The sequence below is a fragment of the Pristiophorus japonicus genome, chromosome 8, assembly GCF_044704955.1.
Source record: "Pristiophorus japonicus isolate sPriJap1 chromosome 8, sPriJap1.hap1, whole genome shotgun sequence".
Classification (NCBI taxonomy): domain Eukaryota; kingdom Metazoa; phylum Chordata; class Chondrichthyes; family Pristiophoridae; genus Pristiophorus; species Pristiophorus japonicus.
The window spans coordinates 186,501,376-186,625,939 of NC_091984.1; the positions used below are offsets into that span (position 1 = coordinate 186,501,376).

The window sequence follows — 124,564 nt, forward strand, 5'->3', positions numbered from 1 at the left end:
CCAGGTCCCGCTGTACCTCCCCTAGAGGGTGGGGGGAAGCCTTCCAGGTGTAGTTAAGTGCGGGGATGGGGAGTGAGGAGATTACTTGGCCTGGGCTAGGGGCGAAGGAATGGACCGGGAAGTCACTCGACTCGGGCTAGGGGCGGGGGAACGGACCGGGAGGCCACTCCACCTGGGCTAGGAGCGGGAGAACGCACTGGCAAGCCCTTTATCCACGGCTAGGGGCAGGGGGAGCAGACCAGGAGTCTCGGGGTGGGGGTGCGGGGCGGGAATGGAAGGGAGCAAACTGGTCGGCATCGGGGGCCACAGAGTAACGGGAAGGCACCAGAGAGGCTCAGGAGGGGTGAGCGAACTGGCTGGCCGTATGAAGAAGACTACTGGCGTCCCATCGTGCCAGATGCCCCAAGGCAGCAGAGGGCAAAGTTGTCAAGGGGCAGGTCCAGATTTTGCAGAGGAATTAACTCTCGTGTTCTTTGCCTGCTACTTACATGTCTCAGTGATGAATGGAACTAATCTTGTTTTATGACAGAAAATCTAATTGTACCACTTTCCTCTCCTGCGGTGTTGGGCCACTGGCGGCTGGAGATATCAGGTCTCATGACCCCCTCCTCATCAGAGCAAATAATTTATTGCCCTGAGTGATTTGCTCGGCCACTGGCTCTCAGTTCTCATGGGAAAAATGGGAAATGAATTCATGTATTGTGATCCTTAAATGCTGGTTAGAAAAAGGAAGACCTCGCAGGTTACTCACTATACGAAGCTGAAGGAAGTCTCCCAGACTCTGAGCTCTACTGCGCATGCGCGGTCATTTCAGTGACGTCAAGAACGTCATTTTTATCCCCCGCGCATGCGCAGAAGGTCCAGCTCCTTTTTCCAGCGCAGACCGCAGACTCCACTCCCCGAGGCAACTGGCCACGCTGCACGGCTGCAGATCAGAGGCCAAACATCGGGGAAACTATGAAGATATTTTCCTGGTGCATCTATTCACGTAATTAAGTGGCACAACTCGGGCAAGTACGCCAGAAAACGGGCTCGGGAAAAATTGAGCCCATTGGCCCGGAATTTGTGGTCAGCAGCAAAGCAAAGGCATTTGCCACTGACCCCAAAGAAAGCTGGCCGTTCGATGTGTGAGTGATTTCAGGGCAATATAAAGGGGATTCCCATGCATGACATCAACAAGTTGTCTAAGCAGCCAATCACATTGTAGAATTCTCACAGACAAGGAAGCAGGAAATGAGAACCTGCTTTTATCCTGACTTTTAAAAAATAAAAGCAAAACAAAGATTGGGATGCTCACATGGGGATAAGGTAGAAGCTGAAATATCATGAATAAACTTTTAAAAAAAAAATATTTTTTTTAAGTTTATCGTACTGGATAAATTTGACACTTTACAAAATTAAAATTAGTTTTTCAGGGCCATAATATTTGCTTAGCAGTAAATATGATGTTAAAACCACAGTTACACCTACTCTAACAAAGTCTAACACTTAATTAAGTATTTAACAGCGATATTACCGTGGAAAAATCCAAGTTTTCATAAGTTTCACTGATTTCTTTTTACTCGTTCCGGGATGTGGGGGTTGCTGGCAAGGCCAGCATTTATTGCCCATCCCTAATTGCCCTCGAGAAGATGGTGGTGATCCGTCGGTCAGTCCATGTGATGAAGCTACTCCCACTAGTGCTGGTAGGGAGCGAGTTCCAGGATTTTGACCCAGCGACGATGAAGGAACGGCGATATATTTCCAAGTAGGGATGGTGTGTGACTTGGAGTGAAACTTGGAGGTGGTGTTGCTCCCATGCACCTGCTGCCCTTGTCCTTCTAGGTGGTAGAGGTCGCGGGTTTGGGAGGTGCTGCCGAAGAAGCCTTGGCGAGTTGCTGCAGTGCATCTTATAGATGGTACACACCGCAGCCATGGTACGCTGATGGTGGAGGGAGTGTACGATGATTAAGGTGGTGGATGGCGTGCCAATCAAGCAGGCTGCTTTGTCCTGGATGATGTCGAGCTGCCTGAATGTTGTTGAAGCTGCACTCATCCAGACATGAGGAGCGAATTCCATCATACTCCTGACTCGTGCCTTGTAGATGGTGAGACAGGAGGTGCAGAATACACAGCCTCTGACCTGCTCTTGTTGCCATGGTATTTATGTTGCTGGTCCAGTTAAGTTTCTGGTCAACAGTGACCCCCCCCCCCGGCTCCAGGATGTTGATGGTGGGGGATTCGGCGATGGTAATGCTGTTGGAGTGGTGGTTAGACACTCGCTTGTTTGAGATAGTCATTACCTGGCACTTATGTGGCATGAATGTTACTTGCCACTTACCAGCCCAAGTCTGAACATCCTCCAGGTCTTGCTGCTGTGGGCGCAGAATGCTTCATTATCTGAGCAGTTGCGAATGAAACTGAACACGAGTCGTCAAACATCCCAACTTCTGACCCTATGATGGAGGGAAGGTCATTGAAGCTGCTGAAGATGGTTGGGCCTAAGACACTACCCTGAGGTACTCCTGTGGCTTAGATTGGCCTCCAACAACCATAACCATCTTCCTTTGTGTTAGGTATGATTCCAGCCAGTGGAGAGTTTTACCCTGATTCCCATTGACTTCAATTTTCATTGATCACACTGATTACCGGATATGGGGGCGGGGGGGGATGCTGGGGCGTGGGGGTTGCGGCCACAATGCAGCCAGTGCTGGAGCAGTGAATGACTGACTGCAACTTCAGGATTTCCATGCTTAGATGCACATGTGCTACATCCTGTAGCTGCAGTCAGTTTCAAAGGGTTAGTAATGGCGAACGCTATTAACTTGTTATTAAACAAGAAAGAAAGAAAGACTTGGATTTATATAATGCCTTTCATGACCACTGGATGTCTCAAAGCAATTTACAGGCAATGAAGAGTTGGTCACTGTTGTAATGTGGGCAACGCGGCAGCTAATTTGCCGTACAAACAGCAATGTCATAATGAGAAGTTAATCTGTTTTAGTGATGTTGATTGAGAGATAAATATTGGCTCGGACACCGGGGATAACTCCCCTGCTCTTCTTCGAAATAGTGTGATGAGATCTTTTATGTCCACCTGAAAGAGCAGATGGGACCCCGGCTTAACATCTCATCTGAAAGACGGCACCTCCGACATTGCAGCACTCCACTGGAGTGTCAATCTAGATTTATATGCTGGAGTGGGACTTAAACGCACAACCTTCTGATTCAGAGGCGTGTGTGCTACCCACTAAGCCACAGCTGACACTGACACAATTTACCCACTGCAAATTCCGGCCCATTATACTTGAAACACCTTAGAAACTAAGCTAGTCAGATTCACATTGTGTAACATTAGAACATGATTGCAATTTGTTAAAGGGGACATCAACGTGTAACAGAAAAACTCTTCCTCTGAAATTGCCTTTTTAATGTGATTAACCATCGCACTTGAAGTTGACCTACATTTTGCATCAGCTTGGGTATATACAGCAATATTTTAAGCAGAAAATCAAACTTTTGCATCTGTGTAAGCAGGTGCACTCTGTCCGCTGGGAGGGGCAATTTTGAAAATACTTACTTTGCGGAGGGTTGTTAGATGTCTGGTTTTGGTTCAAATGTTTGTGTGAGGTATCTGGAAATGTAATGTGGACACCAACAGCCATGAGATAGAAATAAATTTTTTTTAATATTTACTTTTCTATCTTATGATTTAGGGCTACTAGTTATTGAAGTTATTAAGTTTTCAGTGAATTTTCATCACAAGCATAAGAACTTAACCTATGATCCTACCCTGTGCTCACTCCTTTCCTGACCTGTGTTTAGTTTTCCTCAGGGAAAGATGGCAACTCCAGCTTACCATGTCATTTTGATAGTATTACCATTACTAAGGTATGGTGACAGTATTCTAGTTTCTAGCTTTAACAAGACAGTATTTTGTCTCTCCACCGGACTCACAAAAAAAAAAATCAAAAATAGCAGACTAGCTCATTCATGTCATCATTAAATATAAAATTCTCCCTTCCCATAATGTTTATTCTGAGCACTTTCATTCCAAGGGCTAGACTTTCCCCAAAGCCCCTCAATGCCCGATTGCTGCCCAGAAACACCACTAACGTTCTGCAATTAACGCTGGCGAAAAATTCCATAATAAAGGCAAAAAATAGCGCCCGGCAGGAAAATGGATCTTGCAGCAATATTCTCGCCGGTTTCTCGGTGGTTAAAGGCAAAACTAGGTGATGGACGGAAAGTACTTAAAATTTAGTCCGAGGCTGCGGTTGGGCCTGGGGAGGGGGGAATACTCAAAAAAATGTTTTTCGCTTAAACAAAAAAAAAGTTATAAAACATTCTCAAGGCACTTTTTAATGTAATAGCCATTTTAGAATTTTTAAAATAATTTAAAAAAACCTTTAACTTACCTTTCTTTGCGGTTTTCTCGGCGGTGCACGCAGATGCACGTGGGTGGTTTGCTACTCGGTGGTCTTTTCAAAATGTGTGCGGAGCTCTTTAAAAAAATAAAGAGGAAACTTTCGCCGGGTGGTTTTTCATCAAAAAACAGCTGTACCGCCGAGAAAACTGTCGAAAATGAAGGCGAAAGTCTAGCCTCAGGTGTTAGCTAGTCAGTGTTCAACCAATCAGATAAGGTATTTTGGTAAGTTCCTTGTGGTTCCTATTAAATGCATTCATTGATGTTTGTAGATCTTCGATATGCTTAAAAGGTGAACACATCCTTGCCATGTCAGGACATTATGTGTTGCACATACATGCTTAGTACACAGTGTTACTCATGTTTTGCTGAAGGCCACAATCCCAAGCAGTGTCTTGTTTGAGAGCCAGTGCTCCAACACATTGCACCACGAAGTGATGAGATGCAGGTCTGAGCCTGTGATTCATGAACTGTGAGCTCAGTACAATCATAGAATCTTACACCACAGAAGGAGGCCATTCAGCCCATCAGGCCTGTGTCGGCTCTTTGGCAGGGTTATCCAATTAGTCCCACTCCCCTGCTCGTTCCCCATTTTTTTTTTCCTTTTCAACTATTTATTCAATTCCTCTTTAAAAGCTACCATTGAATCTGCTTCCACTACCCTTTCAGGCAGTGCATTCCAGATCACAATAACTCGCTGCGTTAAAAAAGCTCTCTCCATCTCACCTCTGGTTCTTTCAATCAGGTCACCCTGAACTATTGCTGAGTAGAGACACCCACAGGAAGAGAAAGGGAAGAAAAATCAAATCCCAGGTATGAAATTTTTAGTTATGGGCCTTTTTTCCAGAAGCATTGGTTCAGATCAAAAAACATAAACTTGATTAAAAGCTTCAAGGAGCCCCAATCACGTGGGCAACAGGGGATGGCCAGGTGGTATTAAAGTCATCTTGCCTTTCTTTTCCCTTCCTTTTTAAAAATTTGTTTTCTCTTTTTCTGTATTCATCTGTCCTTAATCTAAGTTAAATTCCTTTTTATTACATTGGATTTCAAAATTTTAATTAGTGTTTTGGGATCACATTCCACTACAGTGCAAATTTTGCAGTGTTGGATTTAAAACTTTTTGCACCATCTCTAGAAACATAGAAACATGGAAAACAGATGCAGGAGCAGGCTATTTGGCCCTTTGAGCCTGCACCACCATTCAATATGATCCTGGCTGATCATGCAACCTCAGTACCTCATCCCTGCCTTCTCTCCATACCCCCTGATCCCTTTAGCCATAAGGGCCACATCTAACTCCCTTTTGAATATGTTCAACGAACTGGACTCAACAACTTTCTGTGGCAGAGAATTGCATAAGTTCACAACTCTCTGGGTGAAAAAGTTTCTCCTCATCTCGGTCCTATATGGCTTACACCTTATCTTTAGACTGTGACCCCTGGTTCTGGACTTCCCCAACATTGGCAATCCATCCCCTCCCGTTGCATTCTGCTCCCCACGCTCCATTTGCCATATGTTCTGCCCCACCCTCCTCTTGCCATGTATTCTGCCCCCACCCCTCACATTCTGCACTGCCCCCCTCCCCACTCTTCCCCTTCCCTTACCATTCATTCCCCTCCCTCCCCTTAGCATCTATTTCCACTAGCTCGTTTCTACCGGCATCTGGTGGTTAAAACCTTGCTGCTCCTGGTGTGCTCCCAATATTAATGGTTTGGATTACAGTCTCCATATACTGGAGGTAGGAACTCTCATTCTCATACGGGTTCCCACTTCCAATATACGCAGGTGGCAATTGAGGCCACGAGTAATGCATTATGGCCAGTAGTGCAAACAAGGACTTCAGATACTGATGTCTGTATAAATAGCAGACTTTTTGGCATATGTGAGAGGAAGCAACACTTGTTCCACAGGCGCAAAGACGAAATGTCCCTGCAGGCGGTCTGTCTGTTGTGGGGCAATCGCGTGGTCTTGCCCAAGAAAGGCAGAGATACGTTCATTTGTGAACTGCACAGCACCCACCCAGGCATTGTGATGATGAAAGCCATAGCCAGATCCCATGTGTGGTGGCTCGGCATCGACTCAAATTTAGAGTCATGCATGCGCCAGTGCAACACTTACTCTCAGCTGAGCAATGCACCCAGAGAGGCACCGCTAAGTTTGTGGTCATGGTCCTCTAAACCATGGTCGAAGATCTATATGGACTATGTGGGCCCATTTCTAGGCAAAATGTTCTTGGTTGTCGTGGATGCTTACTCAAAATGGATTGAATGTGCAATAATGTCTGTAAGCAAATCCACGGCCACCATTGAAAGCCATGTTTGCCACGCACGGCCTGCCTGATGTCCTAGTCAGCGACAATGGGCCGTGTTTCACCAGTGCTGAATTCAAGGAATTAATGACACGCAATGGGATCAAGCACGTCACATCTGCCCTGTTCAAGCCCGCATCCAATGGCCAGGCAGAACGGGCAGTTCAGACCATCAAGCAAAGCTTGAAACGCGTGTCGGAAGGCTCCCTGCAGACCCGACTATCCCGAGTGCTGCTCAGATACCGCACCAGACCCCACTCACTCACCGGAGTTCCCCCAGCCAAGCTGCTCATGAAAAGGGTGCTCAAAACAAGGCTGTCTCTTGTCCACCCTGATCTCCATGATCACGTGGAGGGCAGGCAGCAACAAAGTGTGTACCATGACCTCGCAAATTTGTCATGCGATATTGAGGTCAAGAACCCCGTGTTTGTATTCAATTATGGACATGGTCCAAAATGGCTCGCTGGCATGGCCATAGCCAAAGAGGGGAATAGGGTGTTTCAGGTCAAATTGGCCAATGGGCTAATGTGCAGAAAATATTTGGACCAAATCAAATTACGCTTCACCAACAGCTACGAACAACCCGAAGAAGACACCACCAACTTTGACCCTCCAACACACACACAAGTGGCAACTTACATCATGATTGAACACAAAGCCGAACTCACTATCCCCAGCAGCCCGGCAAGGCCGGCTGCCCAGCCGCCCAGTGAAGAACTTACCAACTTACCCACATCCGCATTTGTACAGAGACGATCGACAAGGGAGCGAAAAGTTCCAGATCGTCTCACCTTGTAAATAAGTGTTTAATTAACATTACAGGGAGTAATGTTATGTATTTAACTCCTTGCAACTTGTATTACACTACCACCAGAGGGCCTACCTGTTGGAGTCCCAAAGGATCCCAGCATCCCTTGGGAGCACGGTATATAAGCAGCCCACCCACGAGGTACCTGCACTCTGGAGTCTTATTAAAGGAGCTAAAGTCACACTTGCTCATTGTACACAGTACTCAGTTTCATCCTTTATTATGAACGCAACAGGAGGGAAAGATCGAAAAGGCTGGGGAGCGGGGGTGGCACGGGGGATGGGAGGAGATCGGAGGCCAGGGGTGGAGAGATCAGAAGGATCAGGGGTTAGGGAGAGATCGGACAGGTCAAGGGAGGAAGATCGTGGCTCGGGAGGACATCGTGGCTCATGGGGGGGAGCGAGATTGTGGGGGGGGGGGAAGGGGATCGTAACAGCTGATCATGGGGTGGGTCAGGGGGAAGCAATCCTGCTCCTCCTGGTCCATAAGCAGTGCTGGAAAGGCACTTACCTGCTGGATCCAGCAGTTCTCGCCTCCGAGAAACCTGGCTGGCTGGAGTAAAATTTAAAATGGAGGTAAAATGTGAGGCATGCTGCCTCATTAACATATTTAAATAACTAACCTGCCTCCTGGGAGCAGATTATTTATCCGGTCCCCCATCCCGCTGTCTTTGAAACCGGAAGTGGGTGAGGTCAAGGCGGGTTGCGTTCGGGTTTGTGATTTTTAACATTTTAACAGCCCATCCAACCCAAATCCACCTGTTTTTGGGGGTTAAAATTCCCCACATTGTTTCCGCCATGGGAAAAAATAACTTTATATGCTCCGTCCCCAAAATACCCCACAGATTATGCCTGGGATTCCTGTTAAGTTGAACGACTGTTGAATCAAGTGTAATGCCCCTTATTTAGATTGATTGTCCTGCACACAATGACGCAAGCTGCTCAAGGACTTTATGCTTGAATAAGGAAACATTCCATGTTTAAATGTACTCACATTATCTCTCTTTATTTCTTTGTACTTTGTTACAATTTCTAAATATGCCCTTCACATAAAGTGGTGAATTGACATTAACAGTTTTAAGGGCTAATGATTAACAGGTAGAAGGGGTATCAGTGGGAGAGCATTTTGGTAAGTAGTGATCATAATTCAGTTAGATTTAGCGTAGTTATGGAAAAGGACAAAGTTAAACCAGGAGTAAAAGTTCTCGATTGGGGAAAGGTCAATTTCCCGAAACTGAGATGTGATTTAGCAAAAGTGGACTGGAAACAGCTACATGAAGGTAAATCAGTATCAGAGCAGTGGGAGGCATGCAAGGAGGAGATAGTGAGGGCTCAGAGCAAGTATGATCCCACTAAGAAAAAGGGTGGGATTTCTAAATCTAGAGCCCCTGGATGTCAAGGAGCTTACAGGGTAGGATAAGGCAAAAAAGGGAACCTTATGTCAGATACCGAGAGCTAAACACTGCAGAAAACGTAGGGGACTATCGAAAGTGCAGGGGTGAAATTAAAAAGAAAATTAGGAAAGCAAAGGGAGGGCATGAAAAAATATTGGCAAGTAAAATCAAGGAAAACCCAATGATGTTTTATAAATGCATAAAGAGCAAGAGGATAACTAAGGAAAGATTAGGGCCCATGACAGACCAAAAGGGTAACCTGTGTGTGGAGGTGTGTAAGAGCAAAAAACCTTAATTAGGGGTAAAGTAATTCGGTGTAATTAAAATAAAGTAAGAAAGATTGAGAGTAAGGTTTAAAATGCGTTCATGGTAGAATAGCTGAATGTACCAATTAGGCAGAACATAGAAGGTCAGAGAAATCCTCTTAGGAGATAAGAACACCCATAGGATTTATGTAGACAGCTCACAGAAATAATGAGATGAGACCGCAATATTCCATGTAACAGACACAAGGCCTCTTTGAAATGGGTACAGACATGGTCTGCCAAGGACACAGCCTGAAAGCTAGTTTGGGAACGCGTTCACAGAAAAGTAACCCATAACCTATAGATGGGGGGCTTTTCCCAAGCAACAGTCGCCAGAACTGAATGTACCAATGGAATCATTAGAAATTACTGTAACCAATAAAATTAATGTAACTGTAGCACCCAATGAAATTGCTGTAACCTGTGTTAACCAATGGAACACTTCCCCGCGTAGTTCCACCATTTTGACTGTATCTCAACTGTATAAAAATGTAATTACACAGCCTTTCCTGTGAGATCGGCGTGGAGAGCATTCAGTAACGGTACTGATGCGACCGGATCTCCCTTGATTAATCAGGTTTTAATAAACAACTCTTTTCTCTATAAAAGACCTTTCGGTGTCGAGTGTTATATTCTTAATACTCCACAACAAGGTGGAAGACGTGGTATGGTTCTGAATGAATACTTTGCGCTTGTCTTCACAGAAGAGAGAGATGATGCAGACATTGTAGTTAAGGAAGAGGAGTGTGAAATATTAGGTGAGATAAACATAGTGAAAGAGGATGTATTAAGGAGTTTAGCACCTTTAAAAGTGGATGAAATGTACTCCGGGGTATTAAGAGGAAATAGCAGAGGCTCTGACCAGCATTTTTCAATCTCTGGCTACAGGTGTGGTGCTGGAAGACTAGAGGACTGCTAACATTGTAACTTTGTTTAAAAAGGGATAAAGGGATAGACTGAGTAATTAAAGTCCAGTCAGCCTAACCTCAGTGGTGGAAAAATTATTAGAAAAATTTCTGAGGGAGACAGTATAAATCACCATTTAGAAAGGTATGGATTAATCAGGGACAGTCAGCATGAATTTGTTAAGGGAAGGTCCTGTCTGACTAATTTGATCAAATTTTTTGGGGAGGTAACAAGGAGGGTCGATGAGGATACATGTTTGATATAATCTTTTGACAAGATCCCACATGTCAGACTGGTCACAAAAGTAAAAGCCGATGGGATCCAAGGGAAAGATACAAGTTGGATCCAAAATTGGCTCAGTGGCAAGAAGCAAAGGTTAATTGGATGGCGGGCTCAGTGCTAGTTCCCTTGTTTTTTATGGTATATATCAATGATTTAGACTTTAATGTAGGGGGTATGATTAAAAAGTTTGCAGGTGATACAAAAATTGGTCGTGTGGTTGATAGTGAGGAAGAAAGCTATAGATTGCAGGTAGATATCAATGGACTGGTCAGGTGGGCAGAAAAGCGGCAAATGGAATTCAATCCGGAGAAGTAATGCATTTGGGGAGCGCTAACAAGGCAGGGGAATACACAATTAATGGTAGGATATTGAGAAGTGTAGAGGAACAGAGGGACCTTGGAGTACATGTCCACAGATCCCTAAAGGTAGCAGGCCAGCTAGATAAGGTGGTTAAGAAGGCATACGGAATACTTGCCTTTATTAGCCGAGGCATAGAATACAAGAGCAGGGAGGATATGATTGAACTGTATAAAACACTGGTTCATCATCATAGGCGGTCTCTCGAAGAGGGTGACTTGCTTCCACACCAAAAGGGAGGAGTTTGCAGATGTTTTGATGAAGGACCCGATATTCCAGTCCTGAACTCCAGGGGTGGAAGATGCCTGTGCAGGGATTTTTTTAACATGTGGTGACCGTAATGTGTTGAGCGGAACTGTACGCAATATTTTAGCTGTGGCCTGACTAGTGTTTTTACCCTCCTGACCTTCGGTGGTGACCTCTCGCAGGTCAGGGTGGTCCACGATGTAAAAGCTGGAGCGCGGGCCCCTGCAACAACGTGGGCCACCCTGACCTGCGAGAGGTCACCACCGAAGGTCAGGAGGGTAAAAGAGCTGGAGCATGCCACATTACAGGAAAGGTGTGATTACTGTAAATGTAATTTTTGGACTGTAACCACCAATTTAAAAATGGATTTAAAGATTGCATCCATTAACGTGCGTAGCATTAAGTCAACTACGCGATGTGTTTCCACCTTGGGGTACCTTGCCAAAATCAAGGCAGACCTGCTATTCTTGTCGCAATGGTGGTCCCACGGTGGTCCCACGGACCATCCGTTTGGTCAGGAGGCAACGATTGCCGTTCCTCCGGCCTGGGCATTCTGCTGCGGAGAGGCCACTTCACCATCACCGAAGTTAAGGAGGTGGTGGGCGGCCGCCTCCTCGTAGCAGATGTATTGTATAAAAATGTTCCTCTAAGGCTAATTAACGTGTATGCCTCGCCCCTCAGAAGCGAGCGGCTGGCCCTACTCCAGCAGCTCCCACTGCTGCTAGCGACATCCAGATCGGTCGTTCTGGGCGGTGATTTCAGCTGCATCATCGATGCAGCTGGACGATCCAGCAGAGCCGACAGCAAACTGGACACCACATCCAAACTCCTGATGGACGTGGTAAAAGATGCCAAGTTGTGCGACGTCTTCAGCAACCCTGCAGATGGAGCACCGCGCAGATACACCTGGTCGAGACCAGACGGGTCGGTCCGTTCCAGAATAGACTTCGTGTTTGTGCTCCACATGCTCAAGGTCAGATCCACCGACATCATGCCGGTGTTCTTCTCTGACCACTGCCTCCTACTGGCCGACTGCCTCCCACAGGAAGACCAGAAAGTTGGCAGGGGAATATGGAAGCTCAATGTGAAACTGTTGACCCCGGAAAACATTGAGGAACTCAAGAGGGATTCCCCGATGCACTGGTGGGAAACAATCAAGACAAACATCAAGAGGTTCTTCATCCTCAAAGGTGTTCAGGAGGCAAGAGGGAGACATAGGGAATTATCCCAACTCCAGAAGAGTATGCAAAACCTGCTCCTGTTGCATTCGATGGGGGTCGATGTCGCGGAGGAATTCCAAGAGCGGAAGGGCCAGCAAGCCTCGCTCTTTGCCTCAGAGTCCTCCAAAATAATTTTCCGCTCCAGAGTTCGCTCCGTCGAGCAGGATGAGACGTGTTCGTGTTTCTTCTTCCAAAAGGTACACAGGGGGAGCTCTGTGATCAGCAGGCTAAAGGAAGAAGATGGTTCTGTGACGTCTTCACAGCCCGACATGCTGAGGATCAGCAAATCCTTCTATGCTGGGCTGTACGACGTGAAGCCCATAGGCCGCGCGGCCTCCCACTCTTTCCTGTCGTCTATCTCAGAGGTCTTAGACGACAGCGAGTGGGAGAGTCTGGACCACCCGCTAACTCTGGACGAGACGACAAAGGCCGTCCGGTCCCTTGCAACGAGTAAAACTCCCAAAACTTTCACACAAGCACCAAGACGTAGCTTGGTTGGCGGTGAGGAGGGCCCTATCCGTCAGATCCTTCATGCACAGCTGGGGTTTCAGAGACACGGCACTCTGCCCCCGAGTTGGCTGTGGTGCGGATGAGACAGTCATCCATCTCCTTTGGGATTACCCCTTTGCAAGGCAGGTCTGGATGGAGATGCAGTGGTTTCTGCCATGCAGCTCCGTAACACAGGACTCTGTGCTCTACGGGCTGTACCCAGGGACACACACCGAGACAGACAACATCTGCTGCTGGAGGGCCATCAACTCAGTGAAAGACGCACTTTGGTCTTGTTGAAACTTGCTGGTCTTCCAGAGCAAGGAGAAGTCCACGTCTGCGTGTTGCAGACTGGCGCAATCCAAGATCCAGGAGTACGTGCTGAGGGACGCACTAAAAATTGGTGCAGTCGCCGCAAAGGCACAGTGGGGAAGAGCCACAGTTTAAAGCCCTTCTGCCACGATAAACCCAGGGGCTGGAATCAGTATAAAACTTCCCTCGGGCTGTACTTGTAAACTTTCTGTATACATAGAGCACCGTGATCTGAAAAAACCTATATAGTGCCATGTATAATGCAAGTTCTGTTTCGTAATGTATATTGCAAAGAAATGTAACTGTACCCTCACCCATTCCGTGTACCATATAGTGCCACTAGTAAATTAATTTGATGACTGTATTACAATGTATCCTGGATTGTACTGAAATGTACCTTGAAATGTACAGCAAGCAAATGAATTGAACGGAACTGTCGTCAGCATCCAAATGTATTGCATGGAATTGCTGACCGCATCCAAATGTACTGAACTGCCTTCCCATGTATTGTGCAAATTTTTTATATGAATAAAGTATATTTTGAAATTTAAAAAAAAGTACAGAGGAAATTTACAAGGATGGTTCCAGGACTGCAGATTTTGAGCTATGAGGAAAGATTGGACAGGCTGGGGTTGTTTTCTTTGGAACAGAGGAGGCTGAGGGGAGACTTGATTGAGGCATATAAAATTATGATGGGCCAAGACAAAGTGGATAGGAAGTACCTATTTCCCCTAGCAGAGAGGTCAATAATCAAGGGGCATAGATTCAAAGTAATTGGTAGAAGGATTAGAGGGGAGTTGAGGAGAACTTTTTTCACCCTATAAAACAAAAAGCAGAGAGTAAGGGTTAAAGGTGTCATGTATCTCACACTACTGTACATAACTGTATCTTACCATGCTATACATGACTGTAACTAGATATGACCTGTAACCACAAACATACCTTACCACCAGGGGTGCACTTGCAGGAGACACTGCATACCTATTCCACACAGGTATATAAAGGTAGGTCTCAGGCAACTGTGGCATTCGAGAGCTGTGTAATAAAGGTGCAGGTCCTGAGTGACCTTGACTTCAGCATGTGCCTCATGTGAGTCTGTACTGCAGGGATAGGACTTTACAAAAGGTAGTTATTCAGACTGGCGGACAAATGTGAAGTGGTGTTGCACAAGGATCGGTACTGGAACCAATGCCGTTCAACATTAGATAAACGATTTTGAATAGGAAATAAGGAGTATAATTTCATTTGTAGATGACACCAAATTTGGGGGTATAATTAATACTGAGGAAGACTGCGACAAAATACAAGAGGTTAATAAACTGGTAAATGGTCATAAAAATGTAGACGATTGTGAGGTGGTTCATTTTCATAGGACAAACAAGGAGGCCACATACTCCTTGGAAAATAAGAGTTTAAATGAGGTAACGGAGCAAAGGAATCTGGGGTGCACATTCACAAATCATTAAAAGTAGCAACACAAGTTACCAAGGCCATAAAAATGCAAACAAAGCATTGGAGTTCATTTCTAGAGAAATAGAATTGAAAAGCAGAGAAATTATGTTAAACCTATATAGAGCCTTGGTTAGGCCACACTTGGAGCACTGTGTACAGTTCTGGTCTCCATTTTATAAAAAGGATATAGAGGCAGTGGAGAAGGTGCAACAACTATTTACAAGAATGGTATCAGTACTGAGAGGTTATAACTATCAGGAAAGACTAAATAGGCCGGAGCGTTTTTCTCTCGAAACCAGAAGGCTGAGGGATGACCTAATAGAGGTCATTAAAATTATGAAGTGTTTTGATTCAGTAGATATAGAGAAGATGGTTCCACTTGTGGGGGACTCCAAAACTAGGGTCATAAACAACATTGCCTTTCATTTTGGGGGGGGGGGGTGCGTGGCCCACTTTAAGGGTGTTTTCTATTTAAAAGCCGATGAGCCGGCTGCACAGGAGCTGCAGAGCGCTGTGCAGTCACACAACTTAAAGGGAACATTAGTCATAAATATATAGTCACTAATGAATCCAATAAAGAATACAGGAGAAACTTCTTTACCCAGAGAGTGGTGAGAATGTGGAACTCGCCAGCACATGGAGTAATTGAGGCAAATAGAATAGAGGCATTAAAGGGTCAGCTAGATAAGCACATGAAGGAGAAAGGAATAGCAGGATATGCAGATAGAATGAGATGAAGTAGGGTGGAATGAAACTCATGTGGGGCATAAACATCAGCAGTGAGCAGCTGGGCCGAATGGCTTGTTTCTGTGCTGTAATGTCCATGTAATTCTATGATTGTTACAAGAAAACACATTACCTGACTGATTGTCAGCAGCACAATGTGAGATCCACTGATATATTAGGGTGACCATATTTTTTTATACGAATCCAGGAGCACCCAGGGTGGGAGCACGGGAAAGTAGCCAGGACGGAACGTGTAGGTTGTGCAGCGTAGTGAGGCAACATGTTTTAGCAGTCTCTATTTTAACAGTTCACATATACACTACAAATGCAAAACAAATGTGCATATAATTACCATGAATGTTACATCACACTATGGAAGCCCACTATTGACTGTTTATAAATAATACAATAACACTCTTCAGGAACGTTAATTTTTCGTACCCACTGTCTATACGGCCTATTCAGAAAATCCTTTTCTTCACATCGCTGCCCAAGTCATTTATTTCCCTCCCTCTCCTTTACAGCTCTCCTTGAAATTCCTCTTTGACCAAACTTTTCATCACTCCTCCCAATATCACCTTCTTTGGCTTAGTGTCCATTTTTTTGATTATGCTTCTGTGAACAACCTTGAGATCTGGGAAGTGGGAAGCTCTGTGTTTGCTCAGTGAAGGGTAAATGCTGGCAAGGACTGGTTGGGCTGAATGGCCTATTTCCATGTTGTAACTTCTCTGTATTTCAATGTAAAGAACGGATTCCCCACTCCCCACACAGGAACTCCCTGGGATCATTATTGAGTTCTGGGAAAGGCCCCACTACAAATGCGGTACCATGCTGTTCTTTCCCGGAAACTGGCTGACCCGCTGTCTATTTCCAGTGCTGACCGACTGACCCACCTTTCCAAAATTGACTGGCTGACCTGCCATCTATTCCCCGCGCTGATTGGCTGACTCAGTATTTGTTTCTTCCTGAACCCCCTGATCCGCTCCCTAGAATGACCTCTGAAGATGCTCCTGATGGCATCATGTTAACTGATGTCAAGTCTCAGACGGCTTCTGGCGAAGAGCTGGTCAGTCCCTCTCAGCCCTTAAGGCTCACTCAGCCCAACTGACTCTTCACCAGAAGCTGCCTGAGACTCGACATCATGACCCGGTCCAGGAAGGAGCCAAATTACAGCCTCCTGGTAGTCACCATCCTCAGACTCTCGATCTGTGGACTCGTCCACTCGGTTCCAGCCACAGGGTTCCCAGAATCTAGGCCAAGACTTTTATTCGATGGCCGGTGTTTGTGCTTCAGTCCTTTGAGGGGTAGCGGGTTTGCAGCATCGCTTCGCCAATTTCCCCATTATTTTTGTCGTGCTTTATATTTAACCTCCGCTGCCCCTTGCGAGAAATGGGAAAGCCTGCCCAGTGAGGTGTGGCCCTAGGGCGAACCTGCGTTGACCAATCAGATTTGCATTTTCACATCACCAGCCAATGAGATGTATTATCTGTCCCTGGGCTCCGGTTCACAGAGACAACACCGCCATCACACTTCTCGTGCAAACACAGCCGTCCCATTGACCAGCACTCAACCCCCACTCTGGTTCAAAGTGAAGCCAGTGCAGTCAAAGCAATTCAGCAGACAACAAATGGTGATCCACCTTTTCACTGGCAAAAGGCAGAGAATCTGTCAATCAATACTGGGCACTGTTGATTGGTCCATCTCTGAATCTCTGAGTGTGGGTGCGGATTTACGCGAGCTGAAATTAGGACGAATGGAGCTTATTCAAATAAAATGGCAGCTAGGGTAATCAGGGGCGAAGTTTGTAAGCCAGGGACTCTTCTGAGGACATTGTTTGCCCACGGACACAGTACCTCACCTGGGGACTGTTCCCGTAAAACGAGAATGTACGGTCACTCGATTGTATATTATAAAGAAATGTATCTGTGAAGTGATTCTACACAGTAAACTCATCTCAGAGTTATAATATGCTTGAGCTTCCACATTGTAGATTGTGATTTTATCTGGCTATCTTGTGATTACTGGAGAGTAATTTTTCCCAGGTATGTGTTATTTTCTATATGATACTATTTCTTGACAATCAATTGTTGATTTGTTTAGAAAAAATCTTGTTAACATTTCACGATCCTTAATCCTTCAGTGTGGCTATTAATAACAAGGAGTGCACTGCCTGTCAGCTTCTGCACTGAGCCATTTTTGGCAAACAATAGACTGGCAAGAACTGAATAAAATCACTCACTACAGCTTACAATCTATATACATGCTTTATTTTGTGTACATTAGGTGGCATAATAGGTGTAGCCAAAGGGAACTGTAACACTGCCCCTTTAACAGCTGGAGCCTTTATATAGTGTAGAAAGGAGTTAAAAGGCTTGAACTAAAGTTGTGAAGGATGTACAGTATAAATCATTTTCCAAAAGACAGCCGAGTCTAATTTTTCCCTGGGTTAATTTGAATTGGCAAAAGAATCTCACATCTGTGCAGACAGCAGAAAGCAGTCCAACCAGTAATCACATGATCTAGGGAAACAGGAAGTTCAAACCCAGAAATCCTTTATTTCAGGGCAAAGTGCACTGAACTTAACTTCCCTTTAGCTCAGATCTACGAAAGATGCTTTGAATGCGTGAGTGCTGTGGGAACACTTTATGTACTTTGTTGCACAGAGTTGATTATGTCAATTCTGTTTTGAGACTCTCTTCTGAGGAGGAATCCAAATTACTGGACTGCTGGTTGTGACTTGTTTTAATTAACCTACAGTTTGCTGCTGACTCCTCATTTACAAAATGGATGTAATGTATTTACTCCAAGGTAGTGATTGATAGAAGGCGGCAGATCTCCACTTGACAGGCATGGTAAGAATAATATATATCATTTGCAGTCGTATGTGGTAGCGAAAAAGGGAGTGTAATGCACTGAATACATTTTAATGTAATGGATATATTGTGTATTTTTTTTAAAGATACATTGATTTAGTATCCTTGGAGCATTGTTCATATCGATATGGTGTGCACACACAAGTGTATCAGGTCACAGTCGGGATCAGTCTCGCTTGTTCTTGTGATAACAATACCCCACCATATTCTAGGCTGTAATAGGGGACGAAGTATTGATTTACAGCGCAAAGTGGAGTAACCAAGGCTCGGTGTTAGCCATGGCTCTGTGGTAGCACTCTCGTCTTTGAATCAGAAAGTCGCGGGTTCAAGTCTCACTCCAGAGATCTGAGCACGTAAGTGCAGTACTGAGGGAGCTGCTGCACTGTCGGAGGTGCACTGTTTCAGATGAGATGTTAACCCAAAGCCCCATCTGCCCTCTCAGGTAGACGTAAAAGATCCCATGGCATAAAAGCAGATTACTTGGTCATTTCATAGAATCATACAGCACAGAAGGAGGCAATTCAGCCTATCGTGCTTGTGCCGGCACCAGTTAGTCCCACTCCTCTGCTTTTTCCCCACAGCCCTGCAAATTTTTCCTTTTTAAGTTGATCCAGGATACAGCAAAAGCTATGGGCCCCAACAACATCCCGGCTGCAGTGCTGAAGATTTGTGCTCCAGAATTAGCTGTGCCCCTAGCCAAGCTGATCCAATACAGCTACAACACTGGCATCTTCCTGACAAAAGTAGACAATTGGCCAGGTATACCCTGTCCACAAAAAGCAGGACAAATCAAGCCAATTACCGCCCCATCAGCAAATCTCAATCATCAGCAATGTGATGGAAGGTGATAGTGCTATCAAGTGGAACTTACTCACCAACAACGGATGCTCAGTTTCGGTTCCATCAGGATCACTCGGCTCCAGACTTCATTACAGCCTTGGTCCAAACATGGACAAAAGAGTTGAATTCCAGAGGTGAAGTAAGAGTGACTATCCTTGACATCAACGCAGCATTTGACCGAGTGAGGCATCAAGGAACTCCAGTAAAATTGAAGTCAATGGGAATCAAGGGGAAATCTCTCAACTGGCTGGTGTCATACCTAGCACAAAGAAAGATGGTTGTGGTTGTTGGAGGCCAATCATCTCAGCTTCAGGACATCGCTGCAGGTGTTTCACAGGGTAGTTTCCTTTTGAAAGTTACTACTGAATCTGCTTCTGCCACCCTTTCTGGCAGTGCATTCCAGATCATAACCACTTCCTGCGTAAAAAAAAATCTACTCATCTCCCCCCCCCTGGCTATTTGCCAATTATTTTAAATCTTATTGCTGTCTGTGGGACCTTGCTGTGCGTAAATTGGCTGCCATGTTTTACAACAGTGGCTACATTTCAAAGGTACTTCATTGGCTATAAAGCGATTTAGGTGGTCTTGAGGTCGCAAAAGTCTCTATTTAAATGGAAGTACTTCCTTTCCTCTTAACAGTTGATCAGCCTGAGGGCTCCTATTGCAACATTGAACCTGTTGAAGCCAAGCTATTATTGGTGACTATTTTGAATGCTTTGCACTACACTTTAAAAGATGCATTTCAAACATATTGAATGTTGAAAAGAATATACTTGATTTAGATTTTGTAGGGAAATATGAATTCTCTTTCATTATACATCAAAATGAGGGAGATTAGTTGGTGATTGTTGTAAAATAATACCACACTTGTTTCTGACAGGAATGAAATGGATCTTCGTGATGTTGCAACAGGGGAGAATCTACACAAACAATGTATCTGCTCCCATGTTGATTCTGACAAGTTTAAAAGCATGAGACACAGTAAGGCATGAGGCAACATGCCTGTTGCTACTTGTTGATAGCAATTAGGCTATTAATGTTTGGATTATGGAAAGCCAATGCAATTATGAGAGCCTTTGCAAGCAGAACACACATAACACTCCTTTCATTTTTATAAACTAATGGGCAGAATGTTCTATAAACTACTGCCAACTTCAATGTGCTATATCATGTTCTCATCTTTCCAGGCTGCTGATTCCCACATTTTTGGAGCAATGGAACAGTAGTAGGCCATTTAGGCCCTCGGGCCTGTTCTGCCATTCAATTAGATCATGACTGATCTATATCTTAACTCCATCTACCCACCTTGGTTTCATAACCCTTAATACCCTTGTCTCACAAAACCCCATCAATCTCAGTTTTGAAATCTTCAATTGACCTAGCCTCAACAACTTTTTGGGAGAGTTCCAGATTTCCACTTCCCTTTGGGTAAAAAGTGCTTCCTGACGTTACCCCTGAGTGGCCGAACTCTAATTTTATGGCTCCTTGTTCTGGCCTTCCACTCCCCAGAGGAATTTGAGCAATGCCCACATTCCAGGAAATATATATTTTTTAAATCCATGGTGTAACCCTTGAAGACCCTGCTTGGGTCTGTGGCCTTCAATACAAAGCTAGTGATGGGCAACTATATAATCTCTCAAAAACAGGATGGTAAAAGGGATCTTCCCCGATCGAGAACCTGCAACTTCGGTGAAAGATCAGGGGTAAACCTTGGAGAAACAGCATGAACAGCTGTGTATGCTGTTTGTTCGGGGTTTCCGCTGATCAAAGGTGCAGTGGGAGATCGGGAGAACCCTCACAGAAATTACTGGCAAGGAACTGTTGCTTATAGCACCTCACCTTAGAACCATTTCACAGCTGGCATCACTCCTGAAAGACCTGACTCTAATTTTATGGTTGTTGTGTATCTGTAAAGCATGCACTCCCATGTTCCGCCACCAGGGAGTGCATCCCCTGAAGTCCCAAGGGATCCCAGCATCCCTTGGGAGCACTGTATGTAAGCCGGCCCCTAAGGCCTGTTACTCACTCTGGACTGTCTTATTAAAGACTGAGGTCACTGTTACTTTAACCTCCCTGTGTGCAGCCTCATCTGTGTTAGGAACACAATATGCCCTCTTGTTCTGGATTCCACCAGAGGAAATAAGTGTCTCTCTATCTGTCCTATTAATTCCTTTAATCATCTTAACCACTTCAATTAAATCACCCCTTCATCTTCTATGCTCAAGGGAATGCAAGCCGAGTTTATGAAACCTGGTCTCATAATTTAACACTTTTAGCCCCGGTATTTTTTTGGTGAATCTGTGTTGCACCCCCTCCAAGGCCAATAAATTCTACCTAAACTGAACACTCTAAATGGGGTCGAACCTGAGCTTTGTAATAACTGTAACATAACTTCCACCACCCTTCAGAGGCAACATTCCATTAGTCTTTTAAATTATTTTTGTACCTGTCTACTAGCTTTTAGTGATGTCTGTACTTGGACTCCTACATCTCTTTGCTCTTCCAGGGGTTCCTCGCTTCTCACCATTTAGAAAATACTCTGATCAACCTTTCTTGGGTCCAAAGTGGATGACCTCGCATGTCGCCACATTGAACGCCACTTGCCACAGTTTTGTCCACTCACTTAATCTATCAATGTCCCTTTGCAACTTTCTGCTCCCATCTACACTATTTACTGTGCTGCCTAACTTCATGTTTTCATTTATAAATATAGTGACAAGCTGCGGCCCCAGTACAGATCCCTGGGGGACACCAGTAGTCACAACCTGCCAATTTGAGTACATACCCATTATCCCTAATCTCTGATTCCTATCTGCTAACCATTTCCCTACCCATGTCAATAGGTTGCCTCCAATTCCACGTGCTCTCATGTTTGACAACCTCTTATATGGAACCTTGTTGAATGCGTGCTGGAAATCCATATAAATTACATCCATAGACACTCTCTTATCTACCTCCTCAAAAAAATTCAACTAGATTTGTTACACATAACTTACCAGTAACAAATCCCTGATGCCTCTCTCTGCTACTACTTTCATATAATGAAAGCTTATAATGGGATGTTTAGTTTGGCTATCCATGCGATGGCCTCGTGAGATGCCGAGTGGAGAGATTAGGTGCCTCCCACACCAGTTCGTAATGGGCAAGTGATGTGATGTGCTCCGTGGTCTGAAACTCTCACTCTAATCAGTTAAAATTTCTCGAAGTGCTCAGTGACTCTGTCCCTATTAACAGATTCTAGTAACTTCCCCCACAACAGACGTTAGACTAATAGGCCTCTAATTCCCTAGTTTATCTCCTTTTCTCTTCTTAGGCTGTCCCTCGGAGTCGAGGATGAGTTGCTTTGAAACTAATATGAGTTCTCAGCTGAGAGATGAGTCCAATGCGGGACTTACAGTCTCTGTCACAGGTGGGGGAGATGGTGGTTAGAGGGATGGGTGGGTGGGGTGCCTGGGTTGTCGTGCGCTCCTTCCGCTGTTTGCGCTTGGCTTCTGCGTGCTCCCAGCGAAGAGACTCAAGGTGTTCCTTGAGCAGTATGTACGGAACCAACCAGGGGGCAGGCTATCCTAGATCTGGTCCTGTGTAATGAGACAGGATTAATAAACAATCTCCGAGTAAAGGATCCCCTTGGAATGAGTGATCATAGCGTGATTGAGTTTCAAATTCAGATGGAGGATGAGAAAGTTGGATCTCTAACCAGCGTACTAAGCTTAAATAAAGGAGACTATGAAGGTATGAGAGCAGAGTTGGCTAAAGTGGACTGGGAAAACAGATTAAAGTGTGGGACGGTTGACGAACAGTGGTATACATTTAAAGAGATATTTCTGAACTCTTAAGAAAAATATATTCCAGTAAGGAGGAAAGGGTGCAAGAGAAAAGAAAGCCATCCGTGGCTAATTAAAGAAATAAAGGACATTAACCGATTTAAAAACAAGGGCATACAAAATGGCCAAAACTAGTGAGAGGACAGAAGATTGGGAAGCTTTTAAAAGCCAGCAAAGAATGACGTAATAAATGATTAAGAAAGGGAAGATAGACTGAAAGTAAACTAGCACAAAAATTAAAAACAGATAGTAAGAGTTTCTATAGATATATAACAAGAAAAAGAGTGGCTAAAGTAAATGTGGGTCCCTTAGAGGACGAGACCGGGGAATTAGTAATGGGGAACATGGAGATGTCAGAAACTCTAAACAAGTATTTTGTATCAGTCTTTACGGTAGAGGACACTAACAATATTCCAACAATGGATAGTCAAGGGGCTATGGGGGGGGGGAGGAACTTAACACAATCACAATCACTAAGAAGGTGGTACTCAGTAAGATAATGAGACTAAAGGGAGATAAATCTCCTGGACCTGATGGCTTGCATCCTAGGATCTTAAGAGAAGTAGCGGCAGGGATTGTGGATGCATTGGTTGTAATTTACCAAAATTCGCTGGATTCTGGAGAGGCCCCAGCAGATTGGAAAACTGCAAATGTAACGCCCCTATTCAAATATGGAGGCAGACAGAAAGCAGGAAACTATAGACCAGTTAGTCTAACTTCTGTGGTTGGGAAACTGTTGGAGTCCATTATTAAAGAAACAGTAACAGGACATTTGGAAAAGCAAAATTTGGTCAGGCAAAGTCAGCATGGATTTATGAAGGCGAAGTCATGTTTGACAAATTTTCTGGAATTCTTTGAGGGTGTAACACACAGGGTGGATAAAGGGGAACCAGTGGATGTGGTGTATTTGGACTTCCAGAAGGCATTTGACAAGATGCCACACAAAAGATTACTGCATAAGATAAAAGTTCATAAGGTTGGGGGTAATATATTAGCATGGATAGAAGATTGGCTGACAAACAGAAAACAGAGAATCGGGGTAAATGGTTCATTCTCTGGTTGGCAATCAGTAATGAGTGGGGATGCCGCAGGGATCAGTGCTGGGACCCCAACTATTTACAATCTATATTAACGACTTGGAAGAGGGGACTGAGTGTAACATAGCCAAGTTGCTGACGATACAAAGATGGGAGGAAGGGCAATGTGTAAGGAGGACATAAAGAAACTGCAGGAGGACATAGGCAGGCATAGTGAGTGGGCAAGAATTTGGCAGATGGAGTATAATGTTCCAAATGTAAGGTCATGCACTTTGGCAGAAAAAAATCAAAGCGCAAGTTATTATTTAAATGGAGAAAGATTGCAAAGTGCTGCAGTACAGCAGGACCTGGGGGTATTTGTGCATGAAACACAAAAGGATAGTATGGAGGTACAGCAAGTGATCAGGAAGGCCAATGGAATCTTGGCCTTTATTGCAAAGGGGATGGAGTATAAAAGCAGGGAAGTCTTGTTACATGTGTACAGGGTATTGGTGAGGCTACACCTGGAATACTGCGTGCAGTTTTGGTTTCCATATTTATGAAAGGATATACTTACTGTGGAGGCAGTCCGAGAAGGTTCACTAGGTTGATCCCGAGGATGAGGGGGTTGACTTATGTGGAAAGGTTGAGTAGGTTGGGCCTCTACTCATTGGAATTCAGAAGAATGAGAGGTGATCTTATCGAAACGTATAAGATTATGAGGGGGCTTGACAAGGTGGATGCAGAGAGAATGTTTCCACTGATGGGGGAGACTAGAACTAGAGGGCATGATCTTAGAATAATGGGCCGCCCATTTAGAACTGAGATGAGGAGAAATTTCTTCTCTCAGAGGATTGTGAATCTGTGGAATTCGCTGCCTCAGAGAGCTGTGGAAGTTGGGACATTGAATAAATTTAAGACAGAAATAGACAGTTTCTTAAACGATAAGGGGATAAGGGGTTATGGGGAGCTGGCAGGGAAGTAGAGCTGAGTCCATGATCAGATCAGCCATGATCTTATTGAGTGGCGGAGCAGGCTCGAGGGGCCTTATGGCCTACTCATGTTCCTAGTTCTTATGTTCTTATGTTCGGCGCCTTCCTAGATGCTTCTCCTCCACTTTGAGCGGTCTTGGGCGAGGGATTCCCAGGAGTTGGTGGGGATGTTGCACTTTATCAAGGAGGCTTTGAGGGTGTCCTTGAAGCATTTCCCCTGCCCACCTGGGACTCGCTTGCCGTGTCGGAGTTCTAAGTAGGTCACTACCCTTCTTATCTTTCCCTACTTTATGTTCAATGTAACTGGCTTCTTTCTGCATGTTCCATTCTATGAAAAACAAGCCATTCGCATAGGTTTAAACGAGTTTATAATCCATGTCGTTCCCATAATCTCTAACATTTCAGTAATGTTGCTGTCAGATTGTTTTGGGATCATTAGGTACTATCCATTACATTGGTAATCTACAGGTTTTGCTTAAGTATATAACCAGGAAGGACATAATCAAACCAGTAATGGTACAGGGAATGTTTAAATGTATGGAGCAAAAAATTCAACTTCCATAACTTGCAGCCTCTGTATACTGTAGTTTGTTTATCAACTTGTTTCTATAAAAGATACATTACAGTTTGCAATAAGGCACAAATGTGTACAAAAGATTCTGGAGGAAAAAGTGGTTAACAGCAAGATTTCCAGCGATTAGAGAACAATCACCCCCACTCCCCTGCCCGCCCCACCCCGGCTCCCTACACACACACACAGAAATAAATCAGTGCCAATTACCACCCCCCACACAGGAATAAATCTGTATTAAATGTTATACATCATAGGATTACATGGGATATACGGCTTAGCCAGTCCGTGCTGGCGTTTATGCTCCACTCGAGCCTCCTCCCATCTTTCCTCATCTAAATCTATCAGCATCATCCAAAGCATTGAAGCACTGACCACACTTGATCAGCTCCGCTGGGCAGGCCACATAATTCGCATGCCAGACACGAGACTCCCAAAGCAAGTGCTCTACTCTGAACTCCTTCACGGCAACCTAGCCAAAGGTGGGAAGCGGAAACATTACAAGGACACCTTCAAAGCCTCCTTGATAAAGTGTGACATCCCCACTGACACCTGGGAGTCCCTGGCTAAAGACCGCCCTAAGTGGAGGAAGTGCATCCGGGAGGGCACTGAGCAGCTCGAGTCTCATCGTCGACAGCATGCAGAAATCAAGCGCAGGCAGCGGAAAGAGCGTGCGGCAAACCAGTTCCACCTACCCCTTCCCTGAACGACTATCTGTCCCACCTGTGACAGGGTCTGGCTCTCGTATTGGACTGTTCAGCCACCAAAGAACTCACTTTAAGAGTGGAAGCAAATCTTCCTCGATAAGGAGGGACGGCCTATGCTGATGGACTATTCCCTTCTCCCTCATATGCTTGTCTAGCCTACCCTTAAATGCATCTATACTATTCACTTCAACCACTTCCTGTGGTAGCGAGTTCCACATTCTCACCACTCTTTGGGAAAAGAAGTTTCTTCTGAATTCCCTATTGGATTTCTTGGTGACTATCTTATATTGATGGCCTCTAGTTATGCTCTTCCCCACAAGTGGAAATATTCTCTCTCTATCCAATCTTTCATAATTTTAAAGACCTCCATTAGGTCACCCCTCAGTCTTTTTTTAAGAGAAAAGAGACCCAGCCCGTTCATCCTTACCAGAAATGCGAGGATATACATATCAGGAATCATCCTTGTAAATCTCCTTTGCACCCTCTCCAGTGGCCCTAGAAATAGTGGATGCATTGGTGATCATTTTCCAACAGTCTATCGACTCTGGATCAGTTTCCATGGACTGGAGGGTAGCTAATGTAACACTTTTTTAAAAAGGAGGGAGAGAGAAAACGGGTAAGTATAGACCAGTTAGCCTGACATCAGTAGTGGGGAAAATGTTGGAATCAATTATTAAGGATGAAATAGCAGCGCATTTGGAAAGCAGTGACAGGATCGGTCCAAGTCAGCATGGATTTATGAAAGGGAAATCATGCTTGACGAATCTTCTGGAATTTTTTGAGGATGTAACTAGCAGAGTGTACAAGAGAGAACCAGTGGATGTGGTGTATTTGAACTTTCAAAAGGCTTTTGACAAGGTCCCGCACAAGAGATTGGTGTGCAAAATCAAAGCACATGGTATTGAGGGTAATGTACTGACGTGGATAGAGAACTGGTTGGCAGACAGGAAGCAGAGAGTCGGGATAAACGGGTCCTTTTCAAAATGGCAGGCAGTGACTAGTGGAATGCCGCAGGGCTCAGTGCTGGGACCCCAGGTCTTTACAATATACATTAATGATTTAGATGAAGGAATTGAGTGTAATATCTCCAAGTTTGCAGATGACACTAAACTGGGTGGTGGTGTGAGCCATGAGGAGGACGCTAAGAGGCTGCAGGGTGACTTGGACAGATTAGGTGAGTGGGCAAAAGCATGGCAGATGCAGTATAATGTGGATAAATGTGAAGTTATCCACTTTTGGGGCAAAAACACAAAGGCAGAATATTATCTGAATGGTGGCAGATTAGGAAAAGGGGAGGTGCAACGAGACCTGGGTGTCATAGTTCATCAGTCATTGAAAGTTGGCATGCAGGTACAGCAGGCGGTGAAGAAGGCAAATGGTATGTTGGCCTTCATAGCTAGGGGATTTGAGTATAGGAGCAGGGAGGTCTTACTGAAGTTGTACAGGGCCTTGGTGAGACCTCATCTGGAATATTGTGTTCAGTTTTGGTCTCCTAATCTGAGGACGGACATTCTTGCTATTGAGGGAGTGCAGCAAAGGTTCACCGTACTGATTCCAGAGATGGCTGGACTGACATATGAGGAGAGACTGGGCCTTTATACATTGGAGTTTAGAAGGATGAGAGGGGATCTCATAGACACATATAAGATTCTGACGGGACTGCACAGGTTAGATGCGGGAAGAATGTTCCCAATATTGGGAAAGTCCAGAACTAGGGGACACAGTCTTAGGATAAGGGGTAGGCCATTTAGGACTGAGATGAGGAGAAACTTCTTCACTCAGAGAGTTGTTAACCTGTGGAATTCCCTGCCGCAGAGAGTTGCTGATGCCAGTTCATTGGATATATTCAAGAGGTAGTTAGATATGGCCCTTAAAGCTAAAGGGATCAAGGGGTATGGAGAGAAAGCAGGAAAGGGGTACTGAGGGAATGATCAGCCATGATCTTATTGAATGGTGGTGCAGGCTCGAAGGGCCAAATGGTCTACTCCTGCACCTATTTTCTATGTTTCTATATCCTTTTTATAATATGGCGACCAGAACTGTACGCACTACTCCAAGTGTGGTCTAATCAAGGTGCGATACAAGTTCAGCATAACTTCCCTACTTTCAATTCTAAAGCTCTAGAAATAAACCCTAGTGCTTGGTTTGTTTTTTTATAGACTTGCTAATCTGTGTCGCAACATTTAGTGATTCGTGTATTTGTACTCCGAGATCCCTTTGTTCTTCTACCCCACCTAGACTCGTACCCTCCAAGTAATAAGTGACTTCCATATTCTTCCGACCAAAATGTAATACCTCACATTTATGTGTTGAACTTCATTTGACAATTATATGCCCATTCTGCAAGTTTATTAATGTTCTCCTGTAATTTGTTATAGTCCTGCTCAGTATTGACTAATGCCCCCCCCCCCCGCCCACACACAAATCTGGCGTCATCTGCAAATTTAGAAATTATGTTTTTGATTCCAAAGTTTAAATTGTTAATATAAAATTGAGAACATCAGTGGTCCCAGCATTGATCCTTGTGGAACACCACTACCCACCTTCTGCCACTGTGAACAGCTACCCTTTACCCCTACTCTCTGCTTTCTGTCTTGAAGCCAGCTAGCTATCTATTCTGCTACTTGTCCCCTGACTCCGCATTCTCTGATCTTGTTCATCAGTCTATTATGGGGTACCTTATCGAAGGCCTTTTGAAAATCTAGATAAATTACACCTACTGTATTACCATTTACTAATTTCTCTGTTGCCCCATCAAAAAATTCATTGAGGTTGGTCAAGCAAGACTTTTCTTTTGAAATCCATGCCGACTATTGTTATATTTTTGGTTTCTAGATGTCCTTCTATTTTCTCCTTTAGTAGAGATTCTCTTCTTTTTCCTACCACTGATGTTAAGCTGACTGATGTATAATTGCCTGGACATGTTCTATCCCCTTCTTAATATCGGAGTAGCTATTTCTACTAAGTCTCCCTTCTGCGCATGCGTCTCCTGATGCACGTGCAGAAACAAGAATTAGGACAAATATCACCGACTCGGCCCCCCCACCCCTGGACCCTGATCCGAAACTGGCTGGAACCGGCTCCACACGTTGCCTCCACTGCCTCCGATCCATCGGCTAGGATCAAGCGGCAGTTTAAATGAAGAGTGTGAGCGGCGGGGGGGAGCGAGAGCGGGGGGCGAGCGCGCGCGGGTAGGTGACGGGGGGGGGGGGGGGGAGCGAGAGCGGGTGGCGGAGGGGGAGCGCAAGTGGGCGGCGGGGTAGCGAGAGTGGAGAGCGAGAGCGGGCGGTGGGGCAGCGACAGCGAGAGCGGGCAGTGGGGGGAGCGAGAGCGGAGAGCGGGTGGCAGGGGGAGCAAGGGTGGACAGCGGGGGGAGCAAGAGCGGGCAGCGGAAAGAGAGAGCGTGGGCGGCGGGGAGAGCGAGAAGCAGAGAGAGAGAGAGAGCGGGCGGCGGGGAGAGCGAAAAGCGGAGATAGAGAGCTTGGCAGGGAGAACTTGGGTGGGGAGGAGAGGGAGAGCTTGGGGGTGGATGAGAGAGTGAGCTTGGGGGTGGGGGGGCAGAGAGAGCGAGAGCTTGGTGGGGTAGAGAGAGAGAGCCTGGGTGGTGGGGGGGCGGGGAGGAGGGAAGAGTGAGACACAGATGGGGTGGGGATCGGAGGGGAGAGCAGGAACTCAGAGAAGATGTATCACGTTCTTCCTACCCCCTAGTGCGTGCAAGCTCGGTGCGTGTGTTACAAGGGACATCATTGGGGTGGATGAAATCCAGAAGTCACGACATTGTCACTATTCACTTCCTACCCAATAAACATGTTAACAATCCGCACACAATGCCCCATCTATGAGGGGGCGGGGTGGGGGCGGGGGGTAAGATCTTGCGCTTGGGTAAGAGTCTTCAGCTGGCGGAGAGTTGTACTTACACTGGGTAATGGACTTCAGCTAGGGGAGGGATGCACTTATGCTGGGGTAATGGACTTCGGCTGGAACTTGGTGGCTTTTGGGGAGATTTGGCCTCTGTGGCTTCTTATATCTAAATGGATCGCATTGCTAGTTGGAAAGTCGCTCAGAACTTAGGCTGGGCTGTTCCAGTTACACATTCCAGAGGAACTATGGGGTGTGGCATATCCTCCAAGGGGTCCAATCAGCGATAGGTCTGGAGAGCCAATCAGAGAAATGGCTGCATTTCAGTTAGTACAAATATAGGTATTATGTTAGCTATCTACCAGTCCTCTGGTACTACACCTTTTTTCTAATGATTAAATATGTGTAGTAATAACTCTATTTCTTCCCCAGATTCTTTTAAAATGTGCAGAAGCACCAGGGGTTTTATCCTCTTTGAGTTTGATTAGTTTATTTAATATATCCCCTCTTTTTATTTTACATGTACTTATCTCATTACTAATCTCATCATCCAATGTTACGTCCACCTGTTCTATCTCTGGTAAATACTGAAGCAAAATACTTATTTAATATATCTGCCATCTCTCTATCGTTACCTGTGGTATTATCTTGTCTATCGTGCACACAGCAGAGAATTACCTATTATTTCAGATTGTTTTGTCCAAAAGGAGGGCATGATCTGGAAACCCAGCCTGAGTCGATTCTTAAAGTACAACTTCTGGAGAAAAAGTAGTTCTCAGCTAGAATGTGTTTAATCATTTATGGACTCCTGTCGCAATTCTACCCTACATTGAGTGCTACAGCACAATTTTCATTTTTACTCCCCAGTCATCATTAATTTAAAAATGTTTTCATTTTCATTCTGACAGTCAGTATTCGTATGCAGTACATCATGGAAGCCAAGGTCGACAGTTTGCAGAGATGCCTCAACACTATTTATAAGGTAAAATACATAATCTTTAATAGTCCCGTTCTACCATTTCATATAAACTTGATAATATGTCTAGTAATCGGTTGTCAGTCTAGTGAATGTTCAATTCCATGCTTATAGCTGTGTATGGACCAATTATTAAATATTCCAACTTTGAGAGGTGAAATGAAGATGGCAGTGTGAGATTAGAAGTGAGTCAACACTTTGTAGCACACTCAGCAAGTTACTACCTTAGCTCAGTAAGATTGTAGTGCTCCAGGACATGTTGTTGATAACTGACCAGCCAGGATAATTAATGGGACTTGGCAAGGTAGACCTGTCACTTGGGACACATGCCCCTACTGGTAAGGTGATCCTAGCTAACCAAGTTTCAGGCAGTTTAGTAATGCTCTGTTATGGTTAGATAACCGCTTTTAGCCAGTTAATCTCCAGTGGTACTCACACCAAACTCGGGGTGGCTCTTTGCAATAATGCCTAATGTCTCTGGACTTGGATAAGTGGAATGTGAATGTGTAATCCGTGCTTCCCAAGTATGGTGATGAATTTCCATGCATCAAATAACCGGCTAACCAAAAAAGGGATTAATGTGAAGTGTAATGATCCTTATTGTCTTGTTCCTGAAGTAGAGGCTTTGAAGGTATTGGCAAATAGCAGTTGATACAAAGGAGTATTTCTTTTAAAAGTTACATATTTAAAAATCATAACATTGAGATCAATGGGAATTTTTTCCTATTTTTTGGACTCCATATCAAGTATTTCAGGTATAACTTGGATGTCTTCTTTACAGCCAATTTTTTAAAGATTGTATGTGGTCAGTGTTATGTATTTAATCCCTTTCAACCTGCATCACACCTGTCCACCAGAGGACCTACCTGTTGGAGTCCCAAGGGATCCCAGCATCCCTTGGGAGCACAGTATATAAGCAGGGCACCCACGAGGTACCTGCACTCTGAAACTACAATAAAGGAGCTAAGGTCACACTTGCTCATTACACACAGTACTTGGTCTGACCATTTATTATGAGCATAACAATTGGCGATGAGGTAATGAACAACCGCGCAAAAATGCAAAGAACAAGTCGGCATCCTGGAGAAGTTCTCAGAGGGGGACGATTGGGAGGCCTTCGTGGAGAGACTCGACCAATACTTCGTAGCCAACGAGCTGGAAGGGGACGAGAAAGCGACCAAAAGAAGGGTGATCCTCCTAACTGTCTGTGGGGCAACAACCTATGGCCTCATGAAGAATCTCCCGGCCCCGGCTAAACCAACTGTGTACGCTGGTCCGGGAGCACCTAAATCCTAAGGAAAGTGTTTTGATGGTGAGATGTCGGTTCTACACGTGTCAACGATCGGAGGGCCAGGAAGTGGCGAGCTACATCGCCGAACTAAGGCGCCTTGCTGGACATTGTGAGTTTGAGGGATTCCTAGAACAAATGCTCAGACTTTTTTGTACTGGGCATCGGACATGAGACAATCCAATGTTAATACGGATTCTTTTTCCCTCAATCTGTTTCAGTGAATCCACTGACGTGAACATCTTGCCTTTTCTGTAAATGACCTTTATTGAAGATTCTCCGGCCGGGACTTGTCAAGACAAAGGGACACTCTCAATCAGAGTCTGTTTACCTTCCTCTGGACAAGCCCCTTTTCAGCGTGAAACAACAACAGTTATACATTTTCAAAACAGAACACATTTGATTAGCACTTGGTCGATCCAATCCCTTTCTGCCTCCCCCCCCCCCCCACCCCCCGAGTACGTCCAATGGCAGGCAAGAAAGTCTCCCAATTAGGGCTGGTGTCAGGGTCAGGTTAGTTATAGCTTCGCTACACTGTCTTCCCTTATCAGTAAAGAACCCAATTAGTTTCCCTTCCTCCTTATCAGTAAAAGCTATTACTTTTCTCCTCCTAGCTAGGATTGCTTTCTTTCTTTGTGCCGCCTTGCGTCTTTCTCATGACCCGTGTCTAACCTCAACTTCAACTCTTGGTAACCCCTTTTTTTTCTGTCGATTCTGCAGTTGTCTGCATCTTGACATTTCTTTAGCTATTTTCCCATGATTCCCTATTTCCATCCCTCTGCCACATTTACAATCCTTCTGTATCCATTCTCATTCCCCCCTTTTATCATTCCATGATAACCCTGGTGACTATTCCAGGAGTATCGCATTCAGCCGTTCGCACTCTCTTTCTTGATCCTCCTTGTTGTCTGTGAGTCCGCCTCGAGCCTCTTCGCAAGGTCTTATCAATGTCCGTTTAGGTTCTCACATCGTATCCTGTCGGAATATTAATGAATTGATAACTTCTGGAGCCTTGGTACAAGGCCGAAGAGAGGCCTTTTACCTCTTTATGGGCCAGTGCAGGAACCAGCACTTTAACCCTTGTCCCACTGGTGCCCTTAATGCCAAATTCTTCTCTTACATTTCCCCCCTTTTGGCCCTTGGCTATACGCCAAGCTGGCCATATTTCCCAATAACTATCTCCCTGTAGGCAAGTTCCAGATAGGTTCGTTCACCCGGGTGGCCATCTCCCAAGCTTCGGGACCTCCTGAAACCTTCCCACAGAGTTATATAAGGTAAGTCCTTCCTGTAGGACTGCTTAAATTTTCATCCCTTATGGCCTTAATCATAGTGCGTGCCCTGACTTATCGTTTGGCCTGTTTAATTCGTGCACATGTTAATCCCATCATGACCATCAGAACCAGACCCTGTATTATTACAAGTACATGTGATATTATTCTTATCCATGGGTGAATTTGAATATAATGCCCACAGCTTTGAGTACCAGGGCTGATCAGCCAGCATTGCGTTAGTGTCTCTCTGTAAGTTGTCTATTTCTTCCATCAGCCGGACATACTGTCGTCTTTGATTCTGGATTCCTTGCACCAAACGTAATTGTTCCTGTTTCCTTGCGGTTCCCATACCGCCTCTTCATACCCTTCTCGGAGGGTATCCGTGATTGTTCCGTAGATGATTTCCGTTGTTTCGGGATATATGTGGTATCCATTTACATCTATTTTTCTCATGGGCCTGAAACACAAGTTAGGGTTGGTGATGACACAGGGGGTGACTCCTCCCCTGGTCTTAATCGTCGGGTTGGCTGCTCCTGTGCTCCATTCCCTTGTGGAGCAGCGATTGTTTCGGAATCGTGTTTGAGAGGAGTGATACTCAGCATGCATCCGTTTGTTTGGTGGAATCTGCAATCATCATTCGTCATTCGTGGCGTACCTCAACATAAAAGCACTAGGTTAATTTTATAGCAGTCAGTTATATCAATGCCTTTGGTACTATTGTTAATTTTAATCACCCGTCTGGCAGGCTGATGGTAACGTAACCGAGTTTGGTTTCTCACTTCACCAATATTATCGATCTGATATAAGGGGTCTCCCTTTGTTACATCATACTGTGGTATGGACAACACAAATCCGATCATATTCACCTGCCCAGTAATACATCTGAATTTCGGCACCTATGCGTGACTATTCCTTCGTACCTCGCATGTTATTCATTTTTTTATCTAGAGTCCAATTGTTAAGTATGCTGTTTGGAATCCAATCTGGTATGTCTCCATTCTGGAGTTGCTCCAAATTATGTTGTACCTCACTTAATATCCAGGCCCCATACCCGGAGCAAACTATCTCAGCCTGTAATCGTTTACTTATATCTTTCCCCATTGCGTGGATCAATTTTATTGTCTTGGCATTTCGGCAATGTATGGGCCACTTGTAACAGTTCCCCTTCCGCGCCATCTCCCAACCACGCTTGTAGGGCTTGGTTATCCAAGTCCCTCCCCACTAAACCACTCAAGACTACGCCATTAAGTTGTTAACCCGGTCGTATATTGCCTACAGGCCTATGGAATTCATCGTCATAACCCCTGCCGCATAACCCGTGCCGAGTGTTTCCAGTATTCCCCTTTTTTTTCGACCTTGCCCTGTTCCATTTCTGACATTAAATCTCAGGCTAGTGAGTTCCGGGCCTTCGAGGATCCGTTGTGCCAGGTTCTGGTATAGACTTATAGTTTCATTCCCACAGAAGCTAGGAAAAATGATATCCATTAGGTTTAGGATAAGTAGTCGCTGACGCACCCAAATTATATCCTTTCTTTAGATTCTTTTATTCGTCCGCCCAGGCATGAGCTTCTAGAACTGAAATTCCATCCAGTTGGATTTCTGCGCCCTTCCCCTTTTGGTCCTATGAACTTGCTCCTGTCCTCGGAATATACTGGCGCCCATGGCATCGGCAGCCTGCTGCATTACAACCTTACTTAATACACTATACATAGCCATGTGTTAAAATAAGTTCTGTCATTGCTCCAGTCCTTGGCTGCTGGGTTGCATATTTCGGCAGTCAAATTAAACAAAGCTAGTTCATGTAGTTGTGTCTTTCCTGCGTGTGCTATATCTCTCGTAGTCCATCTGTATTATCCAGTGCCTGCGTGGGTCTCAAGGTCCCCAGTATCCTGAGTCTCCAGAGTCGAAGTAGCCGCTGTGGTCCCATCTCGGTGAGTGTTTTATCTGCAAATTTTAAACAGGTAGCCTGGTCGTCACCAGGCGTTAGGTTCTGGTCTACTCATCTTTTATCCATGCATGTTGCGGTCACTCTGTGAAATCGGAGGTAAGGTTCGGTTGGGTTTGTAGACTACACTTACCCACCGTGGGATACATTGGCTCTATTGCCATAGGTGATGGTGCTATGGCTGCGCACTGCACTATCCGTCTGGCCCCGTTTTAAAAAAAAATCTCTTCCAGCTTATTTATCTTAGCTTTTAACTCTTGAATTTTTTTTGTTTGAGTATCTTTCTTTTATTTGTATCAGGCGAGTATTATTACATAGGCTATTATTACATAGTAGTAGTGATGTTGGGGAGGGCATCAAACATGAAATTAGGGGTGCGTGCAATAAAGGTGCAGCAGTTATAATGGGTGACTTTAATATGCACATAGATTGGGCTAACCAAACTGGAAGCAATACGGTGGAGGAGGATTTCCTGGAGTGCATAAGGGATGGTTTTTTAGACCAATATGTCGAGGAACCAACTAGGGGGGAGGCCATCTTAGACTGGGTGTTATGTAATGAGAGAGGATTAATTAGCAATCTCGTTGTGCGAGGCCCCTTGGGGAAGAGTGACCATAATATGGTGGAATTCTGCATTGGGATGGAGAATGAAGCAGTTAATTCAGAGACCATGGTCCAGAACTTAAAGAAGGCTAACTTTGAAGGTATGAGGCGTGAATTGGCTGGGATGGATTGGCGAATGATACTGAAGGGGTTGACTGTGGATGGGCAATGGCAGACATTTAGAGACCGCATGGATGAACTACAACAATTGTACATTTCTGTCTGGCATAAAAATAAAAAAGGGAAGGTGGCTCAACCGTGGCTATCAAGGGAAATCAGGGATAGTATTAAAGCCAAGGAAGTGGCATACAAATTGGCCAGAAATAGCAGCGAACCTGGGGACTGGGAGAAATTTAGAACTCAGCAGAGGAGGACAAAGGGTTTGATTAGGGCAGGGAAAATGGAGTATGAGAAGAAGCTTGCAGGGAACATTAAGACGGATTGCAAAACCTTCTATAGATATGTAAAGAGAAAAAGGTTAGTAAAGACAAACGTAGGTCCCCTGCAGTCAGAATCAGGGGAAGTCATAACGGGGAACAAAGAAATGGCGGACCAATTGAACAAGTACTTTGGTTCGGTATTCACGAAGGAGGACACGAACAACAAAAAGGGTCGGGGGGTCTAGTAAGGAGGAGGAACTGAGGGAAATCCTTATTAGTCGGGAAATTGTGTTGGGGAAATTGATGGGATTGAAGGCCGATAAATCCCCAGGGTCTGATGGACTGCATCCCAGAGTACTTAAGGAGGTGGCCTTGGAAATAGTGGATGCGTTGACAGTCATTTTCCAACATTCCATTGACTCTGGATCAGTTCCTATAGAGTGGAGGGTAGCCAATGTAACCCCACTTTTTAAAAAAGGAGGGAGAGAGAAAACAGGGAATTATAGACCGGTCAGCCTGACATCGGTAGTGGGTAAAATGATGGAATCAATTATTAAGGATGTCATAGCAGTGCATTTGGAAAGAGGTGACATGATAGGTCCAAGTCAGCATGGATTTGTGAAAGGGAAATCATGCTTGACAAATCTTCTGGAATTTTTTGAGGATGTTTCCAGTAGAGTGGACAAGGGAGAACCAGTTGATGTGGTATATTTGGACTTTCAGAAGGCGTTCGACAAGGTCCCACACAAGAGATTGATGTGCAAAGTTAGAGCACATGAGATTGGGGGTAGTGTACTGACATGGGTTGAGAACTGGTTGTCAGACAGGAAGCAAAGAGTAGGAGTAAATGGGTACTTTTCAGAATGGCAGGCAGTGACTAGTGGGGTACCGCAAGGTTCTGTGCTGGGGCCCCAGCTGTTTACACTGTACATTAATGATTTAGATGAGGGGATTAAATGTAGTATCTCCAAATTTGCGGATGACACTAAGTTGGGTGGCAGTGTGAGCTGCGAGGAGGATGCTGTGAGGCTGCAGAGCGACTTGGATAGGTTAGGTGAGTGGGCAAATGCATGGCAGATGAAGTATAATGTGGATAAATGTGAGGTTATCCACTTTGGTGGTAAAAACAGAGAGACAGACTATTATCTGAATGGTGACAGATTAGGAAAAGGGGAGGTGCAAAGAGACCTGGGTGTCATGGTACATCAGTCATTGAAGGTTGGCATGCAGGTGCAGCAAGCGGTTAAGAAAACAAATGGCATGTTGGCCTTCATAGTGAGGGGATTTGAGTACAGGGGCAGGGAGGTGTTGCTACAGTTGTACAGGGCCTTGGTGAGGCCACACCTGGAGTATTGTGTACAGTTTTGGTCTCCTAACCTGAGGAAGGACATTCTTGCTATTGAGGGAGTGCAGCGAAGGTTCACCAGACTGATTCCCGGGATGGCGGGACTGACCTATCAAGAAAGACTGGATCAACTGGGCTTGTATTCACTGGAGTTCAGAAGAATGAGAGGGGACCTCATAGAAACATTTAAAATTCTGACGGGGTTAGACAGGTTAGATGCAGGAAGAATGTTCCCAATGTTGGGGAAGTCCAGAACCAGAGGTCACAGTCTAAGGATAAGGGGTAAGCCATTTAGGACCGAGATGCGGAGGAACTTCTTCACCCAGAGAGTGGTGAACCTGTGGAATTCTCTACCACAGAAAGTTGTTGAGGCCAATTCACTAAATATATTCAAAAAGGAGTTAGATGAGGTCCTTACTACTAGGGGGATCAAGGGGTATGGCGAGAAAGCAGGAATGGGGTACTGAAGTTGAATGTTCAGCCATGAACTCATTGAATGGCGGTGCAGGCTAGAAGGGCCGAATGGCCAATCCTGCACCTATTTTCTATGTTTCTATGTTTCTATGTTTCTGTTTTTATTTTTATTCTGACTATCGCACCATTTCCTCTGTTAGGTGAGTCTTTTTTATTCTATTAAGAAATCCAAATTAATAATGTCCAGTATAAAACAGCTATCAATGGAAAGGGTTAACTCCTTTACAGGTTTGTAAGAAAGCCTGATGTCATTACGTGACTTCACGTAATCATCCGAAAAATTCTTTTTTTTTAAGTCTTTGTGCCTGCAAAACTTGCTTAGAAATTAGGAATCCGTTAAAACAGCAGAAATCATTAGTAAAGCCGTCATAATAAAAGTCTTCTCATCAGGGAAGACGGCATTTTAGACTAAACTCCAATGTTTGCTTAACTTCTAATTGCCAAAGATTTTTTTGATTGATTTAAAACGAGACCACACATTTTTAATAGCTATTTTGTTTACTGAAATCCAATTTTCACACACGCTGTGTACATTCTAACATTTCGTTTTATTTTACGGTCCCGTTCACTGGGCAAATCTTGTGGGTTTTTTTTCTCCCAGCACAAAATCTAAACATCCGTGCCAGTTCCATTTTCTGTAAGAATTTTAAAATTTAGTAAGATTCTCTAATTCACAGTTCTTTCTGTGCTGAGTTCGCATAGCTTAGATCTTTTCTCCTCGTTATTTTCAAAACCCTCCTGCTTGTTTAGACTGTTCGGGACTTTTCTTGATAAACAACGTCCATTTTGGAAATCTTTCAAACTGCAGTGAAACTTTCTCATAATTTAAAATCATTATCATTGTAGAGTGTCTTTTACCTCTTCCAATTTTTTTTTCCTTTTCCTAATTAAACCAATATCTTTTTCACAGCAAACATCAACTAGTATTTAGTAAGTTATGTCTTTTTCCATCACAAACACATTTTTTTAGCACTTATTTAGTACGTTACATCTTTTTTCAAACCTTTTAGTTTTATATCTCCTTTTTTCTTTAAGAAATCAGATTTAATTTAATAATTTTTTTTTGAATCCATCTCAGTATTTTGCTGTGCCTTCTCTTAATATCACAAAATCCCAATTCAAATTTTGTAATTTCAATCTTTGTTTAAAACTTTTTTTTTGAGCTAGAAGCTTTTTTTAAAAGGCATTCTTTATCTCATTCCGAGACTAAATTTATGTCTTTCAACCCAATGTAATCAATCCTTTGTGCATTTCCTAGCTCCGTAACTTATCATCCGAATAAATCCACACCTGCGTTCCTAACTTAAAATGTCTTAAAACTTCCCACATACAGGACAACACTACAAAGGGTTGAAAAAACTTTCACTCTGTTTGAAGAAGTGGGTGGAGCTAAAATAAAGAAACAGCTGCTCCACTCTTCCAAACAGGCTTTTAAAACATGAAAACATAAAAATTCATTCCGCAGTCAAAAAATCACACAAGTACTCTCATTCAAAAACAGACATTCACAAAAGTCTCTCTTCATTCAACAAAGCTTATCAATTAATTTTTTTTTCTTTGGCCGGCTCTATTTTTGGATCCATGATTGCCCATTCCCGCATCGCCCCGCGGTAAAGAAATATTTTATCCTTACACAATTCCTCGTGTCGCCCCGCGATTTAGTTTTACACAATTTCCCTTTTGTTCCGCATCGCCCCACGGTGTTCCTATTCGCGTCGCCCCGCGATAGTCTATTTCTCGCGTCGCCCCACGATTTCCTTTTCCCTCCGCGTCACCCCGCGGTGTTCCTATTCGTGTCGCCGCGCGATAGTCTATTTAAGTCCAATCAGCGCCTAGACGGACTAAGTGATATACAAAGTCGACGTCGTACCTGACTTGGACACTTATTTCCTAAGTTAAAAGGTATTCGCCAGATTGACCTGGATCTCGTTCAGACGCTACCTGAGAACCAGCGAGTGGCAAAACTTTCTTCAGACTTTTGGGACTGGAGCAAACCGAAGTGGTATTTAAAAAGTACTCACTCCAGTGGTCACTTTCCTCCTGTCTCGTCTGAGGCTAGTTCGGCTCTTAATTCAAAAGCTTTCGGCAGCCGTCCGTTGAGATCCCACTTCTGACACCAAATGTTAATACGGATTCTTTTTCCCTCAATCTGTTTCAGCGAATACACTGACGCGAACACCTTGCCTTTTCTGTAAAGGACCTTTATTGAAGATTCTCCGGCCGGGACTTGTCAAGGCAAAGGGACACTCTCAATCAGAGCCTGTTTACCTTCCTCTGGACAAGCCCCTTTTCAGCGCGAAACACCAACAGTTATACATTTTCAAAACAGAACACATTTGATTAGCACTTGGTCGATACAATCCCTTTCTGCCTCCCGCCCCCCCCCCCCCCCCCCCGAGTACGTCCAATGGCAGGCAAGAAAGTCTCCCAATTAGGGCTGGTGTCAGGGTCAGGTTAGTTATAGCTTCGCTACACTGTCTTCCCTTATCAGTAAAGAACCCAATTAGTTTCCCTTCCTCCTTATCAGTAAAAGCTATTACTTTTCCCCTCCTATCTAGGATTGCTTTCTTTCTTTGTGCCGCCTTGCGTCTTTCTCATGACCCGTGTTTAACCTCAACCTCAACTCTTGGTAACCCCTTTTTTTTCTGTCGATTCTGCAGTTGTCTGCATCTTGACATTTCTTTAGCTATTTTCCCATGATTCCCTATTTCCATCCCTCTGCCACATTTACAATCCTTCTGTATCCATTCTCACCTTCGCAAACTGTTGACTGTAGAAATTCCGAATCTGAGTAAAGCCATAACAATAGCCCAGGCATTTATATCCACCAGCCACAACACCAAGCAGATTTTGAAGAACAAAGACGTTTCGGCTAGTACTGTGCATAAAGTAACGTCGATTTTGAGCAGAAATGTACAGGTCAGAACGTACATGTCGCTGTGGCCCGACCTCAATTGACCTAGAGCCTGCCATCACCTGTTAATGCAAGGCAGTTCACACCCTGTTGGCGCTGAGGGGGTGATCATCGGCCCCATCAATGCCGCTTTAAGCACTATGCGTGCAATGGCTGCAGAACAATGGGACACCTCCAATGAATGTGCAGGTGAGCTGCAAACCCTGCAAACCACCAAGTTGCAGAGGAGGATTGGTTCACAGTGGATCAGACGGAATTGGAGACTCGTACGGAGGAGGCAGAGGTGTACGGGGTACACACGTTCACGACGAAATGCCCACCAATAATGTTGTAAGTTGAACTGAATGGTATTCCAGTGTCTATGGAGCTGGACTTGGGGGGGGCGGGGGCAAGCCAGTCCATAATGAGTAAAACGGACTTCGACAGGCTGTGGGGGAAGAAAGCACACAGACCCAAGCTCAGCCCCATTCACACCAAACTAAGACTTACACCAAGGAACTAATCCCTGTAATTGGCAGTGCTGAAGTCAAAGTCTCCTATGGTGGAGCAGTACACAAACTCCTGCTGTGGATTGTGCCAGGGGGTGGCCCCACGTTGTTTGGCAGAAGCTGGCTGGGGAAAATCTGCTGGAACTGGGACGACATCCGAGCACTTTCATTCGTCGACGACACCACATGGACCCAGGTTCTAAGCAAATTTCCTTCGTTATTTGAGCCAGGTATTGGAAGCTTCTCGGGGGCAAAAGTGCAGATCCATTTGGTTTCCAGTACACGACCCATCCACCACAAGGCTCGGGCGATACCGTACATGATGCGAAAAAGTGGAAATTGAGCTGGACAGGCTGCAACGTGAAGGCATCATCGCGCCAGTGGAATTCAATGACTGGACCAGTCCAATTGTTCTGCTACTCAAGGAGGACCGTACGGTTAGAATTTGAGGGGATTATAAAGTAATGATTAACTGTTTTTCGCTGCAGGAGCAGTACCCGCTACCCAAGGCAGATGACCTATTTGCGACCCTCGCTGGAGGGAAGACATTCACCAAGCTGGACCTGACCTCGGCCTACATGACGCAGGAGCAGGAGGAGTCTTCGAAAGGCCTCACCTGCATCAACACGCACAAAAGTCTGTATATTTACAATGGTGCCTGTTCAGGATTCGGTCGGCTGCAGCGATCTACCAGCGGGACATGGAAAGCCTACTAAAGTCAACTCCTTGCACAGTGGTCTTCCAGGACGACATATTGGTTACAGGTCAGGACACCATGGAGCACTTGAAGAATCTGGAGGAGGTTCTTAGTTGGTTGGATCGCATAGGGCTCAAGTTGAAATGCTCGAAGTGTGTTTTCCTGGCACAGTACGTCGAATTCTTAGGAAGGAGAATTGCAGCAGACGGCATCAGATCCATCGACGCCAAGATGGAGGCCATCAAGAACGCACCGTGACCATAGAACGTGACGGAGCTGTGGTCATTCCTGGAACTCCTTAACTACTTCAGTAATTTCCTACCTGGGTTAAGCACTCTCCTAGAATTCCTGCATGTGCTGCTGCGCAAGGGTGACGACTGGGTATGGGGGAATTCACAAGAGGCTGCCTTTAAGAAAGCCAGAAACTTACTGTATTCTAACAACTGCTTATTCTGTATAACCCATGTAAACGACTAGTGTTAGCTTGCGATGCGTTGTCATACGGAGTCGGGTGTGTGTTACAACAGGCTAATGAATCGGGAATGTTGCAACCAGTTGCGTATGCATCCAGGAGTTTGTTCAAGGCCGAAAGGGTCTACAGCATGGTTGAAAAAGAGGCTCTGGCATGCGTTTAAGGGTAAAAGAAATGCACCAGTACCTGTTCGGCCTCAAATTCAAGCTTGAAACTGACCACAAGCCGCTCATATCGCTATTCTCGGAGAGCAAAGGGACTAATACCAATGCCTCTGCCCTCATCCAAAGATGGACGCTCACGCTGTCGGCATACAACTATGTAATCCGCCACAGACCGGGCACAGAGAACTGCGCAGATGCTCTCAGTTGGCTACCATTGCCCACCTCCAGGGTGGAAATGGCACTTCCAGCAGACTTGCTCATGGTCATAGAGGTATTTGTGAACGAGAAATTACGGCCCGCCAGATCAGGACCTGGACCAGCCAGGGACCTTTACTGTCCCTGGTTAAAAAAAACTGTGTCCTCCATGGGAGCTGTCCAGTGTCCCAGTGGAGATGCAGGAAGTGATTAAGCCATTCCACAGATGCAAAGATGAGCTGTCCCTGCAGGCGGACTGTCTTTTGTGGGGCAATCGCGTAGTCTTGCCCAAGAAGGGCAGAGACACATTCATTTGTGAACTGCACAGCACCCACCCAGGCATCGTGATGATGAAAGCCATAGATAGATCCCACGTGTGGTGGCCGGGCATTGACTCAGATTTAGAGTCATGTGTGCGCCAGTGCAACACTTGCTCTCAGTTGAGCAATCCACCCAGAGAGGCACCACTAAGTTTGTGGTCCTGGCCCTCCAAACCGTGGTCGAGGATCCATGTAGACTATGCGGGCCCATTCCTAGGAAAAATTTATTTGGTTGTCGTGGATGCTTACTCAAAGTGGATTGAATGTGCAATAATGTCTGTAAGCACATCCACGGCCACCATTGAAAGTCTACGAGCTATGTTTGCCACGCACGGCCTGCCTGATGTCCTAGTCAGCGACAATGGGCCGTGCTTGACCAGTGCTGAATTCAAAGTGTTCATGACACGCAACAGGATGAAACGTGCCACATCTGCGCCATTCAAGCCCGCAACCAATGGCCAGGCAGTTCAGACCATCAAGCAAAGCTTGAAATGCGTGTCGGAAGGCTCCCTGCAGACCCGGTTGTCCCGAGTACTGCTCAGCTACCGCACCAGACCCCACTCACTCACCAGGATTCCCGCAGCCAAGCTGCTCATGAAAAGGGCACTTAAAACAAGGCTCTCCCTGGTCCACCCTGATCTACATGATCACGTGGAGGACAAGCGGCATCAACAAAGTGTGTACCATGACCGCGCAAACTTGTCACGCAAGATTGAGATCAATGATCCTGTGTTTGTGCTCTATTATGGACATGGTCCCAAATGGCTCGCTGGCACAGTCACAGCCAAAGAGGGGAGTAGGGTATTTCAGGTCAAACTGACCAATGGAAAACACTTGGACCAAATTAAATTGCGGTTCACCAACAGCTACGTACAACCTGAAGAGGACACCACCAACTTTGACCTTCCAACACACACATAAGTGGCAACTGACATCACAGTTTACCATGAAACTGAACTCGTCATCCCCAGTAGCCCGGCAAGGCCGGCTGTCCAACAGCCCAGTGAAGAACTGAACAACCCAACCACACCAGCATATTTACCGAGACGATCGACAAGGGAGCGCAAAGCCCCAGATCGTCTCACCTTGTAAATAAGTGTGTTGTTGACTTCACGGGGGAGTGATGTTATGTATTTAACCTCTTGTAACCTTCATCACACCTGCCCAACAGAGGGCCCACCTGTTGGAGTCCCAAGGGATCCTAGCATCCCTTGGGAGCACAGTATTTAAGCAGGCCACCCATGAGGTACCTGCACTCAGGAACTACAATAAAAGAGCTAAGGTCACACTTGCTCATTACACACAGTATTCGGTCTGACCATTTATTATGAGCATAACAGTCAACAACAGGCATCCTGTACCCATGCTGCCACTGGCACTCCGTTATAACAGCAACAAACTCTCTGCCTTACACAGTGCCCATCGCCAATTGTTTATGGATCCCAACAGAAACTATTACAGGCATGGAAAATGCAGGATGTCCATTTTGGCTCCCCAAACAGGAACAGTCAGCATGCTGCTGCAATAACAAGGAAAGAGCAGTGCTCGGAAGTCAGAGAGGTCTCCTCTTGCACTGTGTTTTTGTCCTCCTAGCATGAATATAAAAGTAACATTGCACTGCCTTAACAAGCTGCACTTGTGGTAATTCTATTTTCCATTCCAGCTGTTTATGTGCCCTCTCTGAGGCCATTTGCCAGTCAGAATTAGTCAAAGATTGCAGCGGGTGGCCAATTGGTTCTGAAAATGTGTAGGGCCTGGAAAGCAAAGAAGTCTGCTGGGTCTGTCCTGCACGCGTTACTACTAGGAGCCGAGTAAATAATGCCATTTGCTCTTCCTGTCCTCTCTCCAAGTTTCAACGATCACTCTGTTGGCTGAACTGTTCAGGTATATTGAGAGAAAATAGCCTATTCTATGCAAGCTTCATTGCAAGTATGAGCAGGGATGCTTGGAAATTAAATGGTAGAGTGAGAGATGAAATGGGAACAACTGAATTAAATAAATTACTGCACTTCATAGCATCAGGACTGAACACTAATGACCACAGGTTCACACTGGTTTTTAATCCGCTTAATTATCAATTACTTTGTAATGATTGGGTATGTATAGATCTATTGTCTGACAGTTATGTGTTCATTGTTGACACATCGGACTCAATGCTTTCGATCTGAATATCAATTGGAGGGCCTGTGGCAAGAAGGTTACCCTCTGCACATATTCTGGTCATGTTCTGCATTCAGCCATTCAGGATAGCAATCTGGGACATCACAAGGACCATGGCTGACCTTGAAATTCTGGAGAACCCAAGGCAATGCCTCTGGGCCTTCCCACTCGACAGCGAGGATAACCTCCTCTCCCCACAGCAAGCAAGCAAGCACATCTCTGACTACTAGCTACAACGAGCCCTCCCACCCCCAATGGTGGCCTGCAGTGCTCTCTACAAGGAATGTGGTTGAATTACAAGTGGGACATATCTCCATCAGAACGAATGTAATTTGGCCTCTGTCTGGCACCAGAGAAATACCAATCGATTTGGGTCCAGTTCTGGCAGACTCACTTGATGAACCTGACCTGTCGTCCCAATGTCCTCAGAGAACATTGCCTTCCTCCAACTCTAGCCTCTTGTGCATCTCCCACTTTCTTCATCCCAATGGCAGTTATGAATTCAGCCTTGTAAGGCTTAAGCTTTGGAATTCACTCCCCAAACCTCTTCGCCTCTCTACCTCACTCTCCTTTTAAGACGCTGCTTTGTTCACCTGTCCTAATGTCTCCTTCCTTGGCTCGGTGTCAATTTTTGTCTGACTACGCTCCTGTGAAGCGCCTTGGGATGTTTTACATACGTTAAAGAGCCTATATAAATGCTAGTTGTTGTTGTTCTTGTTGACATAGCAACCCAGATACCTATGGGGAAAGATAATCAATATGAGTACCTAACCCTAACCCTTGCTCCCAAGCCTAACTGATCCCCAGAGTCCAAACACAAACAAGTTGTGCCAGCTCCTATATCTGTCAGACTCCCAGCATAGGCACGTCCATACCAAGAACCTCAATCTACTCCTATGTAATCAAAATGTACAAAGACTTCATAAAAGGGAGATGTGAATATAAGCTCTTGAGAATTCAATTAAAACAATACATTAATAGGACTTAATTTATCGCAGCTGTGGTCTTTTCTAGGTTATTAGAAATGCAAATGATACCTTGTGTGGCATCAGCCAGCCATCGGTGTGCAGTGAAGTGCTGCTGTCTCCACGGGGAATCGCTTACATCTCAGGTGAGTGACACTTCACCACAGGGATGATACTGGCAGCTCAGGTAATTAGCAGATTTGGAGAATATTTGTATTACAGAGAAACTCCAGGCTCCAATGAATTTCTACTAACAGAGTGGATTCTATTTCCAATATCTACTTTCTACCATTCGCACCAGAAACAGCAGTAACATCTCCTGGCTCCACCCCTGCCTCAGCTCATCTGCTGCTGAAATCATGTCTGTCTCCACCATTGCCTCAGCTCATCTTACCTCCAGACTTGACTATTTCAATGCTCTCCTGGCCGGCCTACCATCTTCGGTCCTCCATAAACTTGAACGCATCCAAAACTCTCCTTCCCGTATCCTGACTCGCACCCAAGTCCCATTAACCCATAACCCATGTGCTCATTGACCTACATTGCCTTGATTTTAAAATTCTCATCCTTGTTTTCAAATCCCTCCATGGCCTTGCCCCTTCCTCTATAACCTACTCCAGCCCTACAATCCTCCAAGACATCTGCGCTCCTCCTATTCTGGCCTCTTGTGCATTCCTAATTTTAATCACTCTAACATTGGCGGCCGTGCCTTCAGCTGCCTGGGTGCTAGGCTCTGGAATTCTGCCCCGCTCCCACCACACCGCAGAGCCTCTCCACCTCTCTCTCCTCCTTTTTAAGGCACCTTAAAACCTCCACCTGTCCTAAAGTTTCATGCGGCTTTTAAAAAAATAATGCTTCTGTGAAGTGCCTTGGGACATTTTACAATGTTAAAGGTGCGATATAAATTCAAGTTGTTGATGTTCCACAATTACCGACAGAGTCTAAGTGCATTGCAGAGACTGTTTGCAGCTTTTTATACCTCGTTTACCGTACAGCACTGCTGCCACCACCAGCAAGAGCAGTCCCTACTTTGGGGACAGTACTGTAAGGTAAACCAGCTGCTTCTGGAGATGCCGAGTTCGCCATTTAAAAAAAAAAATGTCCCTGCCGCTCTCCCTTTGCTATATAAATTCTGCTGTCAGAGGAAGAGACTGCTATCTTTTTCTGCTGTTGGAATGGCTCAGCGACCCCTATAGGGCAACAATAGAGTTTCCATATGGGCCGCCTTAGCCACTAAGGAAGGTATGGCAGCTGGGACATTTTTTTTTTCAAAAATATACTTTATGGACATAAAATTTTCACAATACATTGGAAAATAGCTCAATACCTTACAGTCAGCAATTCCATACAATTCGTTTGGATGCTGACAGCAGTTCCATACAATGCACTAGCGTGCATTTCATTTCAAGGTACAGTTTAGTACAATCCCTAAATCACGTTACATGTAGTACTGTGCAAATGAGGGTATTATATGGAGCAGATGAGAACAGGTTTACATTACATTCCAGGATACATTTCAATACCGATCACGAATCACGTTACACGTAGCACTATGCAGATGAATGCAGTACACGGACCGGATGGGGATACATTTACATTTCTTTACAAGTTACTAAACAGTGCAGAGACTTTCATTATACATGGCACAACACAGGTGCTTTTCAGTACATGGTGCTCTATGTATACAGGCAGATTAACAAGTACAGCCCGAGGGAGGTCTGATTCCATCTCCTGGGTTTATCATGACTCTTCCCCATCGTACCTTTGCGGCGACTGCACCAATCTTTAGTGCGTCCCTCAGCACGTACTCCTGAACCTTGGATTGCGCCAGTCTGTAACACTCGGCCGTGGATATCTCCTTGCTCTGGAAGACCAGCAAGTTTTGGGAAGACCAAAGTGTGTCTTTCACCGAGTTGATGGCTCTCCAGCAGCAGATGATGTCTGTCTCGGTGTGCATCCCTGGGAACAGTCTGCAGAGCACAGAGTCCTGTGTTACGGAGATGCTTGGGGTGAACCTCGACAGCAGCCACTGTATCTCCTTCCAGACCTGCCTTGCAAAGGGGCAATCCCGAAGGAGATGGATGACAGTCTCGTCTGCACCACAGCCAACTCGGGGGCAGAGTGCCGTGTCTCTGAAACACCGACTGTGCATGAAGGATCTGACAGGTAGGGCCCTTCTCACCGCCAACCAAGCTACGTCTTGGTGCTTGTGTGAAAACTCTGGCGATGAGACATTCTGCCAAACGAGTTCGACAGTCTGCTTGGGGAACCGTCCGACAGGATCCATCATCTCCTCCTTTTGTAGGGCGTCCAGGACCTTGTGTGCCGACCACTGCTTTATGGCCTTGTGATCAAAGGTGTTTTTCTTGAAAAACTTTTTCACGAAGGACAGGTGGTGAGGCATGGTCCAGCTGGTTGGAGCGTTCCGCGGCAGCCTGGCCAGACCCATCCTTCGCAACACAGGGAACAGATAGAATCTCAGCACGTACTGACACTTGGTGTTTGCGTACGAAGGGTCTATGCACAGCTTGATGCAGCTGCACACAAAGGTGGCCACGTTTGGAACGTCCTTTCCTCCCCTTGTCTAGAGATTTGTACATCGTGTCTCTGCGGACATATTCCATTTTTGATTTCCAGACAAAATGGAAGACGGCTCGGGTGACTACCACGGCACAGGAGCGGGGTATGGGCCAGACATGCGCCATGTACAACAACACCGATGACCAGGTTCTTTCCTGCAATAGAGAGTGAGTGCAGCTTCCACCATCCCAGTTTATGTTTGGCTTTAGCGATCCCTCCTTCCAGTTTTTGATGCACTCCCCGTCCGCTCCGAACCATGTTCCCAAAACCTTCAGGTAATCTGACTTCACGGTGAAGGGAATAAAGGATCGGTCGGTCCAACTTCCAAAGAACATGGCCTCGCTTTTGCTGTGATTTACCTTCGCTCCCGAGGTCAGTTCAAACTGGTCACAGATTGTGAGCAATCCACGGACCGACTGTGGATCTGAGCAAAAGACGGTGACGTCATCCATGTACAGGGAGGTCTTGACCTGAGCACCTCTGCTGCCTGAGATTGTCACCCCCTCTAATGCCCGCACCCTTCCTGATGGACTCGGCAAAGGGCTCGATACAGCACACAAACAAGACAGAGGAGAGGGGACAGTCTTGCCTGACTCCAGACCTGATCAGAAAGCTTTCAGTTTCCCACCCGTTGATTAGAACTGTGCTACTGATGTCTGTGTAGAGCAGTTGGATCCAATTGCGGATACCCTCCCCAAACCCCATCTTGGAGAGCACATCCATCAGGTACATGTGCGATATCCTGTCAAAGGCCGTCTCCTGGTCCAAGCTGATTAAACAGGTGTCCACCCTCCTGTCCCGCACGTAGGCATCGTAGTCCGAGGGCCTCCTCGTAGGACTGCTCCTGGGCACGGCCAAGGGTGCCATCAGCCGGTCCAGGCAGCGGGCAGTCAAGGGGGTCGTTCAGCCTGACTGCCTGCCTCTCTTCCGTGCCTACATCCGGGCCAGGGTGTCCTTAGAGATGGAGCACGCAGTGTCCACCGGTATGCTCGCGGCTTGCCACGAGAGGTGGGCGCCGGAGGGACTGGAGTGCATCATCACACCCGGCAACCAAATTTTAATTTGATTTTATGTTTTAAAGTTTAATTTGTTTTAATTGCCGGGTTTTTTTGTTAGTGTCCCCCTCCCCTTTTATAGGGGGCACTTGTAAATTATGGTTTTAGAGCCCAAAAAAAAAAATCTACAAAAATATTTTTAAAAAACAACAAAAAAAAAATGGGCCTTGCGAAATGTTTGGAGTGTCCCCCAGATCGGGGGTCACTTGACCTAATGTTTATTTGTCTCCTCTAAAAGAGTCGTAGGCATCGTATCCCTGAGTAGCGCGAGGCTATCCGAGATCTTCCTGCTGGGGACAGCGCAGGTCTGGTCCGGGTGGATCACCAGCTCCAGAGCAGACTTGACCCTGTGTGATGACCTTCGACAGGATCTTGTAGTCCACATTGAGCGGCGAAATGGGCCGGCAGTTTTTGATTTCCTCCCTCTCCCCCTTCTGCTTGTAGATGAGGGTGATGATGCCTTTCCTCATTGATTCTGACATGCTGCCGGCCAGAAGCATACCCCCGTACACTTCCAGCAGGCCTGGGCCCATCCAGTCCCACAGAGCCGAACACAACTTGACTGGTAAGCCGTCGCTTCCGGGAGTTTTACTCATTGCGAGGGACTGGACGGCCTTTGTCAGCTCGTCCAGAGTTAGTGGGTGGTCCAAACTCTCCCGCTCGCTGTCGTCTAAGACCTTTGAGATATACGACAGGAAAGACTGGGAGGCCGCGCGGTCTGTGGGCTTGACGTCGTACAGCCCGGCATAGAAGGATTTGCTGCGCAGACGTCACAGAACCACCTTCTTCCTTTAGGCTAGTGATCACAGAGCTCCCCCTGTGTACCTTTTGGAAGAAGAAACGTGAACACGTCTCATCCTGCTCGACAGAGCGGACTCTGGAGCGGAAGATGATCAGCTGGGACATTATGGTTAGTAGGAACTGGTCTATCTGGCTCATCTATAAGCGGCAGTGCTAGCAGGCATTCTACTCAGTGGGATTTTTAAAGCACTTTTAATTGTGGATGGGAGGATCACAGTATTAGTAATTATGCTGCCAGCAATACGAATTAAGGCATACATTTCACATATAGATAAGCTAGGGTACTGCAGTCTCAAAAAGTGGCACCTGAGAGAGGATTTTAGGAAGATATTTAGGATACTTAATGGGATGGAGAAAGTAATCTGGAAAAATCTTTGATAAGCCAGGGAAGCAGAACAAGAGGACACAGGCTAAGGCTTATAAAGTGAAAGTTTAGGACAGATATCAGGAGCTATTTCTGTGATCAACAGGATCAATTTGGATAAAGTTAAGAAATGGTTGGATGCTGTAAAGGGATAAGCTGTCACTCTGGAAGGATGTAGCAAATGGGCTGTAGGGCCCTCTTCATCTGAACCTATCCTACATGGCAAACTGTGAATGGGCTAAAGAATGATTTGGAGAAACGGAACATCTGCATTAACGTGAAACTTTTATTTAAGACGTTAAGTTTGTACACACTGAAGGGGGTTACCAACTGGGACAGATGTACCTTCCAGACAACACTTTCTCTGTGACTTGTACTGAACTGCGGCTGGGGGTTACTGGCTTGCGTTTCTGTTTACTTTCTTCAGATCCATGACTAACTCGCCCATCCTGTTTCTCATTGAGCAATTCTTTGAAATAAAAAAAAGTTCCATTGCCTCCTTTTACATAAACAAATCCAGCTTGTCATAGAGACTGCATCAACATATGTAAATCACCAGTACTCAGTGCAACATAGAAATGCTAGAAATAGCTACATCCAGTGGGCAGTGAATCAAAAGGGTCTCATTAGTATGAATGAAAGGTTGGTGGTCAGCAGTAGAGAAGACTCAATGTTGCAGGACCCCTCTTTGTGCTGTTATGGTTCTAATTTCAAAACATTTCATTTTTCAAATACATTTTATAAACCTCTTTTTCAAACAACTTTTGTATTTAGGTTAACATTGCACGCTTGACCTCCTCCTCTGCCAAATAGCATTGTCACCCTCAGGCTATTTTTGAGCACCTCCTAGTGACAGGCTGAGTGCTGTTGACACAGGCCTGGGAGCATGTCATCTACACACCTTTTCTTGTCTGGAAATGGTGCGTGGCTTGTGAGTAGGCTAGAGACCCTAAAAAAAAAAGTAGCTTCATACTTGAACAATAATCAGAAATTTTAGAAGTTGCAGAGAATGGTATTTTATAGACAAGTAGAGCCCAGTAGATACCTTTAACAAATGACTCCACGAGGCAGGGTATGATACTGAAACTGTGTAGACCTGTAGTCCTTTATTTGCAGCTCCTCCTTTAAGGACACCGAGCTCCTTTTATATACTGGCAACATCCTCTGGTGTACAGGTAAGGCGTGTACAGTGTAAGGGTACATTCAGTGTTGCATAACAGTGTTACAGACATCACACAGTAAACAGGCATGCATTTACAACAAGTACAATGTATAATTTCAGCATCCATGCTCTTGAACTATTAATTTAAATTGATTGTTAGATGGTTGGGAACGCTGATAATCAGAGGTACAACATGAAGGCAGATTGATTGCCCCTGTGATTTCCAACGTGGCGAGTCCGATTTAAACCTGGTGCTCTGGACACATGCAGAGTTGACACAATCACACTTCTAGTCGGAGAAAAAACTGTGAGGCAAGTCAACAAGTGGTGTCTTCAGCCTTATGTAATGTTTACATGTTCTTGTGTTGCTTAACTGACCTGTTCATGTTGGACGACAGAAGGATTATAGAGATATTTGTCCGAGGTTAGACCTGCCTTTTTCTCCAATCATTATGATGTAAACGTTGAACTCCTTGGCCACTCAGCTGGTTAAGACAGTGAGTGGTTGAGTGATAGGAATCAGAAAAATCTCAGATTTAATTCCCAGTCTATACTGAGTTAGATCATCCCACTATTGGGGAAAGGGGACAATTTGCCCCAGTGCTCCAGGAGTAGGGAGGGTAAAATTGGCCATGTGTTACACTACGGTTTGCTAACCAGAACCATATGTCTGGAAGTTGGCAGATAACATAATTAGGCTTGGCTTTGAAGCCTCCACGGTCCAATAGCTTGGCAACATACACTGTCTCGGTTTATAAATGAAGAATGACAACTAGAGTGAAGTACTGGAGGGCACCCCTGAAGATTCAGCATAGCAAAGGAAAGTGAGAAAATTAGCCGGAAAAGGTAGAGAGAGAAAACATATATTGCTGTTAACTCCACATCTAATCCCTCAAGTACTACTGATGAAATAACTTCAGCTGCGCTCAAATATATATTTTAATCCAAGGAAATGGGTGAAGACTGTTATATTTTTGGGGTTTTACTGCCGATATTTTTCTTGAGTGCAACTTCTCGCATAACTTCCAGAGGTATGAACTAAAGTGAGCTTCTTCCTGCCCAATAATGATTTGCATCAAGAAAGACATACATGCATGCAATATATAGCGCCTTTTACGACCTCAGGACATCCCAAAGAGCTTTAAAGCTAATTTTGAAGTGTAGTCACTGTTGTAATGTAGGAAACGGGGCAGCCTATTTGCGGATAGCAAGCTCCCACAAGCAGCAATGTGATAATGGCCAGATAATCTGTTTCTTATAATGTTGAGTGAGGGATAAATATTGGCCAGGACATGCAAATATAACTCATATTAATTATATCATTTGCCCTCAAGATATCTTCCTTGACTTCGGAGGGTGGTAGAATAAACACTTCAGTAGACTGTGGCTTAAACTGCAAACTGCCACCGAATTTATTAAACAGTAATTGGATAAGTGACCACGAGCAATGATATATGGCAGATTTAGAAACATAGAAACATGGAAAATAGGTGCAGGAGTAGGCCATTCGGCCCTTCGAGCCTGCACCGCCATTCAATGAGTTCATGGCTGAACATGCAACTTCAGTACCCCTTCCTGCTTTCACGCCATACCCCTTGATCCCCCTAGTAGTAAGGACTACATCTAACTCCTTTTTGAATATATTTAGTGAATTGGCCTCAACAACTTTCTATGGTAGAGAATTCCACAGGTTCACCACTCTCTGGGTGAAGAAGTTTCTCCTCATCTCGGTCCTAAATGGCTTACCCCTTATCCTTAGACTGTAACCCCTGGTTCTGGACTTCCCCACCATTGGGAACATTCTTCCTAAATCTAACCGACTAAACCTGTCAGAATTTTAAACGTTTCTATGAGATCCCCTCTCATTCTTCTGAACTCCAGTGAATACAAGCTCAGTTGATCCAGTCTTTCTTGATATGTCAGTCCCGCCATCCCGGGAATCAGTCTGGTGAACCTTCGCTGCACTCCCTCAATAGCAAGAATGTCCTTCCTCAAGTTAGGAGACCAAAACTGTACACAATACTTCAGGTGTGGCCTCATCAAGGCCCTGTACAACTGTAGTAACACCTCCCTGCCCCTGTACTCAAATCCCCTCACTATGAAGGCCAACATGCCATTTGCTTTCTTAACCGCTTGCTGTACCTGCATGCCAACCTTCAATGACTGATGTACCATGACACCCAGGTCTCGTTGCACCTCCCCTTTTCCTCATCTGTCACCATTCAAATAATAGTCTGTCTCTCTGTTTTTACGACCAAAGTGGATAACCTCACATTTATCCACATTATACTTCATCTGCCATGCATTTGCCCACTCACCTAACCTATCCAAGTCACTCTGCAGCCTCATAGCATCCTCCTCGCAGCTCACACTGCCACCCAACTTAGTGTCGTCCGCAAATTTGGAGATACTACATTTAATCCTCTCGTCTAAATCATTAATGTACAATGTAAACAGCTGGGGCCCCAGCACAGAACCTTGCGGTACCCCACTAGTCACTGCCTGCCATTCTGAAAAGTACCCATTTACTCCTACTCTTTGCTTCCTGTCTGCCAACCAGTTCTCAATCCACGTCAGCACACTACCCCCAATCCCATGTGCTTTAACTTTGCACATTAATCTCTTGTGTGGGACCTTGTCGAAAGCCTTCTGAAAGTCCAAATACACCACATCAACTGGTTCTCCCTTGTCCACTCTACTGGAAACATCCTCAAAAAATTCCAGATTTGTCAAGCATGATTTCCCTTTCACAAATCCATGCTGACTTGGACCTATCATGTCACCTCTTTCCAAATGTGCTGCTATGACATCCTTAATAATTGATTCCATCATTTTACCCACTACTGATGTCAGGATGACCGGTCTATAATTCCCTGTTTTCTCTCTCCCTCCTTTTTTAAAAAGTGGGGTTACATTGGCTACCCTCCACTCCATAGGAATTGATCCAGAGTCTATGGAATGTTGGAAAATGACTGTCAATGCATCCGCTATTTCCAAGGCCACCTCCCACCTCCTTAAGTACTCTGGGATGCAGACCATCAGGCCCTGGGGATTTATCGGCCTTCAATCCCATCAATTTCCCCAACACAATTTCCTGACTAATAAGGATTTCCCTCAGTTTCTCCTTCTTACTAGACCCTCTGACTCCTTTTATATCCAGAAGGTTGTTTGTGTCCTCCTTAGTGAATTCCGAACCAAAGTACTTGTTCAATTGGTCTGCCATTTCTTTGTTCCCCGTTATGACTTCCCCTGATTCTGACTGCAGGGGACCTATGTTTGTCTTTACTAACCTTTTTCTCTTTACATATCTATAGAGGCTTTTGCAGTCCGTTTTAATGTTCCCTGCAAGCTTCCTCCCGTACTCTATTTTCCCTGCCCTAATCAAACCCTTTGTCCTCCTCTGCTGAGTTCTAAATTTCTGCCAGTCCCTGGGTTCGTTGCTATTTCTGGCCAATTTGTATGCCACTTCCTTGGCTTTAATACTATCCCTGATTTCCCTTGATAGCCACGGTTGAGCCACCTTCCCTTTTTTATTTTTTACGCCAGACAGGGATGTACAATTGTTGTAGTTCATCCATGCGGTCTCTAAATGTCTGCCATTGCCCATCCACTGTCAACCCCTTAAGTATCATTCGCCAATCTATCCTAGCCAATTCATGCCTCATACCTTCAAAGTTACCCTTCTTTAAATTCTGGACCATGGTCTCTGAATTAACTGTTTCATTCTCCATCCTAATGTAGAATTCCACCATATTATGGTCACTTTTCCCCAAGGTGCCTCGCACAACGAGATTGCTAATTAATCCTCTCTCATTACACAACACCCAGTCTAAGATGGCCTCCCCCTTAGTTCCTCGACATATTGGTCTAGAAAACCATCCCTTATGCACTCCAGGAAATCCTCCTCCACTGTATTGCTTCCAGTTTGATTAGCCCAATCTATATGCATATTAAAGTCACCCATGATAACTGCTGCACCTTTATTGCATGCATCCCTAATTTCCTGTTTGATGCCCTCCCCAACATCACTACTACTGTTTGGAGGTCTGTACACAACTCCCACTAACGCTTTTTGCCCTTTGGTGTTCTGCAGCTCTACCCATATAGATTCCACATCATCCAAGCTAATGTCCTTCCTAACTATTGCATTAATCTCCTCTTTAACCAGCAATGCTACCCCACCTCCTTTTCCTTTTATTCTATCCTTCCTGAATGTTGAATACCCTTAGATGTTGAGTTCCCAGCCCTGATCATCCTGGAGCCACATCTCTGTAATCCCAATCACATCGTATCTGTTATTTACAGCTGTTTTATACTTAACTATCCCTTCTTGGAAGATACAAGAGGCAGCTCTGCTATGCCAGGCACAAAGCCACTGAATATTAGATAAAGTTCACTGCTGACCATCCATGGAATCTCTTTGGCGCATTTTTATCTTTCCAATGGCTTCACACAGACTACTCAGTTAAAACAACTAAGCTGAGATATACTTTCAAAATTTGACAGGGGCAAACAAAATTTAAATGCGTGTCTCTTAGACTCAGCTGTCAATCAGACATGTATCCAAACAAACCCACAGGCTGCTTGTATTACTCTCTAGCACTATCTATTTAAATCTATCTTCCTTTCTTCATTCTTCACCCTTTAAAAACTTTCTCAAAGCCTGTCTTTCCACCAAGCTTTCAGTTACCCCTCCGAGGGCTGGATTTTCCCTCTGCTGCCGCCTCCGTTCGGGCCCTGGAGGGGTGGTAATGGCGACGAGGATGGTTTCCAGGCGGACGGCCAGCTCCCAGCACCCTGCCGGGAAATGAGTTGCCGGTTTTGCGGGGGCGTTGAGCAGTACCGCCTGATAGCACATCGATTTTTGATTGTCGCCGACCCTCTTGCGCCCCGTAGCGTGCAGTAGTGGGACCGCCTGGAAAACCAGGTGGTCAGAACTGTCCAGGTGGCAATGAGTGAAGTCAGTAATGAATGAGGTAAATGTGATCAGTTCCTATGGATTGGAGGGTAGCTAATGTAACTCCGCTTTTTAAAAAAAGGAGGGAGAGAGAAAACAGGGAATTATAGACTGGTTAGTCAGACATCGGTAGTGGGGAAAATGTTGGAATCAATTATTAAAGATGAAATAGCAGCGCATTTGGAAAGCAGTGACAGGATCGGTCCAAGTCAGCATGGATTTATGAAAGGGAAATCATGCTTGACACACCTTCTAGAATTTTTTGAGGATGTAACTAGTAGAGTGGACAAGGGAGAACCAGTGGATGTGGACTTTTAAAAGTCTTTTGACAAGGTCCCACACAAGAGATTAGTGTGAAAAATTAAAGCACATGGTATTGGGGGTAATGTATTGACGTGGATAGAGAACTGGTTGGCAGACATGAAGGAAAGAGTAGGAATAAATGGGTCCCTTTTCAGAATGGCAGACAGTGACTAGTGGGGTACCGCAGGGTTCAGTGCTAGGACCCCAGCTATTTACAATATACATTAATGATTTAGACGAAGGAATTGAATGTAATATCTCCAAGTTTGCAGATGACACTCAGCTGGGTGCCAGTGTGAGCTGTGATGAGGATGCTACGAGACTGCAGGGTGACTTCGACAGGTTAGGTGAGTGGGCAAATGCATCGCAGATGCAGTATAATGTAGATAAATGTGAGGTTATCTACTTTGGTGGCAAAAACAGGAAGGCAAAATATTATCTGAATGGTGACAGATTAAGAAAAGGGGAGGTGCAACGAGACCTGGGTGTCATGGTACATCAGTCATTGAAAGTTGGTATGCAGGTACAGCATGCGGTGAAGAAGGCAAATGTCATGTTGGCCTTCATAGCGAGAGGATTTGAGTATAGGAGCAGGGAAGTCTTACTGCAGTTGTACAGGGCCTTGGTGAGGCCACACCTTGAATATTGTGTACAGTTTTGCTATTGAGGGAGTGCAGCAAAGGTTCACCAGACTGATTCCCAGGATGGCAGTACTGACATATGAAGAAAGACTGGATCGACTAGGCTTATATTCACTGGAATTTAGAAGAATGAGAGGGGATCTCATAGAAACATATAAAATTCTGACGGGATTTTTACAAGTTAGATGCAGGAAGAATGTTCCCGATGTTGGGGAAGTCCAGAACTAGGGGTCACAGTCTAAGGGTAAGGGTAAGCTATTTAGGACCGAGATGAGGAGAAACTTCTTCACTCAGAGAATTGTGAACCTGTGGAATTCTCTACCACAGAAAGTTGTTGAGGCCAGTTCGTTAGATATATTCAAAAGGGAGTTAGATGTGGCCCTTATGGCTAAAGGGATTAAGGGGTATGGAGAGAAAGCAGGAATGGGGTACTAAAGTTGCAAAAATCATCAGACATGATCATATTGAATGGTGGTGCAGGCTTGAAGGGCCAAAAGACCTACTCCTGCACCTATTTTCTATGTTTCTATGATCGTTTTGTTTATTTTTATCTTTGCGGTTTATCCTAATATGGGGTGGGCAAGGTATTGGTAATGTTTTTGTGTTTTGTAGGGTGTTATTTTCCCCCATGGAAACCTCTCTTTGGGTGCTCCGAGGCCGGCTCTTTAGCAATGGATTTTCAGTTGCTCAGTCGGCCTTGCGCCCTAAAAGATGTGTGCAACACCTCCCTTACCGCTCCGCTCCATAACTGAGGGCCCAGGTGGCTGCAGGTGCAAACCATTTCCTGGCGCAAACTTTACCGCCCCGAAATGACCAGAACCAAAAATCCAGTCCATAATTTATCTTTCCATAGTCTTTAGCTGCTCTTTTTTTCTTTCTGTAAAGCACCTTGGGGCATATTCTATATTAAAGACACCATATCAGTGTAAGTTAGTTGAACAGCTTGGCCTCCCTCAGATACCTGGTGCAGATAGTCTGTTCGGAGCTAGTGTGTAATAAAACAAACTGGGTAACACTTTTGAGTGGTTTTAAAACTCTTGTGTCCTGTGACAAACAAAGAAGACAATAACTTAATAGATCATGGAAAAGAATAGTTAGTTTCTGTACTGGACATACCCATGGAATATTAAATGAATGCTTGCCCACCCAGCACATTATCATACTCCAATTTCTTTTTGCAATTTCTAGGTGTTACTGAGGTGTATAGAGTGGCAAAGAGGGTGGAAGGTGGAATGAAGAGTCTAAGTATTTGCAATGCTACACTCCAGCACAGTCTGAGGGACATTGAGATAATCTGGAACAATCTGCAAGCTTTCCTCTCATTCAGCCCCTCTGTGTTACGGATGCTGGTAAGAGCTTTTAAGGCTAGAAATTACTGCATGCGTATTAGTACAAGATGCTTCAGATGACACTACTTTGCTATTTTAACGAAAGTATCAACGTGTTTATTTTTGCCTCATTAAGTATTAATGCATTAATATCACATGTAATAATTTCTGGACACATGGCTGGAAATTCATGAAAAACCACTACCACCGGCTTGCTGCCAAAAGAAACGCTATGACTCCGCTATGATTTTGAGGTGGAAAATTCTTGAAAAAATGGGGAAAAATCCACCCGGTAAAAATCGGGGTTGCACGAGGATTCGCAGTGGAAACTGTGATCCTTGCCAACTTTAGTCCGAGGCCGATTACTGCTGCGAGTTGGGCCTAGGGAGGGGGGAAAACGCACAAAGTATTTTTCCAAAAAATAAAAAAATTGAAAAACATTCACAAGACACTTTTCTAGTGAATCGCTGCAAAAGAATTAAAAAATAAAAACGTTAACTTTTTTGCAGGATTTCATACCTACCGCTGCTCCAAGGGCTGCTCCGACAGGTTTTTCCTCAGTGTTTTTTTCCCTTCCCTTCTACGGTTCACCGCTGTGACCAAACTCGGGTGGTAGTGCTCTTTACAGTCTTGCACGCCAGCGGTCTGCTCCCCAGTGATATTTCAAAACCACCGGCGGAAGACTTCAATGAATTTCCAGTCGCACCGTTTTCTGCCCAAAACGACAATATGCCGCCGAAAAATACGATGGAAGGTTGATGAATTTCCAGCCCTTTACGTTTTATGTTTTGATCACTGCATTTTAACACCGAGATCAATAGATTTTTGGATTCTGAGGGAATCAAGGATTATGGGGATCAGCTGGGAAAGTGGAGTTGATGGCAGCACAGGCTCAAGGGGCCAAATCGCCTACTCCTGCTCCTATTTCTTATGTTCTTAACCTGTTAAAGGCATTGATGAGAAGATGGTCTCCAATCTTTCAAAAGTATTTTTTAAATCATTGGTAGTTTGTAGTTTGTGGGTGATCTGATATTTAGCGGTGTATCCTCCACATTTAGAATATGCAATCTTCTAAAATGAAAATGTTCAATTACAAAATAGGAGTGAATTAAGTTGTAACTATGAAATACACATTTTAAAACAACATTTCTAAAATTCAAGGATGGAAAATTACAAATTTATGGAAGGCTTTTTGTTGGTCATGCATCTTTCTACAGATGAATACTATGTTGCAAAAGGAAGCTGATTATTTAGATATTTTTCACAAAGTGCCAAGTTTAATTTAAGTCATTATTTACTTCCTGTATCACAAGTTGCAGCTTGTACAAGCTCCTGATTCAGACCCATGATAAAGTAGCAGTGATCGAATTACTGATTGCTTGCTATTGAAATTGGATCTGCTCAGAAAAATGTAGCATTTGAGAGTGTCACCCACAGCACAAGTGATTTGCAGGAGGCGGGATAGATGTCCTCTTTATAGTACCTGTACAATGGTTGTCAGTAACAGCCCCGATCGCAGTGACAGTGTTGTAATATAAATGAGAAAATGGCAAGGTCGCTGGAGGAGCAATGGAACCCCCTCAGAGATACTCCAGCCGCTGCAGAGCCATTATCAATGTGGAAACGTTGAGCTCCTTGATGGCTCAGCTGGTTAAGACAGTGAGTAGCTGAACCATATGGATCAGAAGATGCCAGGTTTGATCCCCAGTGTATGCTGAATTAGTACAGCCTCAGTATGGGGAAAGGAAATACTTGGCCTCAGCGCTCCTCCGTAAGGGCCTATTTGTCAGGTTGAAATGGCAAGGCAACATTCCAAAAAAAAGGAAAATATATTCTTGAGGGTCATATCCTTCAGGATGAGTGGAAAGATTGGTATCTTTTTGTGGAACACAGTGCCAAGGGCCTTTATCTCTTGAGTCGCAAACTGTGTGCAGTGTTAAAAGGGTTAAAACTGTGCACTGCAAGACCAAACAAAGTCAAATTTGTTAAGGGAGATTTGTGTAATCAAGTCAGTAAAGTGAAAATTCAACTCTCATTGCAGCGCTGCTTATTCGGTTTGTGGCCTGGCACCCAGCATATGCTGTCAGTATTTGGCAGCACGTTTGGGCGAACAAATATTTTACAAGCAAATCTGCAGAAGTCCCACTTCCGATCAATGCAATGGCTATCCACAACCAACGAAAGGTTGACCGAGAAGCAAGTCCAACTCTTGCACTGAGGAACTGACTGGCGGTGTTGTGAACTAAATCAACGTGAACATGTTCTGCTGTAAATACGAAGCCAAGATATTGTGTGCAAAACTGGTATCATGTAAGCGTGTGCAAATGTGTGCCCAATCAATGTGTAAGTGTATATTGAGAAAGGAAAGCAATTTTGTTAATGGGGTTATTCAATATTCTGCCTGATTCCAAAGCATTTTAAGCATACAAGGGCTGTGGCATCTATTCTAAACGGTTAGACCTGCAGAATATAAAGGTGAAAATGAACGTTTCAGATGTAACTCTTTATCAGAACTAGTCAGATTAACCTGCTGTGCATTTCCAGCACTTTCTGCATTTGTCACATTTCCAGCGGTTTGTATAGACCGCCACCTGGTGGCATCTAGTAGAATACTGTGTTTTTTTTTAAGTGGGCATTTTTACAGAAAGTGGAGTCATTTTCTGTGTTTGATGACTGATGCGTTGGTTAAGTTTATTTCCATATTTTAGTATGCTGAATTACAATCTATAATACTCCACTATAGTACAGTAAACCAGCCAAACATATCCCTTTTTGGTTGAAATATGTGCAGGCAATCAATCATTCTCGAGCTAACGGGAGATTTTTATTTTCACATTCTGCAGCCTTCTGAATTGACCCTTGACTGTTCAGCTGCAACTGGTTCAGAAAATGCTCAGAACGAAACTTGTGGAGTATGTCTGCTCAGAACACTGAATGAAAATGCAAGTATAAATGGATCTGATGGGGGATTTTTTGACATACATTTTCTTGTTGCAGCTTTGAATCTTGGGTCAGGGATTGACACATTTTAGTAGAAACCGGTCATAGTTCAGGCTTGTGTAACACAACATTTTCCATAGGTGCTAAGGACTGTCAGCACCAAATGGGCTTGGCGATAGGCTTTGTTCTTTCTGTAAGGTGTTCCTTTCTCCCATTAACTTTAGGTTAATCTATATGCTAACTCTCCTGGACGGGCCCTAGATGCATTTTAATGCTTTGAAATAGATGTCACCTATTGATAATGCACTATATCTTATTTTGCATGTATTATGTACTAAGAAAAATATTTTAGGACGGTTTAAAGGTATTAACTGTTGACAAATGACACTTCAGAAACTTCTGTTGTCTGAAAAACGTAATTTTGCACAAATAAAGGAAATGCTGTGGGTCTCTCGTAATGTATGATTAAAGTTTTCAAATCGCTGGGGATTATTCTGGGTCTTTTGCAAGTATTTAACTGCCTCTCTAAGTAGGTTTAACAGAAACATTTCACACTCTCATTCCTTCCTTTTTCAGGATTTGAACGACACACAAAATTCTGTGCTTTATAACGGTTGTCGTTATCATGCGAGCTGTGCAAACTTTTGGCTAAACTGCGTGGACTCAAATTTACCAGGCCTCATTGCACCCGAAAAATGTTCTGAGGCCTCGAACGGAGCAGGCCTCACGGTTCCTGTACCCAACTGCATGGACAACAGTCGTAAAGACTTTACTGTTCCCACAGCTCAATGACTGCAAACTGTATTTATTCAGAGCCAAAGAATTCTTTACAAACTCACCTCGTATTGTGTACTAAGAAAAATATTTTATGATTTAAAGGCATTATATCTGTTTACAATGTTTCAGAGACTTTTCTTGTCTGAAAAACCTAATTTTGCTGAGACAAAACAGAAACCAATCTATTGATACACTAGGGCCGGCCTTAGGGAAAATGACATTCTGGACAAACTTGTATATTGGTGCCTTTTCTTTGCGTTTGAGTATGTAGTAGTAGTAAATAAATAATAACAAATAAAGAATATTATTCACAAAGATATTTTGAGCCACATCAATCTCGATAGACAGGATGGCCAGTGAAGATAGCCTGTCTTCACTCATGTTCGATCGCAAATATTTTTTTATGAGCCCCAACTTCGAGTAGGTCCATTCACTGCTCACCATGGTTAACGGGATCCTGAGTGCTATCCATGTGTTTGGGAACTTGCTCTTGAAATTTGAAGTTTGTTCTTCTTGAGGAGCACAACAGTCTGGTGGAAGCAGACTTTGGACTCAGCCAAGTTCTTTGCGGAGCTTGACGCTGTTAACGTCAGACCCTCTTGGCCACCGCGGAGCCTTGGGCCACGACGCCCACCCGTAAGGCCAGCCCTGGAAAGCACAGACGTAACTCGGGGAAATCGTAATGAATAACCATGACAACCATGTTGGAAAACTGCACTGGTTGTCTTCCTTTTTCAGCAAGGTACCCGTACTGTGGCTTAATCTAGTTCAGAATGTGAATTTATGTATTAATTCAGGTTGACAACATGCAACCAAGCTTCTATGCTTTATGGGATTTCCCCCCCGCCCCACTCAAGATTCCTGCATCGATCTTACATACATAGAAACATAGAAAATAGGTGCAGGAGTAGGCCATTCGGCCCTTCTAGCCTGTACCGCCATTCAATGAGTTCATGGCTGAACATTCAACTTCAGTACCCCATTCCTGCTTTCTCGCCATACCCCTTGATCCCCCTAGTAGTAAGGACCTCATCTAACTCCTTTTTGAATATATTTAGTGAATTGGCCTCAACAACTTTCTGTGGTAGAGAATTCCACAGGTTCACCACTCTCTGGGTGAAGAAGTTCCTCCGCATCTCGGTCCTAAATGGCTTACCCCTTATCCTTAGACTGTGACCTCTGGTCCTGGACTTCCCCAACATTGGGAACATTCTTCCTGCATCTAACCTGTCTAACCCCGTCAGAATTTTAAATGTTTCTATGAGGTCCCCTCTCATTCTTCTGAACTCCAGTGAATACAAGCCCAGTTGATCCAGTCTTTCTTGATAGGTCAGTCCCGCCATCCCGGGAATCAGTCTGGTGAACCTTCGCTGCACTCCCTCAATAGCAAGAATGTCCTTCCTCAGGTTAGGAGACCAAAACTGTACACAATACTCCAGGTGTGGCCTCACCAATGCCCTGTACAACTGTAGCAACACCTCCCTGCCCCTGTACTCAAATCCCCTTGCTATGAAGGCCAGCATGCCATTTGCTTTCTTAACCGCCTGCTGCACCTGCATGCCAACCTTCAATGACTGATGTACCATGACACCCAGGTCTCGTTGCACCTCCCCTTTTCCTAATCTGTCACCATTCAGATAATAGTCTGTCTCTCTGTTTTTACCACCAAAGTGGATAACCTCACATTTATCCACATTATACTTCATCTGCCATGCATTTGCCCACTCACCTAACCAAGTCGCTCTGCAGCCTCACAGCATCCTCCTCGCAGCTCACACTGCCACCCAACTTAGTGTCATCCGCAAATTTGGAGATACTACATTTAATCCCCTCATCTAAATCATTAATGTACAGTGTAAACAGCTGGGGCCCCAGCACAGAACCTTGCGGTACCCCACTAGTCACTGCCTGCCATTCTGAAAAGTACCCATTTACTCCTACTCTTTGCTTCCTGTCTGACAACCAGTTCTCAATCCATGTCAGTACACTACCCCCAATCCCATGTGCTCTAACTTTGCACATCAATCTCTTGTGTGGGACCTTGTCGAACGCCTTCTGAAAGTCCAAATATACCACATCAACTGGTTCTCCCTTATCCACTCTACTGGAAACATCCTCAAAAAATTCCAGAAGATTTGTCAAGCATGATTTCCCTTTCACAAATCCATGCTGACTTGGACCTATCATGTCACCTCTTTCCAAATGCACTGCTATGACATCCTTAATAATTGATTCCATCATTTTACCCACTACTGATGTCAGGCTGACCGGTCTATAATTCCGTTTTCTCTCTCCCTCCTTTTTTAAAAAGTGGGGTTACATTGGCTACCCTCCACTCCATAGGAACTGATCCAGAGTCAATGGAATGTTGGAAAATGACTGTCAACGCATCCACTATTTCCAAGGCCACCTCCTTAAGTACTCTGGGATGCAGTCCATCAGGCCCTGGGGATTTATCGGCCTTCAATCCCATCAATTTCCCCAACACAATTTCCCGGCTAATAAGGATTTCCCTCAGTTCCTCCTCCTTACTAGACCCCCCGACCCCTTTTATAACCGGAAGGTTGTTCATGTCCTCCTTCGTGAATACCGAACCAAAGTACTTGTTCAATTGGTCCGCCATTTCTTTGTTCCCCGTTATGACTTCCCCTGATTCTGACTGCAGGGGACCTACGTTTGTCTTTACTAACCTTTTTCTCTTTACATATCTATAGAAACTTTTGCAATCCGTCTTAATGTTCCCTGCAAGCTTCTTCTCATACTCCATTTTCCCTGCCCTAATCAAACCCTTTGTCCTCCTCTGCTGAGTTCTAAATTTCTCCCAGTCCCCAGGTTCGCTGCTATTTCTGGCCAATTTGTATGCCACTTCCTTGGCTTTAATACTATCCCTGATTTCCCTTGATAGCCACGGTTGAGCCACCTTCCCTTTTTTATTTTTATGCCAGACAGGAATGTACAATTGTTGTAGTTCATCCATGCGGTCTCTAAATGTCTGCCATTGCCCATCCACAGTCAACCCCTTAAGTATCATTCGCCAATCCATCCCAGCCAATTCACGCCTCATACCTTCAAAGTTAGCCTTCTTTAAGTTCTGGACCATGGTCTCTGAATTAACTGTTTCATTCTCCATCCCAATGCAGAATTCCACCATATTATGGTCACTCTTCCCCAAGGGGCCTCGCACAACGAGATTGCTAATTAATCCTCTCTCATTACATAACACCCAGTCTAAGATGGCCTCCCCCCTAGTTGGTTCCTCGACATATTGGTCTAAAAAACCATCCCTTATGCACTCCAGAAAATCCTCCTCCACCGTATTGCTTCCAGTTTGGTTAGCCCAATCTATGTTAACACATGAGAGGAAGTGCAAGTAATGTGACACAGCAGCTCATGAATTTCTCCACTTATTTGCAGTGAGGCCCGGCGACTGAAATATCAGCTGGAGAATGGCAGGTAGCCATATATGGGTGGAGGGTAAAAAGGACGCTGAGACACCGAGATCAACTCTGCTTTCTGTATCAAAAATAATGAATATTTAAACTCTTCCTGGCTCCCAACTCAAAAGGTAGTTTTATAGTTGAGCATTAAGAAGGGTGTTGAATGTGATATTGATGAGCATATCTCAAGGACAACACAGAATCACAGACTTAAGGTGATTGGCAGAAGAACCAAAGGCAACATAAAAAAAAGCATTTTTATACAGCGAGTGGTTTGGATCTGGAATGCACTGCCTGAAAGGATGATGTAGATGGACTCAATCACCGCTTTCAAAAGGGAGTTGAGTAAATAACCGAAAGAAAAAAAAAATCAGGGCTACGGGGAAAGGAGACTAGCTGAGGTGCTAATGCAGAGAGCAGGCATAAGCTCGATGGCCAAATAGCCTTTTTCTGTGCTGTAACCATTCCATGGTTCTATGAATCTGAACCATTAGATTTTCTGCTATTAACCACCAGAACAAGAGTAGGCCAGTCAGCCCCTCGAGCCTGTTCTGCTACTCAATGAGATCATGACTCATCTGTACCTCAAATCCTTTTCAGGTACAGAACGTTGCTCTATATCCCTTGATACCCTTACCTAAAAAATTGGTAGCGATCTCAGTCCTGAAAATTTCAGGGGAAAAGGGGGTGCAATTCCTTGTGGCACACAAACAAAGGGCATTAACCAGCGTCCATATTTTTAAACCTACACTATCATGAATGCACAGCTTTACCTGAGCTTTCTGGAAGCTCGAGCGCACTAAAACAAATGGGACTGACTATTTGTGAAGTGGGGCTTTCGAGCTTTGCTATAATTAAAGGGTTAAGAATAGGTCTCGGGACTAAAAACAGCAATTAGGCTTTTGTAGTGGTCAGCTTTCTAAGTTGCTTAACGGGCAGAAGAGATAACGTTAAGAATAACATGTCAGAATGATTGACTGCTGCCAAACTGTTGAACGACAAGAGGCCTAGGAGGGCAGGAAAGTAGAACAATGGGGCAGAAGTAAAATGTTAACAGGATACCATCTGGCCTGAACAAGGAGTCAGAAGTAACACGTTGGAGAAACTCCATCTGGTATGAAACATAGGCGAATGATTGTGTGATGCGAAAGGGAACTAGCCAATCAGCAATTGTGCACGCTGGCTGTGGGCCAATTAAACGGCATAGGAGGACCGTGCACGAGGCTGAAATGTATCATTAAGTGTATAAAAGATTGCTTGGAACTTTGTATTATCATAGAAGCCTGGCTACAGACAGAGAGCAGGCGGTCTCCACCACAAATAAAGACTACCTGAATCTTCGAACCCAGACCTGATGTTGAGTGTTTATTTCAAATACTCCACTACAATTTGTACTGCACTTTTTCGATGCACTTCATCCGCTCGAGACTCTGCCCCCATGCCTCCCGCCCGAAACCGGAAGAGCGAGCCTGTTCCACCGACCGACTGCCAACCGGGCCTCCCGCTGAGCTGCAAGCCGCCGATCAGCCCGGAGCCTCCGACCGGGCCCCGCTGAGCAACAGCGGCGGGTGGAGAGCGGTGGCGGGGGGAGAGAGAGAGTTTGGAGGGGTGGGGAAGAGAGAGAGAAACTGAGGGTGGGGGGGGAAGAGAGAGAGAGAGCCTGGGGGTGGGTGGAAGCGCCTGGAGGAAGAGAGAGAGAGAGAGCGCCTGTGGGGGCGGGGAGGGGGAGAGAAGAGAGAGAGCGTGGGGGGAAGAGAGACACGGCGGCGGGTGGGGTGAGGATCGGAGAGGGGTGAGGCTCTTCCGACCCTTTACACCCACCCACACCCAACTTCTCGGAAAGCTCAATGCTTGTGTTACAAGGGACACCATTGGAGTGGATGAAATCTAGAAGTCACGACACTCACTAGTTACTTCATACCCAATAAACCTGTTAAAAATCCGCACACAATGCCCCATTAATGGTGGGGGGGTAAGGTTGCGCTGGGGTATGGGACTTCAGCTGGGGGAGGCAGCACTTGCGCTGGTGTAACAGACTTCGACTGGGGGAGGGATGCACTTGTGCTGGGGTAAGGGACTTCGGCTGGAACTTGGTGGCTTTTGGGAAGATCTATCCTCTGTGGCTTCTGAAGTCAAAATGGATCGAGTGACAATTTGCGAAGTCAGTCAGAACTTGGGCTGGGCATTCCAATTACAAACTTCAGGGTGTGGCTTATCCTCCAAGGGGACCAATCAGCAATAGATCAAGTTATATTGGAGAGCCAATCACAGACAAGGCGGCCATTTTGGCAGTACAAATTGACGCATCCAAAACAAATACAATAGAGACCGATTCAAAAGCACCTTCAGTAATTCTGTTTAACTAGGTTTTTAATGAAATCTTACCCCAACTTGCGAAGAGTGGCGATAACGGATAGGATTTTGAAAAACATTTTTAGATGCAGTAATAGAATAGCAACTCATGTGGCGTAGATTTTCGCTGACTTTGCAACCATTTTAGCAAACGAGTTTTTTAGCGCGAAAGGTGAAAAAAAATGTTTGCGCCGGGGTGGAACTTTCGCCATTGTTTTGGCACCAGTGCTATAACTTAGTGCCAATCCGATGTTTTGAGCATTTGGATGATGTCAATTGTTGTGCAACGCTGCGCTAGCACCCCAGGTGGAACTTTCGAGCATAGCGCCCAATTTAGCGTCCACCCAGGAACCCGCCAGCAATAAGCAGTCAAACCCAGCACTAACAGTGCCATCTTGAAAACTGAGGATAAGTTTAATGGTGTTTTGTAATGATATGAAATTGTTTTAAGTTAATAAAAATGTAGAAGTTTACTACAGTGCTGATCACTGAAAACCTGAGTAAATCTTTGGCATTTGGAAGGAATAAATAATGTAACTTTTTACCTTGCATTTGTGACTAATGAAATGTTGTTACATGTTCTGTTCTGAGCAAACTTTTTCTTGTGTTTATGGATCACTCTGTCAAACAGATGTTGCTCAGTTCATTGGCATTACTGGGCTATTTTATTCTCTTCAAAGCCGATAATGGCTCACTACTGTACTGGCTGAGATCAGCAAACTTCGCGCAGGCAAGTGGGTTAAGCCTGACACCTTTATGATCTGCAGACCCGTTTGTAATGTTCGAGTTTTTTCATCGAGTGAAAGTGAGTGTAGGGGTAGGGAAATGCACGGCCATGTGCAGCCGCATCTCACTGTCATTTCTAGAAGGAGCACTAAACCATCTGTCATTGTCTTGGGACATAAGCTAATTATATGTTGGCCATTGCTGTCTTGACTAATTCATTATTGAAAAGGATTCGGAGAAGAAGGCTGCATTTATCATAGCGAAGTTAATAGTTTATAGTTTACAATTGTCAGTTTATAATTAGTTGTAAAGGAATTTTAAAAGGTGGGGGCTATATGTCAGCCATTATTCGTGGCTGCTATATTTATATGCAATACGCCCCTCAGCAAGTCTCAGAGTTTATTGTGGTGTGCTGCATGCTACACAACTTGGCCGTCATGAGGGGACAGAAATTGCCAATGGGGATTGCAGAACCACCTGAGGAGAGAGGAGAGAGGGGCTAGTGGTGGAAGAGGAGGAAGAGAAAGAGGAGCCTGGCGAGGAATCCATGCCACCACCACCCCCACCCCCACCATAAGCACAGGGGAGGCATCGTGGAAATTTCGCCACTGCAAAAGCTTTACGTCAGCAGCTGATAACTGAACGCTTTGCTTGAAGAGTGAACGTCACGTTTGACCGTTGCCGGGCCACTCGATCTGACCATGTTCACTATTCCCCCTCTTATTCTGCAAATGAGACACTACACACGAATGGTTAAGGTAAAGACCAGACGTTGTGAAAAATGTTAACTTGTCCAGCTTTGTAAACTTTAACACAAACTTTAATAAACATTGCAAACTTTTAAAATTTAACAGTAAGATAATTGGAAAGCTTTTAAAACTTTCATAAAACACAACAACCCCTACCCAACGTATTTTTACGCTGGGTGCTCCCCCTCTTACCCTTGTCCTTCACCCTCTCCCTCGCCGGCTCCCCATCCCCAAAGTCAAAGTGGCACTAGTTCGTGCAGCAAGGCGGCCACAGTCTTGCTGCATTTGGGGGAAAGACTTTGGAGACACCATGTATGGATGAACCGGGAAGCTCAGGGTGTGGAAGGCCCGGCTTCTGACTGGCAAGCCTGTTGCCCGGCATCGCCAGTCACGGGTGGTGTGGGTCTGGGTATGACATTGGGATCTCCAGTGTCACTGATCGGAGGCCAACAATCGCCGTGCGCATTGACAGCCTCGCAGGTTTCCTGGCTTGACAATCTGCGACCCGACCTCTGTGATGGTCGCAATGAGTGTCGCGATGCTCATGGGAATCCTACCCAGGACCTCTAGGAGCTGTCGGGTGAGCTAGAACCTCTCCCTGCACAGTGACACCTTGTCCGGTTGGACGTCTGCCTGTCTGTCAGCAGACCGACTTTGCCGACTCGCCCTCTGGAGAGACGGCAGACAGGATTCGACTCCAGACATGCGTTGCTGCATGCCACTAGTAGTCCCTGGAGCCTCTATGTCAAAGCCTGGGAATGTATGATCATCCCCGGACGACACGTTATCCGGTGCAAAAAGAGGTGTGGAGTGCTTTCCCATATCGGCCATCCCCCCCACCGCCCCAGTCGGCTCATCCTTTGTCTCCTCCTCCTCTCCACCCCCCGCCCCCACATGATGTCCTGATGTGAAGGGTTCATCGGAGGCATCAGGCGCATGTGACTCTTCATCTGTAAGTAGAAAGGTACAGCCCAATGGTTAGCAGCAGGGAAGGGGACAGGGTGACATGAGGAAGGTCACATAACAGTCTCATTTGAAGGACCGGCGCTATTCCATTATAAGTAGTCCGGAGACACTGCATCACATTGCCCCAATCCTAGTCCACAGACACTGCTTCACATTGCCTCAATCCAGCCCAGGGAGTGTGCAGGACTACCCTCAGTTTCCAGGTGGGGGTCAGCACCACCACTACGGGCAGCTGCCCGACGGTCAGGGCCGATGAGAGCTGCCACACGCTCTTTGATATCCTTTAGTGGCAGAGCTTTAGGTGGACCCCCGCCTGTCTGCAGCTGCTCACCACGATTATGCACCCTTTTTGCCTGTGAAGATGAAAATGGGAATGTTTACCAGAGGGTCCATCTGCTCCTCTGGCACACAGATAGCCACTTATACCACCATACTGTGATAATGTAATACAGTCCTCTGTTTAATTGCCTTGGAAGTTGCACGTGATTTATCACGAGGACATTGAAGTGCGAAAACATTATATGAGATCTCAGAAAGCAATTTTAATAATGTGTAAAGATTATTCAAGGCAAATCAGGTGCCAAACACAGATAAATCCTCAGGGCCTGATGGTCTGCATCTCAGAGTACAGAAGGAGGTGGCCTTGGAAATAGCGGATGCATTGACAGTCATTTTCCAACATTCCATAGACTCTGGATCAGTTCCTATGGAGTGGAGGGTAGCCAATGTAACCCCACTTTTTAAAAAGCAGGGAGAGAGAAAACAGGGAATTATGGACCGGTCAGCCTGACATCGGTAGTGGATAAAATGATGGAATCAATTATTAAGGATGTCATAGCAGCGCATTTGGAAAGAGGTGACATGATAGGTCCAAGTCAGCATAGATTTGTGAAAGGGAAATCATGCTTGACAAATCTTCTGGAATTTTTTGAGGATGTTTCCAGTAGAGTGGACAAGGGAGAACCAGTTGATGTGGAGTATTTGGACTTTCAGAAGGCTTTCAACAAGGTCCCACACAAGAGATTAATGTGCAAAGTTAAAGCACATTGGATTGGGGTTAGTGTGCTGACGTGGATTGAGAACTGGTTGTCAGACAGGAAGCAAAGAGTAGGAGTAAATGGGTACTTTTCAGAATGGTAGGCAGTGACTAGTGGGGTACCGCAAGGTTCTGTGCTGGGGCCCCAGCTGTTTACATTGTACATTAATGATTTAGACGAGGGGATTAAATGTAGTATCTCCAAATTTGCGGATGACACTAAGTTGGGTGGCAGTGTGAGCTGCGAGGAGGATGCTATGAGGCTGCAGAGTGACTTGGATAGGTTAGGTGGGTGGGCAAATGTATGGCAGATGAAGTATAATGTGGATAAATGTGAGGTTATCCACTTTGGTGGTAAAAACAGAGAGACAGATTATTATCTGAATGGTGACAGATTAGGAAAAGGGGAGGTGCAACGAGACCTGGGTGTCATGGTACATCAGACATTGAAGGTTGGCATGCAGGTACAGCAGGTGGCTAAGAAAGCAAATGGCATGTTGGCCTTCATAGCGAGGGGATCTGAGTACAGGGGCAGGGAGGTGTTACTACAGTTGTACAGGGCCTTGGATAGGCCACACCTGGAGAGTTGTGTACAGTTTTGGTCTCCTAACTTGAGGAAGGACATTCTTGCTATTGAGGGAGTGCAGCGAAGGTTCACCAGACTGATTCCCGGGATGGCGGGACTGACATATCAAGAAAGACTGGATCAACTGGGCTTGTATTCACTGGAGTTCAGAAGAATGAGAGGGGATCTCATGGAAACGTTTAAAATTCTGATGGGTTTAGACAGGTTAGATGCAGGAAGAATGTTCCCAATGTTGGGGAAGTCCAGAACCAGGAGTCACAGTCTAAGGATAAGGGGTAAGCCATTTAGGACCGAGATGAGGAGAAACTTCTTCACCCAGAGAGTGGTGAACCTGTGGAATTCTCTACCACAGAAAGTTGTTGAGGCCAATTCACTAAATATATTCAAAAAGGAGTTAGATGTAGTCCTTACTACTCGGGGATTAAGGGGTATGGCGAGAAAGCAGGAATGGGGTACTGAAGTTGCATGTTCAGCCATGAACTCATTGAATGACGGTGCAGGCTCGAAGGGCCGAATGGCTTACTCCTGCACCTATTTTCTATGTTTCTATCAAAATTAAACCGCGCATGCGCAGAAGGTCCGAATGCGCAGAAATGTTTTCTTTTCGCGCATGCGCAGAACGGCCAATTTTATTTTCGCTAGAGAAACGTTTGGTTCCAGCAGAAAAAAAATGTTTTGTGCAATGCCGGAGTTAGCAATAACGCTAATTGCAGTTTGGCGAAAGTTGACAGCACTAACGCTACACGGCGCTCAAAAAAATATTGTTTTCACGATTTACCCCCCAAATCAGGCCATATCGCAAAAAAACAAAAATCCAGCCCATGATTTCTTACCAAATCTCATGATTTTTGGTGGGATTGGCATTACTGAAACCTGCTTGTAGCTTCTACCGGCCCATAGATCCACTGGGATTTGTCCCGGCATCCAGATGTCCCTGTCCACACTTTGGGAAAGATTTCAAGGCATTGGAGAGCGTGCAGAAGAGATTTACTAGAAGGGGAGATGGGAGCAGGGACGCTGAGGGGGAGAAGAGCCCGGACGGTCTCTGTGGAAAAAGCGCGCTGCCCCTGAAAACTCACCACAGCTCGAGCTCATCAACAGGCCCCGCCCTCTGAGCCCAAAGGCCCCGCCCCTCTCATTTACATTTAGAACCGAAAGCCCATAATCCTCGGCGCAGAAATCTATTTTACTTTCAATATTTATGTCAGGAGTGATGAAGAATAAGTGATGAAAGGAGAAATTTTTGATTCTAAATTATCTGCAGTCTGTATATTATATTGTGCGAAAAATGTAATGAAAATGTAAGCAAAATATAAAAATACATCACCATTACTTAAAAATGTTGCATTTATTGATGCTTTATATAGCATTGAATCCTTGTTCTTTAATTGTGCTCGCTTCGGCAGCACATATACTAAAATTGGAACGATACAGAGAAGATTAGCATGGCCCCTGCGCAAGGATGACACGCAAATTCGTGAAGCGTTCCATATTTTACTCTTTTAAAACATATCACGTGCAAAACTTTCATAAACAGAAGCCAATGCACAAACCTGATTTCACCCTCCACCTCTTCTTCACTCACTTCAACCTTTTCATTACTAATCTCTGAAGCCCCCATATGTTACACTTTAAAATATATAATTTTCTGTAACACTTTCATATTTACAAACAGAAGCTCGAAATCTGGAACAGAAACAGAATGTGCTGATAACACTCAGCAGGTCAGACAGGTCAGATGGAGAGAACAGACAAGTCGATATTTCGGGAACCTGGTGGAAGAGAAAAGCATGCTGACACCAAGGCTGTGGAGCACATCCCCAACATGGTGTTCCGCTCAAACATTATTTTCAAATGTCTTTACTCCTGCCCATGAAAGGGGGAAATGGATGGTAACTGTGCCTTGGGGGAAGAGGTGAAGAGATGGAAATGGCATGTTGTCCAACTAGAATGAAATAAGAATCATCATCATAGGCAGTTCCTCGGAATCGAGGAAGACTTGCTTCCACTCCTGAAGTGAGTTCTTAGGTGGCTGTATAGTCCAATACGAGAGCTACAGTTTCTGTCACAGGTGGGACAGATAGACGTTGAGGGAAAGGGTGGACAGGGAGCCTGGATTGCCGCACGCTCCTTCCGCTGCCTGCGCTTGATTTCTGCATGTTCTCGGCGACGATACTCGAGGAGCTCAGCGCCCTCCCGGATGCACTTCCTCCACTTAGGGCGGTCTATGGCCAGGGACTCACAGGTGTCAGTGGGGATGTCGCACTTTATCAGGGAGGCTTTGAAGGTGTCCTTTTAACGTTTCCTCTGCCCGCCTTTGGCTCGTTTACCGTGGACGAGTTCCGAGTAGAGCGCTTGCTTTGGGAGTCTCGTGACTGGCATGCGAACTATGTGACCTGCCCAGCGGAGCTGATCAAGTGTGGTCAGTGCTTCAATGTTGGGGATGTTGGCCTGGACGAAGACGCTAATGTTGGTGCGTCTGTCCCCCCAGGGGATTTGTAGGATCTTGCGGAGACATCGTTGGTGGTATTTCTCCAGCGACTTGAGGTGTCTACTGTACATGGTCCACGTCTCTGAGCCATATAGGAGGGCGGGTATTACTACGGCCCTGTAGACCATGAGCTTGGCGACAGTTTTGAGGGCCTGATCTTCAAACACTCTTTTCCTCAGGCGGCCGAAGGCTGCACTGGCGCACTGGAGGCGGTGTTGGATCTCGTCGACAAAGCCTGCTCTTGTTGATAGGAGGCTCCCGAGATAAGGGAAGTGGTCCACGTTGTCCAGGGCCATGCCATGGATCTTGACGTCTGGGGGGACAGTGCTGTGCGGCGAAGACAGGCCGGTGGAGGACCTTTGTTTTACTGATATTTATCGTAAGGCCCATGCTTTCATACGCCTCGGTAAAGACGTTGACGATGTCCTGGAGTTCAGCCTCTGTGTGTGCACAGACACAGGCATCGTCCGCGTACTGTAGCTCAATGACAGAGGTTGGAGTGGTCTTGGACCTGGCCTGGAGACGGCGAAGGTTGAACAGCTTCCCACTAGTTCTGTAGTTTAGTTCCACTCCAGCGGGGGGCTTATCAACTGTAAGGTGGAACATGGCAGCGAGGAAGATTGAGAAGAGGGTTGGGGCGATGACGCAGCCCTGATTGACCCTGGTCCGGACGTGAATTGGGTCTGTGATGGATCCGTTGGTAAGGATAATGGCTTGCATGTCGTCGTGCAGCAGGTGGAGGATGGTGACGTACTTTTGGGGGCATCCGAAGCGGAGGAGGATGCTCCATAGACCCTTGCGTTGACAGCGTCAAAGGCCTTTGTAAGGTCGAAGAAGGCCATGTATAAGGGCTGGCGCTGTTTCCTGCATTTTTCCTACAACTGTCGCGCTGCAAAAATCATGTCCGTTGTGCCCCGGAGGGGACGAAATCCGCACTGCGATTCCGGGAGGAGCTCTTCGGCCACGGGGAGAAGACGGTTGAGGAGGACCCTGGCAACGACTTTCCCAGTGGTTGATAGCAGGGAGACTCCTCTGTAGTTGCCGCAGTCAGACTAGTCCCCTTTTTTAAAGATGGTCACGATCACTGCATCTCTAAGATCTCCCGGCATGCTCTCCTCCCTCCAGATGAGAGAGATGAGGTCGTGTAGTCGCGCCAGCTTAACTGCAGTAGTAGGGGAGGAGAATTGCTCAGTGAAAGGGTTTGGGGATTGGATGGCGTACAGAGTGTCTGTGAACTGAGCCAGAGGGTGTGGATTGACTTTGTAAATTGGTATTGTGGGGGATGAGATGTGCTTCTGTGACTGTTTGAAGTCAATTTTGGGTAAGTGATTCTAATACTTTTGGGTAGAACAAATGAAAGACAGAGACAAAGTCCTTGCTTTATTTAGCCAGAGGGAACTGAGCATGCTCATACAAAACCATGTATCACACTGCTTTCCTCCTTAAAAAAAATGTATTCCCCTCTCAAATACATCAAAACTATTGTCCCATCTTTTCCAGCATTACATGTACCACATAACAAAAACTTCCAGCTTTTTTTCTTTTAAATAATCTACAAGTCCAGTTTAATAGCAGGTTTGCAGGACCTTCCTGACCTCCTTTCAGAAGGTTATGGTGTTGAACCTATTTTCGGGCTGTTTTGTTTTGGTTCCGAACTCAAAGATGGTCAACTTATCTATGGGAAGTTCAGTTGTAACATGTGAACCCATGTGTTTCACTTCAATCCACTTTGAGTGACTATCTACAAATATCAGGAAATAATCATTTGCTTTCTCACAGAAACTCTGAAAAAGTCTTTGGCCATGACCAGGGTTGTAGTGGAGTTTTGGGTGGTTTGTTCCTGCAATATTGGGGGGAAAATTGCGGTCGAAGTCTTCCTTCGGATGAACGCCTCTGACCAGGAAAAAAATTACAAAAACACCTGGTGATCCCGGAGGAACGTAAGATTCCGGTCGCAGGCCTTCATTCAGTGCACAGCATATGGGAACATGTCTTCCAGATACGCAAGTACAGGCTGGAAACACGTGGGCTTGGACCACCAATCACTATGGAGTATTCTCATTGATAATAATGGGAGCCCCGTTTGTGCGAGCTCCCATTACAATCAATTAGCATACCCCCAAAAAACATAAAACACAGCACAATAAATAAAATTTAATGTAATTAAATGTTTTAGAAAAAATACATTTTTTGAATTTTTTAATGTGTTTTAATAGTGTTAAAAATAAACTTATCTTCATAGACAGGGTTTATAATCTAAAAATGTGTGATTAAATTTAATTTTTCTGTTTTAAAACTCTTACCCTGGAAAAAGTAGACTATACGTCTGCTTTTACCAGGCATAAGAGTTCGAAAGACATTCGCTGGGCAAGAGTTGGGCAAATAGCCCAATCTCTGCCCCACAGATGTCCTTCTTTGGCGAAAGTGTTGGATCTGTTAAAAAACATTTTGACAGATTGGAAAAGCTGGTTCTCAGCGCATGCGCATCGCGTGCCGAGAACCGGCATTTGCGAGGCCTCGCTGGGTGCGAGTGCACATCATATGCACCAGGCAAGGCCGCAATTTTCGCCCATTGTCAATTTTGCCACTAGACTGATTCTTACTTACTGCTTTCGATCTAACCCTGCAAACTGTTGAAATATGGCCTTGCTTCTGGCAGTGAATACACATTTCTGTATCGGCAGGATTGTGGTGAATGATTTCCATTGCAGCGATAACAATTCACTGAACAGCTCTTACTGACACGCTTTTGACTAGGTCTCACAGTGTTAGGTTTGGCAGTGGCTTTGTGACTGTAGACCTCAGCTGCACTAGTTACTTGAGTTGGACGAGCTCCCTAGCATTCTTAGACACCATCTCTATAGATATTACAATTTTGCATGCTATGTCAAACTTTAGGTTCAGAGTGTTCAGTAACTTGGACTGTGCGCGCTCATCCACCAATCCACACACAAACATATCTCGCAACGCAGGATCCAAAAATGTGCCGAAGTTACAATGCAATACTTTGGTAGAAGAAATAAAGGACAGAGACAGGATGGGTTGCTAATCCATGTGCCTGCGTTATTAGGCCACAGCGAACAAAGCATGCTCATACTAAACCAGGTGACAAATCATGTAATAATACATTACAGTGAGCTTGTCAGTGAAACGGTTGGGGGGTTGGATATGAACCGAGCACAAGGGTGTGGACTGACTTTGTAAATAGGTGTTGGGGGGATGAGATGTGCTTATGTGACTGTTTGAGGTAAATTTTGGGTAAGTGATGGTCTGTTGAAATTCCAAAATGTCACTTTATTTTTCCATTTTTTAATAAAAATCTATCAATTGTTAAGTATAAAGGTGCGTAAAGTTAACCAGAATGTATCATTAATATTAATCTAAAAATCCAAAACTTTCCAGAGGTGGATTCTCCCAGACCCCCTTGATAAATGGATCATCGATTTTGTACTTTCCTCCAATACCAGTCAACGTTTTTGTGCATACTACAGCTAAAGGTACAAAGCCCGTGTAAACCACTTGTTTCCATGTGTCAGGGCTGTTCTGGAGTTGTTGGATCTTTTTTGAAGCTGTTGCTTATCTTTTGCTATCTCTTTTATGTTCGCATGTACGATTTCTCTGACATGCAGAATTCTTTGCTGATTGTTGAACCCATGTGGACGTTTCCAGAGTGATGCTGTTCTGTTGATGAATGACATGTTTGCTAAATGGCGATGTGGTGCAGTCAAGAGCAGCCTTGTGCTATCCTGGAAAGGCCACATCCTTCAACAGAAACCATGTTCGCTTATTTTGCTGCATCCTCATGCTGAATATAGATTAGTAATGTAGCTAAGTTTGCTGATGATACAAAGATGGGTGGGAAAGCAAGTTGTGAGGAGGATACAAAGAATCTGCAAAGGGATATGGACAGGCTAAGTGAGTGGGCAAACATTTGGTAGATGGAATATAATATGGGAAAGTATGAGGTTGTCCACTTTGGCCGGAAAAATAAAAAAGCAAATTATTATTTAAAAGCAGATTACGAAATGCTGCAGTACAGAGGGACCTGGGGTCCTGGTGCATGAAACACAAAAAGTTAGTTAGTTTGCAGGTACAACAAATAATCAGGAAGGCAAATGGAATGTTGGCCTTTATTGCAAGGGGGATGGAGTATAAAATCAAGGAAGTCCTGCTACAACTGTACAGAGTATTGGTGAGACCACACCTAGAGTACTGCATACAGTTTTGGTCTCCTTATTTAACAAGGGATATATCTGCATTGGAGGCAGTTCAGAGAAGGTTCACTAGGTTGATTCCTGAGATGAAGGGGTTGACTTATGAAGAAAGATTGAGCAGGTTGGACATATACTCATTGGAGTTTAGAAAAATGAGAGGTGATCTTATTGAGACATATAAGATACTGAGGGAGTTAGATAGAGTAGATGCAGAGAGGATGTTTCCACTCATGATGGAATCTAGAACTAGGGGGCATAGTTTAAGAATAAGGGGTCGCCCATTTAAAACTGAGATGAGGAGGAATTTCTTCTCTTAGTGGCTTGTAAATCTGTGGAATTCTCTGCCCCAGAGAGCTGTGGTGGCTGGGTCATTGAATATATATCCGGAGATAAGGGGGTTGACTTATGTGGAAAGGTTGAGTAGGTTGGGCCTCTACTCATTGGAAATCAGAAGAATGAGAGGTAATCTTATCGAAAAGTATAAGATTATGAGGGGGCTTGATAAGATGGAGGCAGAGAGCATGTATCCACTGATGGGGGAGGCTAGAACTAGGGGGCATAATCTTAGAATAAGGAGCCATCCATTTAAAACTGAGAACATAAGAACATAAAAATTAGGAACAGGAATAGGCCATCTAGCCCCTCGAGCCTGCTCCGCCATTCAACAAGATCATGGCTGATCTGGCCGTGGACTCAGTTCCACTTACCCGCCCGCTCCCCGTAACCCTTAATTCCCTTATTGGTTAAACATCTATCGATCTGTGATTTGAATACATTCAATGAGCTAGCCTCAACTGCTTCCTTGGGCAGAGAATTCCACAGATTCACAACCCTCTGGGAGAAGAAATACCAGTGGAAACAACCTCTCTGCCTCTATCTTGTCTATCCCTTTCATTATTTTAAATGTTTCTATAAGATCACCCCTCATCCTTCGGAACTCCAACGAGTAAAGACCCAGTCTACTCAATCTATCATCATAAGGTAACCCCCTCATCTCCGGAATCAGCCTAGTGAATCGTCTCTGTACCCCCTCCAGAGCCAGTATATCCTTCCTTAAGTAAGGTGTCCAAAACTGCACGCAGTACTCCAGGTGCGGCCTCACCAATACCCGATACAGTTGCAGCAGGACCTCCCTGCTTTTGTACTCCATCCCTCTCGCAATGAAGGCCAACATTCCATTTGCCTTCCTGATTACCTGCTGCACCTGCAAACTAACTTTTGATGAGGAGGAATTTCTTCTCTCAGAGGGTTATAAATCTGTGGAATTCGCTGGCAGAGAGCTGTGGAAGCTGGGTCATTGAATAAATTTAAGACAGATAGACAGTTTCTTAACCGATAAGGGAATAAGGGGTTATGGGGAGCGGGCAGGGAAGTGCACCTGAGTCCATGATAGGATCAGCCATGATCGTATTAAATGGTGGAGCAGGCTTGAGGGGCCATATGGCTCCTATTTCTTATGTTCTTTTGTAACCAGCATGTGCTGACAGGGTATCTGTGACCTCTGGAACTGCAAAGTGGCTGATCCCTTCCAACTCTCCTGCTGTTACCCGAGAAGGAACCGAAAGCTAAAATTCGAGCGCTGTAATTACCAGGTGATACTGCCAGACTTCTGAACAAAAACACGCATCAACCATTACCCTTTGCTTCCTGCCTCTGAGCCAATTTTGGATCCAACTTGCCACTTTGCCTTGGATCCCATCGGCTTTTACTTTCGTGACCAGTCTGCCATGTGGGACATTATCGAAAGCTTTGCTAAAATCTATATATATTACATCATACGCACTGCCCTCATCGACCCTCCTGGATATCTCCTTGAAAAATTCAAGCAAGTTAATCAAGAAAGACTGTGCCTGTATCTCCAGCCTAATCCCACTTTCCAGCTCTAGGTCCGTAACTGTGCAGGTTACAGCACTTCAAGTGCACATCCAAGTATTTTTAAATGTGGTGAGGGTTTCTGCCTCTACCACCCTTTCAGGCAATGAGTTCCAGACCCCCACAACCCTCTGTGTGAAGAAATTTCCCTACAAATCCCCTCTAAACCTTCTACCAATTATTTTAAATTTATGCCCCCTGGTTGTTAACCCCTCTGCTAAGGGAATTAGGCCCTTTCTATCCACTATATCTCGGCCCCTCATAATTTTATACTCCTCAATGAGGACTCGCCTCAGCCTCTGTTCCAAGGAAAACAAACCCAGCCTATCCAATCTGTCCTCAAAGCTAAGATTCTCCACGCCCGGCAACATCCTCATAAATCTCCTCTGCACCCTCTCCAATGCAATCACATCCTTCCTGTAATGCGGTGACCCAGAACTGCATGCAGTACTCCAGCTGTGGCCTAACCAGTGTTTTATACAGTTCAAGTATATCCCACCTGCTCTTATATTCTATGCCTCGGCTAATAAAGGCAAGCATTCCGTATGCCTTCTTAACCACCTTATTCATCTGGCCTGCTACCTTCAGGGATCTGTGGACATGCACTCCAAGGTCCCTTTGTTCCTCTACACTTCTCAGTGTCCTACCATTTAATGTGTATTCCCTTTCCTTGTTAGCCCTCCCCAAATGCATTATCTCACACTTCTCTGGATTACATTCCATGTGCCACTGTTCTGCCCACCTGACCAGTTGATTGATATCTTCCTGCAGTCCACAGCTTTCTTCTTCATTATCAACCACACAGCCTATTTTTGTATTATCTGCAAACTTCTTAATCATACCCCCTATATTCAAGTATAGATCATTAATGTATACCACAAAAAGGGATCTCATACTGAGCTCTGCAGAACCCTAATGGCAACATCCTTCCAGTCACAGAAACACCCATCAGCCATTACCCTTTGCTTTCTGCCTCTGAACCAATTTTGTATCCAACTTTGCCCTGGATCCCATGGGCTTTTACTTTCATGACCAGTCTGCCATGTGGGACCTTATCGAAAGCTTTGCTAAAATCCAGAACACTACATTATACGCACTGCCCTCATCAACCCTCCTGGTTACCTCCTTGAAAAATTCAATCAAGTTAGTCAGACACGACCTTCCCTTGACAAATTCATGCTGACTGTCCCTAATTAATCCGTGTCTTTCAGGACTTTTTCCAATAATTTTCCCACAGCTGAGGTTAGGCTGACTGGTCTGTAATTACTCCGTCTATACTTAACCAAAGGTACCACATTAGCATTCCTCCAGTCCTCTGGCACCACACCTGAAGCCAGAGAGGATTGGAAAATTATGGTCAAAGCCTCTGCTATTTCCTCTTTTGCTTCACTTAACAGCTTGAGATACATTTCATCCGGACATGGGGACTTAACCACTTTCAAAGCTGCTAAACCCCTTAATATCTTCTCTCTCACTATGTTTATTTCATTTAATATTTCACACTCCTCCTCTCCGATAGCAGTGTCTGCATCGCCCCTCTCTTTTGTGAAAACAGGCACAAAGTATTCATTAAGAACCATACCCACATCTTCTGCCTCCACACACAAATTACCCTCATGGTCTCTAATAGGCCCTACCCTTTTGTTAGTTATCCTCTTGCTCTTAATATATTTATAAAACACCTTTGGGTTTTTCTTGCTTTTACTTGCCAAGAATTTTTCATGCTTTCTCTTTGCTTTCCTAATATCCCTTTTGATCTCACCCCTGGACTTTCTATACTCTGCTAGAGATTCTGCAGTATTTAGCCCTCGGTATCTGACATAAGCTTCCCATTTTTTCTTTATCCTACCCTGTATGTCCCTAGACATCTAGGGGGCTCTAGATGTGTTGGTCCCAACCTTTTTCTTTAAGGGTACCTATTTGGCCTGAACCCTGCGGCTCTCCTCCTTGAATGTCTCCCACTGCTCGGACACTGATTTACCTTCAAGTAGCTGTTTCCAGTCCACTATGGCTAAATCACTTCTCAGCTTAGCAAAGTTGGCTTTTCCCCAATTTAGAATTTTTAATCCTGGTCTAACCATGACTTTTTGCATAACTACCTCAAATCTAACTGAATTATGGTCACTAGCATCTAAATGCTCTCCCACTGATACCCCTTCTACCTGCCCAGCTTCATTCCCAAAAACTAAATCCAGAACCCCCCCCTCCAGTGTTGGGCTTGCTACATGCTGACTCAAAAAGTTCGCTTGGGTGCACTTTAGGCATTCCGCACCCTCTATACCCTTCATACTAATGTTGTCCCAGTTAATATTAGGAGAGTTGAAATCCCCTACTATTACTGCCCTACAGGTTTTGCACTTCTCAGAAATTTGTCTACATATTTGCTCTTCTATCTCCCTCTCATTGTTTGGGGGTCTGTAATACACGCCCCTTTTTGGTTTTTCAATTTGACCCATATGGCCTTGTTTGATGATCTCTCTAACATATCATCCCTCCTCACAAGTTTCTTTAATCAATACCGTGACCCCCCCCTCCCTTTTTACCCCCCCCCTCTCTATCCCGTCTGAAAATCCTGTAACCAGGACTGTTGAGCTGCCATACCTGCCCCTCTTTTAGCCATGTCTCTGTAGTAGCTATATCATACTCCCAAGTGTCTACCTGTGCTCTCAGCTCATCTGCCTTACTCGCTATACTCTTTGCATGGGAGCTGGTTAGTCATAAAAAGTGAATTTTTCCATTATTCTGCTTCCAATTTTTCTTTAATTTCAGCACACTGCGTATTTCCATTACATCAAAAACAGCTTGCAGTTATATACCGCACCTCATATGCAGCAAGATGTTTTAGAGTACTGTACAATAAAGAGGAACAGGATATGACCGATACCAAGCCTGGGATAATGAAAACAAAAGAAAGGTTAAGACTCAGAGGAAAGGCATGGTCAAAAATAAAGGTTTGAAGAAAGTTCTTGAAAGAGGGAACTGAGTAGAGAATTGCAGTGTGAGCAGAAATGTATTGGAGGAGGAGAATGATGAGATTACAATTGGGCAGCACATATCAAACCCAGTGGCACTGAGACAAAAGTGTTTGTATATGATAAAGGATGTACCTGTCCAATTACAATCCTGCCCTTCAACAACTTGACCTGATTGAGAAGAATAACAACAAATAATACTGAGAGCACATGGCAGGGGAGTCAGTGTTAGATAGAAGACAATAAACCCTTCAGCCATGGCCCTTGCTATAATCTGCTTAAAGACCCTCCCAACACATTAACCATGACTTTCTACTTTAGATACAAAGCAGATTGCTGCACATTCCACTTTTCTTTTGTGTTCTGGCTTTATTGTGTGTTTAACTTCCATCACCAATGTTTAGTGTTATTAAATGCAGGCACTGTACAAAGGTGGATACCTGCAAACTCAAACGTTACATCTGTGTAGTTTGTAAACAGTTCCAAATTTAACACATCGGTTAAACCTATTACCCTCTTACTCTAAGCTGTGCTGCAATTTATTAAGGCAAGCCATGTAAAATTAATACTTATTTCCGACCGCAGAGAGTTGTTGATGCCAGATCATTGGATATATTCAAGAGGGAGTTAGATATGGCCCTTACGGCTAAAGGGATCAAGGGGTATGGAGAGAAAGCAGGAAAGGGGTACCGAGGGAACAATCAGCCATGATCTTATCAAATGGTGGTGCAGGCTCAAAGGGCCGAATGGCCTACTCCGTCACCTATTTTCTATGTTTCTATGTTTATTTAGAGTTCAATGCTATGCATAAAAGAAAATATATTGTTCAAATATATACTCACATACAAGTCTATAAATGCATGTCTTAGTTTGGACCACAAGAGTGTGTTTGAGGGGATGAAAGGGGGCATCTTACACCTGGGTCATATCCTCTCAATATAGTAAATTCTCTAATGACACTGCATCTAACACAAGCACCAATGCATTCTCATCAGCTGAGGCCATCAGCTATTCAATAGTGCTGTGACACTTTAATGGTAGCCTACCTTTCTGAATCACACCGTTATTCCAGAGTCCCACTGCAGATTTAAGATCAATAACTGCCCAGTAGCATAGTGACAGGAAGTGCAGATTCAAGTCAGCACCAGCAGCCAGGACTGACTGCAGAAAGGAGATTCGCCAGTTATATATCATAGCACCAGTCGATTAGAGCAAGATTGGATGGGCATGGGATGGTCAAAATGAGAGTGGCAGAAAAAACACATTTGTGCAACCCAAGAGCAGAATTTTGGTGTAGAGCTTTATAATATTGACCCTTGTCATGCAAGAGTCATGGATTTTGGGGGAATTGTATTGTGTGGTACTAAAGGAAAGGTCATTTTATCCACAGCTGCCTTCATAGGCAAATATATACAGTAGGAACTTATAACACAAACATACCTAGACAAAATAAACATTATGGGTTGGTTGTACAATATTAAAAAGGAATCATTCCTCTGGTTTCTTCTTCATAAATGTCTGGTATGACTCCCAGAGGTGACGTCACCATTTTGATGGTAGTTTTTCCAAAGAGTCTGTCTTCGTACTCAATCAGCTGCTTCCAAAATCCACTATTTGGCCTAATTATAGGCCTACGTGCCCTCAACCAGGCGTGAGCCTCAACCAGAGACATGTGGTGGTATTTCATAAGGTAAGCAAGGCACAAAGTGGCGGATCTACTGATTCCTGCAACACAGTGCAACAGTGTTCGTCCATGCAATTTTTCAACATGGTGGATTTTGTCTGCCACCATGTCAAAGTACTCACTTAACTGTGAACCAGGAGAATCTGAAACAGGAATATTAATATACTCAGTGCCTGGAAGCACAGAACTCATCATTTCTGGGAACACACTGATTATACAAGTTACTCCACTGGCTAGCAAGAGACTTTGGTTATGCGAAGCAACAGCATTGCTTAAATATAAACTGCACGTGATCTGACACAGTCCCGAGAGCCTTGGTGTGGCCCGCACACCGGGAAGTGATGGAATGTTTTGCAGTGTTGAGTTGGCTCTTAAATCCATCACAAATAGAACATCCGGTTTTCTTCACTTCTTTGGCACAACATTCAATTCGCCTAAAAATGAATAAGAGTTAAAAGTAGCGATTAGAGGAGGAACAATGATTGATTCCAGTCACTGGTCAGAATCTTAGAATCATAAAATAGTACAGCACAAAAGGAGCTTATTCGGTCCTTCAAGTCTGCGTCGGCTCTTTCGAAGAGCAATCCAGTTCGTCGCACTCTCCTGCTCTTTCCCCATATCCCTGCAATGTTTTCTTCTTCAAGTCTTTATCCAATTCCCTTTTAAAGGCTTATATTTAATCTGTACCCACCACCCTATCAGGCAGAGCATTCCAAATCTTAACCACTCGTTGTGTAAAAAAGCTTTTTCTCGTGTGACCTCTACTTATTTTGCCAACCATCTTAAATCTGTGCCCACTCGTTTATGACCCTTCAGTCGTTGGAAACAGTTGCTCTTTATTTACTGTATCTAAACCCTTCATGATTTTCAACACCTCTATCAAATCTTCTTTTAGCCTTCTCTGCTCCAAGGAGAATCACCCCAGCTTATACAGTCTATCTAGGTAAATGTAATCGTTCATCCCTGGAACCATTCTAGTAAATCTGTTCTGTAACCTCTCCAAAGCCTTCATGTCCTTCCTAAAATGTAGTACCTGAATTGGACACCATACTCCAGCTGGGGCCGAACTAGTGTTTTATACAAGTTTAGCATAACTTTCTGGCTTTTGTACTTTATGCCACTATTTATAAAGTCCAGGAACCCATCTGCTTTATTAAACTGTCCTGCCACCTTCAAAGAGTTGTACATAAACAACCCCAGGTCCCTCTGCTCTTGCACCCCCTATAATATGGTACCATTTAGCTTGTATTGTCGCTCCTCATTTTTCCTACCAAAATGTATCACCTCACACTATTCTACATTGAATTTTATCTGCCATTTGTCCACCCACTCTGCTAGCCGGGGTCTAGGCCTCTTGAAGTCTATTACTATCTTTCTCACTGTTTACAGCACTTCCAAGTTTTAAAGTTTAATCTGCAAATTTCAAAATTGTGCCCAAGTCTAAGCCATTGGGCCGAAAATTCCGGCCTCGCTGACAGGCTGACATAGAGGCGAAAACCGAAGAGGAAATTGAAATGTTAAAGGTGATTGGATTCAGTGCTTTTGACACCACAACAGGAAGGAGAATGGCTCTTTAAATGCCTACGCTGTTAACGTACAGCAGAAAAGGAAGTATCTCATGTACAAGATAAACAACACAGGCTTGTGACCTTGTTGCAATTTCTACGTAATTTTATGTAAATATTTGTGTGTTTTGAGGATTATGTATTTGAGCAAATAGTAATGGAGAGGGAGTTTGAATATTTGCGAGGAAAATCATAGTATGAAGTGCGCACGGACACGGCGAGGCCTCCCTTTTCCGATCTGTCAAGATTTCTCTGAAGAGGATCCTCCGCATCTCTGGGAAAAGGACATCCGTGCGGCAGAGATTGGGCTATTTGCCCAACTCTTGCCCAGGGAATGTCCTTCAAACTTTTATGCCTGGTAAAAGCAGGCACACAGCTTACTTTTGCCAGCGTAAGAGTTTTAAAATATATAAAAATTATATTTAAAACCCTATCCATTAAGGTAAGTTTATTTTTAATATTATTAAAACATTTTTAAAAATACAAAAAGTATATATTTTTTCTAAAACATTGAATTGCATTTAATTTCAATTAATTTTAAATATGTGAGGTGTTTTGTTTATTTATGATGCTGTGTTTCGGTGTTTTAGGTGGTTTTCTCATGGATAGTAATGGGAGCCCGTACAAACAGAGCTCCAATTTTTATCAATGAGAATACTGCATAGTGATTGGTGGTCCAGGCCCACGTGACTCCAGCTTCTATGTACGTACCTCGAAGACAAGTCCCCATGCGCTGCACAGTGAATCTAGGCCTCTTACGTTTCTCCGGGACCAAACAGGTAAATTTGTAAATTTTTTTCAGCTCGGAGGTGTTCGTATGGAGGAAGCATCCAACCGCAATTTTCGGCTATTATTCTCAAGTCTAAGGGCTAGAAATTGATCAAGGGCCGCCACCGCCGGTTTACTGCCCAAAACACTGCTGAGATTCTGCAATTAACGCCGGCAGCAAATTGATCAAAAAAAAGAAAAAAAAACACCCGGTGGGAAAAATGGACATTGCATGTGGATTCTCGGCAGTCCTGGTCAAATTAAGTCAGAGGCTAGAGTTAGCCTAGGGAGGGGGAAAACGCAAACAAATTTTTTTCAAAAAATAAAACAGTGGAAAACATTAAAAGGATCCTTTTTAACTGAATCGCTGCAAAAGAATTAAAAAAATATATTAGCTTACTCTATTTTTGCAGGTTTTCATACCTACTGTCCATCAAAAGGCTGCTCCAACTGGGTGTATTTTTTTGCAGAATTACGAATCACCGCTCCTACCAAACTTGGATGGGAGCGGTTTTCCCAGCATTGCACACCGGCGGTCCGCTCCCCAGTGGTATTTTGAAACCGCTGGCGTGAGGCTCTGATGAAATTCGCAACAAATGAAAGACTGCCCAAAACAAAGAAATACCGCCGAGAAATGCAGCAGTAGGCAGATCAATATCTAGCCCTAAATCATTATTGTATATCAAAAACAGCAGTGGCCCTCGTGCTGAATCTTGTGGATTGCCACTGTATACCTCCCTCCAGTCCGAAAAACAGCCATTCGCCACAACTCACTGTTTTCTATCCCATAGCCAATGTTGTATCCATGCTGCTGCTGCCCCTTTTATGCCATGGGCTTCAATTTTGGCAACAAGCAGAATATGTGGCACTTTATCAAATGCCTTTTGGGAATCTATATTATTATATGATTAATCCATGCTCGTCAAGGTGGCTGTTAATTTTCGCCTGGATTATTGTTGCCGAAAGCTTCCCCACCAGCGACGTTAAACTGACTGACCTGTAATTGTCAGTTTATCCTTCTCCCCTTTTTTGAACAAGGTTGTAACATTTGCAACCCTCCAGTCCTTTGACTCCACCCCTGTATCTAAGGAGAATTGGAAGATTGTGACCAAAGCTTCTGCAATTTCTACCCTTACATCCCTCAGCAACCTAGGATGCCTCCCACCCGGACCGGGTGACTTACTCACTTTAAGTACTGCCAGCCTTCCTGGTACCTTCTTTTTATCTATTTTTTAAAATCTCATCCAGTATCCCAGAAACCTCCTCATTTACCATAGTTTTGGCAAAGTCCTCTCCCTTGATAAACACCGATGCAAAGTGCTCATTTAGTACCTCAGCCATGCTACTGCCTTCACCAATAGTTCTCCATTTTGGTCCCTAATCAGCACCACTGCTCCTCTGACAACCCTTTTATTGTTGATATACCTATAGAAGACCTTTTGACTCCCTTTTATGTTACCCGCCAATCTATTCTCGTACTCTCTCTTTGCCTCTCATTTTCTTTTTCACTTCTCCTCTGTACTTTTTATATTCAGCCCCATTCTCCCTTGCAGTATAAAGCTGACATCTATCATACGCCCTCTTTTTCTGCTACTTTGTACTTTATAATTCCTTTGTCATCCAGGGAACTCTGGCTTTGGTTTCCCTCTCTGTTCCCCTTGTAGGAATGTACCTAGATTGCAACCGAACCTCTCATCTTTAAAGGCCGTCCATTGCTCCATTACATTTCTGCCTGCCAGTGTTTGACTCTAATTTACCCAGGCCAGATCCCTCCTCAATTCGCTGAAATTAGCCCTCCTCTAGTTCTGTATTTTTATTCTAGATTGCTCCTTGTCCTTCTCCATAACTAATCTAAACCTTACGATACTATGGTCACTATACCCGAGATGCTCTCCAACTGTGACATTCTCCACTTGACCCACTTCATTCCTCAGCACTAAATCCATCAATGCCTCCTTCCTCGTTGGGCAGGAAACATACTGATCAAGAAAATTCTCCTGAAAACACCAGAATATCCTCTCCTCTCTGCCCTTAACACAATCACTGCCCCATTCAATATTGGGGTACTTAACATCTCCCATTATCACTACTCTATAGTTCTTGTATCTCTGAGTAATTTATTTGTAAATCTGCTCCTCCATCCCAATATTTGGTGGCCTATAAAATACACCAAGTAATGTATTATCTCCTGCATTGTTCCTAATCACTCCTGCCTTCCACTCTATTACAGATCTTCCCTTTTGTTCTTTCCTCCCCTCCATCCATTCCCTGTCCCTGCACTTGCTTAAAATCTGTTACATCTCTAACTTTTCCAGTTCTGACAAAAGCTCATCAGCCTGAAACTTTAACACTGTTCCTCTCTCCACAGACCACTTTGTATTTTCTATGAGCCGACGTAATTCTGTATTGTTTCTATCTCTAACTGTATCTCGCAATTCTCTTTGCACCTTGTTTCTACTTTCTGATACATCTTGGTGCCCAACTCCCGTACGAATTAGTTTAAACTCTCCCCACAGCACTAATGAACCTACCCACAAGGATATTGGTCCTAAGTGTGTTCAGATGCAACCCGTACATCTGGAAGATGTCACTCCTGCCACAGAACCGGCAAAAATCTGAAGCTCTCCCTCCTGCACCATGTCTCTAGCCACACGTTAACCTACAACTATTCTCACTGGCACATGGCTCTGGGAGTAATCCATACATTACTACCTTTGAAGCCCGCTTTTTAACTTCCTCCCTAGCTCCTTAAACTCTGACTGCTTGACCTCAACCCTCTTCCTCCCTGTGTCCTTGTTTCTGACATTGACCACAACCTCTGGTTCTTCCCCTCCCCCTGTAGAATGTTCTGCACTCTCCGAGTGATGTCCCTTACCCTGGCACCAGGGGGGCAACATACCACAGGGAACATCACTAACATTAACTTGAATGATCCTGACAATGTGGAAGAGAAGAACTTGCATTTATATAGCGCCTTTAGCAGAGCAAAATGGCCTAATAGGTTTCAGAGAAAAGTAATCAGATAAAATTTGACATTAAGATATATTAGCTCAGGTGACCCAAAGTTTGGTTAAAGAGATAAATTGTAAGAAGGTCTTAATGGGGGAGAGATAGGGAGGTTTAGGAAGTGTTCCAGAGCTTCAGCCCGAGAGAGCTGAAGGATAGCAGAAGGGGGCAGGAAGGCTGAGGGAGAGGAGAGAAGGGGACAGGGGCGCTGAGGGGGAGAGGAGAAGGGGACAGGGGCGCTGAGGGAGAGGGGAGAAGGGGGCAGGGGTGCTGAGGGGGAGGGGAGAAGGTGCAGGAGCGTTGAGGGGGAGGGGAGAAGTGGGCAGGAGCGCTGACGGGGAGGGGAGAAGGGGGCAGGAGCGCTGAGGGGGAGGGGAGAAGGAGGCAAGGGCGCTGAGGGGAAGGGGAGAGGGTCCCGGACGGTCTCTGTGGAAAAGGCGCGCGGCCCCTGAAAACTCACCACAGCTCGAACTAATCAACAGACCCCACCCCCTGAACCAAAAGGCCCGCCCCTCTCATTTACATTTAGAACCTAAAACCCATAATCCTCGGCGCAGAAATCTATTTTACTTTCAATATTTATGTCAGGAGTGATAAAGCATACGTGATGCAAGGAGATATTTTTGATTCTAGCGTCTCTGCCTCTTGTGTATTATATTGTGCAAGCAATGTAATAAAAATGTAAGCAAAATATAAAAAACATTACCACTACCTAAAAGTGTTGCATATCTTGATGCTTTATATAGCAATGTATCTTAACTGTTTATTTGTGCTCGCTTCGGCAGCACATATACTAAAATTGGAACGATACAGAGAAGATTAGCATGGCCCCTGCGCAAGGATGACACGCAAATTCGTGAAGCGTTCCATATTTTACTCTTTTAAAACATATCAACTTCTGCAAAACTTTCATAGTTATTCCTACTTTCAACACAAGTCGTGACACAAAGTCCCCTTCTTCAACCTCCTCCTCTACTTCACTGATTTTTAACTTTTGACTCCACAATTTCAGAAGCTCCCGTATTTTGCACTTTGAAAATATACAGTTTTCTGTAACACTTTCATATTAACAGAAAAATTCTGCAGATGCTCGAAATCTGGAAATAAAACAGAAAATGCTGATAATAACCAGCAGATCAGATAGGTCAGATGGAGAGAACTATTGATCAATAGAGAACTATTGATATTTCGGGAGCCTGGTGGAAGAGAAAAGCATGCTGACACCAAGGCTGTGGAGCGCGGCCCTGGAGACCGTTGACCACTTCCCATATCTCGGGAGCCTCTCATCAACCACGAGATCCAACACCGCCTCCAGTGCAGCCTTCGGCCGCCTGAGGAAAGGAGTGTTTGAATTCCAGGCCCTCAAAACTGCCACCAAACTCATGGTCTACAGGGCTGTAGTAATACCTGCCCTCCTGTATGGATCAGAGACATGGACCATGTACAGTAGATACCTCAAGTTGCTGGAGAAATATCACCAATGATGTCTCCGCAAGATCCTACAAATCCCCTGGGAGGACAGGCGCACCAGCATCAGCGCCCACATCCCCAGCATTGAAGCACTGACCACATTCGATCAGCTCCGTTGGGCAGGCCACATAGTCCGCATGCCAGACACGAGATTCCCAAAGCAAGTGCTCTACTCGGAGCTCCTTCATGGCAAATGAGCCAAAGATGGGCAGCGGAAACGTTACAAGGACACCCTCAAAGCCTCCCTGATAAAGTGCAACATCCCCACTGACACCTGGGAGTCCCTGGCCCAAGACCGCCCTAAGTGGAGGAAGTGCATCCGAGAGGGCGCTGAGCACCTTGAATCTCAACGCCAAGAGCATGCAGAAATCAAGCGCAGACAGCGGAAAGAGCGTGCGGCAAACCAGTCCCTCAACGACTATCTGTCCCACCTGTGACAGAGTCTGCATTGGACTGTTCAGCCACCAAAGAATTCACTTCAGGAGTGGAAGCAAGTAAACCTCGATTCCGAGGGACTGCTTATGATGATGATGGTGGACCAAATCGCCAGCATGGTGTTCTGCTCAAACATTATTTTCAACTGTCTTTACTCCTGCCCATGAAAGGGGGAAATGGATGGTAATAAAGTGGCAGAAGCTCTAAACTGTGCTTTGGGGGAAGAGGTAGGGAGCTGGAAATGGCACTTTGGCCAACTAGAATGGAATAAGAATACCAACTTAACTGCAGTAGAAGGGGAGAAGAGAGTTTCTCAGTGAAAGGGTTAGGGGGTTGGCTGGGGTACAGAGCCAGAGAGAGTGGACTGACTTTGTAAATTGATATTGTGGAGGAGTAGATGTGTTTCTGTAACTGAGGTAAATTTTGGGTATGTGATTGTAACATACTTGTGTAGAACAAATGAAGGACAGAGACATAGTCCATGTGCTTAATTCATTTGCATTGTCACTATTTGCACTGTTTATCTGCACCTGCATCATCTAGACTCCGCCGCTGACACCTCTTACGCATGCGCAGACTGCTCGGATCCAGAATCGGAACTGGAAGTGAGGCCTGCAACATCGGGAGTAGTGGGAGAGAGGGAGTGAGAGAGGTGAAAGGGTGGGGGGTGAAGAGAGAGAGATGGCGGGGAGGGAGAGAGAAAGAGAGACATGGGATGGGGGGAGATAGAGACATACACACAGGGGAGAGAGACAGACATGGGGGAGAGGGACAGACACAGGGGAGAAAGAGACACACGGGTGGGGAGGGTGGTGAGAGAGAGGGACATGGGGAGAGAGAGAGACATGGTGAGAGAGAGAAACAACGGGCGGGGGAGAGAGAGACACGAGGGGGAAGAGAGAGACAAGGTGGGGGGGATAAGAGAGATTGACACAGGGAGAGAGAGAGAGAGAGAGAGAGAGAGACAGGTGGGGAGGGGAGAGCGAGAGATACCGGGGTGGTGGGGGGGGTTGAGAGAGAGTGACACAGGGAGAGAGAGAAAGACATGGGGTGGGGGGGGAGAGAGAGAAATACCGGGTGGTGGTGGTGAGATAGAGGGATACAGGGAGAGAGAGAGAGAGAGAGGGAGATATGGAGGAGGGGAGAGAGGGAGACACGGTGGGGGATGGGGGGAGGGGGAAAGAGAGACACACAGGGGGAAGAGAGAGAGACATGGGGGGGTCAAGGGAGAGAGCGACACGGGGTGGGGGGAGTGATTGGGGGGGGAGAGAGAGAGTGACATGGGGGGTGGGGGGAGAGAGAGAGAGAGACACTGGGAGAGAGAGCGAGACACAGGAGGGTGGGGAGAGTGATAGACTTGGGGGGGGGGGGAAGAGAGACACACACAGTGAGAAAAGAAAGAGAAATAAGGGGGGAGAGAGAGAGGCACACACAGTGGGAAAAATGAGACACGGGGGGGAGAGAGAGACCCGGGGTGGGGAGAGAGAGACACGAGAGGGAGGAGAGAGAGAGAGAGAGAGAGAGAGAGAGACTGGGGGAGAGAGACAGAGGCTGGGGGAGAGAGAGGGGAAGTGGGAGGGGGGATCGTAGGGGAGGAGGGAACTCAGGGTAGACGTATCATGTTCTTCCAATCCCCTTTACACCCACACCCAAATTCTCGGAAAGCTTGGTGCAGGTGTTACAAGGGATATCATTGGAGTGGATGAAATCCGTAAGTCACGATACTGTCACTATTCATTTCATACTCAATAAATCTGTTAACAATCCATGACCCACACACAATGCCCCACCTATGGTGGGGGGAAGTAAGGTCAGGAACTTGGGCTGGGGGTGCATGAACTTGGGCGGGGTGAAGGGTAAGGAACGTTGACTGGGGGAGGCATGAACTTGGGCTGGGGGGCGGAGTGATGAACTTAGGCTGGGGTCAGGAACTTTGGCTGGTGGAAGCATGGACCATGGGAACTTGGGAGGCTTTTGCTGGATTAGTAAAGCTCTATCCTATCCGGGTTCTGAGTCAGAATAGCTTGAATTACACTTTGCAAAGTCACTCAGAACTGGGCAGTTCCAATTGCACATTCCAGAGAAACTGCTGGGTGTGGCTTATCCTCCAAGGGGACCAATCAGCAATCAGGTCATGTGATAATGGAAAGCCAAACAGAGCATTTTCACAGTACAAATACATGCATACCTTTATTTGGCCAGAAGGAACTGAGCATGCTCATACCAAACCATGTGATAATACATTACACTGCTTTCCCATTTAAAAAAAACGTGTATGTATTCCCCTCTCAAATACATCAAAACAATGGTCCCATCTTTCCCAGCATTAGATGTACCACATAACAAAAATTCCTGGCTTTTTTTCTTTTAAATAAACTGCACATCCCATTTAATAGCAGGTTTGCGGAGCCTGTCTGATCTCCTTACAGAAGGTTATGGACCAATTTTGGGGCTGATTTTGTTTTTGGTTCCAAAACAAAAGATGGTCCTCAACTTATTTATGGGACGTTCAGTTGTAGTATTTAATCCCATGTGTTTCACTTCAATCTACTTTGAGTGACTATCTAAAAATACCAGGAAATAATCATTTGTTTTCTCACAGAAATCTACATGCATTCTCTGAAAAGGTCAACTTGGCCATGACCAGGGTTGTAGTGGAGTTTTGTTCCTGCAATATTGTCAATTTTGCCATGAGAATGGTTCTTACTTCCTGCTTTAGATCTAGCTCTGCCAGCTGCTGAAATTTGGCCTTGCTTCTGGCAGTGAATACACATTTCCATATAGGCAGGACTATGGTGAGTGATTTCCATTGCAGTGATAAAAATTCACTGAACTGCTCTTACTGACACGCTTTTGACTAGGTCTCAAAGCATTAAGTTTGGCAGTGGCTTTGTGACTGTAGACCTCAGCTGCGCTAGTCACTTGAGTTGGACGGAGCTCTCTAGCATTCTTAGACACCATCTCCATAGATATTGCAATTTTGCATGCGATGTCAAACTTTAGGTTCGGAGTGTTCAGTAACATGGACTGCGTGTGCTCATCCACCAATCCACACACAAACTTATCGCGCCATGCACGATCCAAAATGTCCGAAATTATAATGCAAGAAAAGTAAGTTCTTAAGAGCTACAATGCACTCATTGATGGTTTCACTTTGTTTTTGGTTTTTGGTACCAAACTTATAGCTCTCTGGTCCTCGTGTTACTTGACAATGGCTTCAAATGATGCATCCTTTGCTTTCCCTGACGCGATTAGGTTTGTCAATGTTCCATAGACATCTGGCCCGATCTCTATTAGAAAAATTCAGTTTAGGTGTCACAAATTCACGTTAAACGTGTCCACTCAAAGGTTGAACACTGTATCCTTCCATGATCCCTAAAAATGGCTTTGGGATCCTATCCTCATCACCAAAATGTAATATATTTGGGTAGAATAAATGAAGGATAGAGACAGGATGAATTGTAGTCCATTTGCTTGCTTTATTAGGCCACACTGAGCATGCTCATACTAAACCATGTGATAATGCATTACAGCGAGTTTCTCAGAGAGAGGGTCAGGGGGTTGGATGGGATACAGTATGTCTGCGAACTGTCCCAGAGGGTGTGGACTGACTTTGTAAATTGTTGTTGTGGGGGATGAGATGTGCTTATTTGAGATAAATTTTGGGTAAGTGATGATCCCACAATCCCTTGGGAGCACCTGTATATAAGGAGGCCTCACAGGCTGGAGAGGCACGCTGAGATCTGCAATAAAGGACTACGGTCACACTTACTTTGAGCTTGCTGTATCTAGTGTGACTCTTTATCCAAGACATAACAACTGGCGATGAGATACAAATAATGAATCCCAACGCAACAATGCGGAGAACTGTGGGCATCCTGGAGAAATTTTCAGAGGGAGATGATTGGGAAACCTTTGTGGAGCGACTTGACCAATACTTTGTGGCCAACGAGCTGGAAGGAGAAGCGAACACTGCCAAATGAAGGGCGATCCTCCTCAACCTTTGTGAGGCATCAACGTATGGCCTCATGAAAAACCTGCTCGCTCTAGCAAAACCTACAGACAAGTCGTCCGATGAATTGTGCACACTGGTCTGGGACCATCTAAACCCGAAGGAAAGCGTTCTGATGGCGAGGTATTGGTTCTACACGTACAAGAGGTCTGAAGGCCAGGAAGTGGTGAGCTACATCGCTGAGCTAAGGCACCTTGCAAGACATGGCAAATTTGAAGGACACTTGGAGCATATGCTCAGGGACTTTTTTGTACTTGACATTGGCCATGAAGTAATACTTCGCAAATTTTTGACTGCAGAGACCCGAACATTGAGTAAAGCCATAGCGATAGGCCAGGCATTTATCTCCACCAGGGACAATACCAAACGAATTTCCCAGCACACTAGTGAACAAGTACTGTGAACAAAGTAACGTTGTTTTCGAATTGAAATGTACATGGCAGGACTTACACGCCTGTAGCTGCACGTCCGCAGATGACTCAGAGTCTGTCATCAAGAGTGGTGAATACAAGGCAATTAACACTTTGTTGGCGCAGCGGGGGTGATCATCAATTCCATTCATGTCGCTTCAAAGGATACGTTTGCAAAGGCTGTGGAACAATGGGACACCGCCAACGTATGTGCAGGCGAGCTACAAACCCTGCTAATCCTGAAAACCACCATGTAGCAGAGGAGGACAGATCCACGGTGGATCATGACGAACCAGAGCCTCAGACCGAGAAGGCAGAGGTATATGGGGTTCACACATTTACCACAAAGTGTCCCCTGATAATGCTGAAGGTTGAATTAAATGGACTCCCAGTGTCCATGGAGCTGGACACAGGCGCAAGCCAGTCCATAATGAGTAAAAAGACTTTCAATAGGTTGTGATGCAACAAGGCTTCAAGGCCAGTCCTGACTCCCATTCGTACCAAACTTAGAACATAAACAAAGGAACTGATCCCCGTAATTGGCAGTGCTAAAAATTAGGTCTCCTATGATGGAGCGGTGCATGATTTACCACCCTGGGTGGTACCGGGCAATGTTCAGCAAGAGCTGGTTGGGAAAGATATGCTGGAACTGGGATGACGTCCGAGCGCTTTCGTCCGTCGATGACACCTCATATGCCCAGGTTCTAAGCAAGTTCCCTTCACTGTTCGAACTAGGCATCGGGAAGTTCCAAGGAGCAAAAGTGCAGATCCATTTGATTCCGGGGGCGCGATCCATCCATCACAAGGCGAGAGTGGTACCTTACATGATGAGAGAGGGTGTAGATTGAGCTGGACAGGCTGCAACGAGAGGGCATCATTTCGCCGATCGAATTCAATGAGTGGGCCAGTCCGATTGTCCCAGTCCTCAAGGGAGACGGCACCGTCAGAATCTGTGGTGATTACAAAGTAACTATCAATCGTTTCTCGCTGCAGGATCAATACTGCTACCAAAGGCAGATGACCTATTTGCAACGCTGGCAGAAGGGAAAACGTTCACGAAGCTGGACTTGACCTTGGCCTGTAAGACAGTGGACCTGGAGGAATCTTCGAAAGGCCTCACCTGCATCAACATGCACAAAGGTTTTTTTGTTTACAACAGATGCCCGTTTGGAATTCAATCAGCCGCAGCAATATTACAGAGGAACATGGAAAGCTTGCTGAAGTTGGTCCCGCACACAGTGCTCTTCCAGGACGACATCTTGGTTACAGGTCGGGACACCATAGAGCACCTGAAGAACCTCGAGGAGGTTTTTAGTTGGCTTAATCTTGTGGGGCTCAGGCTAAAACGCTTGGTGCGTTTTCCTGGCGCCTGAAGTGGAGTTCCTGGGGAAAAGAATTGCGGCGGACGGCATCAGGCCCACCGATTTGAAGACGGAGGCAATCAAGAACGCATCGAGACCACAGAACGTGACGGAGCTGCGGTCATTTCTAGGACTCCTGAACTATTTTGGTAAATTCTTACCGGGTCTTAGCACATTGTTAGAACCCCTGCACTCTTTACTGAGTAAGGGAGATGAATGGGTGTGGGGTAAAAGCCAAGAAAATGCCTTTGAGAAAGCTAGGAAGCTGTTATGTTCAAACAAATTGCTTGTGTTGTACGATCCATGTAAACGTTTAGTACTAGCATGTGATGCATTGTCGTACAGGGTCGGGTGTGCATTGCAACAAGCTAATGAATTTGGGAAATTGCAACCGGTTGCTTATGCATCCAGAAGTCTGTCTAAGGCTGAGAGGGCCTACAGTACAGAAACATAGAAGATAGGTGCAGGAGTAGGCCATTCGGCCCTTCAAGCCTGCACCACCATTCAATAAGATTATGACTGATCATCCACCTCAACACCCCTTTCCTGCTTTCCCTCCATACCCCTTGATCCCTTTAGCCGTAAGGGCCATATCTAACTCCCTCTTGAATATATCCAATGAACTGGCATCAACAACTCTCTGTGGTAGGGAATTCCACAGGTTAACAACTCTCTGAGTAAAGAAGTTTCTCCTCATCTCAATCCTAAATGGCTTACCCCTCATCCTTAGACTGTGTCCCCTGGTTCTGGACTTCCCCAACATCAGGAACATTCTTCCTGCATCTAACCTGTCCAGTCCTGTCAGAATTTTATATGTTTCTATGAGATCCCCACTCATCCTTCTAAACTCCAGTGAATACAGACCCAGTCGATCCAGTCTCGCCCCATATGTCAGTCCTGCCATCCTGGGAATCAGTCTGGTCAACCTTCGCTGCACTCCCTCAATAGCAAGAACGTCCTTCCTTAGATTAGGAGACCAAAACTGAACACAATATATAAGGTGAGGCCTCACCAGGGCCCTGTACAACTGCAGTAAGACCTCCCTGCTCCTATACTCAAATACCCTAGCTATGAAGGCCAACATACCATTTGCCTTCTTCATCACCTGTTGTACCTGCATGCCAACTTTCAATGACTGATGTACCATGACACCCAGGACTCGTTGCACCTCCCCCTTTCCTAATCTGCCGCCATTCAGATAATATTCTGTCTTCATGTTTTTGCCACCAAAGTGGATAACCTCACATTTATCCACATTATATTGCATCTGCCATACATTTGCCCACTCACCGAACTGGTCCAAGTCACCCTAGAGCCTCTTAGTGTCCTCCTCACAGCTCACACTGCCACCCAGCTTAGTGTCATCTGCAAACTTGGAGATATTACATTCAATTCCTTCATCTAAATCATTAATGTATATTGTAAATAGCTGGGGTCACAGCACTGAGCCCTGCGGCACCCCACTAGTCACTGCCTGCCATTCTGAAAAGGACCCGTTTATCCCGACTCTCTGCTTCCTGTCTGCCAACCAGTTCTCTATCCACGTCAGTACATTACCCCCAATACCATGTGTTTTAATTTTGCACACCAATCTCTTGTATGGGACCTTGTCAAAAGCCTTTTGAAAGTCCAAATACACCACATCCACTGGTTCTCCCTTGTCCACTCTACGAGTTACATCCTCAAAAAATTCCAGAAGATTTGTCAAGCATGATCAAAAAAGAAATGTTAGCGTATGTTTACGGGGTAAAGAAAATGCTCAAATTTGAATTGGAAATTGACCATAAGCCGCTTATATCCCTCTTTTCTGAAAATAAGGGGTTAAATACAAATGCATCAGCCTGCATCCAGAGATGGGCGCTCACGTTGTCTGCATATAACTGCGCCATCCGCCACAGGCCAGGCACAGAAAACTGTGCCGATGCTCTCAGTAGGCTACCGTTGCCCACCACCGGGGTGGAGATGGCACAGCCTGCAGATTTAGTTATGGTAATGGAAGCATTCAAGAGTGAGCAATCACCTGTTACCGCCCGACAGATTAGAGCCTGGATGAGCCAGGACCCCTTACTGTCCTTAGTAGAAAACTGTGTGCTCCACAGGAGTTGGTCTAGTGACCCGTTAGAGATGCAGGAAGAAATAAAGCCATACCAGCAGCGCAAAGATGAAATGTCTATACAGGCAGACTGCCTCCTATGAGGTAATCGGGTAGTTGTGCCAAAAAAGGGAAGGGACACTTTCATTAGTGATCTCCACAGTATCCACCCAGGCATTATAATGATGAAAGCGATAGCATGGTAACGATGCAGATTTAGAGTCCTGTGTGCACAAATGTAACATATATTCCCAGTTTAGCAATGCACCCAGGGGGGCAACAGTAAGTTTATGGTCTTGGTCCTCCAAATCGTGGTCTAGGGTTCATGTCGAGAATGCAGGCCCATTCTTGGGAAAAATGTTTTCGTGGTTGTAGATGCCTACTCCAAATGGATTGAATATGTGATAATGTCGGCAAGCACGTCTGCTGCCACCATTGAAAGCCTACGGGCCATGTTTGCCATGCATGGCCTGCCTGATGTCCTTGTAAGTGACAATGGGCTATGCTTTACCAGTGCTGAATTCAAGGAATTCATGACCCGCAATGGGGTCAAACATGTCACGTCTGCCCCATTTAAGCCAGCGTCCAACAGTCAGGCAGAATGAGCAGTTCAAACAATCAAGCAGAGCTTGAAAAGGGTAACTGAAGAATCACTGCAGACTCGCTTATCCCGAGTCCTGCTTAGTTACCGCACAAGACCCCACTCGCCCACCGGGGTCCCTCCCGCTGAACTGCTCATGAAAAGGGCACTTAAGACAAGGCTCTCGTTAGTCCACTCTGATCTACAGAACAGGTAGAGAGCAGGCGACTTCAACAGAATACATACCACGATCGCGCAAATGTGTCACGCAAAATTGAAGTAAATGATCCTGTATTTGTGTTGAACTATGGACAAGGTCCCAAGTGGATTGCTGGCACTGTTTTGGTGAAAGAGGGGAGTAGGGTGTTTGTGGTCAAACTCCCAAATGGACTCACCTGCAGAAAACACTTGGACCAAACCAAACTCAGATTTATGGACTATCCAGAACAACCCACAATAGACTCTACCTTTTTCAACCCTCCAACACACACACAAGTGGCAACCGACCCAGCGCTTGACCACGAAGCAGAACCCATCACCCACAGCAGCCCAGCAAGGCTCACCACCCCCAGCAGTCCAGCAAGGCCAGCTGCGCAGCAGCCCAGCGAAGGCCTAACAAACGACTCACCAACACCAGCATTTGCACCGAGGCGATCGCAGCGAAAGGAAGGCCCCAGATCAACTCACGTTGTAAATAGTTACACTACTGACTTTGGAGGGGGGTGGGGAGGTGAGTGCTGTTTTGTATGTAAACCTGTAATTACCTTGTCTAACCACCAGAGGGCGTATTCCCTGGAGTCCCAAGGGATCCCCCAATCCCTTGGGAGCACCTGTATATAAGGAGGCCTCACAGGCTGGAGAGACACTCTGAGATCTGCAATAAAGGACTACGGTCACACTTACTTTGAGCTTGCAATATCTAGTCTGACTCTTTATCCAAGACATAACAGATGGTCTGTTGATATTTCAAAGTGTCATTTTATTTTTCCATTTTTTAATAAAAATCTATCAATTGTGAAGTATGAAAGTGCGTAAAGTTAACCAAAATGTATCATTAATTTTAATGGAAAAATCCAAAACTTTACAGGGGTGAATTCTTCCAGAACCCCTTGATAAATAGACCATCGATTATGTACTTTCCTCCAATACCAGTCAATGTTTTTGTGCATACCTATAGCTAAAGTTACAAAGTCTGTGCAAACCACTTGTGTCAGGGATGTTCTGGAGTTGTTAATTTTTTTGAAGCTGTTGTTTACCTTTTGCGAACTCTTTTCCACTCACGTATGAATTCTCTGACATGCAGAATTCTTTTGCTGATTGTTGCACCCATGTGGACGTTTCCAGAGTGATGCTGTTCTGTTGATAAATGACATGTTTATTAAATGGCGATGGAAATGAAAGAAAGGTTAAGACCTGGAGGAAAGGCATGGTCAAAGATAAAAGTTTGGAGAAAGTTCTTGAAAGAGGGAACAGAGTAGAGAATTAGTGTAAGCAGAAGTGCAGTGGAGGAGGAGAAAGATGAGATTACAATTGTGCAACACATATCAAACCCAGTGGTACTGAGACGAAAGTGGTTGGATAGAATTTTGGTATAAAGGAACTTTATAATAAGAACACAAGAACATAAGAAATAGGAACAGGATTGACCATTCCACCCCTCGAGCCTGCTCCGCCATTCAATAAGATCATGGCTGATCTGATCATGGACTCAGCTCCACTTCCCCGCACGCTCCCCATACCCCTTGTCGTTTAAGAAACTGTCTATTTCTATCTTAAATTTATTCAATGTCCCAGCTTCCACAGCTCTCTGAGGCAGTGAATTTTATAGATTAACAACACTCTGAGAGAAGAAATTTCTCCTCATCTCAGTTTTAAATGGCTGGCCCCTTATTCTAAGATTGTGCCCTCTAGTTCTAGTCTCCCCCATCAGTGGAAACATCCTCTCTACATCCACCTTATCAAGCCCCCTCATAATTTTATAAGTTTCAATAAGATCACCTCTCATTCTTCTGAATTCCAATGACTAGAGGCCCAACCTACTTAACCTTTCCTCATAAGTCAACCCCCACATCCCCGGAATCAATCTAGTGAACCTTCTCTGAACTGCCTCCAAAGCAAGTACCGTATATACTCGCGTATCATGTGACTTTTGAAGACCTAAATTGTAACCTAAATTTGGGGGGTCGCATGATACGCGAGATACAAAATTTGCGTGAAGTGTGAAGTGCTGGCCAAGATTAGGCTGTTAGGCTGTTAAGCAGACCGTATCCACGCTGAATCTCGGCAGGTATGTCCTGGGCTGGATTGCATCCTCTATTGTCGCTTGTACTGTATCGGGGGGGATGAGAGATAGTCGCGGAGGTCGGGGGGGGAGAGAGAGTCGCGGAGGTCGGGGGGGTGGGGAGGAAAGAGACCGGACCGGATCCGACCTGACCCCCGCTCTCCCTACCCCGGCGACCCGACCTCCGCTCCCCCAACTCCCTCCCCACCCGGCAACCCGACCTCCACTTCCCCCCGGTGACCCAACCCGACCTCCTCTTCACCCCCCCCACCCCCCCCGGCGACCCGACCTCCGCCACCCACAACTTCCTCTGAAGTTTGCTGCATTATTAGAGGCTCCATCTATCTCAGCCCATGCTTCTTTTACCCGCAAACACAGTAGAGGCTGTGGCTGAACGACGCTAGTCAAGCCAGCTGGAACGATTGCTGTATCGGTGTTCGATTCGCGAACAGCTTTCACAGCAGAATCCACTCGATGTTTCATGTTAAGGTCTGTATTCGATCTCAAAAAAGTGACTCGCATGATACATGAGATATATGGTAAAATCATGTTTTGGGGACGAAAATTTAAGGGTCGCATGATACGCGGAAACCAAAACTGCACGCAGTATTCCAGGTGTGGCCTCACCAATACCTTATATAGCTGTAGCAAGACTTCCCTGCTTTTATACTCCATCCCCTTTGCAATAAAGGCCTAGATACCATTGACCTTCCTGATCACTTGCTGTACCTGCATACTATCCTTTTGTGTTTCATGCACAAGTACCCCCAGGTTCCGCTGTACTGCGGCACTTTGCAATCTTTCTCCATTTAAATAATAACTTGCTCTTTGATTTTTTTCTGCCAAAGTGCATGACCTCACACTTTCCAAAATTATATTCCATCTGCCAAATTTTTGCCCACTCACTTAGCCTGTCTATGTCCTTTTGCAGATTTTTTGTGTCCTCCTCACACATTGCTTTTCCTCCCATCTTTGTATCGTCAGCAAACTTGGCTACATTACACTCAGTCCCTTCTTCCAAGTCGTTAATATAGATTGTAAATAATTGGGGTCCCAGCACTGATCCCTGAGGCACCCCACTAGTTACTGGTTGCCAACCAGAGAATTAATGATTTATCATGACTCTCTGTTCTCTGTTAGTTAGCCAATCCTCTATCCATGCAAATATATTACCTCCAACCCGGTGAAATTTTATCTTGTGCAGTACCTTTTTATGTGGCACCTTGTCAAATGCTTTCTGGAAGTCCAAATACACCACATCCACTGGTTCCCCTTTGTCCACTCAGTTCGTTACATCCCCAAAGAATTCCAGCAAATTTGTCAAACATGACTTCTGTTGTGTTCCGAACACAGATGAGACTGCACACAGGGAGGTTAAAGTAACAGTGACCTCAGTCTTTATTAAGACACTCCAGAGTGAGGAACAGGCCTTGGGAGCACTGTATATAAGCTGGCCCCTAAGGGATGCTGGGATCCATTGGGACTTCAGGGGATGCACTCCCTGGTGGCGGAACATGGAAGTGCATGCTTTACAGATACACATCACTCCCCCACAAAGTCAAAGTGAAAACTATTTACAAGGTGAGGCGGTCGGGAGCCTTTCTTTCCCTGGTGGACCGCCTCGGTACAAATGTCTGTTCTGGTGTGTTGGCTGTGCCCTTGCTAGGCTGGTGTGTTGTTGGCCCTGCAGGGCTGCTGGGTGAGCCTGGCCTTGCTGGGCTGTTGGGCATGATGGGTTTGATTTCCTGGTCCGCAGTGGTGTCATTGATCCTTTGGGTGTGTGTTGTGGGCTCGAAAAAGGTGGTGTCTGCTGTGGGTTGTTTAGGGTAGTCTGTGAACCGCAGCCTCATTTGGTCCAGGTGCTTTCTGCAAATTTGTCCATTGTCTAGTTTGACTACAATCACCCTACTCCCTTCTTTAGCTATCACCGTGCCCGCGATCCACTTGGGACCATGTCCATAGTTTAGCACATACACAGGGTCATTCAGATCAATTTCCCGTGACACAGTGGCACGACCATCGTTTACATTTCGTTGCTGCCACCTGCTCTCTACCTGATCATGCAGGTTGGGGTGAACCAATGAGAGTCTGGTTTTAAGTGTCCTTTTCATGAGTAGTTCAGCTGGGGGCACCCCTGTGAGCGAGTGGGGTCTCGTGCGGTAGCTGAGCAGTACTTGGGACAGGCGGGTTTGGAGTGAGCCTTCTGTGACTTCTTTAAGGCTCTGTTTGATGCTTTGTACTGCCCGCTCTGCCTGCCCATTGGAGGCTGGTTTAAACGGGGCCGAGGTGACATGTTTGATCCCACTGCGGATCATGAATTCTTTAAAGTCGGCACTGGTGAAACATGGCCTGTTGTCATTGACCAGTATGTCAGGCAGGCCATGGGTAGCAAACATGGTCCTCAGGCTTTCAATAGTGGCGGTGCTTCCCTACATTATTTCACATTCACTCCATTTTGAAAAAGCATCCACCACCACAAGGAACATTTTATCGAGAAACGGGCCCGCATAGTCGACATAGTGGTGCCGCTCTGGGCGCGTTACTCAACTGAGCACACACGCTGCATTGCCGTACACAGGACTCTAAGTCAGAGTCGACACCGGGCCACCACATGTGGGATCTGGCTATCGCTTTCATCATTAGTATACCCGGGTGTGTACTGTGGAGATCCGAGATGAACGTCTCCCTGCCCGTTTTGGGTAGCACTACACGGTTACCCCACAACAGGCAGTCTGCCTGAATGGACAGCTCATCCTTTCGCCGCTGGAATGGCTTGATTAACTCTTGCATTTCAACGGGGATGCTGGCCCAGCTCCCATGCAGTACACAGTTACTAGGGACAGCAGAGGATCTTGGCTGGTCCAAGTCCTAATCTGGCGGGCCATGACAGGTGATTTATCATTTTCAAATGCTTCCATGACCATCAACAAGTCTGCGGGCTGCACCACCATCAACGAGTTTGCAGGCTGCGCCATTTCCAGCCCCGTGGTGGGTAATGGTAGCCGACTGAGAGCAACCGCACAGTTCTCGGTGCCTGGCCTGTGGCGGATGGTATAGTTATACACTGATAGCGCGAGTGCCCATCTTTGTATGTGGGCTGAGGCATGAGTATTTATCCCCTTGTTTTCAGCGAACAGGGATATGAGGGGCTTGTGATCAGTTTCCAGCTCAAATTTGAGGCCATACAGGTACTGATGCATTTTCTTTACCCCGAACACACACGCTAATGCCTCTTTCTCAATCATGCTGTAGGCCCTCTTGGCCTTAGACAAACTCCTGGAGGCATAGGCGACAGGTTGCAACTTCCCCGCAATGTTAGCTTGTTGTAATACACACCCGATTCCGTATGACGATGCATCACATGCTAGCGCAAGTCTTTTACACGGGTTATACAATACAAGTAGCTTGTTGGAACATAAAATGTTTCTGGCTTTCTCAAAAGCAATTACTTGGTTTTTTTCCCCATACCCAGTTCTTACCTTTGCGCAATAACACATATAGGGGCTCTAAAAGCGTGTTTAACCCCGGTAGGAAGTTACCAAAATAGTTGAGGAGTCCCAGGAACGACCGCAGCTCCGTGACGTTCTGTGGCCCGGGCGCGTTCCTGATAGCCTCTGTCTTGGCGTCTGTGGGCCGAATGCTGTCCGCCGCGATCTTTCTCCCCCAAAACTCCACTTCTGTTGCCATAAAGATGCATTTCGACCTCTTCAGCCGCAGCCCTACGCGATCCAGTCGCTGGAGGACCTCCTCCAGGTTTTGCAGTTGCTCAACAATGTCCCGACCCATGACCAATATGTCGTCATGAAAAACCACCGTGCGTGGTACAGACTTGAGTAGGCTCTCCATGTTTCTCTGGAAGATTGCTGCAGCCGACCGAATTCCAAACGGGCATCTGTTGTAGATGAACAGTTCCTTGTGCATGTTGATGCAGGTGAGGCCCTTCGAAGACTCCTCCAGCTCCTGCGTCATGTAGGCCGAAGTCAGGTCCAGCTTGGTGAATGTCTTGCCTCCTGCCAGTGTTGCAAATAGGTCGTCTGCCTTAGGTAGCGGGTATTGGTCCTGTCGCGAAAAACGATTAATAGTTACTTTATAATCGCCGCAAATCCTGACCGTGCCATCACTTTTGAGTACTGGAACAATCGAGCTAGCCCACTCGCTGAATTCCACTGAGGAGATGATGCCCTCGCATTGCAGCCTGTCCAGCTCCACTTCCACTCTCTCCCTCATCATGTGAGGTACCGCTCGCGCCTTGTGGTGAATGGGTCGTGCCCCTGGGACCAAGTGGACCCGCACCTTCACCCCGGAAAAGTTTCCAATGCCTGGCTCAAAAAGGGAAGGAAATTTGTTAAGAACCTGGATACATGAGGCCTCATCGACATGTGATAGTGCTTGGATGTCATCCCAGTTCCAGCAGATTTTGCCAAGCCAGCTCCTTCCAAGCAGTGAGGGGCCATCGCCTGGGACAATCCAGAGTGGCAGTTCATGCACCGTGCCCTTATAGGTGATCTTGACCATGGCGCTGCCCAGGACAGTGATAAGCTCTTTGGTGTACATTCTCAGTTTCGTTTGGATGGGGCTCAGGGCTGGTCTGAGTGTCTTGTTGCACCACAGTCTCTCAAACATCGTTTTACTCATGATGGATTGGCTAGCACCAGTGTCCAGTTCCATGGTTACGGGTAAGCCATTCAATTTTATGTTTAACATTATAGGTGGACAATTTGTCAAAAATGTGTGCACCCCGTGTACTTCAACATCTGCCTCCTCTCTCTGAGGCTCGAAATTGCTTTGATCCACCATGGACCGATCGTCCTCTGCCACGTGGTGGTTAGCAGGTTTTGCAGAGTTTGCAGCTTGTCTGCAAGCTCGTTGGAGGTGCCCCATTGTTCCACAACTCTTGCAAACATACGCTTTGAAGCAGCATGAATAGGCTGAATCGAAGCCTCTACAATGCCAACAAGGTGTGAATTACCTTGCATTCATCCTTTGTTGCGGACTCTGAGTCATCTGGGTCACCTGAGGCCTGCTGGCAGTTGCAGACACGTGGTATGTGCCCTGTATATTTCTGCTCACAAACACAGTTTCAGTTAATTGATGAACATTGCTAGCACTTGCGTGCTGAGAGATTTGTTTGGTGTTATCACTGGTGGACATAAACGCCTGTGCTATCGCAATGGCCTTACTGAGGGTCGGTGTTTCTACAGTCAAAAATTTTCATAGGATGGTCTCGTGGCCAATGCCCAGTACAAAAAAGTCTCTGAGCATTTGCTCCAAGTAGCCATCAAACTCACATTGTCCTGCAAGTCACCTTAGCTTGGCGACGTAGCTCGCCACTTCCTGACTTTCAGATCGCTGGCACATGTAGAACCGATACCTCGCCATCAGCACGCTCTCCCTCGGGTTAAGATGCTCCTGAACCAATGTACACAGCTCCTTATATGACTTATCTGTGGGTTTCACCGGAGCCAGAAGATTCTTCATGAGGCTTTAGGTCGGTGCCCCGCAGACTGTGAGGAGGACCGCTCTCCTTTTTGCAGTGCTTCCTTCTCCGTCCAGCTCGTTGGCTACAAAGTACTGGTCTAGCCATTCAACATAGCCTTCCCAGTCCTCACCCTCCGAGAACTTCTCGAGGATGCCCACAGTTTGCTGCATCTTTGCGTTGGATTCGTATATTCGTCGCCAGTTATTGTGCTCCTAACACAGATGAGATTGCACACAAGGAGGTTAAAGTAGCAGTGACCTCAGTCTTTATTAAGATACTCCAGAGTGAGGAACAGGCCTTAGGGGCCGGCTTATATACAGTGCTCCCAAGGGATGCTGGGATCCCTTGGGACTTCAGGGGATGCACTCCCTGGTGGCGGAACATGGGAGTGCATGCTTTAAAGTTACAGAACAACTTCCCCTTCATAAATCCATGCTGACTCTGCCTGACTGAATTTTGCTTTTCCAAATGTCCTGCTACTGCTTCTTTAATAATGGACTCCAACATTTTCCCAAACGCAGATGTTAGGCGAACTGGTATATAGTTTCCTGCTTTTTGCCTGCCTCCTTTTCTAAATAGGGGCATTACATTTGCAGTTTTCCAATCTGCTGGGACCTCTCCAGAATCCAGGGAATTTTGGTAAATTACAACCAATGCATCCACAATCCCTGCCGCTACTTCTCTTAAGACCCTAGGATGCAAGCCATCAGGTCCAGGGGATTCATCTGCCTTTAGTCCCATTATCTTACTGAGTACCACCTCCTTAGTGATTGTGATTGTGTTAAGTTCCTCCCCCCCTATAGCCCCATGACTATCCATTGTGGGAATATTGTTAGTGTCCTCTACCGTAAAGACTGATACAAAATATTTGTTCAGAGTTCCTGCCATCTCCATGTTTCCCATTACTAATTCCCCAGTCTCATCCTCTAAGGGACCAACATTTACTTTAGCCACCCTTTTCCTTTTTATATATCTATAGAAACTCTTGCTATCTGTTTTTATATTTTGCGCTAGTTTACTTTCTTCTTTTTCTTGATCATTAATATTGACTCTTGTCTTGGATCTGAGACAGGAATATTAATACAGGTTGAGTGTCCAAAATCCAGAGTTCCAGAATCCAGAATGTACCGGAATCCGGACCGATTGGTGGCAGGGTTGTCTGGAATCCTTAAAATGTTTCGGAATCCGGACCCACCGACCTCGAGGTCCCGCCGCTGCCTGACTTTGGGCTTCGCCTCACTGTTCCTCACCTCACCGCTGCCCAACCTCAGGCCTCGCTGCCCCTCGACTCACCGCTGCCCGACGTCGGGCCTCACCTCGCTGCCACTGCCCTTACCTCGAGGCCTCCTCGCCGGCTCGCCCGAACACCTCCTCCGCGATGGGGCCACCCGACCAGCTCCTCCTCGGCGGGGCCCACTTGAGCACTTCTCCGGTGGCGGGCCCCACCCGAGCACTTCTCTGGCGGCGGGCCCCGCCTGAACTCTTCCTCGGCGGCGGGCCACACCCGAACTCTTCCCCGGCGGCCGGGCCCCGCCTGACGGCGTCATCGCCCGGTGAACGCCACCCCCAAGGACCTCGTCGCCCGGCGAACACCACCCCCCCCCACGCCCGATGACCTCATCGCCCGGTGTGCACCAACCCCCACCCCCGTTCTGATGTTACGAAATCCGGAAATACCCGAACCTGGGCTCAGGTGTTTCCGGATTCGTGACATCAGAAAGACATTCCAAAATCCGGCAAAACGCAAAATACGGAATGGCCTCGGTCCCGAGGGTTCCAGATTCGGGGCGCTGCACCTGTATACTCAGTACCTGGAAGCACAGAACTCATCACCTCTGGGAACACACTGATTATTCAAATGACTCCATTAGCTAGCAAGAGACTCTGGTTATGCAAAGCAACAGCATTGCTTAAATATAAACTACACGTGATTTGACACAGTTCCGAGAGCCTTGGTGTGAACTGCACAGAGGGAAGTGCTTTGCAGTGTTGAGTTGGCTCTTAAATCCATCACAAATCGAACATCCGGTTTTCTTCAATTCTTTGACACAACATTCAATTTGCTTAAAAATGAAAAAGAGTTTAGAGGAGGAACAATGATTGATTCTAGTTACTGGTCAGAATCTCAGAATCTTAGAATAGTTCAGCACAAAAAGAACCTATTCAGTTCTTCAAGTCTGTGCCGGCTCTTTCAAAATGCAATCCAGTTTGTCGCACACCCCCCGCTCTTTGCCTATATTCCTGCAGTGTTTCCTTCTTCAAGTATTTATTCAATTCCCTTTTGAAGGCTTATATTGAATCTGTACCCACCACACTATCAGGCAGAGCATTCCAAATCCTAACCACTCATTGCCTAAAAAAGCTTTTCCTCATGTCACCTTTGATTCTTTTGCCAACCACTTTAAATCTGTGCCCTCTCGTTTACGACCCTTCAACCATTGGAAACAGTTGCTCTTTATTTACTCCATCTAAACCCTTCATGATTTTCAACACCTCTATGAAATCTTCTTTTAGTCTTCTCTGCTCCAAGGACAACAACCCCAGCTTCTCCAGTCTATCTACATTAATGCAATCGCTCATCCCCGGAACCATTTTAGTAAATCTCTTCTGTACCCTCTCCAAAGCCTTCACGTCCTTCCTAGAATGTGGTACCCAGAATTGGACACCATACTCCAGCTGGGGCCGAACTAGTGTTTTATATAAGTTTAACATCACTTCCTGGTTTTTGTATTCTATGCCACTATTTATAAAGCCCAGGAACCCATCTGCTTTATTACCTGCTTTGTTAACCTGTCCTGCCACCTTTGAAGATTTGTACACATCATCTTCATCATCATCATCATAGACAGTCCCTTGAAGCGAGGATGACTTGCTTCCACGCCAAAAAGGGATGTGTTCACAGGTGTTTCAATGAAGGACCTAATATTCCTGATCCCGAACTACATCGTGAAGGGTGGAAGATGCCTGTGTTTGGATTTTTTTAGTGTGTGGTGGCTGTTGCACACGATCCATCACATGGGCTTGACAGAGCTCGGTCTTGGTCCAGTGGCAAGCATTACCCAAGACTAACTGGAGACCAGCTCTGCTGCACAGACCAAGCGTGCCCGCATATCGCAGTGTGGGCTGACCCATGCTACCCCTGGGCCCTCGCATCTTATAGACCCCAGATTCACACCTCTCCTGGGCCCTGGTCACTTCCCTCTACAGACTCTTGCTACTCCTTCGCCCCTCCTGCTGTGCCTGCTCGCACTGCAATCAGTGACCTGGCTTCGTAGCCATCGCCCTCCTGCAGCAGCATGCGCTGCTGCCTGCAGTGGTATGCCGCTGCACGCTGCTCCCTCCAATGACCCCGGCCTGCTGATGGTCTTTCAGGCCGGGACCGCACTGATTTCTGGGCCGGGCCGACGCACATTGCTCCCTCCAATGGCCCCGGCCTGCTGATGTACACAAACACCCACAGGTCTCTCTGTTCTTGCACCCCCTTTAAAATGGTATCATTTAGCTTTTATTGTCTCTCCTCATTCTTCCTACCAAAATGTATCATCTCACATTATTTGCATTGAATTTCATCTGCCATTTGTCTGACCATTCCACCAGCCTGTCTGTGTCCTCCTGAAGTCTATTACTATCTTTTTCAGTTTACTGCACTTCCAAGTTTCAAAGTTTCGTGTCATCTGCAAATTTCAAAACTGTGCCGTATACCCACAAGTCTAAGTCATTATGGTATATCAAAATTGCAGTGGCCCTAGTACTGAATCTTGAGGATTGCCACTGTATACCTCCCTCCAGTCCGAAAAGCAGCCATTCGCCACAACTTACTGTTTTCTATCCTTTAGCCAATGTTGTATCCATGCTGCTGCTGCCCCTTTTATGCCATGGACTTCAATTTTGGTAACAAGCAGAATATGTGGCACTTTATCAAATGTCTTTTGGAAGTCTGTATTATTATATGATTAATCCATGCTTGTCAAGGTGGCTGTTAATTTTCGCCTGGATTAGTGTTGCTGAAAGTTTCCCCACCAGCGACGTTAAACTGACTGACCTGTAATTGGCAGGTATCCTTCTCCCTTTTTTTGAACAAGATTGTAACATTTGCAACCTCCAGTCCTTTGACTCCATCCCTGTATGTAAGGAGAATTGGAAGATTGTGACCAACGCCTCTGCAATTTCTACCCTTACATCCCTCAGCAACCTAGGATGCCTCCCACCCGGACCGGGTGACTTACTCACTTTAAGTACCACCAGCCTTCCTGGTACCTTCTTTTTTATCTATTTTTAAAAATCTCATCTAGTATCCCAGCAACCTCCTCATTTACCATAGTTTTGGCAAAGTCCTCTCCCTTGGTAAACACCGATGCAAAGTACTCATTTGGTACCTCAGCCATGCTACTGTTTTCACCAATAGTTCTCCATTTTGGTCCCTAATCGGCACCACTGCTCCTCTGACAACCCTTTTACTGTTAATATGCCTATAGAAGACCTTTTGACTCCCTTTTATGGTTCCCGCCAATCTATTCTCGTACTCTCTCTTTGCCTCTCATTTTCTTTTTCACTTCTCCTCTGTACTTTTTATATTCAGCCCCATTCTCCCTTGCAGTATAAAACTGACATCTGTCATACGCTCTCTTTTTCTGCTACCACCTACTCTCTAACTCTTTTGTCATCCAGGGAACTCCAGCTTTGGTTGCTCTCTCTGTTCCCCTTGTAAGAATGTACCTAGACTGCAACCGAACCTCTCATTCTTAACGGCCACCGATTGCTCCATTACATTTCTGCCTGCCATTGTTTGACTCTAATTTACCCAGGCCAGATCCCTCCTCAATTCGCTGAAATTAGCCCTCCTCCAGTTCTGCATTTTTATTCTAGATTGCTCCTTGTCCTTCTCCATAACTAATCTAAAGCTTACGATACTATGATCACTATACCCGAGATGCTCTCCAACTGTGACATTCTCCACTTGACCCACTCCATTCCTCAGGACTCAGCAATGCCTCCTTCCTCGTTAGGCAGGAAACATACTGATCAAGAAAATTCTCCTGAACACTTCAGAATATCCTCTCCTATCAGCCCTTCACATAATCACTGCCGCATTCAATAAAGTGGTAGTTAGAGTCTCCCACTATCGCTATTCGATAGTTCTCGTACCTCAGTAATTTCTTTGCAAAGCTACTCCTCTATCTCCTTCCCAATATTTGGTGGCCTATAAAATACACCAAGTAGTGTAATATCTCCTTCATTGTTTCGAATCACTCCTGCCTTGCCTTCCACCCTGTCACAGACCTTCCCTTTTGTTCTTTCCTCCCTTGCACCCTTTTACTGCCCCTGCACTGAATTAAAATCTGTTACATCTCTAATTTTTTCTAGTTCTGACAAAAGCTCATCAACCTGAAACGTTAACTCTGTTTCTCTCTCAACAGATGCTGCCTTGCCTGCTGAGTATTTCTAGCATTTCCTGTTTTTATTTCTAACTTAGGCCTCTTGTTATTTTCTATGATCCAACCTAATTCTGTATTATTGCTAACTCTAACTGTATTGCCCAGTTCTCTGCACCTTGTTTCTACTTTATTATACTACATCTCAGTGCCGTGCCCAGCCCCCTGCTGAACTAGTTGAAATGAGTGTCAGCTGTGGCTGAGTGGATAGCATGCTCACCTCTGAGTCAAAAGGTTTGCAGGTTCAAGTCCCAGTCCATAGAACTTGAGCACATAAATCTAGGCTGGCAGTGCAGTGCTGAGGGATCACTGCACTGTCAGACATGCCCTCTTTCAGATGAGATGTTAAACTAAGGCCCCATCTGCCCTCTCAGGTGGGCATAAAAGATGAAGAAAAGATTTTGAAGAAGAGCAGGGGCATTATCCCCAGCATCCTGCTAATAGTTATCCCTCAATCAACATAAAAAAAACAGATTATCTTGTCATTATCACATTGCTGTTTATAGGAGTTTGCGGTGTGCAATTTGGCTTCCGTGTTTCCTTACAACAATGACTACACTCCAAAAGTACTTCATTGGCTGTAAAATGCTTTGAGTCGTCTGTTAGTCTTGAAAGACACTACATAAATGCAATTCTTTCTTTCTCCCCACAGCACTAGTTAACCTACCCGCAAGGATATTGGTCCCAGCTCTGTTCCAGTGCAACCCGGCCTTCCTGCCAAAGACTGGTCCCAATGCCCCAGCAATCTGAAGCTCTCCCTCCTGCACCAGGCCTCTAAGAACATAAGAAATAGAAGCAGGAGAAGGCCATTTGGCCCCTCGAGCCTTCTCCACCATTCAATATGATCATGGCTGATTTGATCATTGACTCAGCTCCACTTCCCTGCCCACTCCCCATAACCTCCCTTATCATTCAAAAATCTGCATATCTCCACTTTAAATATATTCAATGACCCAGCCTCCACAGCTCTCTGGGGCAGAGAATTCCATAGATTTACAACCCTCAGAGAAGAAATTTCTCCTCATCTCAGTTTTAAATGGGTGGCCCCTTATTCCGAAACTATGTCCCCTAGTTTTAGTTTCCCCTATGAGTGGAAATATCCTCTCTGCATCCACCTTGTCGAGCCCCTCATATTGTATAATTTTCAATAAGATCACCTCTCATTCTTCTGAACTCCAATGTGTATAGGCCCCAACCCATCCTCATAAGTCAACACCCTCATCTCCGGAATCAACCTAGTGAACCTTCTCTGAACAGCCGACAATGCAAGTATATCCTTTCTTAAATACATAGACCAAAACAGTATGCAGTACTCCAGGTGTGGCCTCACCAATACCCTGTACAGTTGTACACCACATGTTAACCTACCATAACTTCCTATTTCTATTCTCACTAGCACATGGCCCTGCTTTTTAATTTCCTCGCTAGATCCTGAAACTCTGACTGCATGACCTAAACTTTCTTCCTCCCTGTGTCATTGGTTCTGACACTGACCACATTCTCTGGCTCTTCCACTTCTCCCCGCAGAATGTTCTGCACCCTCTCAGCGATGTCCCTTAACCTGGCACCAGGGAGACAACATATCATGCAGAGCATTAGTAAGATTAACTTGAATGATCCTGACAACCTGGAAGACAACAACTTCCATAACAAAATGGCCCAATAGGTTTTAGAGGAAAGTAATGAGACAAAATTTGAAATTAAGATATATTAGCACAATGACCAAAGTTATTTAAACAGTAAGTTTAACAGGAGGCATTCATGGAAGAGAAACAGGTGGAGGTTTCGGTACAGTGTTGCAGAGCTTTGGGGCGAGAGAACTGAGAACGAAAGGAGCAAAGTAGGCAGTTGCGCTGAGGTGAAGGGGAGAAGGGGGCAAGGGCGTGAGGGGAAGGGGAGAAGGGGGCAAGAAGGCCAAGGGTGCAGGGGGCAGGAAGGCTGAGGGGAAGGGGAAAAGGGGGCAGGAAGGCTGGGGGGAGGGGAGAAGGGGGCAGGAGGGCAGAGGGGGGCAGGGAGAAGGTCCCGGACGATCTCTGCAGAAAAGGCGCGCGGCCCCTGAAAAATCACCACAGCTCGAGCTCATCAACTGGCCCCGCCCCCTGAGCCCAACAGCCCCGCCCCTCTCATCTACATTTAGAACCTAAAGCCCATAATTCTCGGCGCAGAAATCTATTTTACTTTCAATATTTATGTCAGGAGTGATGAAGCATAAGTAACTAAAAGAAGAAATTTGTGATTCTAGTGTCCAGTGTATTATATTCTGCGAGGAATGCAATATAAAATGCAAGCAAAAAATTGCTTTCGTTGATGCTTTATATAGCACTCCACTTCGATATACATTCGGATTAATAACATTGATTTAAATAATCCTGACAATGTGGAAGACAAAAACTTGCATTTATATAGCGCCGTTCACTCAATTCAATCTTTCGACTCCGCACATTTCTCAAGCTTTCATATTTTGCACCTTGAAAACATACAATTTTCTGTAACACGTTCAGAATTACAAAAAGAAAACCATCGCACATACTGCAAATCTGCAACAATAACGAAAAATGCTGATAATAATCATCAGATCAGATGGATCAGATGGAGAGAACAGACAAGTCGATATTTCGGGAACCTGGTGGATGAGAAAAGCATGCTGACACCAAGGCTGTGGAGCAAATCGCCAACATGGCGTTCCGCTCAAACATTATTTTCAAATGTTTTTACTCCTGTCCATGACAGGGGGAAATGTGTGCACTAAAAAGTACAAGCGGATGGCAAGAAACTGGCAGAAGCTATTAACTGTGCTTTGGGGCAATAGATGAGAAGCTATGATTTGGCCAACTGCACTTCACTTGCATTTAACTGCATTAGAAGGGGAGAAGAGAGTTTCTCAGTGAAAGGGTTGGTGGCGGTTGGATGGGATACAGTGTGTCTGTGAACTGCGCCAGAGAGCCAGTGGACTGACTTTGTAAGTTGGGGTTCTGGGCGTTTAAATGTGCTTATGTGACTGTTTGAAGTAAATTTTGGATAAGTGATGGTCAGTTGAAAATCCAAAATGGCACTTATTTTGGGAGGTGATTAAAGGAGGCAAAAGCAAAAGACAGAAAGGAGATGAGGAAAAGTGGAGAGCAGAGAAACCCAAGGCAACGAACAAAAAGGGCCATTGTACAGCAAAATTCTAAAAGGACAAAGGGTGTTAAAAAAACAAGCCTGAAGGCTTTGTGTCTTAATGCAAGGAGTATCCGCAATAAGGTGGATGAATTAACTGTGCAAATAGATGTTAACAAATATGATGTGATTGGGATTATGGATACGTGGCTCCAGGATGATCAGGGCTGGGAACTCAACCTCCAGGGGTATTCAACATTCAGGAAGGATAGAATAAAAGGCAAAGGAGGTGGGGTAGTATTGCTGGTTAAGGAGGAGATTAAGGAAATAGTTAGGAAGGACCTTAGCTTGGATGATGTGGAATCTATATGGGTAGAGCTGCAGAACACCAAAGGGCAAAAAACGTTAGTGGGAGTTGTGTACAGACCTCCAAACAGTAGTAGTGATGTTGGAGAGGGCATCAAACAGGAAATTAGGGGTGCATGCAATAAAGGTGCAGCAGTTATAATGGGTGACTTTAATATGCACATAGATTGGGCTAGCCAAACTGGAAGCAATACGGTGGAGGAGGATTTCCTGGAGTGCATAAGGGATGGTTTTTTAGACCAATATGTCGAGGAACCAACTAGGGGGGAGGCCATCTTAGACTGGGTGTTGTGTAATGAGAGAGGATTAATTAGCAATCTCATTGTGCGTGGCCCCTTGGGGAAGAGTGACCATAATATGGTGGAATTCTGCATTCGGATGGAGAATGAAAGAGTTAATTCAGAGACCATGGTCCGGAACTTAAAGAAGGCTAACTTTGAAGGTATGAGGCGTGAATTGGCTAGGATAGATTGGTGAATGATACTGAAGGGGTTGACTGTGGATGGGCAATGGCAGACATATAGAGACCGAATGGATGAACTACAACAATTGTACATTCCTGTTTGGCGTAAAAATAAAAAAGGGAAGGTGGCTGAACCGTGGCTATCAAGGGAAATCAGGGATAGTATTAAAGCCAAGGAAGTGGCATACAAATTGGCCAGAAATAGCAGAGAACCAGGGGACTGGGAAAAATTTAGAACTCAGCAGAGGAGGACAAAGGGTTTGATTAGGGCAGGGAAAATGGAGTACGAGAAGAAGCTTGCAGGGAACATTAAGACGGATTGCAAAAGTTTCTATAGATATGTAAAGAGAAAAAGATTAGTAAAGACAAACATAGGTCCCCTGCAGTCAGAATCAGGGGAAGTCATAACGGGGAACAAAGAAATGGCGGACCAATTGAACAAGTACTTTGGGTCGGTATTCACTAAGGAGGACACAAACAACCTTCCAGATATAAAAGGGGTTGGAGGGTCTAGTAAGGAGGAGGAACTGAGGGAAATCCTTATTAGTCGGGAAATTGTGTTGGGGAAATTGATGGGATTGAAGGCCGATAAATCCCCAGGGCCTGATGGACGGCATCCCAGAGTATTAAGGAGGTGGCCTTGGAAATAGTGGATGCATTGACAGTCATTTTTCAACATTCCATTGACTCTGGATCAGTTCCTATGGAGTGGAGGGTAGCCAATGTAAGCCCACTTTTTAAAAAAGGAGGGAGAGAGATAACAGGGAATTATAGACCAGTCAGCCTGACATCGGTAGTGGGTAAAATGATGGAATCAATTATTAAGGATGTCATAGCAGTGCATTTGGAAAATGGTGACATGATAGGTCCAAGTCAGCATGGATTTGTGAAAGGGAAATCATGCTTGACAAATCTTCTGGAATTTTTTGAGGATTTTCCAGTAGAGTGGACAAGGGAGAACCAGTTGATGTGGTATATTTGGACTTTCAGAAGGCGTTCGACAAGGTCCCACACAAGAGATTAATGTGCAAAGTTAAAGCAAATGGGATTGGTGGTAGTGTGCTGACATGGGTTGAAAACTGGCTGTTAGACAGGAAGCAAAGAGTAGGAGTAAGTGGGAACTTTTCAGAATGGCAGGCAGTGACTAGTGGGGTACCGCAAGGTTCTGTGCTGGGGCCCCAGCTGTTTACACTGTACATTAATGATTTAGACGATGGGATTAAATGTAGTATCTCCAAATTTGCGGATGACACTAAGTTGGGTGGCAGTGTGAGCTGCGAGGAGGATGCTATGAGGCTGCAGAGTGACTTGGGTAGATTAGGTGAGTGGGCAAATGCATGGAAGATGAATTATAATATGGATAAATGTGAGGTTATCCACTTTGGTGGTAAACATAGAAACATAGAAACATAGAAAATAGGTGCAGGAGCAGGCCATTCAGCCCTTCTAGCCTGCACCGCCATTCAATGAGTTCATGGCTGAACATGAAACTTCAGTACCCCCTTCCTGCTTTCGCGCCATACACCTTGATTCCCAGAGTAGTAAGGACTTCATCTAACTCCCTTTTGAATATATTTCGTGAATTGGCCTCAACTCATTTCTGTGGTAGAGAATTCCACAGGTTCACCACTCTCTGGGTGAAGAAGTTTCTCCTCATCTCGGTCCTAAATGGCTTACCCCTTATCCTTAGACTGTGACCCCTGGTTCTGGACTTCCCCAACATTGGGAACATTCTTCCTGCACCTAACCTGTCTAAACCCATCACAATTTTAAACGTTTCTATGAGGTCACCTCTCATTTTTCTGAACTCTAGTGAATACAAGCCCAGTTGATCCAGTCTTTCTTGATAGGTCAGTCCCACCATCCCGGGAATCAGTCTGGTGAATCTTCGCTGCACTCCCTCAATAGCAAGAATGTCCTTCCTCAAGTTAGGAGACCAAAACTGTACACAATACTCCAGGTGTGGCCTCACCAAGGCCCTGTACAACTGGAGCAACACCTCCCTGCCCCTGTACTCAAATCCCCTCGCTATGAAGGCCAACATGCCATTTGCTTTCTTAACCACCTGCTATACCTGCATGCCAACCTTCAATGACTGATGTACCATGACACCCAGGTCTCGTTGCACCTTCCCTTTTCCTAATCTGTCACCATTCAGATAATAGTCTGTCTCTCTGTTTTTACCACCAAAGTGGATAACCTCACATTTATCCACATTATACTTCATCTGCCATTCATTTGCCCACTCACCTAACCATTCCAAGTCACTCTGCAGCCTCATAGCATCCTCCTCGCAGCTCACACTGCCACCCAACTTAGTGTCATCCGCAAATTTGGAGATACTACATTTAATCCCCTCGTCTAAATCATTAATGTACAATGTAAACAGCTGGGGCCCCAGCACAGAACCTTGCGGTACCCCACTAGTCACTGCCTGCCATTCTGAAAAGTACCCATTTACTCATACTCTTTGCTTCCTGTCTGACAACCAGTTCTCAACCCATGTCAGCACACTACCCCCAATCCCATTTGCTTTAACTTTGCACATTAATCTCTTGTGTGGGACCTTGTCGAAAGCCTTCTGAAAGTCCAAATATACCACATCAACTGGTTCTCCTTTGTCCACTTTACTGGAAACATCCTCAAAAAATTCCAGAAGATTTGTCAAGCATGATTTCCCTTTCACAAATCCATGCTGACTTGGACCTATCATGTCACCATTTTCCAAATGCGCTGCTATGACATCCTTAATAATTGATTCCATCATTTTACCCACTACTGAGGTTAGGCTGACCGGTCTATAATTCCCTGTTTTCTCTCTCCCTCCTTTTTTTAAAAGTGGTGTTACATTGGCTACCCTCCACTCGATAGGAACTGATCCAGAGTCAATGGAATGTTGGAAAATGACTGTCAATGCATCCGCTATTTCCAAGGCCACCTCCATAAGTATTCTGGGATGCAGTCCATCAGGCCCTGGGGATTTATCAGCCTTCAATCCCATCAATTTCCCCAACACAATTTCCCGACTAATAAAGATTTCCCTCAGTTCCTCCTCCTTACTAGACCCTCTGACCCCTTTTATATCTGGAAGGTTGTTTGTGTCCTCCTTAGTGAATACCGAACCAATGTACTTGTTCAATTGGTCTGCCATTTCTTTGTTCCCCGTTATGACTTCCCCTGATTCTGACTGCAGGGGACCTACGTTTGTCTTTCCTAACCTTTTTCTCTTTACATACCTATAGAAACATTTGCAATCCACCTTAATGTTCCCTGCAAGCTTCTTCTCGTACTCCATTTTCCCTGCCCTAATCAAACCCTTTGTCCTCCTCTGCTGAGTTCTTAATTTCTCCCAGTCCCCGGGTTCGCTGCTATTTCTGGCCAATTTGTATGCCACTTCCTTGGCTTTAATACTATCCCTGATTTCCCTAGATAGCCACGGTTGAGCCACCTTCCCTTTTTTATTTTTACGCCAGACAGGAATGTACAATTGTTGTAATTCATCCATGCGGTCTCTAAATGTCTGCCATTGCCCATCCGCAGTCAACCCCTTAAGTATCATTCGCCAATCTATCCTAGCCAATTCATGCCTCAGACCTTCAAAGTTACGCTTCTTTAAATTCTGGACCATGGTCTCTGAATTAACTCTTTCATTCTCCATCCGAATGCAGAATTCCACCATATTATGGTCACTCTTCCCCAAGGGGCCTCGCACAATGAGATTGCTAATTAATCCTCTCTCATTACACAACACCCAGTCTAAGATGGCCTCCCCCCTAGTTGGTTCCTCGACATATTGGTCTAGAAAACCATCCCTTATGCACTCCAGGAAATCCTCCTCCACCGTATTGCTTCCAGTTTGGCTAGCCTAATCTATGTGCATATTAAAGTCACCCATTATAACTGCTGCACCTTTATTGCATGCACCCCTAATTTCCTGTTTGATGCCCTCCCCAACATCACTACTACTGTTTGGAGGTCTGTACACAACTCCCACTAACGTTTTTTGCCCTTTGGTGTTCTGCAGCTCTACCCATATAGATTCCACATCATCCAAGCTAATGTCCTTCCTAACTATTTCCTTAATCTCCTCCTTAACCAGCAATACTACCCCACCTCCTTTTCCTTTTATTCTATCCTTCCTGAATGTTGAATACCCCTGGATGTTGAGTTCCCAGCCCTTATCATCCTGGAGCCACGTCTCCGTAATCCCAATCACATCATATTTGTTAACATCTATTTGCACAGTTAATTCATCCACTTTATTGCGGATACTCCTTGCATTAAAACACAAAGCCTTCAGGCTTGTTTATTTTAACACCCTTTGTCCTTTTAGAATTTTGCTGTACAATGGCCCTTTTTGTTCTTTGCCTTGGGTTTCTCTGCCCTCCACTTTTCCTCATCTCCTTTCTGTCTTTTGCTTTTGCCTCCTTTTTGTCTCCCTCTGTCTCCCTGTAAAAACAGAGAGACAGACTATTATCTGAATGGTGACAGATTAGGAAAAGGGGAGGTGCAAAGAGACCTGGGTGTCATGGTACATCAGTCATTGAAGGGTGGCATGCAGGTGCAGCAGACGGTTAAGAAAGCAAATGGCATGTTTGCCTTCATATCGAGGGGATTTGAGTACAGGGGCAGGGAGGTGTTGCTCCAGTTGTACAGGGCCTTGGTGAGGCCACACCTGGAGTATTGTGTACAGTTTTGGTCTCCTAACCTGAGGAAGGACATTCTTGCCATTGAGGGAGTGCAGCGAAGGTTCACCAGACTGATTCCCGGGATGGCGGGACTGACCTATCAAGAAAGATTGGATCAACTGGGCTTGTATTCACTGGAGTTCAGAAGAATGAGAGGGGACCTCAAAGAAGCGTATAAAATTCTGAAGGGGTTAGACAGGTTAGATGCAGGAAGAATGTTCCCAATGTTGGGGAAGTCCAGAACCAGGGAACACAGTCTAAGGATAAGGAGTAAGCCATTTAGGACCGAGATGAAGAGGAACTTCTTCATCTAGAGAGTGTTGAACCTGTGGAATTCTCTACCACAGAAAGTTGTTGAGGCTAATTCACTAAATATATTCAAAAAGGAGTGAGGTGAAGTCCTTACTACTCGGGGAATCAAGGAGTATGGCGAGAAAGCAAGAATGGGGTATTGAAGTTGCATGTACAGCCATGAACTCATTGAATGGCGGTGCAGGCTAGATGGGCCGAATGGCCT

At 45.3% G+C, this 124,564-nt stretch overlaps 2 protein-coding genes and 2 non-coding genes across 9 annotated transcripts; 3 read left to right on the forward strand and 1 right to left on the reverse strand.

Annotated features, from left to right (window-relative positions):
• Positions 1–17,815: 17,815 nt before the first annotated feature.
• Positions 17,816–64,399, forward strand: LOC139268879 (synergin gamma-like). Of its 3 annotated transcripts, XM_070887676.1 has the most exons (7): positions 17,816–18,061; positions 30,799–30,872; positions 46,597–46,693; positions 50,627–50,747; positions 59,599–59,759; positions 62,582–62,680; positions 63,255–64,399. In XM_070887676.1, the coding sequence occupies exons 1-7, from the start codon at positions 18,059–18,061 to the stop codon at positions 63,468–63,470; spliced, it is 771 nt and encodes a 256-aa protein (XP_070743777.1). In that variant the 5' UTR covers positions 17,816–18,058; the 3' UTR covers positions 63,471–64,399. The 3 variants fall into 3 exon arrangements, with proteins under 3 accessions (XP_070743777.1, XP_070743779.1, XP_070743778.1); XM_070887678.1 differs by lacking the exon at positions 50,627–50,747; XM_070887677.1 differs by lacking the exons at positions 17,816–18,061; positions 50,627–50,747 and adding an exon at positions 19,835–19,903.
• Positions 64,400–74,697: 10,298 nt separating this feature from the next.
• On the forward strand, positions 74,698–74,804 carry LOC139270084 (U6 spliceosomal RNA). Its single transcript, XR_011594432.1, has one exon. It is a non-coding gene; the product is annotated as a U6 spliceosomal RNA (small nuclear RNA).
• Positions 74,805–84,663: 9,859 nt separating this feature from the next.
• LOC139268261 (dual specificity protein phosphatase 18-like) lies at positions 84,664–92,364 on the reverse strand. Of its 4 annotated transcripts, none has more exons than XM_070886313.1 (2): positions 92,340–92,364; positions 84,664–86,974 (listed from the first exon to the last, which is right to left on the reverse strand). In XM_070886313.1, the coding sequence occupies exon 2, from the start codon at positions 86,919–86,921 to the stop codon at positions 86,334–86,336; it is 588 nt and encodes a 195-aa protein (XP_070742414.1). In that variant the 5' UTR covers positions 86,922–86,974; positions 92,340–92,364; the 3' UTR covers positions 84,664–86,333. The 4 variants fall into 4 exon arrangements, with proteins under 4 accessions (XP_070742414.1, XP_070742417.1, XP_070742416.1 ...); XM_070886316.1 differs by lacking the exon at positions 92,340–92,364 and adding an exon at positions 89,871–89,891; XM_070886315.1 differs by lacking the exon at positions 92,340–92,364 and adding an exon at positions 89,297–89,411.
• A 284-nt stretch (positions 92,365–92,648) lies between these two features.
• LOC139270066 (U6 spliceosomal RNA) lies at positions 92,649–92,755 on the forward strand. Its single transcript, XR_011594415.1, has one exon. It is a non-coding gene; the product is annotated as a U6 spliceosomal RNA (small nuclear RNA).
• Positions 92,756–124,564: the final 31,809 nt, after the last annotated feature.

Coding starts and splice junctions, on each gene's coding strand:
- LOC139268879 (XM_070887676.1), top strand. Junction 59,760..62,581: donor CCTCTGTGTTACGGATGCTG/GTAAGAGCTTTT, acceptor CACATTCTGCAG/CCTTCTGAATTGACCCTTGA. Junction 62,681..63,254: donor TCAGAACACTGAATGAAAAT/GCAAGTATAAAT, acceptor TTCCTTTTTCAG/GATTTGAACGACACACAAAA.
- LOC139268261 (XM_070886313.1), bottom strand. CDS start 86,921: ATGGATTTAAGAGCCAACTCAACACTGCAAAACATTCCATCACTTCCC.